General features: G+C 42.9%; 5 protein-coding genes and 1 pseudogene across 12 annotated transcripts; 2 read left to right on the forward strand and 4 right to left on the reverse strand.

Annotated features, from left to right (window-relative positions):
* Window positions 1–3158: 3158 nt before the first annotated feature.
* Gpx1 (glutathione peroxidase 1) lies at window positions 3159–4279 on the reverse strand. The gene is made up of 2 exons (XM_026383790.2): window positions 3955–4279; window positions 3159–3725 (listed from the first exon to the last, which is right to left on the reverse strand). The coding sequence occupies exons 1-2, from the start codon at window positions 4177–4179 to the stop codon at window positions 3366–3368; spliced, it is 585 nt and encodes a 194-aa protein (XP_026239575.1). The 5' UTR covers window positions 4180–4279; the 3' UTR covers window positions 3159–3365.
* Window positions 4280–5263: 984 nt separating this feature from the next.
* Rhoa (ras homolog family member A) lies at window positions 5264–54864 on the reverse strand. 2 transcript variants are annotated; one of them, XM_077795248.1, is made up of 7 exons: window positions 54703–54864; window positions 53238–53314; window positions 47012–47086; window positions 22252–22409; window positions 14238–14358; window positions 8313–8443; window positions 5264–6505 (listed from the first exon to the last, which is right to left on the reverse strand). In XM_077795248.1, the coding sequence occupies exons 4-7, from the start codon at window positions 22405–22407 to the stop codon at window positions 6332–6334; spliced, it is 582 nt and encodes a 193-aa protein (XP_077651374.1). In that variant the 5' UTR covers window positions 22408–22409; window positions 47012–47086; window positions 53238–53314; window positions 54703–54864; the 3' UTR covers window positions 5264–6331. The 2 variants fall into 2 exon arrangements, with proteins under 2 accessions (XP_077651374.1, XP_026239576.1); XM_026383791.2 differs by lacking the exon at window positions 53238–53314.
* On the forward strand, window positions 17103–19791 carry LOC113179346 (activator of basal transcription 1 pseudogene; annotated as a pseudogene).
* Window positions 54865–54981: 117 nt separating the features above from the next.
* On the forward strand, window positions 54982–59837 carry Tcta (T cell leukemia translocation altered). Of its 5 annotated transcripts, none has more exons than XM_026383797.2 (4): window positions 54982–55530; window positions 55861–55915; window positions 57136–57215; window positions 59756–59837. In XM_026383797.2, exons 1-3 carry the CDS (start codon window positions 55308–55310, stop codon window positions 57176–57178), a joined length of 321 nt encoding a protein of 106 aa, XP_026239582.1. In that variant the 5' UTR covers window positions 54982–55307; the 3' UTR covers window positions 57179–57215; window positions 59756–59837. The 5 variants fall into 5 exon arrangements, with proteins under 5 accessions (XP_026239582.1, XP_026239583.1, XP_026239581.1 ...); XM_026383798.2 differs by lacking the exon at window positions 59756–59837 and adding an exon at window positions 59598–59725; XM_026383796.2 differs by lacking the exon at window positions 59756–59837 and adding an exon at window positions 58356–58810.
* On the reverse strand, window positions 57786–63971 carry Amt (aminomethyltransferase). 3 transcript variants are annotated; one of them, XM_026383787.2, is made up of 10 exons: window positions 63474–63563; window positions 63203–63370; window positions 62429–62509; window positions 61519–61650; window positions 61063–61141; window positions 60638–60783; window positions 60375–60555; window positions 59731–59886; window positions 59525–59628; window positions 57786–57868 (listed from the first exon to the last, which is right to left on the reverse strand). In XM_026383787.2, exons 1-10 carry the CDS (start codon window positions 63561–63563, stop codon window positions 57833–57835), a joined length of 1173 nt encoding a protein of 390 aa, XP_026239572.2. In that variant the 3' UTR covers window positions 57786–57832. The 3 variants fall into 3 exon arrangements, with proteins under 3 accessions (XP_026239572.2, XP_026239573.1, XP_077651373.1); XM_026383788.1 differs by lacking the exons at window positions 57786–57868; window positions 63474–63563 and adding an exon at window positions 63893–63971 and having other exon boundaries at window positions 58820–59628; XM_077795247.1 differs by lacking the exon at window positions 57786–57868 and having other exon boundaries at window positions 58820–59628.
* A 1245-nt stretch (window positions 63972–65216) lies between these two features.
* Nicn1 (nicolin 1, tubulin polyglutamylase complex subunit) lies at window positions 65217–69042 on the reverse strand. Its single transcript, XM_026383789.2, has 6 exons — window positions 68848–69042; window positions 67422–67598; window positions 67072–67185; window positions 65803–65874; window positions 65393–65497; window positions 65217–65306 (listed from the first exon to the last, which is right to left on the reverse strand). Exons 1-6 carry the CDS (start codon window positions 68977–68979, stop codon window positions 65265–65267), a joined length of 642 nt encoding a protein of 213 aa, XP_026239574.1. The 5' UTR covers window positions 68980–69042; the 3' UTR covers window positions 65217–65264.
* Between the last annotated feature and the right edge of the window lie 32249 nt (window positions 69043–101291).

The raw sequence follows: 101291 nt of genomic DNA on the forward strand, positions 1-101291 counted from the left end.
CTATATCCCAAGCCCTGTGTTTTAACTTTTTGTGGTGCTGAGGATTAAATCCAAGACCTCATGTATGCTTGTCACTGAGCTATATCCCTAGCCCTTCTTATTTTTAATTTTGAGGCAGAGTCTTGCTAAGTTACCCAGCCTGAACTTGAACTTGCAGTCCTCCTGTCTCAGCCTCCAGAGTTGCTAGGCATGCATCATACCCCAGCTCAGTAGTCATTTCATGCATAAATGAATGGATGAAGTATCTAAGTTGGGCAAAGTGGTGCACATCTGTAATCCTACAGACTTTGGAGACTAAGATAGAGGATTGCAAGTTCAAAGCAAGGCCCTAAGCCATTTGGCAAAACCTGTCTCAAAATAAAAAACAAAAAGTTCTGAGGATGTGGCTCAGTGGTAAAGTGCCCTTAGGTTAAATCCCCAGTGCCAAAAAAAAAAAAAAAAAAAAAAAAAAAGAAAGAAAGAAAGAAAAAGAAAGAAAAGAAAACCACATTTTTCTTGGGTTTGGGGAATGGGTGATGAGGTATGCAAAGGTTGCTCAGGGAAACTCAAGACACATACACACATCACACACTGGGGACAAAGGAAATTTGGGTAACAGGTACTTCTGTAGGGAGATTTGGATCTTGTCTGTGTTTCTTTAACCTGCCAGGGGATGTGAAGAAGTAAAAGGCTCTAGAAGTATACTTTAGAAAAATTAAATATCTTCCTGGAGCCAAATGATCTGTAAAAGAACTTTAGGATACCACCCAGGATATACTTCATGTGTTGTTTGACACTGTTCCAGTATTAGATATTTAGATCAAGTGGACCTGCTTTGTAATATCCCATCCTGCTATTTGTTTGTTTGTTTCTTTTCTTTTTGTACCAGGGATTGAACCACTGGGTCACAACCCCAGCCCTTTTTATGTTTTGAAACAGGGTCTCACTAAATTGCTTAGGGCCTTACTAAATTGCTAAGGCTTTGAACTTGTGATCCTCCTGCCTCAACCAGCCTTCCATGTAATTTGGATTACAGGCATGTGCCATAGTGTCCAGGCCACCTTCTAGACTCTTAACCAATAGGAAAGCAGACTAGACCATTCACAGATGTAATTAAGACCACCTGGAGCCTGGCACGATGGAGCTCAACCGTAATCCCAGTGACTCGGGAGGCTGAGGCAGGAGGATTGCCAAATTTGAGGACAGCCTCAGCAATTTAGCAAGGCCTAAGCAACTTAGCAAGATACTGTCTCAAAACAGAAAATAAAATGGACTGGGTATGTAGCTCAGTGGTAATGCATTTTGGGGTTTAATCCCTAGTACCAGAAAAAGGCTCCCTGTTTTTCTGACAGGAATAAAGATAGGATGGGACTCAGCGGGGAGCAAACTGTTCTTATTCTAACTCAGTTACCTCAAAAAGGTTTCAAAAACAGAGAGGAGGGGCTATGGGTTGTGGCTCAGTGGTTGAGTGCTTGCCAAGCAAGCATGAAGCACTGGGTTTGATCCTCAGCACCACATAAAAATAAATAATATTGTGTCCATCTACAACACACATATATATGTGTGTGTGAAATAATTTGTATCCAAGAGGGAGGCAAGAGAGGGAGCCAGAGCAGGTGCTGAGGGACCCTTCATCCTTTAGTAATCTAAAGGAATACAGGGTTAAGGGCCACAGCAAAGATCCCTGGTTAGGATTTTTTCTTTTTCTTTTTTCTAAGCATAGGGCCTTGCTAAATTTCTGACGCTGCCTTTGAACTCCCTATCCTCTTGCCTCAGCTTCTCTGAGTTCCTGAAATAATATGTGTGCCACAGCACCCAGCAAGATTCCTGCTTAGGGCAAGGGAAAAATTCCTTGAATTGTTTCAAACATAGGAAGGGCCAGGGGGGCTGGGGATGTGGCTCAAGCGGTAGCACGCTCGCCTGGCATGCGTGCGGTCCGGCTTCGATCCTCAGCACCACATACAAAATAAAGATGTTGTGTCCGCCGATAACTAAAAAATAAATATTAAAATTCTCTCTCTCTTTAAAAAAAAAAAAAAAAAAAAAAAAGGAAGGGCCAGGAACCACCAATTAGGACACACACTTTGGGATCCCTGAACCTCAAGACCATACTCCAGACTGAGTGATACTGCTCACATACCTCTTGTCTGCCTAAGCAGAAGCTGTCCCTGCATTGATAGGAAACAGCTCCACAGCTGTCTTTAAAGATTATTGGCAGCAAAGTCAACAAATGGAGGGGTGGGACCTAAGCAGGCCTGAGTCAATAGCAACACTTGGCCTCTAAGATGTGATCCTATCCAAGGCCTGAAGGTGCAATTGCACCTCAGTGCTGGGTTCTAGTCAGGCAAGTTACACTGTACACTATTACTCTGAATATATGAATGGCAGCAACTGGTAAGGGCATCATCATAGCAAATAAAAAACAATTTGGAAGGATCTAGCAAAGTAATGGGAAACTTTTTTTTTTTTAGTTTTCGGCGGACACAACATCTTTGTTTGTATGTGGCGCTGAGGATTGAACCCGGGCAGCATGCATGCAAGGCCAGCACCCCACCGCTTGAGCCACATCCCCAGCCCAGTGGGAAACTTAATATTGCACAAGTCTTGCCAGGCATGGTGGCTCAAGCTTATAATCCCAGTAGCTTGGGATGCTGAGAAAGGAGGATGGTGAGTTCAAAGTCAGCCTCAGCAATTTAGCAAGGCCCTAAGCAACTCAGTGAAACCCTGTTTCTAAATAAAATACAAAAAAGGGCTGGGGATGTGCTTAGTAGCTAAAAGCCTCTTAATGTCAAAAGAGGTTATGTGGGCCTAACACTTGGTGAGATCCAAAAGTCTGAATGTGAGTGGGGCCCATGTTTGTGAAGGTCATGTTCAACAAATTCTCAGAAGGGAGAGGCTTAATACTGGGATTAGGCAGTTGGCCTTGTCTGGGTGTCTTCCTCTTTTTTAAAGTAAGGACTTTTGCTGTAACAAAACTTCAGAAAGGCCTTGTTGAATGTTCTGGCAGAAGGAAAAGCATAGACAGAAGTGAGGCATCCCACATAGGAAAAAATGGATTGCACAGGATGTAGACCAAAGGACAAAGAAGTTCAGATTTGTAGATTAAGCTCCTACCTATATGATAAAGAGGTTGTATGAAAAGTGCCCTCAGATGACACTGACAAAGAACAAACACACAATTCCGTGTCACCCAGCACTTTATTAGTGGTAAAAATTGCCTTGGTGTAGGCAGAGAGGAGGCAGGGATAAACAAGCCCAGCGCCCTTCTATGGGGATTTTCCCGGAAATCAGGCGTTCCTCAATGCAGGTTTAGAGTAAACACCATCATGGATGAAATCCCCACAGAAAGCAGCTGGCAACTGCCAAGTCAGGATAAGAGGAGTGTCCTAGGCATTGCTGGGCATCTGAGACAGCAGGGCTTCAATGTCAGGTTCTATGTCGATGGTCGGAAAGCGGCGGCTGTATCTGCGCACCGGCACACCGTCAGGGCCCACCAGGAACTTCTCAAAGTTCCAGGCAATATCATTGCGGCACACCGGAGACCAGATGATGAATTTGGGGTCGGTCATGAGTGTACTGGGGTCATCGCTGGGCATTGGCAGGGCCTCCCGCAGGAATGCGAAGAGTGGATGTGCCTTGGAGCCATTCACCTCGCACTTCTCGAAGAGGGGGAAATTGGGCTCGAACCCGCCACCGGGTCGGACGTACTTGAGGGAATTCAGAATCTCTTCGTTCTTCGCGTTCTCCTAAAGGGAGGCAAGGGCAGCTGGGACTCGGGCCGCGAGAAGTGAGCCCTTCAACCCCAAATGGGGAGTTTTTCGATGAGTCACCAGGATGTTGCCTTCCTCGCAGCCGCAAGGAGCATCGGAAGGGAAGCCGGTGGCCCGCCTCTTCACGCAATGGGCCAAAGGCTACCAGGCCTACGCCCCCAACAAAGACTGCATGCCCACCCTTAACCCACCCCATTCAGCGCACCTGATGTCCAAACTGGTTGCACGGGAAGCCGAGCACGACCAAGCCCCGGGGCCCGAGGCGCTTCTGTAGCTCGTTCATTTGGGTGTAGTCCCGAAGCGTGGTGCCTCAAAGAGAAGCCACATTCTCGATGAGCAGCACCTTGCCCCGCAGAGAGCCCAGATTCAAAGGCTCCCCGCCAGCCAGCGGGCGCGCGGAGAAGGTGTACACTGTGGACTGGGCCGCCATTGTCGCCAGCCTAGTGGCACACACGGCGTGGGTGTCAGGGAACTGAAAGAAGTTTATCAGCACAGTTGGGGGCCCAGGCAGTGCCTTTTAACGGGTCACGGCAAGGTCACGTGACACCTACACTTTTCCGGCCCTCCAGCCGGCTCCAGATCTGACAGTCCCGCCTCATCCGGCCTCCGCCCTCCCCAAGGGCCTCGCCCCTCCCCATGACTGGGACTACCGGGAGGGTGCGGCCCCGCGGAATGCGGTCTTCACAAAAGCCAGGCAGAGGCTAGGGCATGCCTGGTCTGGCTCAAGCAACCCTGCACTAGGCTGGAGATGGCTGCCCGGGTTGCCGCAGGGAGCCCTCGAGGCCTCAGAATTCATTCTCAAAATGTTCCTTAAGTTGTGGAGTCCGGCCTGGGAGATTGGCTGCCGCCGTGGAAGCAGCTCATGCACAAACGGCCCTCCATCTTGTGCCCTTGCAGTATGTGCCCTACTGTCGCCAGGTACACAGGTTGACTTGCAACGTTGGTGCAGTCTACAAGGGCTTCCAAGGCAAGTAGTTGTCCAATGAGGCTCTTTAATTTTAGGAAGGTCAAACTGGAGGAGAGGTGGGGCAGGGCTCCATTCTGTAAGACAGTTTTCACTTCCCAATATTGTAGGGCTTTCTGGGGGATACTCATATCCAGGCCTCTGATTTTCCTTCTACCTTTCTGCTACCAGTACAGCAACACCCTTAGTTTTTCTACTAACAAGTAGTGCCAAAACCTCTTGGAAGAGGAGCTCCCTGCTTAACAGCTCACTATGGCCAAGAAAATTCAGTGGCCCCTTCATGTCTGACTAGGCTCATTCCCACTCCACCCATCCGTGCTTGGAAATTCAATGTGACACAGGATAATCATCTCCATGTTCTTGGGAGAAGCCAGATTAGTGCTGAATGTGTGTGTGTGTGTGTGGGGGGGCTCTACCCCTTTGCAAACAAGCTGGTATTTTACACATACCCTGAAGGAACAAACCTCTCCAGCGTGAGCCAGGCCAGGAGGGCTGAGCCCATCCTCCTTTCCCAGCCCTGGAAAGAGCAAAACACACACCAGGATACAGGAAGTTTAGAAAACTGCCTTTATTCTATTAGTTGGAAAAATTAACTGGTACAGAAAAAAAGTTTAGTCAGCTGGAGAGAAGAGAAAAACCAAGTGCCACCCATGAGAACTGGTGGTTCCTCTGGGAGGGAACCTGGATACAGTGAGAAGAAAGGAGCATTGTGAATAAGAGCCAGACCCTGCAGTCTAGGTGAGAGGTTATGCCACCTTCAAGTGTCTAATTGTTTCAAGCATGAAACCAAATTCCTATTTACTTTGCCCAGCTCTGGAGAGGGGTACTGGGAAATGTGGGGCCAAAAAAGGGTGATATGGCCATCTTTTATCAGAGAAAGTGACAAAACGGGAATTTTAAAAATGAATTTTCCATCTGACTTTATTTCCAAATACACTTTCTTTTTTAAAAAACCAATACACTTTTCTGTGGGTTGACAAATATCAGTATTAGGAAATCCAATTATACAAAAAATACTACATCTAATCTGGGATAGATATTTATTTTTGGTAACATACATTAAGTGGCACTAATTACACAGTAACTATAAGGTAACTAACAGAGTAACAGAACTGTAACTCTGCCACAGCTGCATGGACTTGGGCCTTTCTGGCTGAGTACACTTTCAATCAACTAAATGCCCACCCCAGAGCTATGCCAATGAAATCGGCTGAGGAGTAAAGCTCCAAAGTGATGACTCACCAGATTTCCTTGCAGGTGACAGATGATAGGCAGGACATGTTAGTTATAAAGTAGTTACAGCCTAATTCACAAAAGTTACCGTTTCTCTTTCTAGAAAGAAGCAAGAAGTTAAGAAATTCTTTGAATTAGCGCCTGGTGTGTCAGGTGGAGTGCAGAGAGGGCTGTTAGAGCAGTGTCAGAAGAACTCTGGCAGGTCAGACAGGTTGGACATCATTATTAATCATGGTTTGGCTTCTAAATACTGGTAGCAAGATGACTTCTGATTTGTAATCTTAGGTAAATTATAGATAAATGAAAAAGGCCAGTAATCATATACTAAGATTAATAAACAGCACTTCAAAATTAACCGCATAAGGGCTGTGCTTGCAGCAAGGTTTCACAACACAAGGCACCCAGATTTTTTCTTCCCACGTCTGGCTTGCAGAGCAGCTCTCGTGGCCATTTCAAAAACCTCCCTCACTCCATCTTTGGTCTTTGCTGAACACTCCATGTACCCAAAGGCGCCAATCCTGTTTGCCATATCTCTGCCTTCTTCAGGTTTTACTGGCTCCTAGAAAGCAAAAAAGAATGTTTTCAGCAAATACTGTTAAATATACACAGTACAGAATATTTAAATTCAGCTAAAAGTTGTTTTTTTTTTTTTTGGGGGGGGGGGAGATAGGGTCTTGCTATGTTGTGAAGGCTGGTCTCAAACTCAAGTGATCCTCTGGATTTAGCCTCCTGAGAAACTGGGACTAACACTACACTGCATCAGAAACCCTTTTGTTGTTGTTAAAACTGCCAAACTCCCAGATTTAAACTTGTTTTATGAAAATTCTGGAATTGGTATGCAGTACTTACTCTTTCACCCCACCCCCAAAATAAAATCTCTATTAAGCACATTCTTCTCTGGAAAGTGAGTTAAAGAGGGAAGAGATCAAGGGAGTCCTGGAAGATTAGGAAGGAATCCGGGACAAGCCCTTGGTCTTCCTGTAATTAGCTTTACAGAGGACCAATGTCCATGGACAGAACTAGGGCCTGCCCTTGATTTTCAGGTAGTAAAACCTCAGTGGCTTTCTTGGGTTGAAGAGACTGACAGTATATTTCTATAGTGTGGAAGTTCTACCATTAGGCCATCTGGCTTCTGAGAGGCTGAGATGTCACCACCACCTCCATTACTTCATTATAAAGACATTAGGTTAGGGGCTGGGGTTGTGACTCAGCGATAAAGTGCTCACCTAGCACGTGCAAGGCCCTAGGTTCAATCCTCAGCACCACATATAAATAAATAAAATAAAGGTATTGTGTCCAACTATAACTAAAAAAAAAAAAAATTAGGCTTTCTGTTTGGACTTCTTGCCTTCAGGATTTCCTTATCCTTCAGTTGCCACTAAATTATCTTTGGCCTCACATGAACCTAGGTAATAACTAAAGAGGGAAATCAAGAGCCCGAGGGGCTGGGGATGTGGCTCAAGCGGTAGCGTGCTCGCCTAGCATGTGTGCGGCCCAGGGTTTGATCCTCAGCATCACATACAAACAAGGATGTTGTGTCCACCAAAGAACTAAAAAATAAATATTAAAAAATTCTCGGGCTGGGGATGTGGCTCAAGCGGTAGCGCGCTCGCCTGGCATGCGTGCGACCCGGGTTCGATCCTCAGCACCACATACCAACAAAGATGTTGTGTCCTCTGAGAACTAAAAAATAAATATTAAAAAAATTCTCTCTCTCTCTCTCTCTCCTCTCTCACTCTCTCTTTAAAAAAAAAAAAATTCTCTCTCTCTCTCAAAAAAAAAAAAAAAAGAAAAAGAAAAAGAAAAAGCCTGACAAAGGTCTTATATTTGAGGCATTGGGTACTGTTGGAATGTTTTCTTCCCAGGCTGATAGTCCTCAGGGGCACAAGCTCCTCAAAATAGAGATTCCATGCTGGGCATGATGATGCACACCTGAAATCCCAGAAACTTAGGAAGCTGAAATGGTAAGAACTGAAGTTTGAGGCCAGCCTAGACCATTTAGCAAGGCCTCAAGCAGCAACTTGGTGAGACCATGTCTCAAAAATCAATAAAAAATAAAGCGTTGAGGAGGTAGCTTAGTAGTTAAACACCCTGGGTTCAATCCCTAGTTCCAAAAAAAAAAAAAAAAAAAAGACATTCCAAGGATGGATGTAGCTCTGCAGCAGAATGCTTGGTGAGCACTGCAAGAGAAAGGGGAGAGACACATTTCATTTCACAAGACTTTCTCAGGGTTCTTCTATGCAGGCACCAGTCAATGAAGTCCAAATAGATAGAGAAGGATTTCTGGGTCTCTCTAAACAACTTTATTTGAGGGTTTCTGCCAGGTGCCCAAGTATAGGAAGACAAAACCCTATCCTAGAACATGCCTGCTTCATCTTGGCTAACTCCCGCCTTGTGTGCTCATCATTCCGAAGATCCTTCTTATTCCCAACCAGGATGATGGGTACATTGGGGCAGAAATGCTTGACTTCTGGAGTCCATTTCTCTGGGATGTTTTCTGAAAGAAAAATGCACAGAATTTGGGGATACAAATTCCATCTTGAAGAATCTCCAAAAGCCCTAGTTACCTTTGAGAAGTATTTTGAACACACACCTACTAGTTTCTAAACCACTTGCTTCACACGCACAAGGCCATGGATTCAATCCCTAGCAGCGTGTGTGTGCGCGCGCGCGCACACACACACACACACTCAAAAAGTGTTGCATTCCTCTGCAGGTGGGGCCCAAGTAAGGACACTGGAGGAGCAAAAGATCCAAAACATAGGTTGGTGTCACATGGTATGACTTGTCCCTGAGAGATCCTCACTGGCCATGCCTATCATTGCTAGCAGATGAATTCAGACCCCAGCTTATAGAAGGTTTCCCCATTCTGGGGTTCTAACTGGCCCAGTTCTATCTTGCTCACATGCTCAAAGCATAACCTCCACCCCACAGATTTACTGGTATTTCAAATGACTCAAGAATGATATTGGCTGGGCTGGGGATGTGGCTCAAGCGGTAGCGCGCTCGCCTGGTATGCGTGCGACCCGGGTTCGATCCTCAGCACCACATACCAACAAAGATGTTGTGTCCGCCGAGAACTAAAAAATAAATATTAAAAATTCTTTCTCTCTCTCTCTCTCTCCTCTCTCTCTCTTTAAAAAAAAAAAAAAAGAATGATATTGGCAATACTGGGAATTAAACTCAGAACCCTGCACTTGATAGGAAGTGCTCTACTATTAAGCTACATCCCCAGCCCTTTTTATTTTTTATATTTCTTTGAGAGAGGGTCTCACTTTTTTTTTTTTGACCAGGCTGGGCTCAAATTGTGGTTCTCTTCCCTCAACCTCCCAAGTACCTGGAATGTGCTACCATACCCAAGTATGAAAAATGACTGAAAATAACAACAAAATAATAATAACTGTAATACTAGCTGTAATTTCTTTCCAAAACTGTATCATTCTAATTTAAAAAGGTTGTACAGGGCTGGGGCTGGGGCGCAATGGAAGAGCACTTGCCTGGCATGTGTGAGGTGCTGGGTTCAGTTCTCGGCACCGCAATTAAATAAGTAAGTAAGTAAATAAATAAATAAAGGTCCACTGACAACTAAAAATATGTTTTAAAAAAAAAGGTTGTATATACTTTATGATGGATGAAGGGTCTAAGTTTAACCTCCTATGCCACCTTAGTCATCTCAGTGTTAAGGATAATTTTATAATTGAGATGACAATAATAATTACCATATATAAGGTTACTTTGAGTCAATACATATAATGTTCTTAGTATGATAATCATTCAAAGTGTACCTGTTATCGGAGACTATTTTAAAAATAAACTATTTACTCTCTGATTTCCAAGACAAAATTACCAAAAGGAAAGGGCTATTTAGAAAATGGAAAGATGCTATGTCTTCTGGACTTCTGGATGAAAGACTGTAAGGTAGAGAAGTAACACAAGTGAGGACAGAAAAATCTCATAAACCAATGCTCCATTTTTCAGCATTCAAGATAGATGTTCAATTGCTTCCTTTGCTACAGGAGCTACAGAGTCAATTATATTATAAATGTAATAATTTTATTGTTGAACAAAGAGATTCCCAAAGAACTGTAGCATCCCAGCTTTTAGAGCAATAATGAGAAAAGGGCCAGCACATCTAACGTGAAACCAAATAGTTTCTGGATGAACCCTATTCTCATTCCTGCATCTGTGGTCAGTTCAGGTGCCATAGTGATACCTTTAAAAGGTGAGATTACATCACTTCCTTAATTCAACCTTTTTGGTTTTTTTGGCGGGGGACAGATGGGGTGAATGTGTACCAGGGATTGAAACTAGAGGCGCTTAACCACTAAGCAACATCCCTGACCTTTTTTTTTTTTAAACTTTGAAACAGGGTCTTGCTAAGTTGCTGATGCTGGCCTCAAACATGTGATCCTCCTGCCTCAACCACCTTAACCACTGGAATTACAGGCATGTGCCACCAGGCCCAGGTTCCCACCTTACTCTTGATGAAAGGAGAGGTCTTTACCCTTAGCCCCATCTCCTCTGCTATAGCAGTACTGTATTCCTTCCTTCCTCCTCCTGTCTCATGTCTTGGAGACTCTGTGCCTGCTTTCCCCTCTACCTAGAAAGTCCTTTTGTTGGATATCTATATGAGCCTCCTTCAACTCCTGCTTCTCAAAAGCATAGAACAATGAATTATAAAAATTTTTCTACTAATGTGACTTTTCTACCTATTGTGGTCTTTCATTGAAAAGACAAACCTTCTTTCCATATTCTAAATAGTGTCTGCCTTTTAGTTATTTGTCTTGAAGTAGGAGAGTGAATAGTTTATTCTTTCAATCTCTGCTTAAAGGTCATCTTTTCAGTGTTATTGCAATTGATCATCCTTTTAAAATAGCAGATCACCATGGTCCAACACTATCAAATTATTTTTTAATATATCTTTTAGTTGTAGTTGGACCCAATACACAATTTTATTGTTTATATGTGGGGCTGAGAACCGAACCCAGGGACTCACACATGCTAGGCAAGCACTTTACCGCTGAGCCACAAACCCAGCCCCTCAATGTGTTTTGTAATGTTTTATTTTATACTTAGAATTTTTTTTGGTACCAAGGGTTGAACTCAGGGGCACTTTAACCACTGAGTGACATCCTCATCCTCCTTAATTTAAAAAAGAGTCTTGCTAAGGTGTTAAGATTGGCCTCAAACTTGCAAATATTCTATTCTCAGCCTCCCACCACTGGGAGGACTATGTCCACTGAAACCAGCTTGTTGTCCTTTCTTCTTCTTCTTCTTTTTTTTTTTTTTTTTTTGGTACCAGGGCCAAACTGCTGAGGTTAGCTTTGAACTCAAGAACTTCCTGGCTCAGCCTTCCAAGTCCATGGGATTACATGCCTGGCCACTTGTTTCCCCCTTTGTCTTTTTTGTTTTCCCTTCTGTATAAATTCTATTAGTAGATGCTCAATAATTACTTGTTAAATATATGAAATTATATCCTGCTCCTGGAATTTTGGGCACATAAAATTAGAATGAATTCTGCACCTCCCCCCCCCAATTTTTTGAGGGGCACGGTACCAGGGATTGAACTCAGGGACACTCAACCACTGAGCCACATTCCCAATCCTATTTTGTATTTTATTTAGAGACAGAGTCTCACTGAGTTGCTTACAGACATGCGTGTGCCACCGTGCCCAGCTGAATTGCCCTTTTGATGAATAATTTTCAAACTTTTTAACCTTTACTTCAGTATGTCAATCCCCTATAACCAATCCCCCCCCACCCCCAATAGAAATCTGATCATATCAGGTCAAATCACTTTATACTTCTAGATGGCCTTTGAGAATCCTAGAAAGCCAGACAAAAGGAATCTTTTTTTTTTTTTTAAGAGAGAGAGAGATTTTAATATTTTTTTTTTTTTTTTTAGTTTTCGGCAGACACAACATCTTTGTTTTTATGTGGTGCTGAGGATGGAACCCAGGCCGCATGCATGCCAGGCAAGTGCGCTACCGCTTGAGCCACATCCCCAGCCCGAGCCATTTATTTTTTAATTGTAGTTAGACAGAATGCCTTTATTTTATTTATTTGGATGTAGCTTAGTTGGTAGAGTGCTTGCCTTACACACAAGGCCCTGGATTCAATTCCCAGCACCAAAAAAGAAAAACAAAACAAACAAACCCCCAAAATTCCTTAACTTTATTTATTTTTATGTGGTGCTGAGGATCAAACCCAGGGCCTCACACGTGCCAGGTGAACGCTCTACTACTGAGCCACAACCCCAGCCCCCACAGTCCTATTTTTTGTTCTTTAGAGACAGGGTCTCACTGAGTTGTTTGGTGCCTCGATTTCTGCTAAGGATGGCTTTGAACTAGTGGTCCTCCTGCCGCAGCCTCCTGAGCCACTGGAATTACAGGTGTGTGCCACCATGCCAGGCATCCCCAGCCTTTTTATTTTGTTTTTTGGACACAGTATTGATAAGTAGTTGAGGCTGGTGTCAAACTTTGGATACTTCTGTCTCAACCACCGGAGTTACGAGGATTATAGGCATGTACCACTGCCACAGAGACAGAAGAGGAACAATATTTTGTTCTGAAGGTAGTTTGTCCTTAAAGAATTATATTCTGGATGATGAGAAACCAAAGTCCTCCTCATTCCCATAGCATTTAGTTTAAGACCTTTATGCATGTGTCTGAGATGCCAAATAACTCCATTTTCTATATGATCTAAAGCTCTGCCTCCAGTCTCCAGGGTCTTTTTGCAGTCCCTGAAAGGAAGCCAGGTTAGTCTATAAACCAAATTAGGTCAGGTGTGGTGGTGTACACCTGTAAACTCACCAACTTGAGATGCTGAGGCAGGAGGACTGCAAGTATGAAGCCAGTCTGGGTTTTAGTGAGACCTTGTCTCTAAATAAAAAAGAGCTGGGTACGGTGGTACACGCCTGTAATCCCAGAGGCTTGGGAGGCTGAGGAAGGATGATTGCGAGTTCAAAGCCAACCTCAGCAAGACCCCTATAAAAAAAGGGCTGGGGATGTGGCTCAGTGGAATAGTATCTCTGGTTCACTCTCCTGTACCACCAAACCAAAACAACCACAAAACTAAAAATGAAACTGCTCAAAATGACCTAAATGGACCAATGGCAGCAGGGACTACCTGCTGTTTCTCAGTCCTGGCAGACACTGCCTAAGGGACTCAATTCATGACCTTGAACAAGAGGCTCAATGTCTTAAATGACCTAGTATTATCATTAAAGTGGGGACAATAATGACAAAAGCACAATCATCCTAACCATAAATACTCAAGCAACCACCAGGCCTTAAAAACCTGTTTGCCGTTAATAATCCCAATATCCCTAGGCCTACCTGCTGCCTTGTCATGATAATGCTGTAGCACCAAGTTAAAATATCACAGAATCTTTAGTACAAACTAAAAGCAAATTTTTCAGTTTTGGTTCACAGCATGAAGCCAGTATTACTTAGTCTTTTTCTAAAGTATAAAAGCTTTTTCTGAAGTATGTGGCCACCTGTGCTAGTGAAATGGTCAGGCTGAAGTCTCTTATTACCAACTAAGACACTTAAGGGCAAAGATAGAGCTTTTAGGAAAGAAACAGACATGGCTTTAAAAAAGAAAGAGCATATCGGGCGCATGCCTGTAATCCCAGTGACTTGGGAGGCTGAGGCATAAGGATGGTAAGCAAGTTCAAGGCCAGCCTCAGCAATTTATTGAGGCCCTATGCAAGTTAGCGAGATCCTGTCTCAAAATTAAAAACTAAAATGGACTGGATATGTAACTCAGTGGGTTCAAGACCCACATGGGTTCAAGTCCCAGTACCTAAAAAAAAAAAAAAAAAAAAAAAAGAAAGAAAGAAAGAAAAAGCAAAGTTAGCAGCCAAGATATTGAGATGTTGGCAGGCAAATAATTAAATAGGAAGCACTGATAAAATAACAGAGGCAACCAAAAATCTTCTCCAAATCTTAGACAGATGGATACAATAGTAGTAGGGCTAGGGGTGGTGATCAGTGGTAGAGCACTTGCCTAGCATGTGCTAGGCTCTGGATCCCATGCAACCCCCAGAATTGTAAAGGAAGGAAAAAAAAAAAAAAAGCACAATACCTATTGGAGACCTAGGCTGAAAAAGGACTCATAACCCCAACCTCTATACTGCCAAGGCTCCAGGTTTCTGGCCATGATGACTCCACTCCTCTGCAGTTCATGTCTGCTTTTCAACAACTTGATGCTCAGAAAAAAACTGAAAAAAAAGACATGCCTGCCACATAAATGGGCAGTGACAAACATTAAGCTGTAGGATCACTCACCTAAACTATCAGGGCTGTCAATGGAGAAACACATCAGTATAACATCAGTGTCTGGATAGGAGAGGGGCCTCAGGCGATCATAATCTTCCTGCCCAGCCGTGTCCCACAAAGCCAACTCTACCTGTGATAGGAAAAACAACCACAGGAGTGCAAAGTTAATCCCACTACCTATTTTAAGAAAAAATAATGTTTATCACAGTACATTTGAACATATCATTCCAAATAATAAAATACAGAAGTATTCATTTTATGAGACTTAAACTCAAATGTAAAGGACATGTTTAAATAAAGTGGCACAATTCAAAATGTCTGATCAAAATACCTTTGTAGCTTATAAGTATTTTATTATAAATAACATTACAGAAGGAAACAAAGTGGGTAGACAGGAAATCAAACTGTAAATAATATTTCACCAGGTTAACAAAGCACACAGGAAAACCACCAGAGTAACTTTTCTTTCTTTTTTTAAAGAGAGAGTGAGAGAGGGGAGGGAGGGGGAGGGAGAGGGAGAGAGAGAGAGAGAGAGAGAGAGAGAGAGAGAGAGAGAGAGAGAGAATTTTTAATATTTATTTTTTAGTTCTCAGCGGACACAACATCTTTGTTGGTATGTGGTGCTGAGGATCGAACCCGGGCCGCACGCATACCAGGCGAGCGCGCTACCACTTGAGCCACATCCCCAGCCCCCAGAGTAACTTTTCTTAATACACATTCATTCAAACCATTTTCTTATTTCATGTCACCTCCTCACTCTCCCCCAGTGTGGAAACACTGAAACAAGTGTTTGAGTTTGTAAAAAAAGATACAAAGCCAGGTGTGGTAGCATATGTCTGTAATCTTAGGGACTTAGGAGGCTAAGGCAGCATAATCCTAAATTTGAGGCCAGCCTTGGCAACTCAAAATAAATAAAAAGGGGCTGGGGATGTAGCTCAGTAGCAGAGCAAACAACAACAACAACAAAAGTCATAAAAAAAAAAAAAAAAAAACACAAAACCATACCACCACCAACATACCTAGTGTTAGGCAAGAGCTGAAATCACAGGAAAGGTCTATGGCTCTGCCTTTATTGTTCAAGAAATGGCTGAATGAGTATATCACATAAGGTAGGGAAGTACTCCTTTCACATTTGGGAATATGCTCTACCTCCCATAGTAGGGTGATGCCTGGGCTCTGAACAGAGGTCTCCTTTCACACTGTTCAGCAATGCAGCCAGTTCTATCACCTCTTCCAGAAGTAGATTTGATATTTAATACTCTGCTCACTGGCTCATTGAGGCCCCAGGGGTTTCGCTGGTGTATGTTCAGGCATAGTGGCACATGCCTCTAATCCCAGTGGCTCAGGAGGCTGAGGCAGGAGGATTGCAAGTGTTTGTTTCTGGTCTTGCCCCTTACTTCCTCACTTACCATCTTGCCTTGCTGCACCCTTCTTTAACTCCCTCAATTTGATGCTTCCAAACACTTGAAAGTTTTTGGTTAAATCTCTAGTACCAATGCTTGAAACACCTTTCTTTTCTTAGGTTTTTGCAGCACAAATTTCACTTTGTAAATGTTTCTTACTTAAAGTTGATGGCTAATGATCTCTTCCAACTACAACCTCTGCCATAGGGTATATCACTCAGAATCTCTACAATGTCTACTGAATCACTGTCATGTATAATATCAGTTTGATATATACTAATACCTAATCTTTACAACTTTTCTGATTTCAGAATGGTAGAGCACCTTCACTCCCTGCCAAATACCATTCTCCTGCCACATTCATATCCCATGGGTGTTCAGTCAGAAACATCCAACCTTGACTGGCTCCTAATAAATGCTTCCAGGGTGCAGTGTCTGTCTCTTATCAGCAGTGGCCTTTCTGTTTTCAGCAGGCCTGTTCCTGGGACCAAGAGCATCTATCATCTTGCATGGCTCCCTAGGCTCTATAATGAATACTGTTGCATGAACATACCTAGGCAGCTCCCTCTCCTATGTGGGGGCTCCTAAAGTGTTCCAAGTAGGCAGCTAACCTATGATACCTTTCTCCAAATCCAACCACCCTTATTTTAGGGGTCTCATCTTGAGTAAGAGACTCCTTGTCTTACTGTGATCAGTCATGTTCAAAGCTGGCAACACAAGAAAGATAATCATAAACCACTCTTCAAGGTTTCAAGTCAAGGTCCCTGAAGTCCTATGGGCAAGAGCCTAGTTACTCTAAGATACCCAGGAATGCATGATGCTTCAAAAAGGACAAGAGGTGATGGGGCCCCAAAATATACATTCTGCCCAGATGGGAAACAAATTTCTTTTGCTTTTTTTTTTTTTTGGGGGGGGGTGGCAACAAGGGACTGAACCCAGGGATCACTTAACCACTGAGCCACATCCCCAGCCCTTTTTATTTTGAGATAAGGTCTCACTAAGTTGCTTTGAGCCTCATTGCTAAGTTGCTGAGACCGGCTTTGAACCTGCAATACTCCAGCCTCAGCCTTCTGAACCATTGGGATGACAGGCCATGTGCTACCGTGCGTGGTGGGAAACCCTTCTAACTGATGGTTATGCATACAGAGCAAATCTCTGGAGGGAACGTCAAAGGAAAACCATTAATATATACTCATTAAGTTTTGGGGAAATAAGCTACACAAATACCAACCTGACCTTGCTTCTTTCAAGTCAGTGGATCATTCTACATATGATATAGTAATCTCAGATAAGTGGCTGCTATGTGATAGCAGTCCCAAAGATTTTAGCACACTTTCACTCTCACTCAGTTTGTCACAAATGCGAACTTCGGTTCAATCCCTAGTACCAAAGTTCTGTTAGGGTAGAATTTCTTTTATTTTTTTTTCATTCTTAGCCCAGAAAGGCACCTTAGGGGTTCGCTCTTACTACCATGAGTAGGATTCAGAGACCACTTTCCATTTTGATTTAAAAAAAAAAAAAAAAAAAACAAAAACTACAAACTGTAATAAAAGATTTTTGGGCTGGGACCAGGGGTGCAACCTGTAATCCCAGCAACTGAGGAGGTGAGGTCCTAAAGCAGTTTAGTAAGACCCTGTCCAAGAAAGAAAGAAAGAAGGAAGGACTGGGGATATAGCTCAGTCATAAAGAATACCTGGGTTCAATCTCCAGTATTGGGAGGGTGATGGCTGAGTTTTGAGTACAGTATAGTTTAGCCCAATTCTGATGCTTTTTTTTTTTTTTTTTTACCATCCACAGGTGCTGGATTTGTTGTCTCTGTTCAGCAAAGAATTGAAGAACAGGACACAGAGATAGTAAGCAAGCAGGTTTACTGCAAAAGGGACAGAGACAAACTTCTCCAAAGAGAAGGCGCCCAGAGCCAAGAGTCTGCTAGAGGAGTTTTGGCTTGTTCTTTAATGGTCCCTGAAATTTTCTCCTTTCCTTATCTCTTCCCTGTCCATACTTTCTCCACTGTTATTTTTTATTTTATTTTATTTTTTAAAAACCATTTAAGCAGCATTTATTTTTTATTTTATTTTTTTAAAGAGAGAGAGAGAGAGGAGAGAAAATTTTGAATACTTATTTTTTAGTTCTCGGCGGACACAACATCTTTGTTGGTATGTGGTGCTGAGGATCGAACCCGGGCCGCACGCATGCCAGGCAAGCATGCTACCGCTTGAGCCACATCCCCAGCCCCACTGTTATTGATTAGTATGTCCATGCACCTGTTTTCTTTCTTTCTTTTTTTTTTTTTAACTGAATTCCCCATTTAGGGGCACTCCCCACTTAAGAGTACAAAAGTGTTCTATTGGGTCCCTGTGAGCACTTTCATCAACCAGGAAGAGGACCTCATTAGAAAACCTTCTCCATAGGCTGGAGCTGGGGCTGAGGCTGAGCAGTAGCACACTTGCCTGGCATGTGTGAGGCACTGGGTTCAATTCTCAGCACCACATACAAAAATAAATAAAGGTCTATCTTTATTTATTTTTTAACTCAATAAAGACCTTCTCCATGCTACTTGGTTCTGGTTCTGCCCCTGACCTTCCACTCACCCTTTTGTCTTGCTGCCTAAGCCCTTCTATATCTCCCTCACTTTGATGCTTCCAAACACTTCAATTACTTCACAGAACCTTGATATCACCTAAGCCATTTTACAAATGATAGAGGACCACTGAACTAATAGGAAACCCTATAATGATAACTCTCTGGAATTATAAGCAGCTGGCCTAACCCACTTTTCACACATGATGCCACAAGGAAGGGATAGGTGATTCTGGGGCAGAAAGGAATGGTAGGTAAAGGAGGCAAGTAAGAAAGGAAATAGAATTATGGAAGCTAATGTATTATGCACATGCCCAAGAGGACTAAACATGTTGTTCTAATTTTCTTTTTATCCAGTTGACCCATTTGCTGGGAGTTTCATTCCTTTTCAGAATATGTATAGGAGGCTTTAAGGCTGTCATATCATCAGCATGGAGCCTGAGGAGACCTAGGCAACTTCAGAAGGAGGGCCACTGGAAAAGCTAAACCAGAAAACAGGCAGAGGAAGAGCAAGAGGAACCCGAAGAAGCAGCTTGCAGGGAGAAACAGGTGATGCTGCGTCCTGCTGTGCTTCCGATCCCTGCATGTCCACAACCTGCTCAGTGCCTCCTGGGAGGTTGGGCACTTTTTCTTCCAGGCTGAGAACCAGTTTGTGAGATAAAAGAAGGCGGCGGCAATAGACTCTGGAGGAAAAAAGCAATCCAAGTACAGCAAGGACTATACCAAGGGCTGGATGGCGTTTGGTGATAAGCGACAAGCGCGTGGCCAAGAGGGTAACAGCCAGTCTGCACAATACTCCCATGGGTACCCACAGATGCAGCAGCTTCCTTTATGACCTGTGGAACTTCAAGTATCTGCACCATTTTACTTGGTCCCACTTCAGTGAATACCTTGCCTTTGAGAAGGCAGCAGAAGAGGTCAAGCATGAGAAAGACTTCGAAGTGTAGAGCGGGGAGAGCACTTCCTTGCTGCTCATGGGGATCCTACCTGCCCATGCTGTTCCTGGGCCGTTTGTCCAGTGTCCTATGGCACAGGAGCTAAAGGTTCAGAAAGCAGCTCGTCCAGGAGGGCGCAAAACGGCTTGCTGGGCTACAGCCCAGGACCAGCTCCACTCCAACTGAGGGCTCCTTGCCAGAATCTTTGGAGCCCCACCACCCTCAGAGAGTAAAGAGGAACCTTCTCAGACAAGGGACTCATGAGGGGTAGGGAGGCCCCTTTCACCTCCTATCGCTGCTCACCTGTCTACTTCATGCTGGAATGATACTGACACTCAAGCAAACATTTTCAGCCTGTTTCTGAGAGCAGGAATCTCTGGTGAAGCCCAGGAATGGAAGTTCTGTGAGCCTTCCCTCCTCTTGCCCAACTCCTGTAATTGCCTGGCTCAGGCATGATTATGACTATTGCAGATGTCTGGTTAGTCTTGCTTGACTTGGTAGCCTGCTTCTTGCTTAGTAGAATCCCTTAAAAATGCCATTTTCTTGGGCTGGGGTTGTGGCTCAGTGGTATAGTGCTCACCTAGAATGCATGAGGCACTGGGTTCAATCCTCAGCACCACATAGAAATAAGGTAAAGATATTGTGTCCAGGGGCTGGAGATGTGGCTCAGCGGTAGCACGCTCGCCTGGCATGCGTGCGGCCCGGGTTCGAGCCTCAGCACCACATACCAACAAAGATGTTGTGTCCGCCGAGAACTAAATAATAAATATTAAAAAAAAAATTCTCTCTCTCTCTCTCTCTCCTCTCTCTAAAAAAAAAAAGATATTGTGTCCAGGGCTGGGGATGTGGCTCAAGCGGTATAGCGCTCGCCTGGCGTGCGTGCGGCCCGGGTTCGATCCTCAGCACCACATACAAAGATGTTGTGTCCACCGAAAACTAAAAAATGAATATTAAAAAAAAGGGAAAAAAAAAAAAAAAAGCAGGCCCTTTCTTGGCCCCAGGAATGGCCTTTATTTGCAGCTAGAGTAGAAATGGATGGTCCAGGCAGACTTGTTCTGTTTACTGAATACAGATAAAGAAGCAACATCATTTTATTTAGAAATAGACATAATAGTTAATGGGTTGGGAATGGACTGGGAACCTCCTTCCAAATGCATTTATAGGGGAAAAAAATGCTTTTAGTTTTAAGGGCTATAGTCATTCAGCAGATTTCAATTTTCATCTTGTGTTACATTCATTGACCTTCACTCCATCTCCTTGTCTCATAACCTTTCAACTTAGATTTTTTTTCCCCCTTCCTATTTAGTTCCTTAGCCCAAAACATTTATCTAGTACATTTATTAAACCACAGTGAGAAACAGTAACAATGGATGATAATGACCTTGGTGGTTAAGAATCTTACAGATCACGGAATAAGATAGTTGAGCATCATGGTAGAAGCATATAAGAAACAGAGTTGGGGCCAGGGCAGGACATGCAGTGCTTTCAGTGTGGACCTGATTCCTGATCACCGGCAGCAGAAGTCTTCAAGTCTCCCAAGGTCATTGCTGGAAGCAAACTGGGAAAATGGCACAGTAGAAGTCTGAACAAGTCTGATTTGCTCCTATGGTTCAAACTGCTTCATAGATGGAGTGTTGGGACAAACCACTGTAAAGGGCAGATGCTTGGAAGGAAGTTGGAAACAAAGATCCCTCAAGTGCACTTACATGTGTGTTAAAGCTGTAAGGGATTCACAAATACATGCAGAGCAGTCCTGATTGCTTCAAAGAGTCAGGATGAATCATCAGAATGAACTGAAAACCTGGGAGTCACAATAAACTGAAGTCTATGCCCAGTCTCAGATTAAAACATCATAATCCAGCAGGAAGTGCTTGTTGAATGTGATTATAATTTGGTTTTGCTTGTGCTATTTCTTTAGTTTCTTGGTAACCTCCCCCATCCCATTAATGTAATTATCCATGTTTTTTGGAGTGGAGTGGATTCATCCACTTCTTTAGCTGTATAGGAGGTCAGGTAAATTATTTTGACAATAAGAAGGAGTAGAAGATGAATTCCATAAGACCTATGTCCTACTCTTGTTATAGGGCTTCTAGGTCAGACATGGGGAACACTGGCCTTGTTATCAATGACTGGAAATCAAAACAACTGTAGCAGGCTCTTTTATGTTAAAGTCAAGAAACAAAACAAAAAATGCTGCATGTGGTGGCATACACCTCTAATCCAGCTACTTGGGAGGCTGAGGCAGGAGTGTCACAAGTCTGAGGCTGCTTGGGCAATTTAGCAAGACTGTCTTAAAATATTAAAAAAATTTAAAAAAGCTCTCTCACTGGCAGAGAGCTTGCCTAGTAGGTGTGAGGTCTTGGGTTTAATGCCTAGTACTGTTAAATAAATAAACTTGGATGTTTTTTAAATGTCACAACCCACTGAGAAGCACAATTAATAAGGACCTCTTGAAAAGTAGTAATTTCCTACTTGGACGTGTGTCTATGTGTGTTGCTGGGGACTGAACTGAAATCCTTGTACATACAATACATGCACTCTACCAACTAAGCTATATCCCAAGTCCTCATACTTGGGCATTTGATGAAATACAGACAGAACAAAAACAGTCTATCCATGCAAAAATGCTCATCTGATTATTATCCATTTTGTAACTAAATTTCAAATATAAATAAACTTAAAAAGAAATCATATACTAAGGCTGCCCCAATGTAAAATATACACAAATGTATAAAGTCTGGACAAGAACAGTTTAAAAATGAATGAAGTTGGTAGGGTGTGATGAAGCACACCTGTATTCCTAGTGACCTGGGAGGCTGAGGCAGGAGGATTCCAAGTTTGAGGCAAGCTCTGGCAACTTGGTTAGACCCTGTCTGAAAATAAGAGAGATCAACACTCTAGGTTCAATCCCAAGTATGGCAAAACAAGAAAAAAGTGGACTAAAATGACATGATGAGAATGGATGACATTTTTGTTATATCTTGTATTTTTTTTTTTTTAATATATATCTTGTATCTAAAGACACAAAAAGGTGTAATTCTCTACAGGCTCTTTGAACAGCCTAATATGCAGAATGACATCAGATATTATGGGAAGTGTACTCACCTGCTTTCCATCCACTTCAATATCTGCCACATAGTTCTCAAACACTGTGGGCACATATACTTCTGGGAACTGGTCCTTGCTGAAAACTATGAGCAAGCATGTCTTGCCACATGCTCCATCACCAACAATCACCAATTTCTTCCTGATGGCAGCCATAGCTTAAACACAAAACAAAGGTGTTATTTAGAATACATAAGAAGTTACGGCACACATATTTGTGGCCATGGGGCACAAGCCTCTGCATACACAAAGTTCTAATACAATGTTCCACTTGGCACCAAAAGACTAAACACAAAACAAGGAGGTCTATTCCTTCCACTTCTATCCAACATAATATACAAGGTTCTGGCTAGGACAATTAGGTATGAACATGAAATAAAAGGCAACCAGATTATAAAGGAATAAGTAAAACTAACTGATTCATGCATGGTATGACCTTAGCAGGGTGCAGTGGCACAAACCTGTGATCCCAGAGCTGGGGAGGCTGAGGACCCAAGTAACTCAGTGAGACCCTGTCTCTAAATAAAACAACAAAATAGGGCTGAGGGTGTGGCTCAGTGGTAGAATACCCCTAAATTCAATCCCTGGTACCAAAAATATATATATTATCCTATACATGGAAGTCCTAAGAAATCCATTAAAATTTTTTTAGAATATATAAATTCAGCAACACTATGATACAAGATCAACATAAAAAAATCAGTATTTTTATACTCTAACAATGAACACTCTAACAACGAATAATCTGAAAATGAAATATAAAAAAATTCATTCATAACATCATTCAGAAAGAATAGTAATAAAATTAACTAAAATAGTATAAAACTTAAAGACTCTGAAAAACCACAAAATATTAGTAACTATAGCTAAATAAATGAAAAAAAAAAGTCATGAATTGAAAGACAACACTGTTAAACAGTAATATCTTCCAAGTTAATCCATTGATTCAACATAATCCCTATCAAAACATCAGCTGGCTTCTTTGCAGAAACCGATAAACCAGTCAGAAAATTCACCTGGAAAGTTATGAACCTAGAATAGTCAAATAATCTTGAAAAAGAACAAAGTTGTAGTGTACAACTTTGAGTCTCTTTTCAAAGCTGAGAGAACTCCATAATGTTCCTTAGAACATATCTTCACCATTGAGTGAAGTGGTCAGGGCTAATGCAGAGCAGATTGGTTTGTGCCCAAAGTCAAACAACCATCTGGGTGCAATGGTGCATGCTGTCATCTCAGCTATTTGGGGGGGCTGAGGCAGCAGGATGACAAGTTTGAGGTCAGTCTGGGCAATTTAGCAAGACCATATCAAAATATAAAAATTTTTAAAGGGGATGATGGGAGCTGGGAATGCAGCTCAGTGGTAAAGCACCCAAGGTTTCAATCTCCAGTATGCCACCCCGCCCCCCAGCCCTGATCAACTGGGACATTATAGGATGCAAAATATTAAACAGGAATTTTCTTTTTTTTTTTGAATTTTTTTTTTTTAATATTTATTTTTTAGTTCTCGGCGGACACAACATCTTTTGTTGGTATGTGGTGCTGAGGATCGAACCGGGCCGCACGCATGCCAGGCGAGCGCGCTACCGCTTGAGCCACATCCCAGCCCCTCAGGAATTTTCTGATTCAAGAAAAAGCCATCTGTAATCACAGGAGCTCAGGAGGCTGAGGCAAGAGGATTGCGAGTTCAAAGCCAGCACCAGCAATTTTGCAAGGTCCTAAGCAACTCAGGCGCTGTCACAAAATGAAACATAAACCAGGCATGGCATCACACGTAATCCCATCGGTTCAGGAGGCTGAGACAGGAGGGTCAAGAACTCAGAGCAGGGGCTGGGGTGTGGCTCAGAGGGGCACTGGGTTTGATCCTTTAGCACCACACTCTCACTCAGTGAGACAGGGGTTCTAAATAAAGTACAAAGTAGGGCTGGGGATGTGGCTCAGTGGTTGAGTGCCCTTGAGTTCAATCCCTGGTACCAAAAAAAAAAAAAAAGTAAAATTAAAAAAGGGCTGGGGATGTGGCTCAGTGGTTAGGCACCCCTGGGTTCAAGCGCATGGAGGGAGGGAGGGAGGGAGGGAGGGAGGGAGGGAGGGAGGGAAGGAAGGAAGGAAGGAAAGAAAGAAGAGAAATAATGACCATCTTTAAACAGCATCATTCCTAGAAGGCACTCAATTAAAGAAATAATCTATCTCATTTTTGTTTGTTGTTTTGTGGTGCTGAAGATCAAACCAGGGCCTTGTGCATGCAAGGCAAGCACTCTATCAACTGAGCTATATCCCCAGCCCAGGAAATACTGTATCTCATTCTAATGTAAAAACACAAAAAGTAAAAATGTCAGGAAACAACAAAAGAGGCTCTACCAACCAAACATTCTATAGAGAACATTTGGCCCAGGAGCAATGTAAAAACCATTCAACCATCATTGGTGAAAGACAGAAATTACAAAGTGATTATAGGACAAAATAAAAACCTATGGTTCTAGGATTCTGGGGGATGCTGGTCATATGGTATAAAAGTGGAGCTGTTAACACGAAGTAAAAAATACAAATGTCGAGAAACCAAACTTGCTATTTTTTTTAATATCCTAGGAAAAAAAATTTCACAGAAGTGTCTTTACTACTTTTCACTTTGCTGTAATTTTTTTTTTTGAGAGAGAGAGAGAGAGAGAGAATTTTAATATTTATTTTTTAGTTTTTCGGCAGACACAACATCGTTGTTTGTATGTGGTGCCGAGGATCAAACCCAAGCCGCACGCATGCCAGGGGAGCGCACTATCGCTTGAGCCACTTCCCCAGCCCCTCTTTGCTATAATTCTAATACAGTAGGTATACCAGATGATGCCAACTTAAGAAAGAAAACTACGTTGGGCAAGATGGCGCACACCTTTAATCCCAGCAGCTCAGGAGGCTAAGAAAGGAGGATCACAAATTTATAGCCAGCTTCATCAAGGGGTAAGGCACTAAGCAACTCAGTGAAGAACCTGTCTCTAAATAAAATACAAAACAGGGCTGGGGATGTGGCTCAGTGGCCAAGTGCCCTAGGTTTAATCCCCAGTACCAAAAAGAAAAGAAAGGGAAACTACATTGGGTCCTCTCTGACAGATGTGTCATTTTGTAGACTAGGTTCTGTCTCAGACATAATTCTTCAGTGCTCTGACAGATTTACTTTTCTAGGAAGTCAATTATAACTTATCTACTTGAGTTACTTATAAAAGTAAGCAAATGACTATATATTCTGTAATAGTTCTTAATTACTTTATGTTCAAAACTTTTAAATAGCTGGGAGCAGTGGTTAATTTCCTGTGATCCCAGTGGGCTGGAAGGCTAAGACAAGAGGATCTCAAGTTCGAAGACAGCCTTAGCAATTTAGCAAGGCCCTAAGCAACTTGGTGAGATCCTGTCTTAAAATACAAATAAAATACCAAAAAAAATGGGGGGGTGGCAGTGGCTGGGGATGTAGTTCAGTGGTAAAGCACCTCTGGGTTCAAGCCCCAGTATCAAAAAAAAAAAAAAAAAACCACTTTTTTTTTTTATTGTAGTGCTGTATGCCTGTATTTTCAACAACTGAGGGGGCTACAGCAGGAGGATTGCCAAATGAGTTGAGGCACTTGAGCAGATTATATTAAGTGGTTTCTGTTTACAAAGGAAACAAGATCACCCAGGTGAACCTGAGCATGGGGGCATACACCAGAAGCTGAGGTAGGAATATTGTAAGTGCAAAGCCAATCAGGGCAATTTAGTGAGACCCTGTCCCAGGATTTAAAGAGGGCTGAGAATGTAGTTCACTGGTAGAGCACTTCAGCATGAGAAAACAAAATACTGCCATACATTTCCCACTCAAGTGCAAAATAATTTTTAAATGAGTGTCTAAGAAAAGTAAGGGCTATGTGCAGTGGCCCAAGTAATTTCCATAAATCCTAATTAACAGGAGCAACCAGCTCACTGACTCTCATGGGCCCATATCCTACCCCTCCTTACATAGCATTCTCTATTAAAAGGGTTATGAAGACTAAAGCAAGCATTTCTCCTGGGGTCTGGCATCACAGAAGTCAATCAATAAATGATAGTTATCACTAACTACACATTCTCTCCTATCTAGGCCCACCCAACATCAGGTCCTCCAATACTTTATTGTTTTCTCACCTATGGCCACCTACCCCATCCCCAATCTCTTCCTCTCTACTGTTTCCCTGTACTTAGTTTATAATAATGTGCAGGGCACTCTTGCACATGCATACTGAGGTATTCCCCTAGCTTCTGCTCCTATTTTAAAACTACATTCATGCTTTTTTTTAGTTACCTTGCTCTTTATGACTTGTTTCAAAGAAAAGATATATACTCGCTTCGCTTAAATTCTTCAAATCTGCCTTCTGTCTAAACTTCTATTAACACTTAAAAAGTTATCAAATGACCTACCATTAAAAATCCCCCCCCCCCCCGAGGATTTAACTCAGGGGTACTTTACCACTACCACTGAGCCACATCCCCAGCCCTATTTATTTATTTATGAGATAGATAGGGACTCATTAAGTTTCAGAGGCTGGGTATGAACTTGTGATCTTCCTGCCTCTGAGCTGCTGGGATTACAGGCATGCCCCACCAGGCCTGGCCTGATTTTTTTTTTTCTTATTGCTACAACTTAACTCCCTATCCTTGCTCCTCCACATCTAATCATTCCTCCCGTGATTGTTTCCTTTACTTCTCTACCTCTGGAGATTTCACATATCACTTCTGTGCACATGACTCCCAAACCTACATCACTGTGGCTCTGTTCCCAAACTCCTATCATACCTCAATGTTGTGCTCCATTGGTGGTACCTCAGACATCAACATCTCTAAGACATCATTTCAACTCTAACTAAAACTTTTTTCAATGCCTCCAATATTGGTGATAAAAACAGGTTGCTAATCCTAGCCTACACAACTCACTCATGTAGAAACCCTGGTGTTAAATGATTTTCTTGCTTCTTCTGTTCTCCATTTCAGGTTCTGAAAAATTCTTTGTCACTACCCTCTTTTCATCCCCATAATCATCAGTCCAATTCAAGTTCTCAGTACTGCTTATACAGACAAAAACAAAAGTCCAACTGATCTCATCTCTTTTCTCCTACGTGCTGAAGATAAATTCCTGATTTCCATGGCTGGGCTACAGCCCATCACACTGATTCTCAATGCCAAAATCAGGTCCTCACACTTCAACCCGGCCTTTGGGGTCTTCTAAAACTGTAACAGCCGAATATTTTCTTTTCCCATCTCCCTATTAAATACTTATCACACACCTAGTTCCATTAACCGGTGTTGTATATATCTTCTACCTCAGCTCAAAGCAATGCCTTCTCTGAAAATCTTTTCCCTTTCTTCAGTGGGGGAGGGGAAAAAAAAAACCACCTGTCCATCTCAGGTGTTACCTTTTGTTCTAAAGCCCAATTCTGTCCTAAATCATCTACCCCTTCAAATCAGGTGTTGCCTCCAAACAAAATCTTGGATTTCTATTGATGCTTATATTATACAAGTACTCTCCCTTGCCCTCTTATTTCTGTGTGTGGGGATACTGAGCATTGAATCCAGGTCACTGTGGCACTAAGCTACATTCCCAGAACCCTTCTTATTTATTTAAATTTTTGAAGCATGGTCTCACTATTGCCCAAGCTAGTCTCAAACTTGCCATCTTCCTGCCACAGTCTCCAAAGTATCTGGATTTACCAACATGCACTACCATGCCCAGCTATAGAACTACTTTTTATTAGGGGTCCTACCCTAAATGAAAATGGTAGGAGTTATATACCTGACTCATATCCATTCCTGTAATGTAAGTTCTCTTAGGGCAAAGACCACTTTGGCTCAGTCTATTCAACCCCAAACTTTTTGTTCTGGCTGCATTTAAAGTGGTAAGGACATGCTGAATAGGACCCACATTTAGAGGAACAAAAGCCCAAGAAAGAAGCATGTTTCCCAAGAACACTGATAAAATATCTTTCTCCCTGATATACTCTGATTAGTCTTTTCTCTCTCTCTCTCTCTCTCTCTCTCTCTCTCTCTCTCTCTCTCTCTCTCTCTCTCTCTCTTTCTTTCTTTCTTTTTTGGTGGTGCTGGGAATTGAACCCAGGGCCTTGTACATGTTATTATTTAACTCATGATAGGGTTACATCCCAATAAACACATCATAAGTTGAAAATACTGTAAGCTGAAAAAGCATTTCATATACCTGACCTACTGAACATCATATGTTAGCAACACAGTACACTATAAAGTATTTGGTTGTTTATACTGGTGATCACATGGCCAACTAGGAGGGGCAGCTTACTGCCTAGCATCATAGAACAGTATCACATTGCATACCATTAATCTTGGAAAATATCAAAATTCTAAGTACAGTTACTACTTGAAAGCATATCACTTTTGTAACCTCCTAAAGTAAAAACTAAATTGAAACCATCATTAAGTCAGGGATCATCTGTATATACTCCCTACCATTACTATATTGTAGCTGAGTCATAACATGAAAATATCACCATCAAATGTTGCCAGAAAGCCAGGTAGGACCAGAGCAACAATGCTGGCTCTTACTGCTTATGGTTCAGAGCAGGACAGTATATACTATGTCAGAGCCAGCCTTCCCCTTTGATTTATAAAGTCAAAATTGAGTTCCCTGGGGCTGGGGCTTAGCAGTAAAGTGCTTGCCTAGTACGTGCGAGGTCCTAGGTTCAATCCTCAGCACCACATAAAAAATAAAGGTATTGTGTCCAACTGCAACTAAAAAATAAATATGAAAAAAAAAATTGGGGCTGGGGTTGTGGCACAGCAGTAGAGCGCTCGCCTAGCATGTGGAGACCCTGGGTTCCATCCTTAGCATCACATACAAAAATAAACAAGTGAAATTAAGGTGTTGTGTCCAACTAAAAAATAAAAAAATAAAAAAAATTGAGTTCCCTGGAACATAGGACATGCAGTATCAGAAGCTGCTACAACTTCTCATAGCCAAACACATTGAAAAATGAATAAGGTGGAGCTGGGGATATAGCTCAGTAGTAAAGTGCTTACCTCATATGTTTTTTTTTTTTTTAATTTTTTTTTTTTAATATTTATTTTTTAGTTCTCGGCGGACACAACATCTTTGTTGGTATGTGGTGCTGAGGATCGAACCCGGGCCGCATGCATGCCAGGCAAGCGAGCTACCGCTTGAGCCACATCCCCAGCCCCTACCTCGTATGTTTGAGGCCCTGGGTTCGATCCCAGCAGTGATGAGGGCTGAGGTGTGGGGGTTTGTGTGGATAAGATGGCCCGGACTTTGATGTGGAGCCTGCTTTGGCTCTCATGACTTGTTTTATTTATTTTATTTATTTATTTATTTATTTTTTTAAAAAGACAATTGATAGAATATTCCATCCAATAAAGCAAGGGGTAGGGTTTTTTTTTTTTTTTTAATATTTTATTTCTTAGTTCTCGGCAGACACAACATCTTGTTGGTATGTGGTGCTAAGGATCGAACCCGGGCCGCACGCATGCCAGGCGAGCGTGCTACCGCCTGAGCCACATCCCCAGCCTCATGCCTTGTTTTAATAACAGAACCTGGTGTAGTGGTGCACTCCTGTTATCCCAGCTACTCACAAGGCTGGGCAGGAAGATCATAAAGTTCAAGGCCAGCCTTGGCAACCTAGCATAATAATGATGATGATGATGAGGATGGGGATGGCTTAGAAGTCAAGTGCCACTGAGTTCAATTCCCTTCACACCACACCCTTCACACAAACAGAGGTAATATTCCACCAATCAACAAGTAGTCCCATCACTCCCCAAATTACTAATGACCCACCCTATATATATACACACACACATACACACACGAAGAATAAAACTCTGTAAGGCCTTGCAACTATAATCTAGAATGCTTGATATTTTAAGCTACAGCAATAAGGTGGTTGGCATTCAATAAGGTGGTTGGTCTACTTGTGGAAGGTGTTTTTTTTTTTTTTTTTGAGGGGGAGGAGGGTAGGGTGGGGGTACTGGGGATTGAACTTTAGGGGTACTTGACCCCTGAGCTACATCCCCATCCCTATTTTTTATTTTTAATATTAAATTTTTAAGTTATAAGTTGACACAATATCTTTAATTTGCGATCCTTCTGCCTCAGCCTCCTGAGCTGCTGGGATTACAAGCATGCATCACCATGCCCCAGCCTTGTTCCAGTATTTTAAAAAAAGAAAAACAAAATCCATCTAAGGGTGTCTATTAAAAAGTAAAACACAACTTTGTTTGTCTAATTGAAAACGTACCACAGACTGGCTCTAAGATGGTACTCTTAGGTGGAAGTAATTCAGGGAGATGGGACTAAACCTGTTGCTGAAGACCACAGAACCGACACAAACAGCAAAAGGTTACCCTTCTAGAAACCATTTTCTTCTTTCCACAAGAAGATAAAATGGATCTGAACATAATGCTCTCCCAAAACCATAGCAGAGGAGTTAGGTAAATACCTTGCCAGCCACTGTGGCTCAGGAGGCTGAGGCAGAAGGATCAGCTTAGCAACAGCCAGGCAATAAGCAACTTAATAAAACCCGTCTCTAAATAAATTTACAAAAAAGAGGTGGAGATGTGGCTCAGTGGTTAAGTACTCCTGAGTTCTATCCCTGGTACCCAAAAAAAGAATGCCTTTTTATTGTGATGTGCAAACTTTGGTTTATACAGTCATAATTACTCATTGCAACACCCCATTTCAGGGTCTCCTCTGCTGGTATTGATGATGAAGCACTTTCCAAGACACATATGTCACCAACTCCATCAGAACTATCTCCAACTCCAGATGAAGAAGTATGGACTTTGAAGGGTAAACGCAGCAGCCACATGATACCATTTAGTGATAAGCTGATAATGATGCCTACCATCATCACTAGTGGCTTTAAACCCTACTTCTTTTAAAAAATATTTTTAGACGTTGATGGGCCTTTATTTTGTTCATTTATTTATATGCAGTGCTGAGAATTGAACCCAGGCCTCACACATGCTAGGCAAACACTCTACCACTGAGCCACAACCCCAGCTTCTTAACCCTACCTACATAGGGCTGGGGCTATATAGTTCAGTACTAAAGTGCTTGCCCAATTTATTCAAGGCCCAAGATTCAAACCCCAGGACTGAAACAAGACCCTGTCTCAAAAAACAAACAGCTAGGTGCAATGGTACATGCCTGTAACCCCAATGACTCGGGAGGTTGAGGCTCTAAGCAATTTAACAAAATGCTGTCCCAGAATAAAAAGATAAAAAGGGCTGGGGATGTAGCTCAGTGGTAAAAACAAACAGGTCTGGGGCTATAGCTCAGTGGCAGAGAACTTGGCTAGCACATGGGAGGCACTGGGTTTGATCCTTAGCACCACATAAAAATAAGTAAATAAAATAAAGGTATTGTGTCCATCCACTAAAAAAAAAGAAAAAAAAAATTAAAAACCAAACCAAAGAAACTAGCTGGTGAAATAGCTCAGTGGTAGCATAAATGTCTAGTATGTGTAAGATTTTGGGTTTGATCCCCTAGCACTGCTAAAAAATCCACAAAAACAAAAAATACCACACAAAATAAAAACCCACAAATAGAACACACAATTCAATTACATTCATGTTGTACAGTCATCACCACTATTTCTAAAACCTTTCCATTACCCCAAAGGGAAATGTAGGCCATTAAACAGTAACTCTTCATCCTCCCCTCCCTTCCCTCTCAATTAATATTATTTAATCTAAAGTCTCTGAACAGTTCACATAACTGAAATCGCACAACATTTTGTCTTTTCTTTTTTTTCCTGGCTTGTTTTAACTCAGCAAAATGTTTTTGTTTATTGTGTAGTGTGATACAAGAGCTTTAGTACTTTTTATGGCCAAACAATATTCCACTGAGTGGATGAACCACATTTTGTTTATCCACTCATCTGCCAATGGACACTTGGGTGTTTCTACCCCCTCCCACCTACTTATTGTAATAATTCTGCAATGAAATCTTGGGATACAAGTACTTGTTTGAGTCTCTGCTTATAAGTCCTTTGAGAACTCTGGAAAGATTTCCTATAGCAGTTGAATCACAGCACATTTCCATCAGCAATGTACAAAGGTTCCAATTACCCATCCTTACTAATGTTTATTTTCTATTCTTTTAAAATCCATACAAAGGGATGGAAATTGCTATCTTGCATTCTTTTGATCTGCATTTTCCTAATGACTAAAGATGTTTAGTCGGGCTGGGGCTCAGAGGTACAGCGCTTGCCTAGCATGTGTGAGGCACTGGGTTTCATCTCAGCATCACATAAAGTAAAATAAAAACATTGTGTCCACCTATAACTAAAAATTAAAAAAAAAAAAGATGTTTAGCATCTTTTCATGTGCCACTGGTTATTTGTATATATGTCCTTTGGAGTAATGTCTATTCAAATTCATTGCCCATTTTTTTGTTTTGTTTAATATTTATTTTTAGTTTTTGGCGGACACAACATCTTTGTTTGTATGTGGTGCTGAGGATTGAACCCGGGCCGCGCATGCCAGGCGAGCTCGATACCACTTGAGCCACATTCCCAGCCCCAATAGTGTGCTTTGTGATGAAGTCCAATTTATCTATTTTTCTTTAGCTATTGATGGTTTTTGATGTCCTAAGAAACAACTGACAAATCCAAGGTGATGAGAAACCTATGCTTTTTTCAAAGAGTTGTATAGTTGTATAGTAAAGTTCTACAAAAAAAGCAGCTGATAGGGATTACAATGAATGCAGAGATGAAATTAGGGGAGTACCACTGTCTTCACAATATTAAGTTGACTCATTAACATGGATGTCTTCCCATTTATTTAGGTCATTAATTTTTGTAACTTTCCACCCCTCCCCTTTCCTTTTTCTCCTTATTTATACTTAGTACCATAAGTATTTAATTCAGGTGGAGAAGACTTTTCTCCCACTACTTTGTAGAAGATAAAAAGGAAAATGCCAGAAACAGTAACATTTCAAGCTGTTACAAACTTTCTACTTTATTTTAACATACTTTCCTCCTAACAGCTCTATGAGACAGGCATTAATACATGTTTACAGATGAGGCCCACTGTCACAGAAATGAGTCCTGAACTAAATAATCTATTCTAGAATCCATATTGTTTTGTTTTTTATCAGGCTCAGAGGCAAACCTAAGTCCACATTCTTTTTTTTTTTTTTTTTAACTGTCATGGATCTTTATTTTTTCTTTCTTTCTTTCTATCTATCTATATTCGGTGCTGAGAATCAAATCCAATGTCTCACACATGCTAGGCAAGTGCTCCACTACTGAACTACAACCCCAGACCCTGAGCCCACATTCTTTTTTTTTTAAGTTGTTGATGGACCTTTTATTTACTTATATGCAGTACTAATAGTCAAACTCAGTGCCTCATGAAAGTTAGGCAAGCACTCCACCACTGAGCCACAACCCCAGCCCTGAGTTCACATTCTTAAACATTCCACTGTTTGCTTTCCCCCTCATGACAAGAAGTAGTCCTGCTGCTTTAGTATACTTTTCTCCTTTGTCTACCCAGCAGACTGGTGACACTTAAAAAAAAATTAATAACTCATGGTAAGTGATTACTCTGAATATTTCTCCCAAGGTTCATGATTTGAGTTTTCGACGCATTTGGTCAAAAGCCTTATGTTAAGAAACTTCTAATCTCATCTTTGTCTAATACTCAATGCAACAATATGGGTTTTGTTTTAGTTTGTTTTGTTATGATTCAATCCAGTACCTCATGCATACTACTCAAAGTCTTCTACCATTGAGCTATAGTCCTAGATCAAACAATGTGGGTTTAAAAAACTTTTTCCTGGGGTAGGGGCACACAGCTGTAATACTAGCTACTCATGAGGCTGAGGCAGGAAGATCACAAATTATAGGACAGCCTCAGAAACTTAGCAAGAGGTTGTCTCAAAATAAAAAGTGTGCTGGGGATGTAGCTTAGTGGCAGAGTGCTCTTGGGTTAAAATCCCCAGCAACACACACACACACACACACACACACACACACAAAAGTTGTATTTGTTTTCTGCCCTTTTACAATGTTTTGGCATGCATTTCTTTAGGATTTCATTTACATATCAGAGAAGAGAAAATGTCGAATATGTGTGAGTTGCTCTGAAGTCATCAACTCTTGGTGCTAGTGTGTCTTAAGTCTGTTTTCCCTTACTGGGGAACAGATGATGTCAATCAAGGGCTGTGGCTTTCTAAGCTTCAGGAAGCTCTGCTGTAGGAAGATTGCTAAATGGTGAGCAGCTCTTTTCACACTTCTTTTTACAAGTCTAATTGATCCCCAGTGATGACTACAGACCATTTGCACTCCTGCCCACTTTGCTTATCTGGCTGCACAGTGAGGGAGTGGTCTGTCCATCAGATGTTCCTCAGATATTAAGAGTGGCTAAGCCACAACCACATGTTAACATGTAGTCATTTCACGAAGCAGTCTTTGGTAATTTCCTCATGTTTGTGTGACTATGATGTTGACTAGCATCTGTCTGAACAGCTTCCTAAAGGCCTTCTGGAGCTAGTCACTAAAGTTCTTCATTTGGCCTAGTCTGTTATACTACCTTCTACAGTCTTTCTAGATTAAGACTGGAAATTAAAAATAACTGCTCACTTGACCAAAAGCAGATTATTTTAAGGCACTAATGATTAATCTGACATATTTTTAACCCTCTAGTTATTAGTTTTCAATTAACAAACCAATCCTATTTAAGCAAACATTCAGTTAGCCATGAGGAATAGCCATATAATGGAATATTATGGCCTTGAACCTTATGATCCTCCTGCTTCAGCCTCATAGGTCATAGAAAACATAGGTTGGGAAAAGATTCATTTTAGAAAAACACCACTGTATTTAAGTAGCCTTAATTCTGTTCTAATTCATGGGAAGAATATTTGTAATATTCAGTACATATCTGTTAATAACAAGTTATTTTTGACTCTCCATAATCTCTTCATCATGGTAGAAAACTGCTCTCTAGAATATTCTAAAGGTACTAGTCTTTTTAAGGCTTTTTGTGTCATATCTGGAGTGCCAAGATGTTCATCCCACTGCCCCCCCCTGCCTTTATATATATATGAAGGTAGGGACTACAGAGCTTTCTATACAGTGGGTTGTACTTGCAGATTTTATTAGAAAAGAAGTAACTTCCTGCTTCAATAATTAGACCTAAGGCCTATTCAGAAACGAAAGAAAGTACTGCTGAGCCACAACCCCAGCCCAACATTGACTCTTTATACTAAAATTTACAGATAATAGTATCCAACAAGGCGTGCATGGTGGCGCATGCCTGTAATCCCAGCAGGTCTGGAGGCTAAGGTAGGAGGATCTTGAGTTCAAAGCCAGCCTCAGAAACTTAGCAAGGCCTTAAGCAACTCAGCAAGACCCTGCCTCTAATTAAAATAGAAAATAGGGTACAGTGGTCAAGTGTCCCTGAGTTCAAACACCATTATTTGCTAAACTAGTAAAAGTTTCATTTTAGGAAAAAACTATTTTGTTTAGGCCAGGACAAATTCTAGACAGTTGAAATTTCAAAGAGACGGTCGCCATTTTTCCAAAGGAAGGCCAAGTGTTACATCCTCCCCACAATCCCAGTAAAATAAATTCTTCATCCATGAATTACTATGGTACTTGGACTACTCAGTGCCGTTTCTCAAATTACTATGCAAGCTTGAATCACCCGATGCTCTCTATTCTGTTAAGAAAAGACTCTTGGAGCTGGGGATGTGGCTCAAGCGGTAGCGCGCTCGCCTGGCAGGTGTGCGGCCCAGGTTCAATCCTCAACACCACATACAAACAAAAGATGTTGTGTCCGCCAAAAACTAAAAAATACATAAATATTAAAAAAAAAAAAAAAAGCAAGAAAAGACTCTTGAACCTGGTACTCAGGTTCAAAGCAACTGTGAAACTTCAGGCAAATTACGTAATTAGGTTTCCCAAAGTACATATCCCATCCATAGCTCATCTTATCCTCTTCCTTCCTGTAAGAAATGTTTAGCTACAGAAATACAGACCCACAATTCATCTAAAAGCCTTGGAGCCAGGTTTGGTGGTACCTGCCCATAAATCAAGCAACACAGGTGACTCGGGCAGGAGTATCCAAAGTTCAAAGTCAACCTGGGCAACTTGGTAAGACCCTGTCTTAAATTTTAAAGGGGGGGAGTAGATATAGCTCAATGGTAGACTGTCCCCAAGTACAGTCCTCAGTATCTCCTCCCCACCATCACTACCACACACCCCTCCAAAAAACAAATTTTGGAACCAGATGTTTCTAAATTGTCTTTTTCAGATTTTAAAAAGGTAACATTCAACAAATGCTAAATATTCATAACATACCCAGTGGATTAATAGTTCTTCAGTAAAATAAATGAAATACTAAATAGGACATCAGTTCATATCAGGTTTTGCCATCAAATTGAGTGTTTGTTTTTCAGAATTCTGAATTGTAATTATGAATATCTTTAACGCAAATGACAACATTTTAAAACACACACACATCTCTTAATACTTTTTTTTTGGGGGGGGGGTGGCTGAGGATTGAACTCAGACTGCTCAACCACTGAGCCACATCCCCAGCCCCCTTTTTTTTTTCCTTTGAGAGAGAGGGAGAGAATTTTTTAATATTTATTTTCCAGTTTTCGGCAGACACAACATTATTATTTGATTGTGGTGCTCAGGATCGAACCCAAGGCCGTGCACATGCCAGGCGAGCGCGCTACTGCTTGAGCCACATCCCCAGCACCCACAGCCCGAAACAGGTTCTTACTGAGTTGCTAAGTGCTTCACTAAGTTGCTGAGACTGGCTTTGTCTCGATGTTCCTGCTTCAGCCTCCGAAGCCACTGGGATTACAGGTGTATGTCACTGCACCTGGCAATACTTTACTTTTTTGCAGTGCTGAGGAATGAACTTGAGGCCTCACATATGCCAGGGAAGTGCTCTACTTACACCTCTAGCCTTTCGATACATTTAAAATACTTGGGCTGGGGATGTGGCTCAAGCAGTAGCACGCTCGCCTGGCATGCGTGCGGCCAGGGTTCGATCCTCAGCACCACATACAAAGATGTTGTGTCCGCCAAAAAACTAAAAAATAAATATTGAAAAAAAAAAATTAAAATACTTTTGCCAGTGCCCTCAAGTCCGATTTTTCTGGGGCTGGGGTTGTGGCTCAGTGGCAATAGCATGTGCGAGGCACTAGGTTTAATTCTCAGCACCATATAAAAATAAAAATAAATTTAAAAATAAATAAACAAGTCCAATTTTTCCATTACTAATGTTTTTAGATAAGTGGGATGAGCCCTTTCTCATGGGGAATTAAAGCAGGCTTATTAGGTATGTTGGGGTTTAGGTGTGGTATGACTAAAATGCAGGATTGATAATAATTTGAATTCTCAACCTAAGTTAGCTGGGTAATTTTTATTTATTTATTTATTTGTTTGTTTGTTTGTTTGTTTATTTATTTTAGAGAGAGAGAGAGAGAATTTTTTTAATATTTATTTTTTTAATTTTCGGCAGACACAACATCTTTGTTTGTATGTGGTGCTGAGGATCAAACCCAGGCCGCATGCATGCCATGCGAGCGTGCTACAGCTTGAGCCACATCCCCAGCCCCTAATATTTATTTTTTAATTGTAGATGGCATAATATCTTTATTCTTATGTAGTGCTGATGGTCGAACCAGTGCCTCGTGCATGCTAGGTGAACGCTCTATCACTGAGCCACAACCCCAGCCCCTGGCTGAGTAACTTTTTTTTAATATTTATTTTTTGGTTGTAGTTGGACACAATATCTTTTTATTTTTATTTATTTTTATGTGGTGCTGAGGATTGAACCCAGGGCCTCGTGTGCTAGGCAAGCACTCTACTGCTGAGCCATAATCCCAGCCCGCTGACTAATTCTGACAATTTGTTTTAGAGACTATACATTTTCTTTCTTTTTTTAAAAAATATTTTTTTAGTTGTAGGTAGACACAGTATCTTTATTTATTTTTATGTGGTGCTAAGGATACAACCCAGTGCCTCAAGTGCTCTACCACTGAGCCACAACCCCAGCCCTAGACTATACATTTTCTATACGTTCTCATATTCACAACAAATTGGCCTCTGTGCTCAACTTTGAGCTTTTCAGCAATTTTTAGTTTCTTTGGCATTCAAAAAGACAAGAATATCTGAGATGATGCTATCGGGTTATAATGAATGCATTATAAAGACGTTTATTAGCCAAACATTTTTTATAAGAAGGCAAAAACAGGGGAAATAAAGGAACTGGATAACTATACTGCTTTTGCCGGATCAAGATCTCTACAATAGTTTAGAAAGATAATGAATAAATTTCCATGCAGATAAAATTAGCATGGCAATAAAAAATGACTAATTCAGCACACTTAAGATAATTATAATTTTAACTCATAATTCTTTAAAGGGCTAATTATATAAAAGCAGCATCAATGATTATTATAAGTTTTCTATAATTTCTCAACCATCCAAAAAGTATAATCTATATAGCATAGTTCTGAACATGACTTAATTTTACTTTTTTACTGAATTCAGTACTTTAAAACAGTACTATATACTTGGACATAAGACAATTTCCCTTTCCAGGGGTTTGATAATAAATCAAAATTACAAAATAGGATATTTAAAAAGAAAATGGGCGGGGGTGTAACTCAGTGGTAGAGGGCGCACCTAGCATACACAAGGACCTGAGTTTAATCGCAGCACCTAATAGGAAGTGGAGGAGACTCATCTCTGGGACACCCACATATCTCAATTATACAATTCAGTTGTATCTTATTTTTTCCTCTAATTAAATCCTGTGAGGAGCTGGGGTTGTGGCTCAGTGGTAGAGCACTTGCCTAGCATGTGTGAGGCACTGGGTACAATTCTCGGCACCGCATATAAATAAATGAATAAAATAAAAAGAATGAACAGGCTCTCTTACTCTCCCTCTCTCCCCCCCCCCCCACCCCTCTCTCCCTCCCTCTCTCCTCCCTTCTTCTCTGCGACTGGCCACTACGGTCCTGCTAATAAAATCTCAGACAGGTTAAAAAAAAAAGAAGAAGAATGAACAGCTTGTTGTATTTGGTTAAAAACTTACCATATTTCTTCCACCACCTCCACCCACCCCACCTCCCACCCTTGCACATCATGCTTAGGACTGAAATCACTATCCTCAGGGCCTTCCCTGAGCTCTCAACTTCATTCAGGCCCCTCAGGTGCTCGCACTGTATCTCTGCCTCACTCATCATGCCCTTCTCCAAGGTTTCTTCTTGCCAAACTCCAGTAATGTAAGAACATTATGTTTTATTCACCACTGTGGGTTAGGCACAGGCACAAAACTGGTGCTCATGGAACAAAGAAACTAACCAACTTGTAGCACACAGATTTTAAAAAGAAAATGATAACAAGAACATCAATACAAAACAGTGGTGAGACTACATTAAGACACTTTTAGTAGTTGGAGAATTCACCCTCCAAGGTAGCACACTCCTTTTCCCAAAACAAATTAGGAGGCCAGGCAGGAGAATCACTTGAACCCAGGAATTCCAGACTAGCCTGAGCAATAGAATAAGACTCCTCTCAAAACAAACAACAACAAACCCCCAGAAACTTCAATTATCTTTGACAGGAAGTGCTCAAATTCAGATCCTTCTTTTGAACTTATATGCTTATTTTAGACAATTCTACTCTAACTGGCCAGTAGCTCACTTCACAACAGTTCAGAAAAACTCATGCTTAAGTAAGATAAAGATGTATGTGTATGTAGCCTAATGACAAAGAAACTTAGTTGTGCTCATGCTGGCGCACACGTGTAATCCCAGCAGCTCAGGAAGCTGAGGCAGGAAGATCAAGAGTTCACAGCCAGCCTCAGCAAAAGCAAGGTGCTAAGCTGCTCAGTGAGAACCTGTCTTTAAATACAATATGAAATAGGTCTGGGGCTGACTCAGGGGTCAAGTGCCATTGAGTTCAATACCTGGTACCCCACCAAAAAAGTTGTGCTCATAAATGTAAAAACAGGGGCCTAAACAGGGGCTCTATGCAGGCCAGAACAGAATCCTAAAGCAGGCAATAAAACCTCTAAAGGTAAAACTCGAAAATCTTTGAAGCTCAGAGAAGCTCAAGGACCGGACATTATGAAGACAGAAAACAGGACCTATCCACTAAGAAAACAAATTTTTTAAAAATATATATTTATTTTTTAGTGGACACAATACTTTTATTTCACTTATTTTTATTTGGTGCTAAGGATGGAGATCACTCTACCGCTGATCCACAACCCCAGCCCAGGAAAAAAAAATTTTTTTAAATATTTATCTTTTAGGTTTAAGTGGACACAATATCTTTACTTTACATTTATTTGGTGCTGAGGATCGAACCCAGTGTCTCATGCATGCTAGATGAGCACTCTACCACTGAGCTACAGCCTCAGCCCCAGCCCCCCAGGAAACAAATTTTAAGGCCTGAAAATTATCAACTATCCACAACCAGATGATATTATTTCATTGGTTTATTGTTACAATTTTTCTACAAAAGCCACTCTTTTTCCCCCAACCTAAATACATATGAATCCCACTGAAAACTCAAAAGATATTCTACAATGCATCTTCTTGAAGCAAAGTTATCAGGAGAGCTATAAAACTGAAAATAAAAGTAAAAACTATGGTATTTTTTTCCAGGCAGTACTAAAAGGAACCAAACTAGAAACAAATTTTCAAACAAACAATAAACCTGGTTGGAAAGAAGTATAAACTTTTCAAAAGCTTCTCCTTTCTTCAGTAGCCTCTGATCCCAATGTCTTCCTTCTTTGTTGAAGGAAGTATACACTGAAATAAATACAATACTTAGTATCGTATTAGATCAGAGGAAGAGAATCCCTAAATTGAAACTGTTTCAGAGATAGTGGTAGAAAACTATCAACTCCAAATTCACCCACACTTAGGACTGTGACTAGCACAGAGAAGAATGCAAAGGGGAAACACCATTAAATGTCTGGAAAATGAAGTTCAAAATATAAAGTCATGGGCTGGAGTTGTGGCTCAATGGTAGAGCATGTGTGAGGCCCTGAGTTCGATCCTCAGCACTGCAAATAAATACATACATAAAATTAAAGACGATCCATTGAGAACTAAAAAACACTAAAGTGTGTGGGTGTGTCTGTACGTGTATAAAGCCATTATAGGAAGCCGTTCACAAAAGGGCCCAAACCACCTGTCCACAATGAACTTGAGTCTGGTATTGTCATCATTTGGTTACACACACACACATTTTGATACTGGGGGTTGAACCCAAGGGCACATTGCCATTGAGCACCTTTCCCCTCTTCTTCCTTCCCTCCCTCCCTCCCTCCCTCCCTCCCTCCCTCCCTCCCTTCCTTCCTTCCTTCATCATGGTCTTACTAAATTACTGAATGCCTTGCTAAATTGCTGAAGCTAGTCTTCAACTTACAATCTCCCCTTATAGCCTCAGAAGTGGCTGGGATTACAGGCATGTGCCACTCTGTCCACCATTATTTGGCTATCTTTATCAAGCAGTTACCAGGGGCTTTCCTTTCTACAGAAGATTCTTTGGAGAGCAACAGCCACAGATTTATGGCACACGGAGGTAAGCAGAGAAGAATGCAAAAAACCTCCAATTTACTACAGTCTAAACTTCAGTCTTTTTGTGAGAAGGGAGGCAAGAAACACATCCTGAGGTAACATACTTTCAGGTTTCCTAAATAAGAGCACCAAATTACCTAACACAAAGTATTCCAAGGTTAACCTTAAATAGATGTACAGAGTCAGGATTAAGTATTGTCTATAAAACAATGCTTCTCTGCAGGACTAACAGAAGAATGAACCATGAAATAGCCCCAATGAGTTGTCTAACGTGTCCTAAGATTTTTTTTTTTTTTTTTAGTGTTGATGGACCTTTATTTTATTCATTTATTTATATGTGGTGCTGAGAATTGAACTCAGTACCTCACACATGTGAGGCAAGCACTCTACCACTGAGCCACAACCCCAGCCCCGCCCCGCCCCCACCAGGATGTTTTGGCAATGGAAATGAGCAGACAGACACCCTGCATTCTGGAACAAACATTTCAGGCAGGATCCAGATCCTATTCCTCTCAAGCCTCAACAACTATCTCCCCCACCTTTGGTACCAGGTGAGCACCAGCTCCATGAAGACAATTTTTTTTTCTTTTTTTTTATTGGTTGTTCAAAACATTACATAGTTCCATGAAGACAATTTTTAAAAACACACCCAAGGTGATTTCCTCATAGGAACTGGATCCCAATTTTGGGAACAGTCAAATTTAAGAACATTGTGCTTAGTAATAAGCCTTACTAATAAGCCCTGTCCTGGTCCTTCAACAGTTTTTAGGGTGCTACTCCCCCAATCCAAAAAATTCTCTTCCGGCCAAATGTAGTGGTGGCATGTCTACAGTCCCAGCTACTTTGGAGATTCAGTCAGCATGACTCCTTAAGCCCACAAATTCAAGATCAGTTAGGCAACATAGCAAACCCCATCTCAAACAACAAAATAAATAAATCTCCTCCAAACTAAAAAAGTATGATTTTTAGGTACTATACAATACAAACTGGGTGAAAGGTGAAGGACTAAATACTTCTCTCTCACTGAACCCTCATTGGACTCCATTATCATTACCTTTTACAGAAGAGAAAACTGAGCTACCAAGAACCCACAACAATAAAGTGTCACAATTATAAAATGTCAGAGCTAGGTATTTGTCAGATTCACTCCATATTCTACTTCTCTAAGATACTGTTATTTTCCTTTTCTTAACTTAAGATCTTCAAAAGATAAACAAAGTGTCCTTCTGAATAAACAGAAAAGTTAAACAAGAGATGACAACCAGAAAAGAACTTTTCCATAAAAAGTCGGGACACAGTATTACTAACAAAGTTGCCAAATCATGTAACAAAATCACCTCCTGGCAAAAAAAAGATTACCAAAGTGTTACAACATATACTATCCATCTTAAGATTTACTTTCTTAGGCTGGCAAAGCCCATATTACAAATAGGGCTATGTGAAAATAACCCAGAAAAATGGGAGAGCATTTGTGTATGGGTCTATGGAAGAGGCAGAGAACCCCAATTCACTGGCACCATATGGCCTCGGTTACAACTGCTATAAAAATGTAAGTTAACAATGTACTCATCAAAATTTTCAACCATATGCTTAAAATCAAAAGTTTTTTTTTTAATAATGAAAATAGGTCCCTGTGCTTTAGAGCAGCTACAAGTTTCAAAAGATAAAAATCTACACTTTTGTCCCTATTTCCTACAAATATTCACCAGTTTTTATGTGGGGATTGCTTGTAAAGAACAAACATTTGGGGGGCTGGGGTTGTGACTCAGTGGTAGAGCACTCGCCTAGCATGGGTTCGATTCTCAGCACCACATATAAACAAATATATAAATAAAGGTTCATCAATAACTAATACAAATTTTTTTAAGAAAAAAGAACAAACATTTTTCTTGTAAGTTTAGTCAGGATGTAAAAATCAGTAAAATTGGAAAACACAATGGAGAACATAATTTCTAAAAGATAAACCTGGAAAAACAAAGTGTATATAACTGGTAGATTCAATAAATGCTTCTGATTTCATGACTAAATCTTTGGTCAGAGTTCACTAAACATGCAGAAGGCAGAGTTACATGGATTAGAAGATCCCTTCAGTTATAAATGGTGATGGTAGAGCTGAGTGCATAGATCAATGGTAGTGTGCTTAGCTAACATGCACAAAGCCCTGGGTTAAATCCTGAGTACTGCAAAAAAGGAAAAAAAAAAAAAATGCTGGTGGGCGGGGTTGGGGCTCAGCAGTGGAGCCTAGTGCCCTGAGAGGCCCTGGGTTTGATCCTCAGCACCACATAAAAATAAATAAATAAAATAAAAATAAAGGTATTGTATCCGTTACAACTAAAAAATAAATATTAAAAGAAAAAAAAAAGTTGGTGGTAGCAGGTAACTGGAGAAAAGTCTTCACCCTACCATCTACTCTTCTGCATTCTCTTTTCTTTTTGAGAGGCTGGGGGTACTTGGGTTTGAATCCAGAGGTGCCTTGCCACTGAGCTACATCCCCAAAGTTGCTGAGGCTGGCCTCAAACTTGCCATCCTCCTGCCTCAGCCTCATAAATCAATGGTTTTACAATCATGTGCCACCACACACAGCTACTTTTCTGCATTTTCTACCCACTTGGAGAGTCCCATCTCTGTTGCTACTATTTTCTGATGCTTTAGAATGAAAAATAACCAGGTGGGGTAGAACACACTTAGATGGCAGTTACTTTGAAGAACTGCTTGAGCCCAGAAGTTCTACCAGCCTGGACAACATATGTCTCAAAACAAAACAAAGAGTGAAACAAAACGATTACAGAACCAAATAAAGACAGAGTCACAAACCAAGATCAAAAACGGGTATTATTATACCTTTCATTATTATCAATTCTGACAATCCAGGCACAGGAGGCAGGAGGTTCACAAATTCAGTCTAGTCCTAACAACTAGCAAGGCTTTGGGATCACCATGCCCAGTTTCATTTTTTCTTTTGAGACAGGGTCTCACTAAGTTGCCAGGTTCTAGCATGGAACTTGTGATCCTCCTGCCTCAGCTTCCTGAGTCACTAGAATTACAGATAAGTACCACCACATTTGGCCAGAACTGTCTTTTATAATTACAAGGCCATCAGCATTTCTGTAAAATAATCTACTTTTAGCAAATACATGGAGCTAAAGTATAACCTTACTTTTGCCTTTTTTGTGTTTTTAATACATCAACATAACAAAGAACTGAAAAAACAACTATAAAACAGTCTGCCATCTTACAAGGAAGAACTTTAATCAAACCACAAATGTGTTACTGGAGAATCCATTTCAAACCTTATGAAACAGCAAAAATACCATGCCCAGTGGTGAGCAATTAGTTGCCTCCTATGCCCAACAGTTGCATGGGGCTTATCTTTGGCCACAGAGTAGGGTTTTAAGAAGCCATATCTTGCAATTTATCCAAAAAGGGTATTATCATACCTTTCATTATTATCATCAATCCACCACCTCCTCTGTTACTGCTCTTGTCCAAGGCACTACCATCTATCAGTGGATTTAAAAAGCCTCCTATAGATTTCCTGCTTCCGTTTTTGCTTCCTTGTAAGCTATTCTACATAAAGTAGAAGTTGGAATGTGGCTCAGTGGTAAAGTGCTTTCCCTGTATGCAAGAGGCCTTGGGTTCAATATCCAGCATCATATACACACACACCCCCTCACATATGAAAAGTCTACATTATCAAAAAATATAAATTAGATTAATCACTCTCAGGCCATAAAAATTCTTCAATGGCTTCCCAAAAAATAAACTCTAAACTCACATCTTCTGACTATACTGAGGCAGATGTGGCTCTTGCCTACCTCTATAATCTTACTTTTTCCATTTTCCCTGCTTGCTCTCTAGACTCTACTACTATTCAAGCTTTTTTGCTATTCTCTTAAGAAAAGCAAGTCTATTCTTTACTTATCTATCACCAGTCTCCCCTACTAGTAGGAAAAACTCCATGTGTGAAAATCTCTTTTCTTCAGATGTATCCCAGAACTGCTCCTAACATACAGTAGCTACTCAGTAACCATTTGTTACTGAAAGAATAATGACAAAACCACAAACTAACTTCACTATCTCTCCTACTATGCCAAAGGGTTCAAAGCCAACAAACTATCACCAGCAAGATGTCTTCACTGCCAGGGAGCTCATCTCACCAAATTAGAATACTTATCCCCTTAACAGCTCACTTTTCCATATACAGAATGTACTCAGACCCAAGGAAAACAAAAAAGATGGCCAAATGGTACCAGACCAGGATACTTACCAGGTCATCAATTAAATTAAGAAACTACAATTTCCTTTATTTGCAACCAGTTTAAAATATCTGAAGAGAGAGGCCTGGGTTGTGATTCAGTGGTAGAGCCCTTGCTTAGCATGTGTGAGGCACTGGGTTCGATCTCCGGCACCACATAAAAATAAACACAAATAAAATAAAGGTATCGTGTCCATCTACAACTAAATATATATCTGAAGAGAGCCGTGGGTATAGCTCAATGGTACAGCGCCTAGGACCTAGCATGTGCAAAGCCCTGGGTTTGGCCCCAGCACTGCAAAAATAAATTACAATAACTGAAGAGCTCCTGCATAGGCTACTGTACTACTGTTAATACTTCTCCCTTTCAAACCAGTCTCATTGCCAAACCCTCCAATAAGAGAAAGGATTATACTCAATCCTCATTCTGTTGACAATTATACCACCTCACAGACAGTACATTGTTAAGATGGCCAAACTACTCAGCTGAAAAAATAAAAAACAGAAGGAGTAAGAAGAAAACACACCCAATCTTGTCTAATTTCAGAAATATATCTTCATCTAAGAAGAAAATGTTGCTTGGAATGAAAGAGAGGAAGTTAGAAGAATACAAAAAAATACAAAAAAGTTTTTTTTACAAAAAAGTTGAAAAATAAAAACAGAAAAAGAGCTACAGTAAGATAAAGAACAAGATTGTGCTGGGAGTGTGGCTCAGAGGTAGAACACGAGCTTAAGGATCCAAAGCCCCAAAGTTCAAGCCCAGCAGCAAAACAACAACAAAAACCCTCAAGATTGGCACAAGAGGACCATTAATAGAAAGGATGCACCCATATTTCCCCAGAATTTACATTAATAATAATCTTTTTTCCATAGGGAAAGGGAAATGGAAGAGACTTCTATTTACTTACCTTACAAATGTGCTGCAAAATGCACGGCCTGTGACCAAAGTTGTACAAAGTACCTTGAACTTCCCAGATGAAAAGCTATAAAAATATAAGAAATATCAAGAATTATATCTATTCACTTTATAAGGAAAAACAACAAAGGACAAGATGTAAATGGGCTTACCCAAAGTCCAGAAAAGAGAAAAAGTGCATTATTTAACTTACGTGACATATCATAAAATATATCATATTTTACACAGTCTTTGGCCTCCATCACTTAACCTTATTTTGCAAACATTATAAAGTTTCCCCTCTAAAAGCAAAAAATTTTTATGTAATTTCCCCCAACATTGTATTATAATTTTTTTTTCCAATTGGGTACAGTGGTACACAGCTGTAATCCAAGCCATTCAGAAAGCTGAGGAAGAAGGATCTCAAATTGGGAGGCCTGCCCAAGCAAGTCAGCAAGACCCTGTCTCAAAAAATGAAAAAGGCTGGGGCCAGGACCAGTGGTGCTCACCTATAATACCAGCAACCTGGGAGGCTGAAACAGGAAGATCTCAAGTTTGAGGTCAGGGGCTGGGGATGTGGCTCAAGCGGTAGCGCGCCCGCCTGGCATGCGTGCGGCCCGGGTTCGATCCTCAGGCCCGGGTTAGCTCGATACTCGATCCTCAGTACCACATGCAAATAAAGATGTTTAAAAAAAAAAAAAAAAGTTTGAGGTCAGCCTAAGCAACTTAGTGAGGCCCTCAGAAACTTCATGAGACCTGTCTCAAAATAAAAAATAAAAAGGGCTGGGGATGTAACTTAGTGGTAAAGTACCCCTGGGGTTTAATCCCCAATACCAAAGAAAAAATAAATTTAAAAAAATAAAATAATCAGGGCTCAGAATGTGGCTCAGTGGTAAAGTGCTCCTAGGTTTTATCCCTAACACCATATTAAATCAAACAAAAACTTTCAAATACATAACAAAGTTAGAGGAATTTTATAGTTATCATATCATATATATCCTGTCTAGACTACAGTGAAAATTTTTTGGTTTTTGTACTAAAGATTATTATTAATGTTTTTGTGTGTGTGGTGGTAGGACTTGAACCCAGAGACTTATGCATTTGAGGTAAGCAGTCTACCAACTGAGCTATATCCCCAGCCAGAGATTATTTTATTAAAAAAAAAAATCATAATAGAACCAGGCATGATGGTATTGTAGTTCTAGTCACTTGGAGGGCTAAAGCAGGATGATCACTTGAGTTCACAATTTCCAGATCAGTGTTGACAACAAAATAAGACCCTATTTCAAACAAACAATCAAACCAAAAAAGCAAACAAACAAAAAAACCCACAGCTGGATATACAGCTCAGTGATAGGAAGCCTGGCTAGCAAGTACAAAGCCTGGGTTCAATCCCCAGCACCATAAAAATAAGTCAGAATCGACTCAAATTTATACCTACTCAGAGAGTGATTCTAGTTTCTTGGCTTTTACATTTTTTTGGTACTAGATATAGAAGCCAGAGGTGCTTAACCACTAAGCTATGTCCCCTGCCCCAACCCCCCCCCCTTTTATTGGTACCAGGGATTGAACTCAGGGGCACTCAAACACTGAGCCACATCCCCAGCCCTATTTTTAATTTTTATTTAGAGAAAAGGTCTGAGTTGCTTAGCACCTCGTCCATTGCTGAGGTTGGCTTTGAACTCAAAGTCTTCTCGTGTCTCTGTCTTCTGAGCCCCTAGGATTATAGGCATCATCTCCAGTTATCTTTATAGTTTGAGACAAGATCTCACTAAGTTGCTTAGAGTCTCTAAATTTCAGAGGCTCTTCTCAACTTGAAATCCTCCTGACTCGACCTCTAAAGTCACTGGGATTACAGGTGTGCACCATAGCATTGGGCAGTTTCTTGGTTAAAAAAAACAACAACAAAAAAAACATTATCAGCAGAGCTCAGCATAGTTGAGCACACCTGTAATCCCAAGGGCTCAAGAAGCTGAGGCAGGCGGATTTCAAGTTCAAAGGCAGCCTCAGTAACTTAATAGGACCGTTATCTTGAAAAATAAAATGGGCTGGGGATGTGGCTAAGTGATTAAGAGCCCCTGGGTTGAATCCCAGGCACCAAAATAAAAATTTTATTTATTTATTTTTTTAAAGTGAGAGATAATTTTTTAATATTTATTTTTTAGTTTTCAGCGGACACAACATCTTTGTATGTGGTGCTGAGGATCGAACCCGGGCCGCACGCATGCCAGGCGAGCGCGCTACCGCTTGAGCCACATCCCCAGCCCCCCAAAATAAAAATTTTAAAACATGAGATCATGTTACTCCCCTGCTTTAAAAAAAAAAACAAAAAAAAAACTAATAACATTTTTTCTCAGAACAAACTCAAAAAACTTTCATGTCCTAAAAGGACTATGTGATCTATCCTTGCCCATCTCTCTAAACCAATTTTATTTCCTACTTTTCCTTTCAACTCCACTCCAAACTTACTTGTTTTTCCTCTTTCCCTTCAAGTGAGTTTAAGATATTATCATAAATGTGCTTAAACATACTCTATCCATCCTCATTAAAAAAAAAAAAAAAAAAAAAAACAAACCTGGGCTGGGATTGTAGTTCAGTGATAGAGTGCTAGCCTAGCATGTGTGAGGAGGCAGTAGGTTGGATTCTCAGTACCACATATAAATAAAACAAAGGTCCATCAACAACTAAAACAAAAACCAAAACAAAACTCCAGTTCAGTTTGTTATAAACTGCCTACTAGTTACAATTTAACACTGTATTTTATATTTGATTATTGGCAAATAATCAAAATGCATTCATTTATTGCAAGCACCAGTATAAACTAAAATCAGTGCCCAGAATGAAGTGCTTCAGTGCCTGATTTTCAGTCACATGACTACCATGATTATGAGTACACAAAATCTTCTCTTACTACTATAGCACTACAGACTAAAAATGAGGGCTGGGGTTGTGGCTTAGCAGTAGAGCACTTGCCTAGCACATGTGAGGCCCTAGGTTCAATCCTCAGCACCACATAAAAAAAAAATAAAATAAAATAAAGGTATTATATCCAACTACAACTACAAAATAAATATTTTTTTTTAAAAAAAGAGTCACTTGAGCCAGGTGCTGCGACTCACGCCCATAATCCCAACAGCCCTGAAGGATGAGGCAAAAGGATTATGAGTTCAAAGCCAGCCTTAGCAACTATAAGAGGTTAGGCAACTCAGTGAGACCCTGTTTCAAAATACAAAATAGGACTGGGGGTGTGGCTCAGTAATCAACTGCCCCCCTGAGTTCAATCCCTGGTACCCCCACCTACCCCAAAAAGAGTCACTTGAAATAGAAATATTTGAAACAGGGATTTTACAGTAATTGTAATCTATTTTGGAAATTTTATTTATTTATTTACTTATTAAATACAGTTAATTTAATTTACTTATTTTTTATGTGGTGCTGAGGATCAAACCCAACACACTCTACTGCTAAGCCACAACCCCAGCCCCAGAAATTTGATTTATTTATGTCACAAATACTGAACAGCGAGCATTTCCCCAAAAGGCATACTACACTCAGACACGTTTACCACTAACAAGTTTAAAATACAATCATAGGACTGGTGAATGGAGCTCAGTGACAGAGCACTTGCCTAGCATGCATGAGGCCCTGGGTTCAGTTCCCAGCACAACAAAGGCAAAATATAGTGGCCTGGGGTATAACTTAGTGATAGAGCATTTGCTTATATGCACGAGGCCCTAGGTTCAATTCAATAACACCATTAAAATAATTAATAAAATACGGTTAGAATATATAGGTACTGGCACATAAAGGTGGGAGGACAAAACACTTAGGAACCTTTTTTTCCTCAGAAATAAGGATTGAACCCAGGGTGCTCTACCACTGAACTACATCCCCAGCCCTTTTTATTTTTCATTTCAAGACAAGATCTTGATAAATTGCCCGGGCTGGCATTGAACTTGCAATCTTCCTGCTTCAGGATTCCTAAACAGTTGACTTTACAGGCATATGCCCAGTCTATCTATAGTTTTAAAAGGTCCCTACCAGTCACGAATGGTGCAACTATATAATCCCAGCTACTCGGGAGGCAGGGCAAAAGATTGCAAGTTTGAGGTCTACAACTTAAGGAGACCATGTCTCAAAAGATAATAATAGGGACTACAGTTGTGGCTCAGTGATAAGAGCACTTGCCTAGCATGTGTGAGGCATTGGATTCAATCCTCAGCACCATATAAAAATAAATAAAAGGGCTGGAGATGTGGCTCAGCGGTAGCGCGCTCGCCTGGCATGCCTGCGGCCCGGGTTCGATCCTCAGCACCACATACCAACAAAGATGTTGTGTCTGCCGAGAACTAAAAAAAAGTAAATATTAAAAATTCTCTCTCTCTCTCTCTCTCTCTCCTCTCTCACTCTTTCTTTAAAAAAATAAATAAATAAATAAATAAATAAAAGATAATAATAATTATTATTTTAGGGGCTGGGGATGTGGCTCAAGCGGTAGCGCGCTCGCTTGGCATGCATGCGGCCCGGATTCGATCCTCAGCACCACTTACAAAGATGTAGTGTTCGCCAAAAACTAAAAAATAAATATTAAAAAATTCTCACTCTCTTTCTCAATTCTGTCTCTCACTCTCTCTTTGAAAAATAATAATAATTATTATCTTAAAAACAAGGCTGAGGATATAGCTCAACTGTAAAATGCCCCTGTGTTCAGTCCCCAGTATGGGGAGGATGGAGGAGGGGGAAAAAAAAACCTACAAAAGGCAATTTTAAAATCTAGTGATTATGTACCATATATCCTTGTCACTAGTAGCAAAATGCAATTAAATCCACTGTGCTATCTATAGAAGCCCATCAAATCCAGAGTAGTTCTTTTAGAAGTTGAAATAACAGTTTTCTCACAGAGTAAACAAATCTCTGGGCTTCCAAGGACAATTAAGAAGATCATCTTCCTGTCACCACTTTGACTCCACCCCAATGACAAGAAACACCCTTGAAGGTCTACCTTGTTTTTAACTCTCCCAATAACTTATGCCCCCACATGACCAGAATAAACTTTTAAATAGGGCTAATGACAAACAGAAAAGGAATTAAGACTATGAAAATATTCAAATGGGCCGGACACAGTGGGGCACGCCTGTAATTCTAGAAGGAGGATCCCCCTATCTCAAGCAATAGAGGAGCTACTGGTAGAGCATTTGCCTAATAGGTATACAAGCATGGCCCTAGGTTTGATCCCCAGTAAGTGGGGAGGGCACTCCAGTAATACCACTACCCCATGCTTGTGCACACTTTGATACATGCAGTTTCTCCCCATCCTACCATAAATCAAGTCAAAAGAGTTGCTTAAAAACACTCTAGCTGAATCTAGTAATGGTGCCTTTGGAGCAGGGAAATCTTGAGCCTCCCTCTGAGCTAGTCCTTCATAAAGATCCAAACACTTAAAGCCAGGATTAAGTCAGCAAGGGACCCTGTACATTTAACTCTCTCTCTGAACTGGAATACCATCAGGACACTTCAGCTACAGAAAAATGAATACTAAGAAAGCTAAAGAAATTTATTGGCAATTGAATTTTTTAGATTCTCTCCAACTGTGCACAATCTGCAAGGTAAAAAAGAGAAAAATACTTGAGTAAACTGGAATCCCTGAATTTCAGCTGACTCTGGGCCAGCTGTTTGGGAGCACATGGAGAATACCTGACTAGATGTAACATCTCGGGAAGTACTCTCAAGTTTGTGGGCCTCAGTTTCCACACCTGCACATGGGATTGGTCTACAAATCCTGAAGATTCCTATTGGATCTAAAATTCTAGATCTATGAAGAAATTTGTTGGTAGTTATATTCTTATTCTCTTTCCTCCAGTACAGAATTTTATTTGAATAGAGCCTATAAGTTAAGTACTAGACTTTGACTCAAAGCAGGTTCCAGGGTTGGTGGGGTAGCACAGTGGTGTAGCACCTGCTCAGCATACTCTCCAGGCCCTAGGTTCAACTCACCAGCTTTAAAAAAAAAAAAAAAAGAGGGCTGGGGATATAGCTCAGTTGGTAGAGTGCCTGCCTTGTTGCCTTAGACCCACAAGGATCTGGGATCAAACTCAGCACCACAAACAAAAAAAAAGAACTCAAGTTCCATCTGATCTATTTTATGTCCCTCAAGAGCCATCACTACCCTACATAAGTTATTTTGAGGTTCTGTCTACTTATCAAAAAAAGATCCTCCAGCTAGGTATGGTAGCACTCACCTGTAATCCCAGCTACTCAGTAGGTTGAGGCAGGAAGATCACAAGTTTGAGGCCAGCCTCCACAATTTAGCAAGACCCTGTCTCAAAATAAAATGAGAGGAGGCACCTGGGGATGCAGCTCAGTTGGTAGAATGCTAGAGCTGGAAGCCCTGAATTAATCCCCAGCACCCCTCCAAAAAGAACCAAAACCACACACACACACACACACACACACACACACACACACACTGGGGATACAGCACTGTGGTAAAGTGCCCCTGGGTTCAAAGCCCAGTATTCTTCTCCCCCAAAAAGATCCTTCAATAAGTCATCCTTTACAATGAAGAAAGAGACTTGTATTTTCAGCCCAATGTCACGTGTGTCAAATGTTCAAAGGAATATCTTCAATGTAGCTATGCTGAAGGTGACAATCATCTATCTGCAGAGTACACACTATATTTTGGGGAGTGTGACACTAAGTAGTTGAAAAATTCTCACCACAGAACAATACTTTAAAATATAAGGTTTCCTTTTTATTTATATTTTTCCCTTCAGATTTGGCAGAGAGAAATATATTCTGATTACACACCTTCAATAAACTTTTTTTTCAATATTGTCAAAATACAAAAAACAGAGATAAAAGTTTTAAATAAGGACTATTAAAAAACACGTGGAACCAACTTTGAGGGGAAAAGGATGCCAATTTTCCACTATAAACTGCTAATCAAGGTTTTTTAACCAAATTGATTTGGTATAAATAGTGCAATCTCATGAAGATGACCAGTAACAAACAATCCAATCAGTAACTAAGAACAAGTATGTTTAAATTATTCCTAATTAAGGTAGTGACTTAAGGCTGTGTATAATTACAACTATTTTAATGAAACATCACTTAAATCATTAAAAAATTTTTAAATGAAAAATGCCTTTTTCATCCAATAAGACAGTCTTACTCCTAGAATTTCAACACAACACTCTCCAAGAATACAATAAAAAAATGAAATCTATCCAAAGTATAACCATCTTCACCATTATAAATCTGTGGTTCATGTTGCATATTAAATGTAAACGGCAAAATGGAGTTGTAAAGAGTTTCTTTATCATTTCAACTCCAACGCTACGCGCGCTTCGCGGCGGCTGGCTACACCGTGCGGTCCTTCGCCAGCCCGGAGTCCCCGCCCAACCCCGCGCGGCCGCGAGAGAGGAAGCGCTGGGGAGGGCGGGCGGCTAGGGCTCCACCAGGCCAGGCCGGGCGGGGGAAGGGGTACTGAAGGCGGCGGGGCGCGCTTCCGGAGACTGCGCGGGCGGGGCCATCGCCTCCGGGGAAGGGGTCCGGCCGGGAGTCAGGGTCAGGGTCCAGGGGTTGGAGCGGCCAGCGCGGAGCAGCAGGTGGGGCGCGGCCGCGGCGGGGCAGTGGGCGGATGGCCGGAAAAGTGCCGAGCGGGCCCAGGGAACAGCGGCGCTTTGAGAGAATCCTCCCGCTCACCTCAGACGACGACTCCGAGTCTGGCCTCTTTGCGCCAAGAACGCCTGTCCGTGAGTCGCAAGCTCTGAGGCGAGGACGGGTAGCTCCAGAGACGACCGCGGACTAACGAAAGAACCGACGGAGGGCGGCTGGCTGCGGGCGGGGAGCGCGAGCGAAGGAGGGCGGGCGGCGGCGGGAGGGCGGGGAGGGACGTGCGCGCCCCCGGGCGCCCAGCGGGCTCGAGCCGGAGCCAGTCGTGGCCCCGCGTGCGGGCGCGCACTCACAGCTCAGCCACGATTGCTCAGTAGCACGTCCACGCCCTAAAAGCAAGACGCCTAACCAATCATTGCTACCGCGTGGAGCATCACGGGAACTCCGGGGCTATAAAAGACCCGGTTGCTATTTTATGCTTTCGGAGTCACTCATCCTTTAAGTAAGCAGGGTGGGGCCGGGTGCGCTTGCGCGGTTTTAATACTCCTCCCCAAACTGCCAACTCTTCGCGCAAGCGAGTTAGGGCCCCTCCGCTTTTTATTACGCGTGCGCACTGGTGATCCTAACCCGGAAGACCATACGCCTGCGTGGTAGGGACTGCGGTGACAGTACCCCGGGAGGGGCGCGGGCCAGTCATGGCGGAACCTTGGTCTGGGCAGTCTTTGCATGCTTTTCCGGCCACGGTGCTGGGCGCGCTGGGCGCCCTGGGCAGCGAATTCCTCCGAGAGTGGGAGGCGCAGGACATGCGCGTGACCCTTTTCAAGCTGTTGCTGCTCTGGTTGGTGTTAAGTCTCTTGGGCATCCAGCTGGCTTGGGGTTTCTACGGGAACACAGTGACCGGGTTATATCACCGCCCAGGTGAGGCTCCCTACGAACCTCCGTGGGCTGGCCGACCCACCACCACTACCAGGCTATACCATTGGTTTCCCTAGAATCTCTAGACTACTAATGATCCCCCAAAGAGGCTCATCAGAATTTGTAGTTGTACATTGACCTGTGCCACCATACCATTTTAATGCCAGAATTCCCACCAGTCCATCCATCACATGGTAACTGTTCCTCAAAACCCTCACCAGATACTACTAGTCCCTTAGAACCCCCACCACTCTCCACCAAAAATAACCGTTCCCTGACCTGAGCTAATGTCTGCCCAGATCCCCATCCCGCTGCAGCTCTGTATTTCTCCAGGTCTGGGTGGCCAGAATGGATCCACACCCGATGGCTCCACGCATTTTCCTTCGTGGTGAGTAAATCTGTCTCTACCCCAACCCCATGCTTGGCAGATAGAGGTCATCCCTGTGTTATTGACAAGAAGGGGAACTCTCAGGGTATCAGTTCGTCAGCTTAGTGTCCTTTGCAGCACTCTTCTAAATTTCTATGCAGAGTTCAAGCTTCAAGGTGGCATGACACCAGTTTCTGGAGAATCATCACCAGCATGCTGTTCAACAACCTGTGGGGTGGTTAGTGGTATTGTCATAATTTTCAGAGATGAAGTGGCAGGTATGTGGGAGCAAGCCCTTCACTTGGGAAGTCCCTCAGTTGCCTCTGTTCTAGGCAAGTCCTCTACCCCAATCTCTATTTTTACCACACTGATCTCATTGGAGTCAACCCCCTCATCTGTAAAACTAATTTATCAGAGCATTCAGTCACCAAATCTTTGAGCTTCTACCACTGGCAAATGCCACACTAGACCCAGAGAACAAGGAGAACTCAGGTCCGCTCATAGAGGGGAGCAAGAGATTTATAAAGGGGGGGGGCAGCTGTGCAGAGGCACAGGTGATCAGGGAAGTCATCTCCCAAGACACCTAAGCTGAGATCAAAGGCCAGGGGATGGTTTAGTGTATTGGGCATGGAGAATGGATAAAACAAGGCACACAGGTGATATAAGAATAGATAAAGCTGTCATGGTGGAGTTTGAACATGTAGGCATGGAGGGCCTAAGGAGCCATTGAAGACTGACTCAGCAAGGTTGTGGCCTGAATTTGCCTGGTTGATGACAAATAGATAAAGGGGTGCAAGAGTGAAGGTAAGAGATCATTTAGGAAGACTACCACTGCCCAGCTTTCTGTCTTGGGCAACTAAGGAAGGATGGGTGCTCCATAAGGTAAGGATCCAAGAAAAACAGGTTTGCAGGGGAAAAATGGTAAGCCCTGGGTGGGCTGTGAAAGATCAGCCTAAAGGTCCGAATTATAGGGCTGGGGATGTGGCTCAAGTGGTAGCGTGCTCGCCTGGCATGCGTGCGGCCCGGGTTCGATCCTCAGCACCACATACCAACAAAGATGTTGTGTCTGCCGAGAACTAAAAAATAAATATTTAAAAAAAAAAAAAAAAAAAAAAAAAGGTCCGAATTATAGTGCAGCTCTACTGAGCCCAGCTGAGTAAAGGGACTGGGGAGAGCCAATCTCAGAGATTATTCTGCTGCCCATGAATAACCTCTGTCTCTTCTCTTTCCATCTCCTTCAGGGAAATGGCAGCAAATGAACCTCTCAAAACTCACAGGGAATAAGAGAAGGCAGCAGAAGAGTCTCAAGAGGCATCATGAGGTCTGCTGGCTTTTGCAATGGGTCCTGCTGCTGCTACCCAGACCCCAGGGACAACTGCAGGGGGTTTGGGATTGGGGGTAGAGTACCCCAATGCTTTCAGGACTGGGCCTCCATTACATTCAGACTTGCTTCCAACTGTCCCAGGTACTGGGCAAGTAAAGAGTTTTCCTCTACCCTGATACGGGTGCCTTAAGGAGAGAAGACATGTTGCTTCTCTCTCTGGTGTCAGCTCAGGAGAAATCTTTGGGTGGGAAAGCCAGTAGTCCCTTTTCTGTCTTATCTTTTTCCTTTCTCCCTTCTTATCCTTCTGGGATGTGACCCCATAGTGATATACCACTCTAAGAAGCCAGAGGTTGACCAGATCTGAGATTTGTAAGGAAAATCATCACTCCCTGAAGCCCTCAATTTCCTGAATTTCTTTGGTTTTGCTTTATTGGCAGAGTACCAGGTAATCCTGGCCTTTTACTCTATGGTTACTTAGCTGGCCATTTAAGTAGAAGGCAGAGTATCCCTGCTGGCACCGTCCACATTTAAGCACCAAATACCCATCTCCTTCACCCAACCAGAGCTCTCCACGTATGAACCAGGCAAAGGAAATTGTCATTTATCATCTGTCCTCATGTCTCTGCACTTCTTGGGAGAAAGTTGGGTGCCTGAAAGAGAGACCACAAGCTGAGCCCCTGGGTTGGCTTCCCACTCATATTATTTAAATACCCATGGGATCTTGGGTCTATACCCGCCCCCATAGGAAAGTACTAAGCACTTATAGTATAGTGACTTCCTCATGCCTTGCAACTTATGATTTTCCACCTTAAACTAGATTAGGGGCCTCATCCTAAGAGCCACTAGCACCATCTCAGCCCCTAGAAATCCTCAACAGGAAAGAGCCACAAGCCAGGCAACCCTGGCCTCTTTACAGTGGGCCAGGAGAGGTTCCAAAAGGGTAGATGGCAAATGGCCCTATACAAACACTGCCTCCAGAAAGCACTGTGGCTCTGGTCTTGCCTCTTTCCCTAATGGCTGTACTTCTGTTTGCCTCTGCTGGGCCACCAGCTATCTCAGTGTCACACTGCCTGCTTCTTCTGTTAGATGTCACATATCCATCTGGCAGCCTTTGCTTAGGCAGATTTTTTGTGACAGAGAAACACTGGAAGTGAGACTGCACTGCACTCAAGCTTATGTACCCACTCCACAGCTGTCATCTGGCTTGCAGGATGATGCTTTCTTCATAGCCCCAGACCCATCTGCTGGCACCATCACATATACATTTAGGGTCTCACATTTTACTCCAAGCCCAACTGAGGATGTAGCTTATTAAACAAAGAAGTGCATTGCTTGTGTGGTTATTCAAACAAGTATACATGCACAGGGGGCAACTGGTGGGGGAACTGCTGAAGATTTCAGGACCCACAGTACAATAATTTGCAGAGATGAGAGGTAATGCCAGTTCCTTGGTGGTGGGCACCCAACAAGGACAGTATTCCCATTAGTTCTTAGACCTGGCTCTCTCAAGGAGAACCTACTCCAAGCCCATCTTGGAGGCCAGGAATGCGGGCATTGGGTTGACAACCCAGGAACCCTGAACAATGAAGCTAGAGACCATGGCAAGTTGGAAGGAATAAGCTCATTTAATTTTTTTTCAGGAATCAGTAAAGTCTAGTTATGGGTCCCAGGGGTGAAGGTCACCTCAGGTGGTAAATTTGCCATGGTTTGCTACTGGGCAGCGGGCCAAGCCAAATAGGGAATGTGGAAGAGTGAGTCCATGTCTACTCACCCACCCCCAGGTTTACACATAGGAATAACTAAGCCAATGTTCTATGACTCAAGAATCATTCCTGTACAGGGAGAGGCAGCAGTTTGCATTCATGGAAAGCAAAGTGAAGGAGGTATGCTAAGCTCACACTGTCCATAGTAATAGCCCTCTGAAATGTGAGAAACTGGTGAGGTAGATTGGGCAGGTATTCTCCCTACAAAGTTGAGCTTTTGCTTTATAGCCAGCACTTATGGCAGAGTGGAGTTACTGGGGTTATGAACTGAAATAGGACATAGGGTGAGCTGAAATCAGTGGCATGTATTGGGGTTTAGGGGTAGTCTCAGTGGCCTCCTCAGACTAGAGCCAAATTCTAATTAGCTGCCCACTCCTGGTGAGTTCTTCTTCATTATCCTGACTGAGCCCTAATGAATGTTCCCTAGAGGTAGACTCCCAGAGAGGAGCGCCCTTCCTTGGGCCTTTTTCATTTCAGAGTGTAGTAGTTCGTGGGTACAAAGGGCATCTTGCTGACCACAGCCATCTGCTGCTTCCGCCGCACCTCTACAAGCAGCTGTGTTCCTGGCTGACTGTACTTGAAGGGCACATAACCCATTGCCACATTCTTCTTCAAGCAGGGTGAAGGGCAGCCACTGGTCACAGTACCTGTCCAAGCATAGGCCATGTGTCAATACCACCATGCCAGCCTAATACCCCAACACTTTTGGGGAAGGAACAAGGGCACCCCAGCTTCCCTGGATCACTTACCAATCATGATGCCTTCTGTGCTCAGGATGGGGTTGTGTGCCCGCATTGGAGCCCCCTCACACATCAATCCCACACGCTTCCGCTGCACCTCACCTTTCAGCTGGGGAACAATAACCTTAGCTCCTGGGAAATCCATAGCAGCTCGGCGACGCTTCCCTGGAACATGATACATCAGACCTAAGTCACAGCCTGTAAAAGCCCTGGCCACAAGAGGTCCTGGATACAAGGACCCCAAGTGACATCCATCAAGATCATTTGGGGGGCTGGGGATGTGGCTAAGCGGTAGCGCACTCGCTTGGCATGCGTGCGGCCCGGGTTCGATCCTCAGCACCACATACAAACAAAGATGTTGTGTCTGCTGAGAACTAAAATAAATAAATATTTAAAGAAAAAAGATCATTTGGACTCTCCCAGGCTGATTCCTCTCTTGCACTGCAGTCAGCCAGCCAACCACCTCCTACCCACAGAAAACCATGCTGAGGGTCTTCAGTTCGTAATGGGCAGAGCCACAGTAGACCTTCAGGGAATGGAGGCTCAGCAAGGCTGAGTCACTTGCTCCAACTGTTAGGAGCAGTTATAAGCCGGCTGACCTCATTAAAGGTCACTCCAACCTGCAGAATCCCTTCAGTGCTAGCCCAACTCACCCAATGTCCAACCAAGGCTGCCCTCAACAGGTGTGATATGTTCATCAATATCATTCCCATACAGGCAGAGGCCTGCTTCCAGGCGCAGGCTGTCCCGGGCAGCCAGCCCTGCCAGCTTCACCTCTGGGTTTTCCAGCAGAGCTGTTGCCAGGTGGACTGCCCCAGGGGCTGGCACTGAGATCTGCATGGGACACCAGAGAGCAGGTGGTCAGTTGCTCCTACAAATTTTGTACCCTGCACTGCCCTCCATTCACTTGACATACCTCTACACCATCTTCTCCTGTGTAGCCACAACGAGTCACTCGACAGCCAGACACACCAAACACCTTCATCACAGCACTGGTCATGAAGGGTAATTTCCTCAGGTCATCTGCCACACCAGCCTGAAGAACTTGGGCTGCAGTAGGGCCTGGACCCAAGAAGCCAATGACCAAGAGTCCTGGTCCCAGCCCTGCCTCAAAGCTAGACTATAGCCCTTACTCAGTGACTAGAGTAAGTCCTGAGCAAGTTCTCTGAGAGAAGATGCCTTTGCCCCTGGTCCAACAATAGTTGGGGGGGAAAGATACCTTAGAATTATGGCACACAAATATCATACCATCTACACCTTCATTTTGAACGGCCTCTGTGTTAAGCAGTAGATGAAGCCAGGAAGACAAAGGTTAGGTTCAATCTAGCCCAGACCACTCACCTTGCAGGGCTAGCAGAGCATTATCCACAATCTCCAGGCCCACATCATTGCCCCTGTTCTTAAGTTCCCTGACCTTGTCCTAAAAAGAAAGACAGAAACACCACACCAGTGTCTGGGACCACTTACTGAGCACCTACCATAGGCTGGACACTGCAGTGTTGAGCAATGAGATACTAGGCTGGTTCCCATCTTACAAGGTCACACATCTACCAGATGGTAAGGCTGATCTATCCTCAGTTCTGTCACTTCTACCCTCCCCAGAGGATGCTCACTTAGTGGCCAGGGTCACTTTTACCTCCCCATGTTCCCTAGTACCCACAACCAAACCCTGGCATGCTTCAGGGAGGACTTGCTCTTGAGCCATTTTCTGAGCCTCTTGTCTGTGACCTGGACAACAAGGAATACTGCTTTATGAAAAAGGAAAACAAAAGTGCCTGAAACACAGAAGGGCTATACCTGCATGAGGGCCAAGTCCTTGTCCCAGCAGCCAGCATTGGACACCACATATAGGTGTCCTTCAGAAGTATTGGTCACAATCAAGTCATCTAAGATGCCTCCAGCCTCGTTGGTAAACAGCGACAGTGTCCCCTAGCATCAAAGTGGAGCATTTTTACTTTAGGTCCAGAAAACCAAAGCCAAGGGTAAGCAGACACCACAAACTCATGAACCTTCATGCCCAGAGCTCAGGCTGTACAAGTTGTAAGGGGCAAGGCTAGATTCAAATCCAGAGTCTTTGATTCTCATGCACCAAGTTTTCAACTCCTCCCCACCTTGGGCAATGCCCTACAGTACTGAGAATTCCATCTCACGTTTAATCTATGATATCCAAACCTACTGCTTCATCCCACCCAGACAACTCAGCTCATGGGTAAAAACCTTGAAGTCCATCTTCATCCCAGATAAACCACCAAAATACTGCAAGGCTGGCCTTAGCCTTCCCATTAAATGGATGAAGAACCTAAGCTTGTAAGGTCTGATGAATCACCTGGGGATCTTCCCAAAATAAAGTTTCTCATTCAGAGGTCTGGAGCAATGTCTGAGAGTATATTCCTAACAAGATCCTAGGAGGCAGTAAGGCTGGTGGCTTAGGGACCATACTTTGAATAGCAAGGGGATAGGAAGCATGAAAGGCCAGAAATTATACATAAAACCTTGGTTTCTGGCCTCCTAGCCTGATGTGATGATGCTGGGACAGCATCCCACAGCTGGATAGGCATCTGGAAATGACCTAAGGTCCGAGTTCCTCAAGACATTAAGGCCCAAGAATCCATATCTATGTCTATGTCCTCAAGCTTAAGGCAGGGACACAGCCTGATTGCTGGCTCGTGACTAAGAACACCCATTGAGCAGAAATAAAAGGGCTCACCTTATTTGGCCTTAGCTCTGCAATGTCTCCAACCACTAAACTCTCCATCAGCTTCACCCGGTCACAACCAAATATCTTGGTCTGGGAAAGAGATCAAAAGCCTTAGGCCACTGCAATAGCTGCATCTGAAAGGCCACTAGACCCTTGCTACTTGAAAGGCTGAGGCAGCAGAAAGATATGTTCGAGGCCAGCCTGGACAATTTAGCAAGATCCCGTCTCAAAAGAATAAAAAATGCTGGGGATGTAGCTCAGTGGCAGAGCACCCTTTGGTTTGGCTTCCAGTAACACACACACACACACACACACACACACACACACACACACAAAGCTACTAGGCAAGGAGACATCTCTCAATTCACAAGACAGTCCAGCCCAAAGTAATTGGTGGGTCTTTCAGTTCTGCAACCCTCACTCCCACTCCCATTTCCCAGCCTAGGGTGTGATTGGACTTAAGGGGGATACAGCATTTTACTGAAATACCCCCTTTTCCAAACCAATACCCAACCCGGTGCATTGTACCAGCTCTGGAAAACTCAGGGCATTAAGGTATACAGTTAGCGAAAACAGGCAGGAGAGAACACACACAGATGATCAAGGAAACCCTGAGTTAATCAGCCAGCCCCTTGAGTTCCTTGGCCTTGCCAAGAAACCCTTAGACCACCAGCTATTTATGGGCTGTCTTCAGAATCCCGCTCCCAGAAAACAAAGCCGAGGAGTGCAACACCGTGGTCGAGGAAGGTCTGTTTCAGCAGCAGACACACTCTCATAGCTCACCTGCAGCATGTGAGAGACATCAAAGAGCGAGCAATGTCGTCGTGTATGAAGGTGCGATTCAATGTGACTTTCCTGGTACTGTATAGGCAGACTCCAACCCGCAAATGCCACCATTTTCCCGCCATGGGCCAGGTGGAAGTCATGGAGCGGAGTTCTGCGGAGCACATCCTGTGGGCAGCCGGGTTTAGTGCCATCAGGGCGCTAGTTCCTGGCTGCATCCCTCCCCCACCCGCCAAAACCAGCAGCAAACCTCCCACACCCTTTATCCCACCTGCGAGCAACTGAGAGGGCGACCTGGGGCCGAGGGAAGCGCCTGCAGGCGAAAGCCCAAAGGGGCCACCATGCTCCTAGCCCGCTGCATCGTCCGCTGGCAACTAGTGCAGAGGGCGTAGAGAGGCCACCACTCTGCCAGGCACGCCGGGAGATGTAGTCCAAGCCACTGCCCGAACAGGTCTTCCCAAGGCGCAAGGGATCAGAAAAGGGGGCGGGAAGCCCCGAGGGCAGGCTGGGATTCAGAGCGTGCTAGCACTCCCAGCAGCCTCAAGCAAGACCTAATCCAGGAGGGTCAGGCAGTCCAGAGTAGACTAGGCTGCCTAGAACCAAAGCTGGAGGCTAGCCCTCCCCCAGCCCTGCCTCCAAAGGGTCAAAGTTTTGCAAGGGGCTGAAAGGCTTGAATCACACATTCAGTACCTCAGGAATGTAAGGTCAAATGGAGGAGTGGAGAGGTCACAAGAAGGTAGAGTGAATCTGGCAGGCAGAGCACCACTGCAGCCTGTCCTCATGTAGGGTTCTCCAACTATTGCACAGGAACACACAGGCAGCCAGCACAATCATGCATTCCACAAGTATTTATTGATCTTGTCCTGTGCTGGGTACTGGGAACATAGCTGGGAATATCATATGATCCCTGCAACCCCAGGGTCCTCTTTACTCACATATACACACACTGAGGAGTATTGTTTCCTGAACACAGGTCTATGGTCATCATCCTTTCAGAAAAAGTTGAGTGGGGCTAAGTAAATGACCCTGAAGATAGACACCACCTGCAAGAAGGCTGATGGGTGAGAACAGAGGGTGGGAACCAAATGGTGACTCGACTAAACTTCCCCCAGAAAACTATTATGCCACATACGTCTAGTTTGCCATGTCTGAGACAACCTGCAGTATGCCTTCATAATACTCCCCCAGGGGCAAAGCCAGGAAGAACTGGAAGTAAGCAGGACTTTCTCACATGAAGGAAGAAGTGCCTGCATCATTCAACAGTTGGCCCAGGTTGATGAAGTACCTTAGCCTTTTAAAAGGCACCAGTGACTCACTTGGATCCCACCTACCTACCAAGGTTGACCCCTCATGCTGAGCACAAATGCAAAGAACCAACTGAGAAAAGAAACATGGATATGCTTTGAGCTGTGTCAGACGGCACACAGGTTGTAGTTCTCATTTTCAGGCTCCAGTATTGCCAGAGGCACCTGTCCAGGCCCAGTGGAACACATCCAGGAGACAGCTCAGGGATCTAGGAACTCAGGATACCCAGATCTCCAGCTCTGCCTGGTAGGCAGATAGCAGCTGAGTTTAAACAGGAAATTTGTTTTGTAGGAATAACACCAAAGGGAAAGAAGGCCATGAGGGGGGACTGAGGAATGAATGGGGCACCTTTTCATCAAGCTTCCCAATAAATGAGTGCCAAGGGAACAGTAACCTTCTAGGGTTAGATGGAGCAGATTCATCCCAGCCCACTGCAGTCAGGATAGGGGAACTGGCAGAAGACAGGGGTGTGCTTGTTGGCAGAAGGGGCAGAGGGTGCTCAGGAATTTTCAGTATTTTTAAGGTAGAAGAAGGAATTGTGTTGCAGCCAGATGGAAGACAGAGTGTATCCTTGTTAGGAACTCATGCTGAAGTAATACAGTAAGCCCCAAGAATCTTGAATCTGTAAATGTGGCCCAGACAGAATGGGCATGCAAGCAACACTTGGAATGCGCAGGATACACAATTCTGCCTCTGGTAGCCCAAACCAAGCTTGGACGGGCATTGAAAGGCCAATGTCTCAGCTAGGAGCCACTGCTCAAGTGTAGGAGAGCAAGTTCAGGTCATAACAGCCATCCACCTGCAAACACACACACACACAAAAAAAATATCAGGTCTGACCTGCTCAGGGCAAATGCAAGCCAAACAAGGAAACAAGTCACTCACATCAAAACGGCCGATCCTCGTGGAGGTGTGACTTGCCCGGATCATTTCTGTCAGTGCCCACATCTGCTGCACCTCAGAAGACACCCTGCTGGGGTCTGGAAGACCCTGCTCAAAAGGAGGGGTCAGTGGCCATGAGTCTCTCCCCAGAAGCACCTTAGCTTTAAAGAGGCCAAGATAGCCTATGGAACCCTCTAGTTAAGATGAGTATTCCAGATGACTTGTGAAACACAAGGCTGGGGCCTGATGTTTGGTAGGCAGCCCAGCCCAATACCAGAGATACCGCAAATCCCAAAGTGTTCCCAAGAAAATGTCATAAATTGAACTAACGATTTTGGGTCCAGCCCCAGATTTTTATAGAAAGGGCCACCAGAGCCATTCACATGTGGTTCAGACCCAGGGTGAAAGCTTACCTCAGGGAGGGGAATAGGTTGTTCACAGGGTACTGGGTGAGACAGCCACTTGGGGAAGGTCATGGAGGGGCTCTACAAAACAAAGGCATACTGTTCTGAGTAAGGCATAGTGGGATAATTCTGGCACCTGAGAGCAGAGATAAGGGGCCCTGAGCCTCAGACACTGGAAAAATCCTGTTCAAGAGGCCCACAAAGCTCAAGGGAACAATCAGACTGCTAAGTTCTCCTGCTATGCAGAAGGAAACCCCAGAAACATAAGCAGCAAAAAAGTCTCTTCTGGTTAGATCCGGCACATGCCTGTGATCCCAGCAACTCTGGAAGTTGAGACAGAAGGATCACAAATTTGAGGCCAGCCTCACCAACTTAGCGAGACCCTGTTTCAAAATAAAAAGACTGGGCTGGGGATGTGGCTCAAGCGGTAGCAGGCTCGCCTGGCATGTGTGCGGCCCGGTTCAATCCTCGGTACCACATACAAATAAAGATGTTGTGTCTGCCGAAAACTAAAAAATAAATATTAAAAAAAAATTCTCTCTTGGGCTGGGGATGTGGCTCAAGCGGTAGCGCGCTCGCCTGGCATGCGTGCGGCCCGGGTTCAATCCTCAGCACCACATACCGACAAAGATGTTGTGTCCACCGAGAGCTAAATAAATAAATAAATATTGAAAATTCTCTCTCTCTCTCTCTCTCTCCCTTCTCTCACTCTCTCTTTAAAAAAAAAAATTCTCTCTCTCTCTCTCTCTCTCAAATAAATAAATAAATAAATAAATAAAAAGACTGGGAATGTAGCTCAGTGGCAAAGTGCTCTTGGCTTCAATCCCTAGTACCACCAAAAAAAAAAAAAAAAAAAGGAAGAAAAAGAAAAAGGGCTGGGGATGTAGCTCAGTGGTAAAGTGCCCCAAGGGTTCAATCTCCAATTGTAGGGAGGGGGTGGAGAAAGTGTGTCCTGATGATTCCAACTCTGAAAATGGTGGGTAGTTCAGTGGAAAAGTGTCTGCCTTGCATTCGCAAAGCCCTGGGTTCAACTCCCAGTTCCAAAAAAGACAAAAAAAAAAAAATGAACCCCATCAAATGGCCAAGGAATATGGACACAGAGCCCCACCTTTCCTCACAAACTTCTAGCATTCACATGCAACTAACTTCCATGAAAGACTCCAGAGTCTCACTATCCTCACTCTTCACCCACCGGATCCCACTGTCCCAACTCTTCCAGCCCTACCTGGAAGCCTCTTGTGAAAATGGCTAACCAACAGCTTTGAGCTAGTCACTTACCTTTGGTCCCTGCTGGTAGATCTGCAGCTCCTCCACTGTGAAAGACAGCCACAGTGGTGATGGCTGCCGTAGAATCAGACGCAGCTCCAGTACTCTGGTCATGTCACACAGCATCTGACATATACACAAACAAGAACCCAGAGAAGACCCAATTCACTTCCCAGGAACCTCCCAAACAGCAGTGAGCAAGTTCTTTGCAAAGGAAAAACGGTAGTTGTTCCAAGGAACATGCCTGGAAGCCACAGCCCAAACAAGTCTTTCCCCCCTCTTCCCTCCTGGTGTACTGATCTAACCCCCACATCTCTAAGTCCTCATATTGGCTTCCCTGGCCATGCTGAGGTCAAGCTGACCTGGTGCTTGAACAGCGATATATACTCCTGGGCTCCCTCCTCACTGTGTGGATCAGGCATCAGACAGTAGTCCCGCAGGCAGGTCACCCACTTCGCTGGTGAGTGTGTTGAAGTATGCTGACGGACACGAATGCTTAAAAAGGCTGTGTAGTAATTCTTAAATGTGATCTCCTGCAACTAGAGCACACACAACTCACCATGACAAATCAGGCCCAGAGTCTGAAAGGATCAAAGACACTATCTTCTTTCTTTTGAAATGCACTCTTTTGCTAAATGTGCATGTATGTGGGTGGGTGTGTAGGTATGTATGTGTGTGTAGTGCTGGGGATTGAACCCAGGGCCTTGAGCTTGCTAGGCAAGTGCTCTACCACTGAGGGGCATCCTCAGCCCTGCTAAACAATTTTGTTGTTGGTTTTGCTTTAGTTTTTGTTTCTTTCAGTGCTGAAAGTGAACCCAGGGCCTCATGTATACTAGGTAATCACTTTACCACAGAGCCACATCTCCAATTCATCTGCTAAACAATCCAACAAGCACCGCTAGGATCCAAACACAATTTTGCTTTTCTAGAAGAACCCACAGTCTAAATGAGTAAGTGCATGCAAACAAACCATGAGTGCAGATCTTGCCACATGTTTAACATGTGTCTGCATACACATCAGAGTCATCCAAAGAAATTTTTTAAAATACAGATGTCCAGGGTCCACCTCAAACCTACTAACTCATAATTTCCACTGTCAGGTCCTCTCAATAGTTTACCAGGTGACAATAAGGAAAAACTTGGGAGATAACCACACACTGTAACCCAAAGTGCATGGGGCCCAGAGAGCTAGTGAGGACAAGACAAAGAATGGCTCTGAATGCCAGTCCTTTAGAAATAGGATTTATCCTCTGTGTTGAGCTCACTCAGTGTTCAGTCACTCTGCCAGCTGATATAGAAATGCAATTGGAGAGTAAAACCTGGAATCATTGGGAGTCTCTAATGAGAAATGAGTTACACCTGACCTCTGTCAGAGACTGCAAGAATGGGGAGGCAGGTAGGTTTCACGGTAAATCATTGTTAACTAAACCCAGCTGTGACCAAGGACTGACCTGATCCCTTACCTCTAATTGTGTGTGTGTGTGTGTGTGTGTGTGTGTGTGTGTGTGTGTAGTATTTCCAGTATCATATACCCTACTCTCCGGCACCCTGGTGCCAGTGCTCTTCTGGATGCGGGGAAGAGGTGTGGAAGAGAACAGGGCAGAAAGTTCTAATAAACACTATATATTCTATTGAAGAAATAAATAAATGAGTGATTTATTAATTCGTAAGGTCAAAGGGCAGTACAAGAATACAGAGGCTTTCTGTAAACGATTACTTCTGGGAAACGCCCAAGTTTCCAAGTTGCCCCGCCCAGGCGCCCGGGTCTCGCTCAAGGGGCGTGCTCACCTCGAAAGGCGCAAGGCTGGGGAAGGTGACATCGATAACCAGCACGCCAGGCCGGCCTTGGGAAGTCCGTACGTCGCCCACCTGCAGGGCTACAGTGCTTTTCACATGACAGGGCACCGACACGCGGGACATGATGCCAGCAGCCGCGACCAGGTTCAGTCGTCGCTTAGAACCTCCAACCTTCCTGGCTTCCGAGCAAAGGACCAAGAACTACAACTCCCGGGAAGCCTCGCACTTGGCCAGGCTAGCCAATCACCGGCGTTTAAGGCAGGCCAGGAGTCGGAAGTGCCGGCGGAAGTTTTCCTTTAGCCAATCACGATGGGAACCTTAAAGTCCACTATCCGCTGCGATCTGCAACGGTCGACTTTTTCAGAATCCGAACCTTTATGTCCACTTGTAGCACTTCCAGTCTCTCTGAATCTCCGCTATTTGATTCGGTAGGGCGGTAGCCACTTAACTGTGTATATAGCCATGAACATGAGTGAGCGTAGCGACTGGCCAACATTAATCGCAAAGATAGATATTAGACTTTTTTTTTTTTTTTTTTTTTTTAAGGGATTGAGGATGCCTGGTGCAGTCGCGCACGCCTGTAATTCCCAGAGAGTAAGGCGGGAGGATCGCAAAGTTCAGACCAAGGAATGACCTAAAGAAGTTGTACTTTCCAGCCCAGGCCTGGAAACCCTCAGTGATAGGAAATAATATGTTTCCTCCTCGGCCACTGACAGGGGAAACAATTTGTAACCTTTAGTCTCCTGGCCATTTTCATCTCTATTTTGATTTAAGCTAATGATTCCCTTCCTAGATCCTTCCAGGTTCCTGAGATATTTACTTTTCAGGGAAGTTTCCCATGCTGGAACAGAGATTTCCCCAAATCCAAGAAGACTACAGGCCTTCTAAGGCATCCAGAGAGTACAGACAAGCTCTGGCCTTCAGGCTCCTGGTGTTGAGAGCACAGCGACAAACACACACTTATGTGGCCTCTCATTGCAGATAAATCTAACCTCATAGCTCTCTGGTAGGGAGCCCCTCCAATCCATATTCTGGTAGGTTGACCTTTTCAATATGAATCCTCATTGAGTCCCTCGATTTTATTTATTTATTTTTATTATTTTTTTTTTTTAAGAGAGAGTGAGGAGAGAGAGAGAGAGAGAATTTTTAATATTTATTTTTTAGTTCTCGGCAGACACAACATCTTTGTTGGTATGTGGTGTTGAGGATCGAACCGGGGCCGCACGCAGGCCAGGAGAGTGCGCTACCGCTTGAGCCACATCCCCAGCCCCTATTATTATTTTTTAGAATTTTAATTTTTTTTTTTTTTTTTAATGATTGGCGGACACAACACCTTTGTATGTGGTGCTGAGAAGAACCCGGGCCGCACGCATGCCAGGCGACCTCGCTAACGCTTGAGCCACATCCCCAGCCCGAGTCCCTCGATTTTAGACCCAAGTACAACTCTTTTTAATAAGTCCATGGATCTGGAACATGAATAGCCCCTACCAAAAAGTTGGTCAGTACCTTCCACTTTTTCCAACTGGGCACCTTAACTCAAGTTCCTCCCACATACTGCCTTCTTCCTTCCCACATTCTACTCTACCCAGGACATTCTACATCTTGCTCTTAACCCACATTTCCACACTTTTATTCTAGTCTTTGTTTTTGTTTTGTTTTGTTGCTGGTATTAGGGGTTGAACTCAGCAGTGCTCTAACACTGAACTAGATGCTCAGTTCTTTTTAGTTTATTTGTTTGTTTGGGGGGTGAAAGGCGAGTGACTCACCCCAGTCGGATATTCAACCAAGAGATTTCATTGGGGGAGCCGCCTCAAGGGGAAGAAAAGGAGACGAAGAGAGCAGAGAGCATGAGCTTGCAAGCTTCAGCTTAAGAAGGGTTGCTTGGTGACTTGGCGGGTGCTGATTGGCATGGTAACTCAAGTAGGGCGACGGGGCACTGTGTCCTTTGGGGATTGGTCAAGAACACTTTTGACTTTGGTGGCCTTTGGAGAGAGCGGGAGGGGTAAGGTATTAAGGTGATGTTCTTCTCGCCAGATGGAAACTTAACTTCAGCAGGGAGAAACCCTATGAGAGAAATAAAACCAAAAGGCAAGGTCTCTCACACACCCAACAGGAGTATCAGGAGTTAAACTCTGGTGTGCTCAACCACTGAGCCACATCCCCAGCCCTATTTTGTATTTAGAGACACTGAGTTGCTTAGCACCTCTCTGTTGCTGAGGCTGGCTTTGAACTTTGATTCTCCTGCCTAGCCTCCCAATCTGCTTAGATTACAGGTGTGTGCCACCACACCCAACATCTTTTTAGTTTTTGAGACATGGTCTAGCTAAATTGCCCAGGCTGTCTTCCAATTTGCAATCCTCCTGCCTTAGCCTCCCAAATAGCTGGGACTCTAAGTGTGTGCCACAATGCTGGGCTCCTAGTCTAGTTTTAAATTTGAATTTTTCAGAATCCTTTCTTAATTCTTGGACTAATTGGGTCATTACACATTGTCATAGTGGTCTAAAGGTTTTATTTTGATCCTCACCTAAAGCCTGTCTCTCACACTAGCTCATGTAGAGCAGAAGGCAGGAATTAAATTTCTCTGTTTAATGACTATATCCAACATCTTTTAGCAATACGATGGGCACAGTAAGTATATTCCAAATGAACAAATTATTGTTTGATTTTAGGAATTTCCACTTAAAGCCAAAATAGAGTCACCAAGAAAGGACTTACCCTCTTACTTGGCTCCACTAAAGGACAAGACAAAATATATGAAAAAATGGCTTTTAGATATTACAAATCAGTCACACAAGATTTTTTTTAAATATTTGTTTTAGTTGTAGTTGGACACAATGCCTTTATTTTATTTATTTATTTTTATGTGGTGCTGAGGATTGAATCCAGGGCCTCGCACATGCTAGGTGATCACTCTACTGCTGAGCCACAACCCCAGCCCTCACACAAGATTTTAAAGACAAGACATTAAATGAACTTAATGATTATCCCAGTTTTCTGTCTAAAGAGTGTTTCCAAGCACAAAGAGGAGGAATCCAGGTGGGATCTGGTAGACTCCCATGTTGAAGAGGCAAAACTGGATAATTTAAGAAGGTAAAAATGGCTAGAGGCTAAAAAGGACAAAACCCGAAGAGAGATTACTCGGAAGATCTCCAAGGGGTTCCCCTTGAGCCTTAAGCTGAGTAATAATCAGTACATGCATGTGAGGAAAATACTCAAAGCCCAGGAAAGAATTACCTCAAAATAAAAAGAGATAATAATCATCAAATCTTAACTCAGAAGCTGGGCACAATGGCATGCACCTGTAATCTCTACTTGAGAGGCTGAGGCAGGAGGATCACAAGCTGGAGAGCAGCCTGAGGAATTTAGCCAGACCTTAAGCAACTGAGTGAGATCTCTCTAAAAATAAAAAAGGGCTGGGTATGTATTTCAGTGGTAAAGTACCCCAAGATTCAATCCCCAGTACCAAAAACAAAATTAAAAAAAAAAAAAGTTGTGTAATTTTGTCCTTTTTTCTTTCCCTTGAGATAGGGTTCTATTTTGTTTTTATAACCAGGGATTGAACCCAGGGGTACTTAATCACTGAATCACATCCCAGCCCTTTTTATTTTGAGACAGAATCTTGCTAAATTGCTTAGGGCCTCATTAAGTTGCTGAGGCAGCCTTGAATTTGAAATTCTACAGCCTCAGCCTCTCAGCTGGGATTACAGTCTTGTGCCACCATGCCTACCTTGAGATTGGGGTTTTCTGTATTGCCCAGTGTCTTTTTTTTTTTTTTAAGAGAGGGAGAGAGAGAATATTTTTAATATTTATTTTTTAGTATTTGGCGGACACAACATCTTTGTTTGTATGTGGTGCTGAGGATCGAACCCTGGCCGCACGCATGCCAGGCGAGCGCGCTACCGCTTGAGCCACATCCCCAGCCCCTGCCCAGTGTCTTGAGGTAGCAAAATTGCAATGTATGCCGTTGAGGAGAGAAATAAAGAATGTCCAAGTGCTTCTGCCCCTTTCAAAGTTTTATTCCCTCAAAAAACTCAATACAGTTTCACTCTATAGTTGTTTTTTTTGAGAGAGAGAATTTTAATATTTATTTTTTAGTTTTCGGCGGACACAACATCTTTGTTTGTATGTGGTGCTGAGGATCGAACCCGGGATGCACGCATGCCAGGCGAGCGCGCTACCGCTTGAGCCACATCCCCAGCCCCCTCTATAGGTTCTTTTTTTTTTTTTTTTTTTGAGAGAGAATTTTTTTAATATTTATTTTTTAGTTCTCTGCAGACACAACATCTTTGTTTGTATGTGGTGCTGAGGATCGAACCCGGGATGCACGCATGCCAGGCGAGCGCGCTACCGCTTGAGCAACATCCCCAGCCCCCTCTATAGGTTCTTAATCCAGAAAATGACAATCCTTAATGCTAGGCACTGCAATAGACATAATCAATTCACAGCAAATAATTCTAGATTAATTAATTCACAGCAAACAATTCTAGATTAATACAGCAAACAATTTTAAATTAATTCTAAGCACTTCAAAACCCACTTAATCATGATAAGCTAATGACAGACATTCCCTTTGTATGCAATGTTCAAATGTCTTAAGCCTTAAGCTTTATGTCCAGAAGATGCGCACTCACTCAGACCAAGGTGACCAGATCTGGAATCAAGGCAGGCTTTTCCTGGCTTGGAGTAGATGACTGTTGAGGAGAGGATCTTAGGGAGGAGTTGTGGCTCAGAGGAGGCGAGGCAGTTTAAGATTGGTGAGGATCAAGCAGAGGCTCAGGAAACGATGACAAGTGATGGGATGTCAGGTCCTCATTAGGCTCTCTAGCTCCAGTGCACCCTTATTTCGGCTGGCTGAATCCCTGTTCATTTGCTCTATTATTTATACTAAATTTGGGGGGTTTGACCCCCCCTTTCAACCTTATCAGCTACCACCAGATTTCTCAGTGACATTTACCTTGGGATCAGAATCATCTGGTCTGGTGGTCTCCACCCTGATCTTCTGGCCTTTCCCTCTTATCAGGAGAGGACAGCCTGCCAGGGGCTTCACTCTGTTTATCAGGGTGAGGGGAAGTAACTTGTTTGAGGTCATACTGGAAGGCTCTGAGGGTGTGCCTAGTGAAACTGCAGGTTTCAAACTGGAGTTTTTAAAATGGAGTTGCTTAGGCTCAGGCCTAAGGCCATCCTCACACTGTCTCAGAATAAAAAGTGTTGGGGAGATAACTTGTTAGGGTCCAGCGGAATGTCGGAGAAAGAGACCACACAAGAGACTGGCTCCATGCAATTGGCAAAAGGGGATTTTATTGGGGATCCATTCCAGCGCGCTGGGACTCTGTGCTCACTCAAGAAGGGAGAGCAGCCCAGAGCCCAGAGCAGAGGTCAATCGGAGCTTAAGTACACTTTTTGGAGAGGGCGGTGGGCTTTGCATACATCAGAACAAATCATCATGAGGCGCGGGAAAATTGAACAACATCTCTGAGACCGGATTAACACATTCATTGGCGGGAACAGTTTGGGCAGGGGTGATTGGTGCTCCTAAGTGGGGTACACATTCAAACTGATTGGTTCTGGGGCCTAGATGCTTACGTGCCATGATACCTAGAGCCCTTAGCTATTAAACAACCAGGGAATCAATGGAGATATTTACTAGGCAGTTCCAGCATTGTCCTAACAACTTTACAGAGATTACAGGTTCCGGGGGTAGCAGAGGAATTTTAACAATACCTAGTCTACTTTTTAGCCCAGGCCTTGCCATTTAGAAGCTTTACAATGCCCCGTCTTTTACACTTTAACTCAGACTTTTGCAGCTTAGAATCAGCTTAGAAGTTTTACCTTTACAAACTTAGTGGTAGATAGTTTTGGGGTTCAATCCCAAATATAGAAAGAAAAAAAAATAGAGTGCATGGTACACACCTGTAAGCCCAATGACTCAAGAGGTAGGAGGATCACAGGTTCCAGGCCAGCCTCAGCATTTTAACAAAGCTCAAAGCAATTTAGTGAGACCCTATCTATCTCAAAATAAAAAATAAAAGAGGGGGGCTGGGGATGTGGCTCAAGCGGTAGCGCGCTCGCCTGGCATGCGTGCGGCCCGGGTTCGATCCTCAGCACCACATACAAAGATGTTGTGTCTGCCGAAAACTAAAAAAAAAAAAAAATTAAATATTAAAAAAAAAATTCTCTCTCTCTATTTAAAATAAATAAATAAAAGAGGCTAAGGATGTAGATCAGTGATAAAGCACCATAGGTTCAATTCCCAGTACAAAAAAAAAAGAATAAAGGGCTGGGGATGTGGCTCAAGCGGTAGCGCGCTCGCCTGGCATGCGTGCGGCCCAGGGTTCGATCCTCAGCACCACATACAAACAAAGATGTTGTGTTCACCCAAAACTAAAAAATAAATATTTAAAAAAATTAAAAAAAAAAAAAAAAAAACTTCCCTTGGCGTGCTTCTCTGGTGTTATACTTCAGCATTGGTGAAGCTGAAAAACCAGCCTCTACCTCAGAGCAAAGCCTGTCCAAGGAAGGGAATGTGACCCTTGTCTTTGGTGTTATTCTTCAACATCGGGAAAGCAAGAACTCGTCACCGGTCAACAGCGGTAACATCACTATCATATATCACTTATCATTTTAAAATAATGGTTGTTCAATTAACCAGAATTATAAATCAGATAACTTAAGACATTTTGAAACAAATACTATTGGCATCAGATCAATATTGGCATCAGATTCACCAAGTTAGGTCAGGAGCCATTTTATCTAGAGGCTTCAAAGTTGTTTTTTTTTTTTTTTTTTTTTTTTGGTTGGTCAAAACATTACAATGCTCTTGACATATTTCATACATTTGATTCAAGTGGGTTATGAACTCCCATTTGGCTTCAAAGTTTTGATTCTGAGGCAATGCTGCTTAACTTCCTGGAAGAACATGTTCCTGCTAAATGATCAACCCCACCCCAGCTTATGATGCAACTCCTAAGCAGCTTATGAAATTCCTCTTGCAGGCTATAAAGCTGCTCTGTATGTGTCAACACACTGCTGCCTTGTTGGTTTTCCTTGTGCTACTGACAATAAATCTCTTGTGTGAGATTCTGGTGTGTGGCACAGTCTTTGGACTTTGCATGGACTCTGCAATTGTACTTTCAGGTACTTTAATAAACCTTAACTTTTTATTTTGTACTAGAGATTAAATTCAGGGTCACTCAACAACTGAGCCACATCCCCAGACCTATTCTCACTGAGTTGCTTAGCACCTCGATTTTGCTGAAGCTAGCTTTGAACACTTGATCCCCCAGCCTCAGCCTTCTGAGCTGATGGGATTATAGACATGTGCCACCATGCCCACCTTGAGACTCTTTCTTTCATAGTCTGCTTTTCTTCTAATCCCAGTGACTGGGGAGGCTGAGGCAGGAGGATTGCAAGTTTGAAGTCAGCCTCAGGAATTAAACAGGCTCTAAGCAATTTAGCAAAACCCCTTCTTGAGTTGAAAGTCTGGCTTTGAATTTATGATCCTCCTGCCTCAGCCTCTAGAGTCACTGGAATTACAGATGTGGGCTACTATCCTAGCTATAAATTTCCTTTTATAATATGTATCCTTCATAAACCTTCTGGGACTTGCTTAGATCCTCTGCAGCTTCTAGGCATGATGGAGTAAACCTGTAATCCCAGCAATTTAGGAAGCTACAACAGGAGGAACATGAGTTCCAGGCTAGCCTGGGAAACCAAGCCAGGCACAGTGACACATGCCTATAATCCTAGCATTTTAGAGGTTGAGTCAGGAGCATTCCAAGTTTGAATCCAGCCTCAGCAGTTTAGAGAGACCCTATATCTAAATAAATAAATAAGACTGGGAATGTGACTCAGTTGTGTACAGTGCCCCTGGGTTCATCCCCTAATAGCAAACCAAAACAAAAACAAAAAATTAACTTTTGTCCAGTCTTTATTCCCATTCTGTAACAACCTGGTCATTTTACTTTTTGTTTGTTTGTTTGTTTTGAATTGTTTTGTTTGCCCTGGGAATTAAATCCAGAGGAGCTTTACCACTGGACTACATCCCCAGTCCTTTTTATTTTGAGACAGAATCTCATTAAGTTGCTTAGTGTTGGCCTCAAAGTTGCAGTCCCTGGCCTGTGGATATAGCTGAGCGGGTAGAGTACTTGTCTCACTCACATGCACAAGGCCCTGGGATCAATCCTCAGTACTGAAAAAAAATTTTTTTTTTTTTTGTAATCCCCTTGCCTCAGCCTCCTTAATCACTGAGATTTCAGGCATGTGCCACTGTGTCAGGGGCTAGAAGGAAATTCTCCTTCAAAGAATAGCCTGACATTTACAAGAAACAGCCCCCTGGGAGACATCCTGCAGCTACCTATCTCCCTGGAACATCCTGCAGTCATCAGGATTATCAGACATCCTTCAGCTGGCAGTTTTACCACCCACGTCCAGCAATTGCTGATTAGAGAGCTTCCCCATCCCCAGCATATAAATACCCCTGTATGAACAATAAAAGTTGGCAGCTTGATCAGAACTCCTGTCTTGCTGTCATCCCTCCTGTCTCTTGTCCCTTCATTCCTCCCCACCTAGGTTCTCCGCCCACGTTGATGTGTCCTGCCAGTGGGGACACCACTGGGCCTGGTTTTGGATGTTTTTTCTCTTCTATGTACATTTATAAACATTTATCTTATTTACATTTACCTAGGTTTTATATATATATATATATATATATATATATATATATATATATATATATATGTATATATATATATAATCATGCTAAAATTCCAGTCATGAGACAGTTTTGAAAGCTTTTAAACTTTGCATTTGTGGTTTAAGAATTATCATAAAGGTACTTATAAGAAATGTTTTAATTTAGTTAAACTGGTGGTGCCTTGGGCTGGGGATGTGGCTCAAGCAGTAGTGCGCTCGCCTAGCATGCGTGCGGCCCGGGTTCAATCCTCAGCACCACATACAAACAAAGATGTTGTGTCTGCCAAAAACTAAAAAAAAATATTAAAAAATTCTTCCTCTCTCTCATTTTTTTTAAAGAGAGAGTGAGAGAGAGAGAATTTTTAATATTTATTTATTTTTTCTTAGTTCTCGCGGACACAACATCTTCGTTTGTATGTGGTGCTGAGGATCCAACCTGGGCCGCACGCATGCTAGGCGAGTGCACTACTTCTTGAGCCACATCCCCAGTCCTCTCACTCATTAAAAAAATAAAAATAAACTGGTGGTGCCTATAATACCAGTGACTTAGGAGGCTGAGGCAGGAGGATCACAATTTTGAGGGCAGCCTGGGAAATTTAGTGAGATCCTGTCTCAAAATATAAGAATAAAAAGGATATGGCTCAGTGGTAGAGTGCCCTAGATTAAATCCTCAGGACCACAAAGAAAAAGAGAGGGGGACAGGGAGAGGGAGAGAAATGTTTTAATTTAGGCATGTTGGTCTGAAAGGGTAAAGTTTCTAAGCTGGAAAGCTTGAATGTAAAAGATTAGGTATTATTAAATTCCTCTGTTACACCCAGATTCCTGAGATAGTTAAGACAACACCCTACTGGCCATTTAGCCTAGGGCCCTGTGCAGTTCCTCACAGGGCCCGAACCAATCAGTTTGAATGTGTAACCCGCTTACGAATGACCAATCACCCTCGCCCGCCAATGAATGTGCCAATCACGTCTCAGAGTTGTTGTTCAATTTCCCCGTGCCTCATGATGATTTGTTCTGATGTATGCAAAGCCCACCGCCCTCTCCAAAAAGTGTACTTAAGCTCTGCTTGACCTTTGCTCTGGGCTGCGCTCCCTTCTTGAGTGGGCACAGAGTCCCAGCACGCTGGAATGGATCCCCAATAAATCCCCTTTTGCCAATTGCATGGAGTAAGTCTCTTGTGTGTGGTCTCTCCCTCCGATGCTCCGCCGGACCCCCCTTACAGGTCAAGCAAGAATACCAACTTAAGCCCCCAAATGAATTTACCCCTGAAAAAAAAAAAGCCCATAAACTTTTAATGAACTTAATAAAAATGCAGAAGTAATTCCTGCCAAAAATAAAGAATGGTTATAGGTACCTAACCAAAGTTATTTCTAGGAATTCTGGGATCAGTTTACCTTGATGTGTTTGAATTAAATTTTGCCCAATTCTGTTTTTAGGACTTATTTTGTTAAGAGTCTTAGGTGAAGCAAAAGTCAGTGGAATAATTTCCTCAAAAGACTGTTGTTGCCGTTATCAAATATCTTAACCTCTATCTTGAACACAGAACTTAAAACTATAGACAAAAGAGCACATAAAATAATTGCATTAAACCAGAGAACATTTTCAAATTAAATCAGAGTCAGTAGGTACAAGAGAATAGGGTGTCCCCAGATTGTTCCCCTCAGGAAAGAAATGAGAGGGACAAAGATACAGCCCTGGTGGTAAGAGAAGAGATTAGAACCAGTAAAGAGGGAAGGAAGATTTTGAAGTACAGGAAAAAATTGTAGAAAACTGTAAAAAGGAAATGGATGGACCAGGGACAGGGGGATCAAATAGGTTACAAGAAAATTTATTTTCAGTAAGGCATGGTGGTGTGTGCCTATAATCCAAATCTTTCAGGAGGCTGAGGCAGGAAGCCAGCCTCAACAACCCTGTCTTTAAAAAAAAAAAAAAATTGTTTTAAAAGGGCCAGGAGTGTAGCTCAGTGATAGAGAGTATCAGCGTTTAATCCAGTAGCACAAAATTTAAAAAGAAAAGAAAATATCTATTGAGAGCCACAGGTGAGTCGGAATGGCCCCTGGCATTTTGCCAGAAGTAATGGTTGAGAGGCGAGCTGTTAAGATGATGCTGGATTGATTCAATTGTATATTAGACCTTTACTGTCCACCTCAGCCGCTACTTTGGAGTTCTCCTGGGGATTCCAGGAGAGTTCCCATTGGTTGGGGAAGTGCAGGAGGAGGGATTTCCGGTTGGTGGTTTCTGGAGGAGCCGCGTGGGTGGTGTTCAGGAGAGTTCCCGGGAGTGTGTGTGGAGTGTGCTGGTGGAGTTCAGAAATAAAGTTTGTTCCTGCTTCAGTGGCTCATGATTTGTGCCCAGCCAGACTGCAGCAAATTTTTTTTCAGACTGTAACCATAATACTGAATAGTATCAGAAAGAACTACCATGCTTAAGACAGAATGTCTAGAGATGTGTGCTGTGCGCTGAAAAACCAGCCTCTACCTCAGAGCAAAGCCTGTCCAAGGAAGGGACATGACCTTTGTCCTTGGAAAGACCCACAGAGCACTCCTAGGCACATTCCCACCCTGCTAAGTTGTCTATCTACAAAATAAGAGGAAAGATCTGTGGAGCCAGGTTCCCTGACTCAGTCAGGCTAGGTGGGGATCCATAGCAACCCCCTAGCAGCCACCAATCAGCATGAGACAGGGAAATACCTGGGATGCCAGATGACCCTCCCAGTAGTTTATGGTGGTAGATAACGTGTTGGGAAAACTTGTAGTTCAGCAGGAACACCCCTCTTGGCTTAAACCAATCAGTAGAGTATATGCTTAGCATGTATAAGTCCCAGGATCCAATCCCCAGAATAAAAATGAATAAATAAAAATAAAATATAAAAGAAATGTTTTTTGTTGTTGTTTTATACTGAGGATTTAAGCCAGGGATGTTTACCATTGAACTACATCCCCAGTCCTTTTTATTTTTTAGAGATAGGGTCTCACTAAATTGCTGAGGCTAGCCTAGAACTTGAGATCCTCCTGGCTCAATTTTCCCAAATCACTGGGTTTACAGGTGTGCACCCCCACACCCAGCTAAGGAATAGGTATTGTTTTTCGTGGTGCTGGGGATCATATTCTTGGCCATAGGCAATTTTTCTTTCATTGAACTAAACCTTGGCCCAGAAATAGTTTAATTTTACTTAACTCAATATGTATAAAATATAACTTCAACATAAAATCAATGTTTTTGAGTGGTACTAGGCATTGAACCCAGGGATGCTTCACTACTGAACTGTATCCTCAACCATTTTTATTTTGGGACATGGTCTTACTAAATTGCTGAGGCTGGTTGCAAACTTGCCATTCTCCTGCCTGTGAGAAATAGAAAGTCTGATGGTACATTTTCAGAATATAGTATTTAGCTTTAATTGGAATGTAAGATCCAATTGTAGCCATTTTGAGCTTCCCAACCTGTTTCCAATCCCAGCCATTTTAACTGCAGCCCCTCCCTTCTGCCCCAATTTTAAAATTGCCAATTGCATAGCTGTAGCTATTATAACCCCAAGCTCTTCCTATCAGAGCAAGGAACAATGCTGCATTAGGGATAAAAGCAGGCAGACTGTCCACCCAAGTGTACTTGGTTTTTAGATTTTGTTTGGTAGCACACCCTGGGGCAGAAGTAGTTTGCCTGTTTGAGCTACTTGGAGCACATGTTTGCTTCCTTGTAGCACCCCGGTATTTCTAACACTGCCTCAGCCTTCTGAGTTGTAGGGATCATAGGCATGCACTACCATGCCTAGCACAATCAATATTTAAAATATGAATTGGATAGTTAACAATGTAAATTTTTTACATACTAAATCATTGCCATTGGGCTGGGCATTGTGGCACACACCTATAATTCCATGTCTTTGTTTTTGTACTGGATGTTAGCACAAAGGCCTAATGCAAACTTCACACATCAGCCAAAAGCCTTTATTCAGGAATGGAGTCATTGTTTTGATGAACCCAATCTCCTGGTGGAAAATGAGCCACTGAACAAAGGAGAGGATTGGGCTTATATATATTGGTTATACTGAGAGGTGATTTAGTGAGTGTGTCAGTCTGTGCACTCAGGAATTTGGGTTTTTGGGTTGGGGAGTCAGTGGCCAGCACCTGGAGAGAATTTGTCTTGGAAGAGATTAGTGTTTCCTAGAAACTATCTTTCTATGTTTGATGAAACACTTTCTCCCTACCAGTGGCTAGCATCTGAAAAAAAAATTATCTTTTTTTTGTTTTGTACCAGGGATTGAACTCAGGTGCACTCGACCACTAAGCCATATCCCCAGCCCATTTTTGTATTTTATTTAGAGACAGGGTCTCACTGAGTAGCTTAGTGTGTCACTTTAGCTAAGACTGGCTTTGAAGTTGGAATCCTCCTGGTTCAGCCTCAGGAGCTGCTGAAGCTGCTGGGATTGCAGGTGTGCGCCTTGCCTGGCAAGGATTTATCTTGAAAGCGATGAAAGCTATTAATGTATGGCTTTCTTTTTCACTCCCTTTCCCAGGCCACACTATCTTGGGGTTTTCATTTTCCATATCCAATACTAGGGATTGAACCCAGGGGTGTTTAACCACCAAGCCACATCCTCATCCCTTTTAATTTTATTTTTAATTATTATTATTATTATTTTTTTAGTTGTAGTTATTTATTTTATGTGGTGCTCAGGATTGAACCCAGTGTCTCCCACATGCTAGATGAGTGCTCTCCAGCTGAGCCACAACACCCCCACCCCCATCCCTTTTTATTTTTAGAACAGGGTCTTGCTAAGATTTCAGGTGGCACCACTATGCCAGGCTGGGATCCTGTCTTAAAAAACAAAAAGGAGGCAGGCACCTGTACTGGCACACTATTACATTGATGCACATTCAAAGTTCTGTCCCAGCTAAAATTCTTTGGAGAAACTTAGGAAAAACTAGTCAAGGTCACCAAGCCACTATGACTCATCCTTGTAGGTGATTCACAGTAAATTTGCCTCATACTATTGATCTGAGCATTAACAGGACAGTTTGAGTTCACCATCTGTCCTTTTGAACATGTGCTTTCAGACCTTGAGCCTTGAGTGGAGCAAGCTCAGAAACATACCCTGCCATCTTTCATTTTTTAACTATGACCTTAAACTTAGCATACTTAGAAATGTCACCATGCCTACATGTATTTTTTTTTTTTGTATGACTATATATAGGTTCTACCAGTAAAATCCCCATGTTTTTCATCTTCCTGGAGATTTTTGCTTACCCAGGTAACTATAGTGTGTTCCTTTCTGTGGTTAGATTTGCTAATCTCCATTGACTTATCTTCTGGTAATGCTCATAGGTTATTTCCACTTACCAGGAGAATACATAGCATTCAGTTAATATCCACTCAAAATACCTGTTTCATACTAGAATGTTTTTCATTTTAGAGAACTGGATACTAAATTTTTGTTTGGTTTGATAAGTGGAGGGAGAGGAGACTTATCCATGAGCCAGAAATAAAAATTGTATAGTGATCAATTTGTTTTCATAAGATACTCAGGCACTAAAATATACTTCCTAAGGATATGTCTCACCCATAAACTATGTCTACACTGCTGTCATTATTATACAGTTAAAGTATTTTGATAATGTGATATACATTTAACATTCCACAAATAACTTAGAATAAGAAATCAATTGATATTTTAATGGATGGCTATACATTGGTACATTGGTCAATCAGCCTTTAGATAATAATTATATACATACCTTCAAGTTCTTTCAAATTGGCTCTTTTCTTTGGTATTTTTTATTGTATCCTTTCTCTTCTTCTTGATAGGGATCTTGTACAATTATTGTAAAGTTTATATCTACTTGTTTTACATTTGTTTGGGTATAAAAAATTATTCCATTTTAGCCACAGTATTAATTATAAATTTGTATTAAAGGTTAATTGTGGGCCAGGGTTGTTGCTCAGTGGTAGAGTACTTGTCTAGCATATACATGAGGCACTGGGTTCAATCCCCCGAACCACATAAAAAAATAATTAAATAAAATAAAGGTATAAGAAAAGTTAATTGTGTAATTTTGTAAAATGTATTCTTGTTGTAAAAATCAAATGATAAATGAAATTTAAATCCCCCCAAAATAAATAAATAAATAAATAGAAAGGGCTGGGGATGTAGCTCAGTGGTAAAGCACCTCTGGATACAAATCTCTAGTACAAAAAAAAATTGCATGGTATGAATTTTACATCTACTATACATCATGTTTGGGATTAACTTCATTTCAAGTATTCTATGCCCTTATGTGGCTGGTGACTGCCATATTTGAATTCATATCTCTAAAATGCTCACTCTGTAGAAGCAGGATTTAGTTTATCTTGTTCATCATCAAATTTCCAGCCCTTGGAATAGGGCCTGGCATGGAGGTGTTCAATTAGTGTCTGTTGAATTAATAAATAGAGGGACTTTGCATTCCTTGGCGCCATTGCCTGAGACTGGTTCCCATTCCTGTCTCCAAGAAGTAATGGCTAGGGGTTGGGGTTATATAGCTCAGTGGTAGAGCGCCTGCCTAGCATGTGTGAGGCACTAGGTTCAATTCTCAGCACCATATAAAATAAAGGTCCAACAACAACTAAAAAAAAATTAAAAAAAAAAAAAAAGAAGTAATGTCAAGGGGCTGGGGCTGTAGCTCAGTGGCAGAGTGCCTGCCTAGCACATGTGAGGCACTGGGTCTGATCCTTAGCACCACATAAAAATAAAACAAAGGCATTCTGTCCATCTAAAACTACAAAAAAAAAAAGTAATGGCCTGGCAATCCTCAGGCTTCGTTAGACGATTAGTGCCACCTGCTGGATGAAGGTGATTCACCCACCTTGAGACAGTCCATCCAAGGTTATTGGGCCTGGTTGGCTTACCAAAGTTCTTCCCCAGCCCTTAGCTAGTTCCTAGTATTACCAAGGCAGCTATCACAGAATCCAATCAGGGGCTGATGTAGAGCACTTGCCTGGCATGTACAAGTCACTGAGTTCAATTCTCAGCACTATATATAAATAAAATAAAAGTCCATAGGGAACCAAAATAAAGAAATAATTAAATAATATAAAAAGAATCCAATCAGGGATGGGCTGTAGCTCGGTGGTAGTATGCTTGCCTCGTACATGTGAGTCACTGGGTTCGATCTTCAGCATTACATAAAAATAAATAAATAAATAAATAAATAAATAAATTAAAGGTATTGTGTCCACCTACAACTTAAAAAAAAAAATAAAATAGGGCTGGGGATGTGGCTCAAGCGGTAGCGTGCTCGCCTGGCATGCGTGCGACCCGGGTTCGATCCTCAGCACCACATACAAAAACAAAAGATGTTGTGTCCGCCGAAAACTAAACAATAAATATTAAAATTTAAAAAAATGTTTCAAAAATAATCCAATCAACTGGGAATGTAACTCAGAGGTAAAGGACTTGCCTAGCATGTGTGTAAGCCCTGGGTTCAATCTCCAGCACCATTAAAACAAACAAACAAAAAGCCCACCAAACTATCAATTTGTTGAGCACGGTTAAGCAACTCTTGAGGCTGAGGCAGGAGGGGTTGCAATTTTTTTGTTTTGTTTTTGCAGTGTGAGGGACTGAATTCAGGTTCTTGCACATGCTAGGCAGGTACTCTACCATGGAGCTAAATCCCCAGCTCAGGAAGATCACAAGTTTGAGGCCAGCCTTGGCAACTTAGCAAGACCCTATCTCAAAGTAAAAAATGCAAAAGACTGAAGGTATAGGGCAGTGGTAAAGTGCCCCTGGTTCAATTCCTGGTGTATGTGTGTGGGGGGGTCCGGTGTGGGCTACAGGAAGAGTCCCATCAATTATCAAAACAATGAGACTATGCCAGACTGCCTTTCACATGGTTCAAATTTCAATTTTGGAAATGGCTGATTGAGAGAGCATCATGTAAGCCCACCCTCTGCCTAACCCTTTTTAACTTATGTAAGGTCTGGACCTTTGGAGAACTCAATGAAAAGCAACCTCCTCCAAGATTGTACTATGTATGCATACATACACACACACACACACACACACACACACACACACACATTGTTCATAATGGTAGGGAACCCATGAAAGATGCCCTAATGGAAAGATCTGCCCATAGAGTAAGTATGTATAAACCTGTAGTGAATGAATGGCACCTTGGCCCAATGGCACAATAGTGATCAAATTTCCCATCTAAGGGGGTAAAACTAGTGTTTTAGTTAGCCTTTTTACTGCTGTGGCTAAAATATCTGACCAGAAATATTTTAGGGGGAGAAAAGTTTATTTGAGGGCTCACAGTTTCCAATATCTCATTCCATAGAAGGTTGGCTGTATTCCTTAGGGCTCAAGGTGAAGTTAAACATCATGGCAGAAGAGTATGGCAGAGGAAAACAGCTCACAATATGATCAGAAAGTAGAGATAGAGAGACTCCACTTGCCAGATACAAAATATATACTCCAAAGCCACACCTCCAAGCCCCACCACCTCCAGTCAGTCACACCCCACCAGCCTTCAGTTACCACTCAATTAATACCATCAGGTGATTAATTCACCGATTAAATTGAGGTTATAACTCAATCATTTCTCCTCCAAACTTTCTTGCATTGTTTCACAACAACAACTAGCAATATTGAAGGAATGAGGCAAATAATAATAGTAATAATAATTTCTGGGGGCTGGAGTTCAGCTCAGTGGTAGAGTGCTTGCTTGGCATGTGTGAGGCCCTGGGTTTGATCCTCAGCACTGAATATAAATAAATAAAATATTCATTGACAACTAAAAAAAATTTAAAATAATAATAATAATAATAATAATAATTTCTAAGACTTATTTAGCATTCAGTAGGTGATCTCAACTTCGTTTTATTTAACAAATATTTACTAAGCACTTTGCTCTCTTAGGCATACAGTAGCAAACAAAATTTTCTGCCTTCAGAATTTTCATTCTAGGGAGTGAGATAAGTCAAATAAGTTTATGTATAATGTCTAATAACGATAAACACTCTAAATAAACTGACAAGCAACACATCCTACAAATCTTGCCAGGATTCAGCCAGGCCACTTCTGTTAAAGGTCTCTTGGATCCTAGGGCAGAAAATAGTTCTTTCCTCATCTCTTGAAGCTGGAAGATACCAAGAAGTAACTAACAAGGCCAGGCCCTACCCAGCTATGGCCACATTTGTTTATCAAAAGTCCTAATGAATAAAAGAGGGACTTGGTTTCAAGAGAAACCAAGGTTAGGCTTGGTAGATGGTTAAGGCTTGGGAGGACATAAGATTCAGAAATAAGGATGTGATTTGGATTCATGCTGTTTAGCTCAAGGTCTAGTATATAAATAGGTGCTCAATAATTGTGATGAATGGGGGGATAATAGGTTAGTCATAGACTATTTGCCTAGCATACCCAAAGCCCTTGGTGCAATTACCAGCACTGAAAAAAGGGTGGGTGGGGACAATTGATGAATGACTGATACTGTTAATAAATGTAAAAGAAAAATGGAAGGCTTGGCAACATTAGCAGTTGTGTGTGTGTTTGTGTGTGCATATGTGTGTTTATGAGTAAGAAACCAAAGCCTCAAAAGCCTCTGGGAGCCCACAAGTTGGCAGACCCATCTGGATGAGCAGAAGGTAAGGGAACAACAGTTACTGTCAGGAGTCTCACAGGAAGCCTAATGTGAATAGGAGAGCCAATCCCTGGTGAATGCAAGCCCATTTTCTTTGCTGGGTTTAGAACTCCTTTTTGCCAGGCATGGTGAAACATGCCTGTAATCCCAGCTATTCAGGAGGCTGAAGCAGGAGTTTGGAGTCAGCCTGGACAACTTAGTGAGATCCTGTCTCAAAATAAAAAATAAAAAGGGCTAGGAACTGTAGCTCAGTGGTAGAAGCTCCCCAGGGCTCAATCCTCAGTACCACCCCCAAAAGAAATAATAATAAATGGAAACAATACTGTTTTTTTTTTTCAGTGTGGAGGGTCAAACTCAGGGCCCCCCTCTTTTTTTTAATGGAGGGCATGCCTTTATTTTATTTGTTTATTTTTATGTGGTGTGAAGAATTGAACTCAGTACCTCATACATGCCAGACAAGTGCTCTACCACTGAACTACAGCCCCAGCCCTCAGGGTCCCCTTTCTTTTGAACTATCTCCAATAGGATGAAGTAGCACCCAGGTGGCTGAGCAAGTGTGTCCCTTGAGGCGTCCCTTTCCCAGCCCCACAGTCTCTAGAGGGCAGTGCAAGTCCAGATGGCTAAGAGGAAGCCCATGACTAGCTGCCAACTGGGATAAAATCAAATTGGAATTTCCCTGACCTTAAGCACACTTCAGGGGCTCTTAGCCTGGAGTCCCTGCAAATAAGTACTACAAGGTATTTAGGGACTCTTCTAAATTATAGGGAAGATAGTGTGTGTAGAGGGTGTTTTTCTAAGAAAATTATCAGTAGCTTTTTAAGATTATAGAGAAAAGGAAGACTGTAGACTCTGCCACAGAGTATGAAATCTATGGTATAATAGTATCTCCTTCCCAGGCTCCATCTCCAGATAGGACTCACATTGCCTTCCCAAACGTTGGCTGACAAACCCACCATCTCTCTGAGGGCACTCTATGGAGTATTCAGCTGCCCCCATCCAGAACAATCAGGGGGAGGGCATGAAACAAGATTTTCTTCAGTTCTTGGGGGCTTAGAGCTTCCTGCAGCTGCTGGGAACAGGGAGCCAAGGAATGCTTGTTCTTTCCTGGCTTTCCTGGGACCCATGTCCTGCCACTAAAGTCACTGGGCTTCACCAGCTTCATTCTAGTCTTCACCATTGGCACATTTTATCCCATTATGAAAGAAATCTGGAATGAGAGGACTTTAGAGTGACACAATACAAGACCTAGCTGGCTATCTGTCAATTCCCCTGCTGGCTTCCTTGAGCTTTCCCTCCTTGTTCCCCACTCCAGATCATTCTAGTCGGGCAAGTTCCAGCAGAATCTAGGATGTCTTCCTGAGGCCTGCTTGGGCAGTCACCTCTGCCTCATTCCTGTCCATTTGGCCAGGCCTGGACATGCCTTGCTATTGCTGAATTTCTCCTGGGAATTCATTAAGCCAGCAGGAATCCTAATTTCTTCCTTCCCTAAGGACTCAGCTGCAGTGACTCCTCTCCAGATGATCTCCTCAGACCTCTGCATTTCCTGGGTTTAGCTTTCCCCACCTAGGAGCAGAAACACATGCTTCTCAGCTGCCCTGGCTGTGACTTTTATTTCTCTGCCTCTGGCCTTCTTACATGAGTGGGAATGAAGTAGCTTTTCAGTATAGGACTTTATGATTTGATTTGGCTACTTCTCTACCCTCTCCCTAGATCCTTACCCTCTTTACAAATGACTGAAGTGGATTTAGGTTAAACCCCAGAACTGCAGAAAGCCTTGAGAATACCTTTGTTGAACCCTTGGCCCCTAAGTCATTTTACAGCTCTTTGAAGTGGGTTGGCTAATCTGTAGGCCTCTGTGCCTTTTCTTCTTTACTGAGGTTGCCTTGCAGCCTCTTTCTTTCCACACTGGTCCCTGACTATACCTATAACTCAACAGGGTAAAGATCCCACCAAAGTAGGTGAAGCCAAAGTAGCTAGTGACCAGGTGTCCAAAGAAGTAGTAGAATAGAGACCCAGAGCTATTTCTGACTTCAAAAATCAGCTTGGGTTGACTTAGAAATCCCTTACAAGACTCTAAGGCATGTATCCTAGCCCTCAGGACCCTTGGCAACTGAAGTTTTGATTTAACTATGTCCACTCATTTAGTCATTCAACAAGCATCACTGGAGTTCCTATTCTGGGCCAGGCCCATTGAGATATATTAAGATGAACACATTCATAGATTGAGGTTGGCCATTTACTGGCTGAGTGATCTCAGGTAGTGACTTAACCTGTTGGGCTCAGTTTCCTCCCTATAACATGGGTCCTGTAATAACAATGGCAGCAGAGGTTTGTTGGAAAGCATGGTGAGATTTTTGTGTGTGTGTCCAAAGATCTCAATGATGGTAGTTATTTCTTTACCCTCCAGAGACAATGGAGAGACACATGCCAGGAAAGCTTAGGGACATTTTTTTGTTTTTCTTTTTCTTTTCTTTCTTTTCTTTTTTTTTTTCTTTCTTTTTTTTTTTTTTTTTGGTGGGTGAGGGTACCAGGGATTGAACTCAGAGGCACTCGACCACTGAGCCACATCCTCAGCCCTATTTTGGTGTGTGTGTGTGTGTGTGTGTGTGTTTGTAGATGGACAGCATGCCTTTATTTTTTTATTTGTTTCATTTTTATGTGGTGCTAAGGATCGAACCCAGTGCCTCACACATGTTAGGCAAGTGCTACAGCCCCAGCCCCCTCAGCCTTATTTTTAATTTTATTTAGAGACAGGGTGTCACTGAGTTGCTTAGCACCTTGCCATTGCTGAGGCTGGCTTTGATCTCGTGATTCTCCTGTCTCAGCCTCCCGAGTTACTGGGATTACAGGTATGAGCCACTGTGCCTTGCTATTTTTTTTTCCTCTCTTTGCAGTACTGAGGATGAATTCCAGGGGTATTCTATTACTGAGCTACATCCCAGCCCTTTTTTATTTATTTATTTTATTTCCTTTTTTTGGGGGGGTGGCTACCAAGGATTGAACTCAGGGGCATTCAACCACTGAGCCATATCCTCAACCCTATTTTGTATTTTATTTAGAGACAAGATCTAACTGAGTTGTTTAGTGCCTTGTTGTTGCTGAGGCTACTTGGAATTCTCCTGCCTCAGCCTCCCAAACCACTGGGATTATAGGTCTGCACCACCACACCTGGCCAACACTTTGTAAGCACTCACTACTGAGCTACACACCCAACCCCATTCCTTTGTTGTTGTTATTTTCTTTTTTTTTTTTTTTTTTTTAGTGCTGGGAATCATACCCAGGGCTCTGTAAAATGCTAGGCAAGTACTCTCCCACTGAACTACTACCCTAATTCCCATTCCAATTTTATTGGGTATCTCCTAATTGCCTTGGGTACTAGAGGTTTCCAGAATGTGTTGAGGAAATAGACAGACACAGGATCTCCAGTTTGTCCCAGGAATAATCTTAAATTACATATAATAATAAACTGTGCTAGGTGAGGATCCAGAGCAGTGACAGGCTAGAAGCTAAAACAGGATAAACAGGAATAAGATAGGTCAAGTGGGAAAAGAATGCTGTGGGCAGAAGGGTTAGCTTGTGGGAAGGCTTGAGGGAGGCTACAAATGCCTGGCATAGTTGTAGAAACTTAAAGAGGTTTCCTGTGGCTGGGGTCTTTGGATGGCTGGGGTTTCATGCAAAGAAGGACTCAGGTAAGGAGGTGAGTGTTGGCATTGAGAAAAATGAAGGTAAAGAAATATGGGGGTGCTGGGGTGCTCAGTGGTAGCAAGCTTTCCTTGCATGCATGGGGCACTGGGTTTGATCCTCAGCACCACATAAATAAATAAAATAAAGATTGTGTGTGAGCAGTGGTTATAGCTCAGGGGTAGAGCACTTGCCTAGCATGTGTGAGACATTGGGTTCAATCTTCAGCACCACATAAAAATAAATAAATAAATAAATAAGGACTGGGGCTTTAGCTCATTGGTAGAGTGCTTGCCTAGCATACATGAGACATTGAGTTCAATCCTCAGCACCACATAAAAATAAACAAATAAAATAAAGGCATTCTGTCCATGTACAACTACAAAAAAATTTAAAAAAAAAGATTGTGTGCATCTACAACTAAAAATAATTTTAAAAAAAAGGAATATGGTGTGGGGAGAAGTAGAAGGTGGAAAGATAGGAGGAACTGGGGGAAAGTGAAAGGGACAGAAGCAGACCACTCAGGGATGTCAAGATAAAGGGAGAGATGCTTGTCTTCAGCAGCTAAAAAGAAGAATACTGAGCAGGGTAAGATCACAGGTAAACTTGAGTTTATTTAGAAGTCTGGTTGCTGCTGCTTGCCAATCAGATTTGAGGGTGCTGAAAGCACAGACTCCAGCAGAAGACAGGGCCCTGTAGTCTCTCCTCTCTGCAAGTCACTGTATTATTGGGAGAAACTATTCAGAAGACCAAGGCCCAAGAAGAGATGAGGGAGGTGTGGGGTAGGAGCTAGCACTTCATTCTCATGCTGATAGGAAGCAGGGGACCTTGGCACAGGGTAAGCCTGAGAGCAGTGGCAGCTGTTACTCCTGGCAAGGGTACAGGCAGCTCAACAGCTGTAGTGGCCTGTGGGTGCTATAGTCTCTAGGATATGAGGCCAAGGACATATGAAAGGCAGGGCTGTGGATGGGCCAGCAGAGCTATCAAGGCTGAGAAAAAGGAGATACTGGTAGTTCAGTAAGAGGCAATGTCCCACTCTGATCCAGCTGTCTGTGAACAGCTGCGCAGAAGAGGGAGGGAAGTCAGGCAACAGCAGGTGAAGTAGCTCTGTGACTGCTGAGCTGTGGGAAAACAGAATCAGTGGGGATGAAGGGCATTGGGGGAAGGGATTCAGAGAGACTTTAAGGAAATTGGGATGGAATCTTCTACATACTAAAGAACTAACCATTCAAATGTTGCTGGAATTCCTTTGGGAAAGAATGGCTGGGATCATGGGGTAGAAACTTAGGAAAGGAGCAAGGTGCTTTTCTCTCCTTTGCAGGAGTTCCCCCAAAGATTTATGCTCTTAGGCTCATTGCCTACCCCAGAACTCTTCAGGAGCCCTCCCTAACTTTCTCCCTGTGTTGATGTTCCTCTTCTTCCTATCCTCCTCTGCTCCTTATTCAATTCTGTGCCCTAGTCCTTAGGAAGGGAAGCAAACAGAACCCAGGATTCCTAAGGAAGGAAAGCGCTGGCTATAAAGGTCACAGAGGGAAAGGGTCTAGGGAGAAGAAGGGGTTTGTTTTCCCAAGGTCACAGTCATTCTGAGACACAAAACAGGGCCTCTGGGGCTGGGGATGTGGCTCAAGCGGTAGCACGCTCGCCTGGCATGCGTGCGGCCTGGGTTCGATCCTCAGCACCACATACAAACAAAGATGTTGTGTCCACCGAGAACTAAAAAAAAAATATTCTCTCTCTCTCTCTCTCTCTCTCCCTCTCTCACTGTCTCTTAAAAAAACAAAACAAAACAAAACAAAACAAAAAAAAAAACAAAAAAAAAAACAGGGCCTCTGCTTATGTATACCCAGCCCTTGATCTCTCCACCCTGGGTTCCCATATCACATGTAAGAATAAGTGGTGGGGGGGGCTGGGGATGTGGCTCAAGTGGTAGTGGTGTGCTTGCCTAGCATGCGCAGGGCGCCGGGTTCGATCCTCAACACCACATAAAAATAAAAAAATAAAGACATGTGTCCACCTAAAACTAAAACATAAATATTAAAAAGAAGAAGAAGAAGAACAAGTGGGCCTAGGGTCCCCTGGAATTTTGCTTCTGTGAACTAGAAGTGAGTCTGGTTCCAGTGGTTGTAAATGTGGTGAGGAAGCCTGTAAGTTCCACTCTTCTGTCCATCTCAATACCATGGCTTCAGTATTACTGACCCTGAATCAATTGCTCAGGGACTTGGGCAGCAATGAGTACAGGGAAGTTTTAAGATGACCCTGTAAGGGGGTCAGCTGAGGTCAGCTTTTCTCCCTGGGATCTTCTGATTATAGGAGGTGCAGCTGCTGGGCTTTGGCTCTGATACACAGAATATCCCCTTTAGGAGCAAACAGCCTTCCCCACTTGCCATATTACCACCTGTGTATTGTACCAGCTGCAACATTCCCTCAAGTGCCCTGGGCCTGAAAATGATAGAATGTTTCTTTTTACCTTTTCTGGAAAAACCCTCCCCCAACCATGAATGGGTCTTTGTATGACCCTGGGGACTTAACGACTACTCTGCAAAGAGCTACTCATGCTCAAAATCAAGCATGCCCACCCTGGGAGACCCAGAGCCCTGAGCCCTGACTTCAAGCTGGGGTTTATCTCTCTTTATTTCCTTTTTCCTTTCTTCTTCCTCTTCTTCCTCATCTTCCTCCTATCCCTCCTCCTTCTTTTCAGGGCTGGGGCTCAATCCCATGGCCTTGCACATGCTAAGCAAATGCTCTACCACTGACCTACAACCCCAGTCTTAAGAGCCTGTCCTAAACCAGCCCCTAATCCTTTCTACTTCAGGCTTTCTTAGTCCTTGGGGTTCCTTTCCAGGTTTAGCCAAATGAAGCTGATAGACATAGACCCTTTCCTGAGAGTCACACTAATCATGATGACTCTAACCAATATTTCTGTCCAGCTTGTATAGTAGCAGCTGCTAGAAGGGACACACATAGGACATACATACATACATAGGTCACTGGCCTGAGTAGCAAGCGGGAGAGGATGGGATAGAATACCTGGCTGAGGCCTCCTGCCTTCCAGGTGACCCTGCACCTATCCTGAGGGCCTCCTTTGTGTCTCTGTCTGGCCAGCACCCCTGAAGGAGTGAGGTAGAGAATTGCCCCAGAATCCGTCTTGTGATAGGACTCTCTCCCCACCATGTCTACCTCTCCCCGACCTCTACCTTTGACCCAGTCCATTGAATTCCATTCCTGAGGGAGTTAGAAAGGATCCATCAGCACAGAATCTCCCCAGAACCTCTTGTAGTGCATACCAGGAGTTGCCCAAGGATAGGGGAGCCCTTCTTACCACAGAGATCCCTACTCCTTCAATCTTCTTCCCCTTGGGCTAGAAGGAAGGGATCAGCCTCTCTGCATTCCAGAGAAGGTGGAGGCAGGAAAAAGTGAGACATTTTCTCTCTAAATGCTTGTTCTAACTTGATTTCCATGGTGCCCAGCATTCTTCCTCCACATGACTCCCATCTCTGCCCCACCCTGGCCTGTTCTTTCCTTCCACAATTGTTCTGTGTTTTTCTAACCTGTCTTTTCTCACCTAGCAAGAGAAGAAGGGGCTTCAGGGCTGAGGACCAGCTGCTATTTCCTCATTCCTCACCCTACTGCATTCCTTCCAGGAGGTCTGAGGGCATCTTTCCTACTCCCTCCCCCCTGGCTCTTAATTTTCAGCTTCCAGCACCCTAGTCTGGGATCCTATACTCATGGCAAACATCAGTCTGATTAAATGCATCTGCTCTACCATCAGTTGTTTCCCATTTTCACTGCTCAGGTCTTGGTGGTCTCCAAGGCACCTTAGATTTACTTTTTAGGTCTTCACTATTTCTATTCCCTAAGCTTGTTCCATTCCTTCTGGAGAAAACCCCAAATCTTTCTTTTTCACTTCCTGCAGGCTCTACCTTCAAAGACAGAACTTCCCTGTACCACACAACAGACCCCAACCTCTTGTCACTTGTTCCATTCCCTTTGTAATTATCTGATTTTTACATTTGTATTTACTGCCTTTCTTACACTATTGGGCTTCACAGGGCAGGGTTTATTTCATTTGTAGCTGTATTACCAACATACAAGAAACTCAGTAAAATCTGTGGATTAAACAATGCAGGAATAGATATTTCACCCAGACTCAGTCACATAATTGTAGTCTTGTCACTTTCAGTGAGCAAATGACCACAGCCCACATATGTGATCATTTGATATATTGTCCAAGGGACTCAGAGAGGGCAAGCAGTTTATACAAGGTTACACAGTGCACTCAGCTCTGGGTTTAGTCCTAGCTAGGGTTTAGTCCTTATATGGACACACTGGGAGACTTGGCTAATGAACTAACTTTTACTTTTTTTTTCTTCGGTGCTGGGATGACATTCACTATTTTTTTTTTTTTTTTTTTTTTGGTACTGGGAATTGAACCCAGGGGCACTTAATCACATCCTCAGCCCCTTTTTGTGTTTTATTAGAGACAGGTTCTCACTGAGTTGCTTAGGGCCTCACTAGGTTGCTGAGGCTGGCTTTGAACCTGCGATCTTCTTGCCTTATCCTCCCAAGCACTGGGATTACAGGCATGAACTACCATTTCCCATTTAACATTCTTTTTTTTTTTTTTTTTTGGTACCAGGGATTGAACTCAGGGTCATTTGACCACTGAGCCACATCCTTAGCCGTATTTTATATTTTACCAGAGACAGGGTCTCACTGAGTTGCTGAGCGCCTCACTAAATTGCTGAGGCTGACTTTGAACTTGCAATCCTCCTGCCTCTGCCTTCCCAGCTGCTGGGATAACAAACCTGTGCCACCAAACCCGGCCTGACATTCATTCTTTATCCCTTTATTAGCCTACCTCAGGTGGCTGAAGAGAGCTCCGAGTGCATTCCCAGCACTTAGGAAGCTCAGGCAGGAGGCGTCCTGGAATCCAGGAGTTTAAGACCTGGATAACATAATGAGAATCTATCTCAAGGGGGAAGTAAAAAACAAAGCCAGCATGGCAGTGTGTGACTGTACTCCCAGCTACTCTGAAGGATGAGGCAGGAGAATTACAAGTTCAAGAACAGTCTCAGCAATTTATTTATTTATTTATTTAAAGAGAGAGTGAGAGAGGAGAGAGAGAGAGAGAATTTTTAATATTTATTTTCTAGTTCTCGGCAGACACAACATCTTTGTTGGTATGTGGTGCTGAGGATCGAACCCCGGCCGCACGCATGCCAGGCAAGCGCGCTACCGCTTGAGCCACATCCCCAGCCCCCAGTCTCAGCAATTTAACAAGACCCTATCTCAAAAAATGAGAAATAATATTAGGCATAGTGGTACATGCCTGTAATCCCAGCAATTCAGGAATATGTGGTAGGAGGATTCCAGATTTGAGGCCAGCCTGAGAAATTTAGTGAGATCGTGTCTCAGAATAAAAAATAAAAAGGGCTGGGGATGTAGCTTAGTTGTAGAGTTCATCTGGGCTCAATTTCTAATACTGCAAAAAGAAAAAAGAAAAGAAAAGAAAAAGGCTGGGTGCAGTGATATTACCTGTAGTCCCAGCTACTTGGGAGGCTGGGTTATGTAGCTCAGTGGTAAAGTGCCCCTGGGTTCAATCCACAGCATCAAATAAATAAATAAATAATAAAAATAAAAGAACTGGGGATATAGCTCAGTGGAAGAGAGCTACCCATGGGTTCAATCTGCAGTACGCCTTCCCCCACATACACAAAGAAAGAAAGAATAAAAAAAAAAAAGAGGGGCTGGGGATGTGGCTCAAGCGGTAGCGCGCTCGCCTGGCATGCGTGCGGCCCGGGTTCGATCCTCAGCACCACATACCAACGAAGATGTTGTGTCTGCCGAGAACTAAAAAATAAATATTAAAAATTCTCTCTCTCTCTCTCTCTCTCTCCTCTCTCACTCTCTCTTTAAAAAAAAAAAAAAAAAAAAGAAAGAAAGAATGAATGAAACATGCTTAGGGACCCCTCTCATTCATCCCAGAAATCTTGGGCATTCTCCAGACCTGAAGTGGGGCTCTCCCAGAGACCCCACCTCTCTCAGCCTTAGTGCTCAGCCTTTAGCAAAGGCTATCTCTTCATCCAGGTCCAGCACTTTCCAGTGCTGGACCTGCTTACCAGCTATGATAACAGAGTCAGAATCAGTGATTATTGGGTAATCATTAATGTCTCTCAGGGGCCACCAATGGGTGCCCAGGCTGATGAGAATGACAGGCCCAGACCTTAGGCCAGCCCTGAAAAGCTTTCTACCCTGGAGGAGTCCCTGGCTGAGCACTGAGCCAGATTTGAAAACACAACAGAGAACAGAGAAAAGACTCTCAGTGCAGCTGAATTGCTGAATTGCATGATTATAGGTGGCTCCCCCCCCCCCCATAGGGGTTAGTGGGTAGCTGGTCAGTGACTAAAGATAATTAATAAACCCCTCAATTTAGTGGTACTAGGGACTGAACCCAGTGCCTCATGCATACTAGGCAAGTGTTCTACCACTGAGCCACGATCCTAGCCCTAAACCCTCAGTTTTGCTTGCTTGCACTGACTGCCTGGCCAAATTAGATCTAAATTAGTGTTAGTCCAATGCTCAAGCCACACGTCCAAAGTTTTGGGAATAGTCACCCAAAGTTGGCTTTGGGGATGTCTTACCCTAGAGCCAATAGGGAGTAGAATGTAGCTGATGGAGAGGGCACTGGACATGTATGAACAATGTTCATTAAACCAACACTTACACTATGTTCCCAGAGGGTCAAGTACAGATGCTGTGGCTCATCTGTGCAAGCTATATATGAAGGAGCTTGGTGAAGCTCTAGAGTACAGAGCCCTACAAAGGAAGAAACTGAATTCTGGGAAGTCTGGTGGTAATCCAAAAACATGCCTACTCCCAGACTGATCAATTCTTTCTTTCTGCCAGAATTTTCAGACAATCTGTCTTCTGTTAAATTCAGACAAAAGGGACCTCGTTTCTCTGACTTGGCTGGCCCTGCTTGCCAGCCCATGCCCCAGGCAGGCCTGCAGGAATAGCATTTGGGTCTGGAGCCTCCACCCTTAGCCAGGACTGGGCCCTTCCCTGCTCTATCAGTCCTGGAGCAAGAATCATCAGGAGGCTCCCTCCTGTGGGAAGAGTCTGAGAATGGGCACTGGTCTTTGGTCCTTGATTCCTCAGGTATATGCTACAATAAAAGACCCTGGGGCCAGGTGAGGTGGCACATGCCTGTAATCCCAGTGGATCCAACCTCAGCAGAAAGCTAGATGCTAAGTAACTCAGTGAGACCCTGTCTCTAAATAAAATACAAAATAGAGTTGGGGATGTGGCTCAGTGGTTGAGTGCCCCCGAGTTCAATCCCTGGTACCCCCCTCAAAAAAAAAAAAAAGCCCTGGGATCCTAGGACCAGAGGAACATTTGAACCATGTGTTGGATTTGGTTTGAACTAGAACCAAAGTCTAAGCTTAAATCATATCAGCCTCAAGCAAACACTGGGACATTTGCCTTAGGTCTTACAGGGCTTGGACACCTCCTGGGATGACTGCCAACCAGGCAACAACCCAATTCTTTCCTTCCCAAATAGAAACTGAGCTCTACACTGTGCTAACTATTAGGTGATGGTTGCAATTGGGGCCATGACAATTCAGTAGAGAAGACAAACCTTATCAGGTAATTTTCCTGGAGCCACAGGCCATGAGTCTAAGCAGAGGATGCATTAAAGACTGAAGACTTAGGAGAGTTGAATGCACACTCTTGGCCTAAACAGCCTCAATTTCAGCCTCTTGATCAGTTCCCCTTAGGCCCATACCACATGGGGGCTTTGAGCAGCTGCTCCTGGGTATACACTAGACTTCACTCTTGTTCGCCCCTGTCCTCCTACTGGCTTAAATCTGAAACAGGGAGCCTGGCCTTGGATGGCCTAGGCCCTGTTGGGATTCCAAGGATGAGTTACTGGGGCAATTATGCGGAGCCTCAGGATGAGGCTGTGCAATTCCCAGGGAGGGGGGAAAAACTACGGGAAATAACTAGACCTCAATCTTACAACGCCATCCAATCTAGAAAACCATGAAGACAGCTGTTCATCTCGCTTTCTAATTTGGTATGGGCTTCAGAGTAGTCTGGTTGGGTCCCCAATAGGCTGGTTCAACTTTGGCCAGTCAGCTTCCTGTTTTCTAGGGCATGAAGGAACATGGCATTTGGGGAACTCAAATGCAGACAAAAATGAAGGAAGACATCAGTGAGGCCAGAGCTTAGGCCAGAGCTTCTCTGGCCTAGGAGGAAAGAACATAGGTGGGATGTGTCAAGTGTTAGAAGCCACCAATGAAATGTTTGTAAACCAATAGGCATGGTAGCCAATGGGCAGGAAAGCCTGGTATCTGGGAACTCCCAGTGGCACTCCTGCTGGTTTGAGACCGCCCAATACATGTGACATTCCTATCTAGCTCTGCCACTGGTTCTGCATAGCACCAGAGATGGGGTGACCTGCTGGAGCCACATGGCCACAGTCTCTCAGAGATGGGTGTGGCCTGCCAAGATGCCAATCAACCTGTTGACTGTAGGATGAGGAAGCAAGACTCCTTCCACTGAAACCTTATCCCTGTTTTTAATGTACTCTCCCTTAAAGAACCAAAGCCATTGTCTAGTTGTTTGATTGTAGCTCCTACCAGGACTGGAGGACCTATCTGGGGCTCTGCTTCCTCTTTATCTAATTTCTGTCTCTGTCTCTTATTCACTACTAAATATTTCAGGCTTTCATGCTCAGTTTCCTCCTGAGCAGGAAACTGCCCTGGTGGGGTGCTGGATGCCCTGTGATAATCCAGGCTGGAGGGCTGGTGGAAGGTGGAGGGCTGATGGAAGGAAAGCATCATCAACTCTAGCATGTTCATGAGCCCCAAAACTGGGGGAGGTAGGAAATGTGAAGGATTTGGCTGTTTTAAGAAAACTCTGCTTCATTGATTTTTGCTCCTGGGACTAAGAAATATCTACCTTACACTTGGGTATTGGCTAGTTATGATAGAGTCACTCTCTTGCCCATAACTTTGAGGGTGCTTGGGCAAGGGGCACTGAGATCCTGGAGGTGAAAATGAGGCCTGATGCCTCATCTAGCAATAGCAATATCATAAAGTACAAAAGGGAGCCATTTTGGTCTGTGGATGATCAGTATGGTCTGAAGAATGGCTTGCTACTTCTTTGCAAATGGCAGTAATTGGGAAGCGTCTCTTCAAGCCCATGCTTACTCCTGTTTTTCTTTCTTTTTTTTTTTTTTTTTTTTTGTGGTGCAGGGGATCAAACCCAGGGCCTGTGCATGCAAAGCGAGCACTTTACCAAGTGAACTATATCCCAGCCCCTATTTTTCATTTTGGAAAAACAGATATATAACTATGCAGTTGACACTGAAATACCCAACAGAACTTGGGGCTGCAAACTGTCTGGTGTATTTTTAGGGGTGTGTGTGGCAGAATGGGGTGAATGAGAGAATATTTTTTCTTTTTATTTACTTATTTATTTTATCTATCTATCTATCTATCTATTTATTTATTTTTTGGTACTGGGGATTAAACCCAGGGGAGCTCTGTCATTAAGACACATACCCTGTTCTTTCTTTATTTTTGGTACTGGGGATTGAACTCAGGAGCACTCAACCACTGAGTCACATCCCCAGCCCTATTTTGTATTTTATTTAGAGACAGGATCCCACTGAGTTGTGAACTCAAGATCCTCCTGTCTCAGCCTCCGAAACTGCTGGGGTTACTGGTATGCACCACCATGGTCCCCAGTTCTTTATTTTTATTTTAAGATAGGGTCTTGCTAAGTTGCCAAAACTGACCTGCAATTTGCTTTGAATTTGCCATCCTCCTGCCTCAGCCTCCTGTGACACTGGGATTATACCCATGTGCCTGACCTAAATTTTATTTAGAAGACCAAATAATTTTTCTGCATTTTTAGCCTATTAAAGCAGCAGAATTATAGAACTGGATCTGAGGACTTTTCTCTGGTTTTTAATTCCTTCCTCTTCTAGTCTCTGTGATGTTTAGAGATTACTCACTTAAGTACAGAGAACTGCAAACAGGTACTGTGTTTGGGAGGTGGGGCATTCCTTTCTGCTTTCTGAATTTGCTTCTCTCAGACACTCTTGAGAAAAGGAAGAAAGGGAGCGCCAGAGCTGTCTGGGATTCAGGGAGGAACCCCAGGCAGGCAGCCACCAGTTCTGTGTTCAGAATTTGCTTGCTGAGAAGAGTGTGGGCCTGGAATTCCAGCCTGGACACAGGCCACGGAAAGAATGGTCCCCTTCAGGGCAGTATTGTGGGGGATGGGCAGAGAAAAGAGTCCACCACAGTTCCTATTACCAAACCCATCCACTTGTCAGATTAAATAACTGTCAAGTCCAGGCCTGTGATATCGAAGGCCAGAAGGTAACCACCGGCCTCTCCCCTCTTGGAGGAATAAGATTTTCGTGGAACCTTAGGT

Source organism: Urocitellus parryii, chromosome 2 (genome assembly GCF_045843805.1).
Source record: "Urocitellus parryii isolate mUroPar1 chromosome 2, mUroPar1.hap1, whole genome shotgun sequence".
Lineage (NCBI taxonomy): Eukaryota > Metazoa > Chordata > Mammalia > Rodentia > Sciuridae > Urocitellus > Urocitellus parryii.

Coding starts and splice junctions, on each gene's coding strand:
- Tcta (XM_026383797.2), top strand. CDS start 55,308: ATGGCGGAACCTTGGTCTGGGCAGTCTTTGCATGCTTTTCCGGCCACG. Junction 55,531..55,860: donor CGGGTTATATCACCGCCCAG/GTGAGGCTCCCT, acceptor GTATTTCTCCAG/GTCTGGGTGGCCAGAATGGA. Junction 55,916..57,135: donor TCCACGCATTTTCCTTCGTG/GTGAGTAAATCT, acceptor CATCTCCTTCAG/GGAAATGGCAGCAAATGAAC.
- Nicn1 (XM_026383789.2), bottom strand. CDS start 68,979: ATGTCCCGCGTGTCGGTGCCCTGTCATGTGAAAAGCACTGTAGCCCTG. Junction 65,875..67,071: donor TCTACCAGCAGGGACCAAAG/GTAAGTGACTAG, acceptor TTTGTTTTGTAG/AGCCCCTCCATGACCTTCCC. Junction 65,307..65,392: donor CGAGGATCGGCCGTTTTGAT/GTGAGTGACTTG, acceptor GTGTGTTTGCAG/GTGGATGGCTGTTATGACCT.
- Rhoa (XM_026383791.2), bottom strand. CDS start 22,407: ATGGCTGCCATCAGGAAGAAATTGGTGATTGTTGGTGATGGAGCATGT. Junction 8,444..14,237: donor TGACAGCCCTGATAGTTTAG/GTGAGTGATCCT, acceptor TTTTTCTTTCAG/AAAACATCCCAGAGAAATGG. Junction 6,506..8,312: donor AGTTAGCCAAGATGAAGCAG/GCATGTTCTAGG, acceptor TTTGCTTTCTAG/GAGCCAGTAAAACCTGAAGA.
- Amt (XM_077795247.1), bottom strand. CDS start 63,563: ATGCAGCGGGCTAGGAGCATGGTGGCCCCTTTGGGCTTTCGCCTGCAG. Junction 61,142..61,518: donor AGGACTTGGCCCTCATGCAG/GTATAGCCCTTC, acceptor CTTTCTTTTTAG/GACAAGGTCAGGGAACTTAA. Junction 60,784..61,062: donor TGCTCTGCTAGCCCTGCAAG/GTGAGTGGTCTG, acceptor TCTTGGGTCCAG/GCCCTACTGCAGCCCAAGTT.